This window comes from Oryzias latipes, chromosome 4 (assembly GCF_053564925.1).
Source record: "Oryzias latipes strain Hd-rR chromosome 4, Olatipes_Hd-rR_3.1".
NCBI classification, from domain to species: domain Eukaryota; kingdom Metazoa; phylum Chordata; class Actinopteri; order Beloniformes; family Adrianichthyidae; genus Oryzias; species Oryzias latipes.
Window position 1 is genome coordinate 9,425,297 of NC_136240.1, and position 143,162 is coordinate 9,568,458.

At 42.5% G+C, this 143,162-nt stretch overlaps 6 protein-coding genes across 6 annotated transcripts; 5 read left to right on the plus strand and 1 right to left on the minus strand.

The window, feature by feature from the left end:
• Window positions 1-13,356: 13,356 nt before the first annotated feature.
• Window positions 13,357-20,164, plus strand: LOC101169433 (E3 ubiquitin-protein ligase RNF126). Its single transcript, XM_004067687.5, has 9 exons — window positions 13,357-13,640; window positions 15,616-15,674; window positions 15,959-16,019; window positions 16,415-16,650; window positions 16,760-16,828; window positions 17,631-17,700; window positions 17,788-17,881; window positions 18,792-18,907; window positions 19,015-20,164. Exons 1-9 carry the CDS (start codon window positions 13,560-13,562, stop codon window positions 19,189-19,191), a joined length of 963 nt encoding a protein of 320 aa, XP_004067735.1. The 5' UTR covers window positions 13,357-13,559; the 3' UTR covers window positions 19,192-20,164.
• A 3,391-nt stretch (window positions 20,165-23,555) lies between these two features.
• On the plus strand, window positions 23,556-35,090 carry bsg (basigin). The gene is made up of 9 exons (XM_004067688.5): window positions 23,556-23,771; window positions 25,443-25,793; window positions 28,287-28,452; window positions 30,802-30,890; window positions 31,322-31,458; window positions 31,524-31,800; window positions 33,602-33,626; window positions 33,699-33,763; window positions 34,174-35,090. Exons 1-8 carry the CDS (start codon window positions 23,708-23,710, stop codon window positions 33,757-33,759), a joined length of 1,170 nt encoding a protein of 389 aa, XP_004067736.1. The 5' UTR covers window positions 23,556-23,707; the 3' UTR covers window positions 33,760-33,763; window positions 34,174-35,090.
• Window positions 35,091-37,736: 2,646 nt separating this feature from the next.
• hcn2b (hyperpolarization activated cyclic nucleotide-gated potassium channel 2b) lies at window positions 37,737-60,366 on the plus strand. The gene is made up of 8 exons (XM_004067824.5): window positions 37,737-38,621; window positions 39,334-39,757; window positions 42,236-42,397; window positions 47,717-47,935; window positions 53,741-53,887; window positions 54,290-54,530; window positions 56,259-56,423; window positions 57,435-60,366. Exons 1-8 carry the CDS (start codon window positions 37,822-37,824, stop codon window positions 58,361-58,363), a joined length of 3,087 nt encoding a protein of 1,028 aa, XP_004067872.3. The 5' UTR covers window positions 37,737-37,821; the 3' UTR covers window positions 58,364-60,366.
• A 2,937-nt stretch (window positions 60,367-63,303) lies between these two features.
• Window positions 63,304-97,057, minus strand: polrmt (polymerase (RNA) mitochondrial (DNA directed)). Its single transcript, XM_023954091.2, has 21 exons — window positions 96,711-97,057; window positions 94,700-94,798; window positions 93,774-94,570; window positions 92,284-92,417; window positions 87,164-87,350; window positions 84,799-84,948; window positions 83,261-83,428; window positions 81,913-82,083; window positions 81,390-81,629; window positions 79,017-79,802; window positions 78,745-78,867; window positions 77,075-77,197; window positions 76,490-76,669; window positions 74,737-74,823; window positions 73,970-74,083; window positions 69,765-69,817; window positions 68,198-68,296; window positions 67,954-68,026; window positions 67,515-67,612; window positions 66,441-66,514; window positions 63,304-63,788 (listed from the first exon to the last, which is right to left on the minus strand). Exons 1-21 carry the CDS (start codon window positions 96,949-96,951, stop codon window positions 63,739-63,741), a joined length of 4,047 nt encoding a protein of 1,348 aa, XP_023809859.2. The 5' UTR covers window positions 96,952-97,057; the 3' UTR covers window positions 63,304-63,738.
• A 6,291-nt stretch (window positions 97,058-103,348) lies between these two features.
• Window positions 103,349-118,802, plus strand: fgf22 (fibroblast growth factor 22). Its single transcript, XM_011473835.4, has 3 exons — window positions 103,349-103,721; window positions 117,565-117,668; window positions 118,299-118,802. The coding sequence occupies exons 1-3, from the start codon at window positions 103,349-103,351 to the stop codon at window positions 118,491-118,493; spliced, it is 672 nt and encodes a 223-aa protein (XP_011472137.1). The 3' UTR covers window positions 118,494-118,802.
• A 17,376-nt stretch (window positions 118,803-136,178) lies between these two features.
• LOC101163477 (granzyme B(G,H)-like) lies at window positions 136,179-137,513 on the plus strand. Its single transcript, XM_004067827.5, has 5 exons — window positions 136,179-136,320; window positions 136,396-136,549; window positions 136,618-136,750; window positions 136,828-137,094; window positions 137,172-137,513. Exons 1-5 carry the CDS (start codon window positions 136,272-136,274, stop codon window positions 137,334-137,336), a joined length of 768 nt encoding a protein of 255 aa, XP_004067875.1. The 5' UTR covers window positions 136,179-136,271; the 3' UTR covers window positions 137,337-137,513.
• Window positions 137,514-143,162: the final 5,649 nt, after the last annotated feature.

The following is a 143,162-nucleotide window of genomic DNA, read 5'->3' on the forward strand; positions in this document are numbered from 1 at the left end:
TTATTATGGGATGGCAACACCACCTACAGTTTGGCGGCCATTTTGTGCCAAAATGTGAGGCAATTTTAAACTTCTTCAAACTTTCACGTATTTTAATCCTTCTACTATTACAATGTTCAACCCCTTTCAGCTTATTCCTTTCAGCTACGACTTTTAGTCTTTCAAATCTTTGAACTTTTCAAGATATTCCAAGATTTTCCAGGATTTTCCAATGTTTTTGCTCCATTGGCCACACCTTTGCTTTTTTAAACAATTGTAACTTTAACATTCTTTTGGCTAGAGACACCGTTCAAATATTGAAATGTTCACAAGGTTTTGGACTTCAACATAAGGTTCAAAATTATTATGGGATGGCAACACCACCTACAGTTTGGCGGCCATTTTGTGCCAAAATGTGAGGCAATTTTCAACTTCTTCAAACTTTCACCTATTTTAATCCTTCTACTATTACAATGTTCAACCCTTTCAGCTTATTCCTTTCAGCTACGACTTTTAGTCTTTCAAATCTTTGAACTTTTCGAGATATTCCAAGATTTTCCAGGATTTTCCAAGATTTTTGCTTCATTTAAATACATGGAGAATCCTTGAAAACCTTTGTTGCTTTCAAGCATTATAACTTTAACAAGCTTTCAGCTAGAGGCACCGTTCAAACATTGAAATGCTCACATGGCTTTGGACTTCAACATACGTTTTGAAATTATTATGGGATGGCAACACAACCTACTGTTTGGTGGGCATTTTTTGACAAAATCTGAAGCAAATGTTGCAATTAACTTCATCCATGGCTGGAACTGAACATATTGAAATTCACTGGATTTGGACATATAAGGAATGTGGGCGTGGTTAGCAAACAAAGCTCGTTGCTAAGGACGTCCAAAAATTTACTTTTTCCGATTCATCTGAAACCGACGTTGATTTGTTCCTCATCTCAAGGCGACCCAAACATAAAATGGTTGCTATGGAGATAAAATCAATAGAAAAGCCGCCATTTTGAAAAGAGTGGATTTTCTATCAACTTAGAACATGTAGCTTTTACCAATATAATACTCTCAAACAACGTGTTTTTTGGAGTCAGTTGATGATGCTGATTCCAATGCTAGTACTTTTAGCCATTTTAGCAACATCTTCAAATTTTCAACACTTCAGCCATTTTTTCAACAATTTCAGCTTTAATGCTTAACTCCTACAAACTTTGACCTATTTCAGCCATTCTACTATTACAATGTTCAACTTTTTCATCTTATTCCTGCTAGGGCTTTTGCACATTTAACTTTTCAAGGTTTTCCCAGTACAGTTAAGCCATTTCTTCAGCTAATTCAGCTTTCATTCAGCAGTACAGCATTCAACCCTGCATTTTCTTCTGGAAATGCAGCTCCTTCTAGTTGGTTGAATGCTGTAAAGCATTCAACCCTTTGTTTTCCTGTTTCTCTTTATTTATTATTATCGTATCTTATAGTATCTTCCGCCGTTTTTTGGCGTTTAACTACTTCTACAATTTTTAACCTATTTTAACCATTCTACTATTAAAACGTTCATCTCTTTCATCTTATTTCTGCTATGACTTTTGGTTTTTCAAATCATTTTACTTTTTAAGATATTCCAGGTTTTCCGGGAATTTTTGCTCCATTGAAATACATGGAGAATTTTTCGTTCAGAAGTTCACAGTTAAACTCCTTCTACAATTTTTCACCTTTTTTAACCGTTCGACTATGAAAATGTTCAGCTCTTTCATCTTATTCTAGCTATGACATTTTGGTCCTTCAAATCTTTGAACTTTTCCAGATATTCCCGGATATTCCCAGATTTTCCAATGTTTTTTCTCCATTGGCCACACCTTTGCTTCTTTAAGCAATTGTAACTTTAACATTCTTTTGGCTAGAGACACCGTTCAAATATTGAAATGTTCACAAGGTTTTGGACTTCAACATAAGGTTCAAAATTATTATGGGATGGCAACACCACCTACAGTTTGGCGGCCATTTTGTGCCAAAATGTGAGGCAATTTTAAACTACTTCAAACTTTTACCTATTTTTACCATTCTACTATTACAATGTTCAACCTTTTCAGCTTATTCCTTTCAGCTATGACTTTTGGTCCTTCAAATCCTTGAACTTTTCCAGATATTCCCGGATATTCCCAGATTTTCCAATCTTTTTGCTCCATTGGCCACACCTTTGCTTCTTTAAACAATTGTAACTTTAACATTCTTTTGGCTAGAGACACCGTTCAAATATTGAAATGTTCACAAGGTTTTGGACTTCAACATAAGGATTAAAAATTATTATGGGATGGCAACACCACCTACAGTTTGGCGGCCATTTTGTGCCAAAATGTGAGGCAATTTTAAACTACTTCAAACTTTCACCTATTTTTACCATTCTACTATTACAATGTTCAACCCTTTCATCTTATTCCTTTCAGCTATGACTTTTGGTCCTTCAAATCTTTGAACTTTTCCAGATATTCCCGGATATTCACAGATTTTCCAATGTTTTTGCTCCATTGGCCACACCTTTGCTTCTTTAAACAATTGTAACTTTAACATTCTTTTGGCTAGAGACACCGTTCAAATATTGAAATGTTCACAAGGTTTTGGACTTCAACATAAAGTTCAAAATTATTATGGGATGGCAACACCACCTACAGTTTGGCGGCCATTTTGTGCCAAAATGTGAGGCAATTTTAAACTTCTTCAAACTTTCACGTATTTTAATCCTTCTACTATTACAATGTTCAACCCTTTCAGCTTATTCCTTTCAGCTACGACTTTTAGTCTTTCAAATCTTTGAACTTTTCAAGATATTCCAAGATTTTCCAGGATTTTCCAAGATTTTTGCTTCATTTAAATACATGGAGAATCCTTGAAAACCTTTGTTGCTTTCAAGCATTATAACTTTAACAAGCTTTCAGCTAGAGGCACCGTTCAAACATTGAAATGCTCACAAGGCTTTGGACTTCAACATACGTTTTGAAAATATTATGGGATGGCAACACAACCTACTGTTTGGTGGGCATTTTTTGACAAAATCTGAAGCAAATGTTGCAATAAACTTCATCCATGGCGGGAACTGAACATATTGAAATTCACTGGATCTGGACATATAAGGAATGTGGGCGTGGTTAGCAAACAATGTTCGTTGCTAAGGACGTCCAAAAGTTTACTTTTTCCGATTCATCTGAAACCGAGGTTGATTTGTTCCTCATCTCCAGGCGACCCAAACATAAAATGGTTGCTATGGAGATAAAATCAATAGAAAAGCCACCATTTTGAAAAGAGTGGATTTTCTATCAACTTAGAACATGTAGCTTTTACCAATATAATACTCTCAAACAACGTGTTTTTTGGAGTCAGTTGATGATGCTGATTCCAATGCTAGTACTATTAGCCATTTTAGCAACATCTTCAAATTTTCAACAATTCAGCCATTTTTTCAACAATTTCAGCTTTCATGCTTAAGTCCTTCAAATTTTGACCTATTTCAGCCATTCTACTATTACAATGTTCAACTTTTTCAGCTTATTCCTGCTAGGACTTTTGCACCTTTAACTTTTCATGGTTCTTCCAGTACAGTTCAGCCATTTCTTCAGCTAATTCAGCTTTCATTCAGCAGTACAGCATTCAACCCTGCATTTTCTTCTGGAAATGCAGCTCCTTCTAGTTATTATAGTATCTTCCGCCGTTTTTTGGCGTTTAACTACTTCTACAATTTTTAACCTATTTTAACCATTCTACTTTTAAAATGTTCATCTCTTTCATCTTATTTCTGCTATGACTTTTGGTTTTTCAAATCCTTTTACTTTTTAAGATATTCCAGGTTTTCCGGGAATTTTTGCTCCATTGAAATACATGGAGAATTTTTCGTTCAGAAGTTCACAGTTAAACTCCTTCTACAATTTTTCACCTATTTTAACCGTTCGACTATGAAAATGTTCAGCTCTTTCATCTTATTCAAGCTATGACATTTTGGTCCTTCAAATCCCTGAACTTTTCCATTTATTCCCGGATATTCCTGAATTTTCCAATCTTTTTGCTCCATTGGCCACACCTTTGCTTCTTTAAACAATTGTAACTTTAACATTCTTTTGGCTAGAGACACCGTTCTAATATTGAAATGTTCACAAGGTTTTGGACTTCAACATAAGGCTCAAAATTATTATGGGATGGCAACACCACCTACAGTTTGGCGGCCATTTTGTGCCAAAATGTGAGGCAATTTTAAACTTCTTCAAACTTTCACCTATTTTAACCATTCTACTATTACAATGTTCAACCCTTTCATCTTATTCCTTTCAGCTATGACTTTTGGTCCTTCAAATCCTTGAACTTTTCCAGATATTCCCGGATATTCCCAGATTTTCCAATGTTTTTGCTCCATTGGCCACACCTTTGCTTCTTTAAACAATTGTAACTTTAACATTATTTTGGCTAGAGACACCGTTCAAATATTGAAATGTTCACAAGGTTTTGGACTTCAACATAAGGTTTAAAAATTATTATGGGATGGCAACACCACCTACAGTTTGGCGGCCATTTTGTGCCAAAATGTGAGGCAATTTTAAACTTCTTCAAACTTTCACCTATTTTAGCCATTCTACTATTACAATGTTCAACTTTTTCAGCTTATTCCTGCTAGGACTTTTGCACCTTTAACTTTTCATGGTTCTTCCAGTACAGTTCAGCCATTTATTCAGCTAATTCTGCTTTCATTCAGCAGTACAGCATTCAACCCTGCATTTTCTTCTGGAAATGCAGCTCCTTCTAGTGTTACATTTGTTTTCTTCTCATGCTATCTTCCGCCGTTTTTCGGCACTTAACTCCTCCTACAGTTTTTAACCTATTTGAACCGTTCAACTTTTAAAATGTTCAGCTCTTTCATCTTATTACTGCTATGACTTTTGGTTTTTCAAATCCTTGTACTTTTTAAGATATTTTAGGATATTTCAGGATTTTTTGCTTCATTGAAACACATTGAAAAAAAATCCTTGCAAACCTTTGTTTCTTTCAACCATTATAACTTCAACATACTTGTAGCTAGAGACACCGTTCAAACATTAAAATGATCACAAGGCTTTGGACTATAAAATACGTTCAGAAATCATTATGGGATGTCGACATAAACTACTGTTTGGTGGCCATTTTTTGACAAAATCTGAAGCAAATGTTGCAATAAACTTCATCCATGGCTGGTACTGAACATATTGAAATTCACTGGATCTGGACATATAAGGAAAGTGGGCGTGGTTAGCAAACAAACTTCGTTGCTAAGGACGTCCAAAGGTTTACTTTTTCCGATTTGTCTGAAACTGACGTCAATCTGTTCGTCATGCCCCGGTGACCCAAACATAAAATGGTTGCTATGGAGATAAAATCAATAGAAAAGCCGCCATTTTGAAAAAAAAGTGGATTTTCTGTCAACGTAGAACATGTAGTTTTACCAATATGATACTCTTAAACAATGTGTTTTATTGAGTCAGTTGATGATGCTGATTTTAGTGCTAGCACTTTTAGCCATATTAGCAACATCTTCACATTTTCGAAAGTTTAGCCATTTTTTCAACAATTTCAGCTTTAATGCTTAACTCCTTCTACAAACTTTGACCTATTTCAGCCATTCTACTATTACAATGTTCAACTTTTTCATCTTATTCCTTGTTCAGCCATTTCTTCAGCTAATTCAGCTTTCATTCAGCACTACAGCATTCAACCCTGCATTTTCTTCTGGAAATGCAGCTCCTTCTAGTTATTTATTACGCTCATCTTCCGCCGTTTTTCGGCCTTTAACTCCTTCTACAATTTTCAACCGATTGTAACCATTCAACTTTTAAAATGTTCAGCTCTTTAACCTTTTTTTTGCTATGACTTTTGGTTTTTCAAATCCTTTTACTTTTTAAGATATTCCAGTTTTTCCGGGAATTTTTGCTCCATTGAAATACATGGAGAATTTTTCGTTCAGAAGTTCACAGTTAAACTCCTTCTACAATTTTTCACCTGTTTTAACCGTTCGACTATGAAAATGTTCAGCTCTTTCATCTTATTCTAGCTATGACATTTTGGTCCTTCAAATCTCTGAACTTTTCCATTTATTCCCGGATATTCCCAGATTTTCCAATGTTTTTGCTCCATTGGCCACACCTTTGCTTCTTTAAACAATTGTAACTTTAACATTCTTTTGGCTAGAGACACCGTTCAAATATTGAAATGTTCACAAGGTTTTGGACTTCAACATAAAGTTCAAAATTATTATGGGATGGCAACACCACCTACAGTTTGGCGGCCATTTTGTGCCAAAATGTGAGGCAATTTTAAACTTCTTCAAACTTTCACGTATTTTAATCCTTCTACTATTACAATGTTCAACCCTTTCAGCTTATTCCTTTCAGCTACGACTTTTAGTCTTTCAAATCTTTGAACTTTTCAAGATATTCCAAGATTTTCCAGGATTTTCCAAGATTTTTGCTTCATTTAAATACATGGAGAATCCTTGAAAACCTTTGTTGCTTTCAAGCATTATAACTTTAACAAGCTTTCAGCTAGAGACACCGTTCAAACATTGAAATGCTCACAAGGCTTTGGACTTCAACATACGTTTTGAAATTATTATGGGATGGCAACACCACCTACAGTTTGGCGGCCATTTTGTGCCAAAATGTGAGGCAATTTTAAACTTCTTCAAACTTTAACCTATTTTTACCATTCTACTATTACAATGTTCAACCTTTTCAGCTTATTCCTTTCAGCTATGACTTTTGGTCCTTCAAATCCTTGAACTTTTCCAGATATTCCCGGATATTCCCAGATTTTCACATCTTTTTGCTCCATTGGCCACACCTTTGCTTCTTTAAACAATTGTAACTTTAACATTCTTTTGGCTAGAGACACTGTTCAAATATTGAAATGTTCACAAGGTTTTGGACTTCAACATAAGGTTTAAAAATTATTATGGGATGGCAACACCACCTACAGTTTGGCGGCCATTTTGTGCCAAAATGTGAGGCAATTTTAAACTTCTTCAAACTTTCACCTATTTTTACAATTCTACTATTACAATGTTCAACCCTTTCATCTTATTCCTTTCAGCTATGACTTTTGGTCCTTCAAATCTCTGAACTTTTCCAGATATTCCCGGATATTCCCAGATTTTCCAATGTTTTTGCTCCATTGGCCACACCTTTGCTTCTTTAAACAATTGTAACTTTAACATTCTTTTGGCTAGAGACACCGTTCAAATATTGAAATGTTCACAAGGTTTTGGACTTCAACATAAAGTTCAAAATTATTATGGGATGCCAACACCACCTACAGTTTGGCGGCCATTTTGTGCCAAAATGTGAGGCAGTTTTAAACCTCTTCAAACTTTCACGTATTTTAATCCTTCTACTATTACAATGTTCAACCCTTTCAGCTTATTCCTTTCAGCTACGACTTTTAGTCTTTCAAATCTTTGAACTTTTCAAGATATTCCAAGATTTTGCAGGATTTTCCAAGATTTTTGCTTCATTTAAATACATGGAGAATCCTTGAAAACCTTTGTTGCTTTCAAGCATTATAACTTTAACAAGCTTTCAGCTAGAGGCACCGTTCAAACATTGAAATGCTCACAAGGCTTTGGACTTCAACATACGTTTTGAAATCATTATGGGATGGCAACACAACCTACTGTTTGGTGGGCATTTTTTGACAAAATCTGAAGCAAATATTGCAATAAACTTCATCCATGGCTGGAACTGAACATATTGAAATTCACTGGATCTGGACATATAAGGAATGTGGGCGTGGTTAGCAAACAAAGCTCGTTGCTAAGGACGTCCAAAAGTTTACTTTTTCCGATTCATCTGAAACCGACGTTGATTTGTTCCTCATCTCCAGGCGACCCAAACATAAAATGGTTGCTATGAAGATAAAATCAATAGAAAAGCCGCCATTTTGAAAAGAGTGGATTTTCTATCAACTTAGAACATGTAGCTTTTACCAATATAATACTCTCAAACAACGTGTTTTTTGGAGTCAGTTGATGATGCTGATTCCAATGCTAGTACTTTTAGCCATTTTAGCAACATCTTCAAATTTTCAACAATTCAGCCATTTTTTCAACAATTTCAGCTTTCATGCTTAAGTCCTACAAATTTTGACCTATTTCAGCCATTCTACTATTACAATGTTCAACTTTTTCAGCTTATTCCTGCTAGGACTTTTGCACCTTTAACTTTTCATGGTTCTTCCAGTACAGTTCAGCCATTTCTTCAGCTAATTCAGCTTTCATTCAGCAGTACAGCATTCAACCCTGCATTTTCTTCTGGAAATGCAGCTCCTTCTAGTTATTATTTACACTATCTTCCGCCGTTTTTTGACACTTAACTACTTCTACAATTTTTAACCTATTTTAACCATTCAACTTTTAAAATGTTCAGCTCCTTCAGCTTATTCCAGCTATGACTTTTGGTTTTTCAAATCCTTGTACTTTTTAAGATATTCCAGTTTTTCCGGGAATTTTTGCCCTATTAAAATGCATTGGGAACTTATGGTACATGAGGTTCGCGGTTCGACACCCGGTTCGGACGCTTCAAAATTTTCTACCTTTCAACTTTGAAAATATTCAAATATTTCAACTTATTACAGTTATTACTTTTGGTCATTCAAATCATTGAACTTTTTAAGATGTTCCAGGATTTTTTGCTCCATTAAAATACATAGGGAATCACTGTGCTTAACCTCTTTTACAGGTTTTCACCTATTTTAACCATTTTACTTTTAAAATGTTAAGCTCTTTCAGCTCAGTTCAGCCATTTCTTTTACAAATTAAGCTTTCTTTCAGCAATACAGCATTCAACCCTGCATTTTCTTCTGGAAATGCAGCTCCTTCTAGTTTTGAATTGTGTTGCTTAAGATCTCTTGGGCAAGACCATTAAGACAATTACAAATTAATGTCAACAAAGAATACTTTATAAAATATTCAAAACGTAATCAGTTGTGCTTTCAATTCGGCATTTTAACTCACACATTCTTCTTAAGTTAATTTCTGTTTAAACCTGCAGGAATGGAACTTCATTTTTGTGTTTCATATTCATTTGTTGAGGCCTGATGGGAAAACATCTGCTAATAATTTATGTCTGGTAAAGTGAAAGCAACAGATAAACAATAACAGCGCCCAGCTTTAGCCAGTTTAACTCAAGCAGAATACAAAAAAATGGAATCTGCTTTGAAAAATGTTAAAACCAGATCAAGAAGAGAACCAGCAGCCTGTGAGGCTCCACCCACAGACACAACTGTTAGAACACAAAAGAAAAGGTGTTTGGGAGTGTGACGCCCAACAGGAACTTTGACTCAATAAATAAAACTAAATGAATTTTAAAAAAAGCTCAAAGTGACTAACAACAAGAAGAAAAGATTCTCTTTCTGGCTGTTTTTTATTTGTTAATGTGTCGTGTTCTCACTGCATTGAACATGTAAGGTGTCCATATTACTACTATTTTAATACTAGTTTCTAACAGGAGATGGTGTGTTTTACTGTAATACATTACTTTTGTAGTTACTCCCAACACCACATAAAGGACATTGTTCTTCATCAAGGATGATAGTTTCCCATCCTTCCTTCCTCCACCTCCCACACCGACTAGAGAAGCATCCTCTTGTTTTCCTCTCTGTCGTTGAAAAGTTTCTGCAGCAGATTGCTCCAAAAAATGTTGGAGGCCTCCTTAAAGTCTTTAGAAGCAGAAGGGGGACCCCAAATGACCTACATGTCCTACAGAGAAAGTCTCCTCTGGAGGAACTCGCTACTTCTCTGGGACAAGTCACAAAAGGGAAACCCAACGAGATGTCTTAAGTAAGTACTCTGTCTCCCCCTCTGGTCCCCAGCGGGAGCCATCTCCAGAGTTCTATCCACACTACAAATCCCAGCAACCCCCAGCTCACGCTTCATGGATGCCTCACAGCTGACTCTCATTCATTCATCAATCAAAGCATACTTAAGCACTGCACTGAGCCACACTTGGTGCGAAGTATTGTTTGTGCCACACTGCCTTTCATTATTGAGTGGTGTATTTGGACATGATCCTCTGACCTCTGACCTCTGACCTCTGACTTCTGACCTTGTTTCTGACTGTGTTTGCCTTCCGCCTGCCCTGACTCTCGTCTGGATTTTTACCACCCTGCCTCTTCTCAGATGAGCTTATACTTGTTGTTGACCCTTGCCTGCCTGCCTGGTTTAGCTTTTTAGACTTTTAGCTGAGCTAATAAACCTGTTGCATTAGGATCCAGCTGTCTGCCTGTTCTTGTGACATGAGAGGCCTCATTAGATCTACAAACCCTTGATCAGACCTCTGTCCCTCTTCTGAAGGGACATATCCAATGTCAACGCCTAACGTTTTAAAACCAATGTTTAAATTAGAAAACAATTTGTTCTGGATCCAGGCTTATGGACAGAAGAAGAATAATCTTGACTGGGAAGGATAAGCAGCTGCTGAAAGTCTTTCTCCCCCCTATCTTTGCCATTTGGTACAACCCTCTCTGTTTCCCTAAAGCACACGCTTGGCACAGCTTATAATGCTGGGTCTCTCAATTATCCTCTTGTCTTTATCCTAATGTTCCTGAAATAAAATCAAAATATGGAGAATCTCTTATCAACATGCAGCACAGCAGACTGGAATGACGTTCAAAAAGAACTCAAACCAAGCACCTTTGTATCGATCTCAGCTTTTAAAAACTTTTTAATTAACGGACTGACTGAATCCTGCACATGTTTTTACTAAAAATGTATTTACCTTATGTTTATTTTCTTGATGTAAATTCTGGTATGTATTGTGGTCTGCTGTTATCTATCTTTGCATTTCTCCACTTCCCAGGTTATTATTTTAAATAAGAACATGGTCTTCATAGCTTACTTGGTTAAATAAAGGTTAAAAAAAAAGATGTTGGGCTCCACTTTTCAAAGGTAAAAGACTAAACTTTCTGTTTCTGGAAAGGATCCAAATGCTGTTCATCAGCCTCCAGGCTCAGACTGACCTCTGTTGCTACTAAGAGGCAGTTATTTGATCAGCCTTTGTTTAGTTTTGTAATTTCATAAACCCAAATGAGCAAATGCGTCTGAGTCCACATTTGTCTTCTGCTGCAAAAATAAGTCAGATGTCAAAGAGAAAGACCTCCAAATGTCTGAGCAGCTCAGATCCTGCGTTGGTCAATCACTGATGCAGACCCTCTTGCAAAACAATTAGGGGTTCCAAATGTTCAGAGTGTAGTAAAACATGTAGGAGTTCTAATGTTTCCAAAAGCTGTATTTATATATTTCTATATGTGTTTGTGACCAAAGGTTTCACACTAAAATCCTGCTACAACGCTTGGAAATGGGATTAGAAGATGGACGGTTTGATGAAAGGCTTGGCTCATCTTTGTGATGTTCTGCCAAGATCAGACTGTTGACATGTTTACATCCAGCAGCCTTCAGTCGTGTTATTCTCATCATCCATAACTGAGGAAAAAGGATTATCTTAAATGGAAATCCAGAGCCGGAAACGAAGCAAACATCAGTCATTTCGTTTTTTAGTATTTCTGCTGTTTGATCACTGAAGCTGTAACCAAATTGAGCTTTTTTCCAGAGACCAACAAAAGTTCAGTCAGTTTGTGAGAAACCAAACTATTTCTTTTGGAAACACTTGTTTTTATTTTTTTAACTGAGATGTTTGTGTTAAAAAATAATTATAGTACATTAGTAAACCGGAAATGTGCGTTTTCCTGAAAAATTTAACTTTTTAAAAACACCTGAGTGATTCCTGCTGAGCTTTCATGTCCAACCAAACGGTAACGAGACAAAATGGATCCTTTTTTTAAAAGGCATCCCTTTGTTCACGAGGAATAAAAACACAGTCATGTAACTTCAGCGGAGAGACATAAAACACTGTTCTGGTTTTGTTATCACTGTTATGTAAGATTAACATATTTATATACATTATTTGTTTACAGTGCTCAGATAGTTTACTTCCACTGACAGGAAAACAAAAGCTTTGCACCTTTGGCTAATATTACAGCCTGTATTTGAACGCACCACTTGATGCACAAACGTAGTAGGTTCCGTATGAGGTTCCATTTGTGCCAAAAATATGAAAATACTTTTTCGCGTCCACTGTCTCTGTCTTTGGTCCATTGTCTATGTCAACTGAACGTGTTTTTGCGTCCACTGTCTATGTTTTGGGTCCATTCTCTAAGTCTATTAAACAAGTTCATTGAACATTGGTTCATGTCTATGTACTACTAACTAATATCTTCTGCATGCCCATGCTTCTTTGATTACTACTTTGTATTTGCTTTGTGATGTATATGCTTGCTTCATGCCTAAAACTTTGCATTTCTCTTTATAATTGTTGTTTCCCCATGTCGTCTCATTACGGAGTCAGAAAAGTCCTTAGCAGCCGTTACTAGTGTCGTTTGCTACGTCGTTTGCTACGTCATTTCCCCGTGTCGTCAGGAAAATCCTGACCGTGCTAGTGTTGTTAGCTACGGCTTTTCCCCATGTCGTGTCTTAAGATCTTGTCGTATTTCAAATTTTACCAAAGTTGTCTGAAAAGTCCTTTGTACGGCCGGTAGATTGTTTCCTGTACTACCACGGAACGAAACACGTTTAAAAAAAAAAACCTTTATTGATATTCCTGCGGTAGGACAGGAAACAATTTACCGGCCGTTCAAAGGGCTTGTCTGACGACTTTGGCAAAATTTGAAAAACTACAAGATCTAACGACGACGTCGTAGCTAACGAAACTAGCAACAGTTGCTAAGGACTTTCCTGACGATATAGTGAGACGACAGGGGGTAAAGACAATAACAAAGACAAATGCAAAGTTTTAAACGTAACGCATGAACCAATGTTCAATGAATTCATTCAGTAGACATAGACAATGGGCCAAAGACATTGACAGTGGACGCAAAAAACAAATTTTTTGGCACAAACGGAACCTCATACTATATACAAAACTGGGTGTCAGGAGGACACAATATAAAAAAAAAGAAACTCCTAAACAAAGGAGTTGTTAAACTCTCTCAGAACTAAACAGTTTATTTTATTGTGTTAACTATTGAACACCTAATCAGTGTAAATTAGACAGGTAAACTTGTTTATGTAAGATGCAGGAACTCCTCAAATTCTCAGTGTTCTAGCACCACCTGCTGTTAAAGTCTCGTACAGCACAAATACACGAAAACACGTTTCATTTCCCATGTTTATATTATTATTATTATTATTATTTCCCCAGTCACTTAGATTTGCTCAAATTTTTTTCAACATAAACAATGACTTTTGGGACCACTTTTTAGTCTGGTAAAAGTATTTACTAATATTCATTGAGATTCTGAAGTTCTTCCCGTTTCTGTCACGGGGGTGTATAATGTCGTCTAAATGCATCTGTAGCTGGATCTTAATCATTGCAGAATATAAATGTACGGAAATCCTACTTTGGTCAGGCATTATTATTAAAACTCTTGACAATCACATGACTCTCCGTTGTTCGCGAGAATGAAGATTGTGCTTTACACCGCTCCGTAGTCCTTCCGTTTCAGCCCATATAGTGACTAAAGATGGCGGAAGCTCCTCCATGGCCTAGCCCTAGCCGGTTCTTCTGTCACAGATGCTCAGCAGAGATCAGTCCTCGACTCCCTGTAAGTACCGTGGATAGAAAGAACACAAACCACGACTGAAGAAAATACGAAACTCGTCAGAAAAGTTTATCCTTCACTTTGTAGAAATATCGTTTCATCGAGACAGTCGTTAGCATGCTAGCAGTAGACTAGCAGATCTTCCCTTCTCGGGTTCATCATATTTCTGACATTTATTCTGTTGATCTCGTGCACATACAATAAGCAGACCAATATCTCTGTATTTTGATAAAAATAACACGTCGACCATGTTTTTGTTTTGTTTTTTGTTTGTTGCCGTGCTGTCTTTAACATTGTAGTTAGTTACGGCTAGGAAAAAAAAGCGGATCATCAGATCATGACATTTATTTGTTTGGAACGAAAGCTAACGGACAGTAGTATGTTTTAATTCCGGGGTCTTTGTTTCCCTGCACCTGGTGGGACTAACAATAAACCCGTAACAAAGCCGTTGTAAGCGGCGGACCTGCCAGTTGTCTGCAGCTGGAAACATCTGTTCTTTGGGTCTAAATTTAAGGAGCTCCGTAAGCAGCTGGTACAGGTTTCTGCTGAAGAAGAAGAGTTTGTGTATTTGTCAAAGGAAAAGAAGAACATGTTAAATACAAGTTCAGCTTTTATTGTCATCCCAATCAAGAAAGGAAACATGGCACAAAAAGAGTGACGTCATGACGACGTTAGTGTTTTGTTGGATGGAGACTGACAGGTGGAACCAGCAACACCTCCATCACTATCTGACATCCCAGGAGGAACCTGGACCCCACAGATTCTGTCTAATCTCATCACTTTTTGAAGAAAATCCTAATCTTGTTAAAGATGAAGACATTCAGATGCTTTTACTGAATTTAGGTTTCAGTGCTGATGCGATCAGAGGGTTCATCTGCAGGGTCAAACTAAAGAAACGAAATGTAAAGCAGCTACAAAAGCTGGCAGAGATATTCACCATCAGAATGAAAAGTCAGGGATTACTAATCTCCTCAGGATGCCGTGGTCCTGCTTTAAATGATGAAGTGTTTTATTATCAGAATGGCTGGAGCTGACTTCATCCCAGGTTTTAAACGGTTGTGATTTAAAGTTCGGATAAAGATGACGGAGAATCCAAGTGAAATTTTGAACACAACATATACAACCTGAGAGCATCTCAGTTTAGTGATTCACTGTTAGTAAAGTTAGCTGCAGATGAGTGCAAAAGTCCAAAACAGGTCCAGTTTTGTTCTGAAGGTGGGTAAAGTACACTTTGTCTTGACTTAGAGCAGACTTTGCCATGGTTTTGCACTACGTGGTCTCTTTTCCCCCCCTGTAAACGTTTTGTTTCTTGATTCCACCGTTTCTATAAAACCCTGGAGAGCCACACAGCTGTCCTGTGTGGAGGGAAATGTGTCGAGAGTTCCATGTTTTTCTTGTGTTCTCTGAAGAACCCACAGTGTCAAACTTCACCACTGTTTTGTTTTTCTTTTTCAAACTTTATTTATTTCGTCAATTTTTTTAAATTTTTTGGCTGCTGTTTATTGCTGCTGGTTTAAAAAACATTTAAGCGGATAAGAACATTTTTCTCAGGTTTTTCAGGGTTAAGCTCGAATATTCATATCCACCGTGAGGACGAGTTTTTGTCGTCATTATGGAAACACATAACATTTTTGGGAAAAGGCTTCACTTATGTTAGAAATTAGAATCTTGATGAAGCTGTGTGTGGCCTTTTCTTAGTTGTTTAAATTCACGTCTTAATTATTTTATTATCGTCTTTTGACAAATGTTTAGTTTTTTTCCCATTTTAGCCACATTTCTTTCTCATTCAATCATCTTCTGTTCACACTGCAGCTATAAGAACACATGAAACAGAAAAAACCACCAGTATAATATTTTCTAAATGAGTTGGGTTTTTCTATTTTAATGCAGGTATAGTACACAGTAATTCCATGTTTATTGAGGAGGAGCGGTAGCATCAATTCCTAGTGATTCTGGTTGAATTTTGTTGGGTTTGCAGGAGTATACGTGTCCCAGATGTGAGTCTGGCTTCATTGAGGAGCTGCTGGATGAAAGGAGGTGAGTTGATGGAGTTCAGTCCAGCAGAGTCTCCTTTTCATTGAGGCTCCGCACATAATGGGCTCATGTATGTGCTTTGAGTTTAAAGTTACCAGTGATTAACCAAGATGAAACCATAATAATTCCGTCTCACTGAAACCAAATGTTTGTATGCGTTTGAATAATTACAAAAATGGGCACAAAAATGCTCTTAAATCGTTGTAACTGTAAGTTGGTTGAAGTTTTCTTGTAACATTAGAAAGTAGAAAGTCTGAACATAACTGTCAACTATTTGTCCCCTTTAGTGCCGACAATGGCTCCATGTCCACAATCTCCAGCGGGCCCCAGAATCAACAACCTTTTGAGGTTTCTAATCTGATCTTTACTCAGACTCTGTGTTTTTCGCCTCAGTCTGACTCTGTTATGCACTCTGTTGTGTAATCGAGTCAGCGTTTTTGAAAGCCGCTTCTATTGACGCCTGTGCTTATCCAGTTTGTGAAATGGTGGGGAACGTCACAGTTTCGGCTATCTTAGACTGCGGGGATGTTTAAAATGCAGTGTGGGGAGTTGCTGTTAGCTTCATGTGACTGCAGTGGAAAAGGTTTTTATGGAAACATAAAGCCAACCTCAAATGCTAGCTGGTGTAGATGTGGAGTTTGCAGTGATGATCAGAAAAAACATTTTTTCAAATATTTGTGGTGATGTGGAAACCTTCAGAGCGAGTTTCTTAGTCTGTCTGCATCGTTATGTTTGCTTCCCAGAATGTGGACCAGCACTTATTCACATTCCCATCAGGCTACGGTCAGTTTTCCCTCAGCGTTTTTGACGACAGCTTTGACTTCGGTGGGGGACTTAGACCAGAAGACAACAGGGATGCTGAGAACCGCCGTGAACAGGAAACGGCATCACGGCAACGATACGGTGCTAGACAACCCAGAACTCGTCACAGTGCACGACGACAAACCGGGAGGCATGAGGGAGTTCCTACTTTAGAAGGGTTAGAGCTGCTCTGTGACCAACATTTTGACCTTTATTTAAACTGAAATGGTTCTTTGCAACAGTGTAAATCCTGCTTCGTTAACCTGAAATTGTTTTATTCTCTGTAGGATCATTCAGCAGTTAGTAAATGGAATAATTGCACCCACTGCAATGCCAAATATAGGTGTGGGACCCTGGTGAGTTCTGGAATCTCATGGATAAAAACGTTGAGGTCAAATCAGGATCAGCTTGAAGGGAATGAAAACACAGATTGTAAATTTAACATAAAATTAAAAAATTGATGTTAACCCTTGTGCTATCTTAGATGACCCCACCCTTACATTGACATGTTCTCCCTACCATGACAAAGGTGGAAAGATTTCATGGAATCCATGGACACCAGTGAAGATCACAAATCATTGAAGAAAAAAGGTTCAGAGCACTGTCTAGTGGGTCTAGATGACCCCAATCCCAATGTTAAAGTGCATAGGATACCACAAGGGTTACACTGGAAAGTGCACATTGTAAATTTGAAAGAAGAACAAATATGAACTTACAACTGTTTCCAAATAAAAAAAGTTTCTGATGTCAGCATAACCTCTGGGTCTCCATGTCGTGTCCCGGTGGCCAATGGGCTCAAATCCCCGCCCCCACGTAAAATTCACATTCTGAATTGAAACGGTAAAAAGTGAAGGACAGAAAAAAAAATACAAAACGTAGCTGTAATAAATACACATTTTTCATTGGGTAACAGTTTTAGGTTTATAGTTTATTATTCCGATATTTTTTTGAATTTACGATTTTTCATTTTAAATTTTCCATATTTATGTCAATGTGTACGTTCAAGTTTAAAACTTTTTTCAACTTTTTTATTTTAATTTTAAATTTACAATCTTGTTTTGTGTTTCCTTTAAGTCGATCCTGATTTGACCCCATAAAAACTAACAAATGAACTCTGACCTGCAAACATGTTTGGTTTCTTCTGATGTCTTGTTTTAGGGGAATTCTTCATTCAAATCCTATGGACTATGCCTGGGGGGCCAACGGCCTTGATGCTATTATAACACAGGTATTCTTTCGTGAGAATTCTCCATAAAGTATATTGGATGCGCTGCATGAAGGCGATGGAATCAGCTTCTCATGTTCTCTTCTTTAGTTATTAAACCAGTTTGAGAACACGGGTCCCCCGCCTGCTGATCGGGATAAAATCAAAAGTCTTCCTACAGTTCAGGTCACCGATGAGCATGTTGGTAAGTAGAAACAGAACAAGCTGCAGGTTACAGCCCATAACTTTTTTCCACACTCATTTATATAAATGTCCCACCGTTGTTTTAGAGGTGAAAGCCACAGAGTTTTGTTTTGCTATTCAATCCTTACATCTCGGGATGTCCCGACCCGAACACGTATTTTCAGCCTCAAGCAAAATCAGAGGTTGGGATCAAACGGGGATCGGATATTTATCTTATTCTCATTTTTAAAAGCATTTCCAAAGAAAAAAGTATTGCTTTTTCCATTTTAATTTTGGATGAGAATGAAACAGAGAGACGGCAATGGGACTGCTGCTAAGGGACCGTGTACAAAGTGAAAGCTCCAGGAAAAACCTGATCCACAAAAAACAGTTCTTAAAGTCTCAAAAACAACCAAAAAGAATAAATGGTTCCATTGGTATGAGTGAGTCAGGAAGACATTACATTCATGCAACAACAATGATGTTAAAAGAAAGTTATTTTCAGTTTTAATGGAGATATGAATCAAAACTGTTCTATAGTTGTGAAGATCCTAAAGCTACAGTCACCAAACTTTCTCACTTGAGTAATTATCACCTATTTCTACTAGTTAATAATTAACCATGTTTCTTTGATTGTTCAAGCTACTTCCTAAAAGTGCTCTGTTTGAGCGTTTTAAAAGAAGGTAAATAAAATAAAAACAGGAAAACCTGGATCTGTTTCTTGTACTCGTGTTACAAAAGTATTCGATCAGAACTCGGCATGGTCAGATTCTCTAAATCAATCAATCGCAGTTGTGGTCATTTCCACATCATTTATTTTATTTTGAAGGGTGTGAGTTCTTATGGGATAAAGGAAAGGAAGAAAGTTCTGAGCTGTTGGGTTTTTGTTGGGTGTAACCGTATGTAATGTGAGCGTGTATTGTGGCTTTCAGCCTCTGGACTCGAGTGCCCGGTGTGCAAAGAAGATTACTGTGTTGGAGAAAATGTGAGGCAGCTCCCGTGTAATCACATGTTCCACAATGACTGCATAGTCCCCTGGCTGGAGCAGGTATGAGACATGACCCACTGCCTTCTCACCTGCAGTAAGCGTCTGCCTCCGTGTGTGCTGAGGGGGAAAAATGAGCCGCGACACTAAAACCTGTTTATTTTCTCCAGCATGACACGTGTCCGGTGTGCAGGAAGAGCTTAAGCGGGCAGAACACGGCAACAAACCCTCCAGATCTATCAGGGATGAACTTTACCACCTCCCCTTCATCCTCCTCCTCCTCCTCCTCCTCCACCCCTCAGTCATCGACGTCCACCAGCAATGAGAATTCCACGGATAACTCATAGACAGGGTTTTGGTTGTGCGTCCCTGTGAGTTTCCAGCTCCGACCGAGTCTCCCCCATGCGAGGCTGCGGCCCTCCCCCCAGCATCTCGCTACAACAACCCGGCCCGATGCAGGGGGAAGCGATACATCTCGCTATGTATCTCTGGTGGTTGCTGTGCCCCCACCTTCATCAGGAATGTGAACAGTGGAAGGGCGGAGGCCGGGAATGCGACCTCCGACAGTGAAGATGTGGAGAAGCACGGACCCTCGGTGAGGATCGGTTTGCTTGAAGCCCCTCACAAGGAGAGAAAATGAAAAAAAAAATCCAAAGGTAGAAGACTAGAAACAACACAGCAAGCGATTAATCATTTTCTTTATTGGAAGGGGGCTCACTTTTGGCAGTGGTGCAGAAAAACGTGGTTCTTCTTTTTTTGTTTTAAGGCAGTTAGATCTGGCAGAGTGGTTACGTGCATCATCATCCTCTGAACTTTGTTTCCAGTCCCTGATTTCATTACTTTGTTTTAAAGACCCATTTGATGTTTTTAGATGACCTAACCGATACCATTGTTTCCACTAGATCGCATTTATTTTTGTTTAAGTTACATTTGCAAATTGCAAAATGAATCTAAAATGTAATAAAAGCATTCAACTTTCTCAGATTGCACCTGGAAAAACGTCACAGCATTTTAGTTGGACGACAGCTTCTGAAATTTCTAAGACAAAATTAATTATTTTCCTTACTAAACCGTTTTGAAATGAAATCATTGGGTGCTCATTGCACGTCTGTTATGGCCATGATGCTTTTTAGATCAGCTTTTTGGAGCGTGATCACAGTCAAATCTGTGGAAAGATAGCCCGCTCAAACAAATCAATAGAAAACATGCTTTTATGTATTTATTTTCTGAGGGCAGGATTGTTTTCCACTCTAATGGTGTTTCTTTTGATGCATTGCAGAGCTGCACAGCAGCTGGGAACAATAAACACTTTAGCGAACACTTGTGGACTTTCAATGGATAAGAAGGTTTTCAGGTCATGGTCCTTCAAAGGGAGAACTGCACGAGTAAACAAGCTCCGTCTGAAATCCGTCACTGCCGTTCGGGTTTGTTCTACATCAAGAGGAGAATTACATTTTACTTCCATTCATTGTTCAGCCGTGAGGGTGTTTCTGCTCTGCATTGTGCCTCTCTGGTACCCCGGGGTTTTAGCATCAAAGGCCTGAGTCTCAGGATTGTTCTTAGGAGTGGGGGGGCAGGTTTGATTTAGAGACTTGGGGAGGTAACTTGACAATGTAAATCTCCAACCAAACTTTATTTATAAAGCACTTTAACAATTAGTGATGAATTGCACCTTATTGTGAGACTTTGTCACCATTTTTAAGCTACGAATAAGACCGCAGTTAGTGACCAAAACATGGACTTTTGTTTATTCAGAAGAGAATAAGGATTGTAAGGGCTGCTGTGATGAAAGATGTTCAAAGGTTAGGATTCCCATCATTCCTTGCATGTTCATCCATTTGCTCTCATGACAGCCATTTTATTAGGGAATGAATGTGCCATCAGTCAGTCATCTACAGTATGCGGTCAGCAGGACCTATAGATTCAGGTCATCTCTCTCTCTCTAGTTACCTGCAGGTGATTTCCCTCAATTAAATGTTTTTCTTTTTGACAGATGAATAGAGGTCAAACATTTTTATCATCAAAATAACTGCAGATTAAAATGTGGAAAGCTGAAATAAGGAGATTTCTTTAAGGAGATTTATTTTCTTAAGCTCACAGGGCAATGTATAAAAACACATGGTATTCTTATTGGGTTTTTTCTTCTTAAATAAATGACATCAAAAATGCAAATGGGTACGTGTGAAAACTCCAGGCAGTTTATATTGTTTTATTCAATTCCAAAGAGTTTAAAGTCCCACTTTGATCATCTTTTGATGAATTTTGAAATTGTTCCTAGTAGATTTTTAATTATGTTGATGCTGTTTATACCCAAAATCTAAAAACCTGTGTTGTTTTCAAGAACATAGTTTCTGCAAAGTGACAGAAGTTCATCAAATATTCATCAGAGTTGTGGGAGGGACGGTTTGCCCAGAGCAAGTCCACTTACCATTCACCTGTTGCTGAGAGCTCTCTGTTTACATGCTCTCCTGCTAGCTCACAGCCCCAAGCTAACATTAGTGCAATACATACAGCGAGCAATATCAGGGGGTATTTCAGAAAGCAGGTTAATGCTAGCTCCCGCAGTAAGTTTGAGGCTAAAGAAGTACAACCACTGCTTTCGGTTCCAAAAACAGAGGTATGTTTCAGGATATGTCAAGTTGCCATAGCAACTCAAGCTCTTAACATAACCTGGTCTGGAGCAGGTTTAGTTGAAGGTTAGTTTGTTGTCAGAGAGGTGAAGCAGCATGGCGTGTCCATTTGAAGATGATTTAGTGGATGAAGAAGCTCAGATAATACTTTTTCCACCGTGAGAGGGTGATTACACCACATATGGATGTTGGAAAAATAAACTTTTTTACTTTGCTCTGACTTAATTATTTGCTTTAGTTAAGATAAATCAATTCTAGTTAAGTCATCTTAAAAATAACACATAGTTATCAGACATTTATTTTGCTTTCATTCAAATCAATTCAATTAAGTAGATCTAACTTTGGTGCTGCTGTTAGATCGACACCGCAAGGGATTGTGGGATACCATTCCCTTTGCCTGTCTGGACGGATTTGGGTTTGAGTGTTGATTTTTGACCAAATGTGTTTAGTTGTTTAGCTGTTTTGCACAGTTATTTGTACTGTTATATTGAATCCTTTCTGCACCATGAGTGAGAGGGAGGGAGAGGATGATGAGTTTATATAGCACCCCTACTTTGTCGCGGTGTAACGAATAATTCAGAGGCATGAATATTCCTTGTGATTTATATGTATTTTTTTCATTCATTTTATTGTTATAAAAATGAGTATATCTGCAGGCTCAAATTTAGACATTTGAGAGTTCAAGAATTACAATAAATGAAGATTATTATTTGAATTGGAGTAATATTACATTTAGTTAGATAAAAATGTAAATTTGAGTTGTAAAAAAATATTGAGTTGGATAGACGTAAGAAATTAGGTTGAATAAATTTAACTCAATTACTTGTAACCAATTGAATTAATTTAAGTTGGATAAGTTATATATGCGTCACAATGAAAATTAGATCAGAAACTCTTGTGTTTACTTTGTCCATTCTTTTTCTCCAAGCAGAAACTCTTTCTTTTGCTGATGCAGCCGTATTAATTTATTGATGGACGTATAATAATCTTCATACGCCGTCAGTAAAATCTCAGACTCCGTCTCACTGAAGTACAGCGCTCTCTTTTTTTTCTCCACGCCTTTCCATGGTGACTCCGGAAATCGGCGATCCATTGAGAATGACTTTATGTACTTGACGTGCACGTGCGTTAACCCAGGGTTACCAAGTCAAGCGTAATTACGCCAACTCATATCCGGTCTTTTGGAACCGACATACCCAGAGTAAGCAAGTTCAGGCGGATTTCAGCCAGAGTTCAGGATTAAAGTCAGGATAGTTTAAACATGCTTTCTGGAATTCCCCCCAGGGGTATCAAACCCCTGGTATGGAGGGCTGGTCTGCTGCTAGTATTCCAGAAATCCTGCCTTATCTGCTACTGATTAACCTGTATCAGGTGTGTTTAGCCAATTTGAAGCTTCACTGACAAGTTGGATGGAAACCATGTTGGACACCGTCCCTCGAGGGCTGAATTCTGACACCCCTGCCTTAGAGGAAACAATTAACCAGTGTGGACTGTGAGAGAAAATTGGAGAAAACCCACGCATGCGCGGGGAGAGCATGCTAACTCCACACAGAAAGGTCACAACCGGGATTCAAACGGGGCCTTCTAGATATGAGGCGAGAGCCACTACACTACCATGTAGTCCAGCTTGTGGCGTGCCCAGCGTATTTTCTACGTCAACACAATTTTTTTTCAACTGCTTTTTTCTCGCCTGCTGTTGATTCACAACGATTTGAAACAAGAACAAAACAAAATACTCAGCACTGCAATTCTAATCTTAATTTTCTTTCTATGCGTCCTTCGTCATCAGAAAAATACTATAAGAGCATGTTAAAACACAATTTTCATCGGAGTGGGTCTTTCAAAGGTTTTAAACTTGATTTGTTCTGAAGCCTTCAATCTGAACGCCGCGGTTTAACCTCGCCTGACAGTTTCCAGGGTCTACGGTTCGCTTGTTTTATTTTTTTTAATAAACTTTATTATTCAACACAAATAGAACAAATATGTATGGTTCGCTTACACAAACAAAAAAAAGGCAAAAACACGAAACTTATAGGATTTCAAAGCCACACCCACTATGATGACGTCACGCATACGTGCTGGTAAGGGCGTGTCCGTTAAGTCATAGGAGAGGACGAAGTCTGCGGAGTGGTCTGCCGGCTCTGCCCGTTGGACGTTAGACTCACTGTGGAAGGAGGCTGAGCTGACCGACCGTCTCGATTCTTTGGTCGGACTAGAGTTTCCGCAGTAGACCATGAAGTTCTTGTGGGCCGTCACCGCCCTCCTTCTGGGCTGTTGTCGCGCTAACGCCGCCACAGGTAAAAAAGTCATGTCGGCCATGTTGACTTTGCCCTACCGCTAACATTTCATGTTTTTTTCTGACTTTAGCAGTTTAAATTTCCGATGTTATACCAGCTAGACATCTGTATTAAACCTGTAGAATCCCCACCGTGGGGCTGTACGGTTTGGACACATTGTTCCCTAGAGACCGGTTCTATAAAATCGACGTTTCGGCTAGCAAGACATTAGCTAGTTGTTGTTGGCGACCCAGAAAAATTTTCTGTCTGTTTGTTGATTAAAATGAATTTTAGATGTATTTTGTTGTCAGAATGCCTTACGTAATGGCCTATGTGGTACATGGAATATTTAACACCAACATGTTTGGTATCACGTGAGCGTCCGGTGTATTCGTAATTGCGTAATGTTTGAAGTGATTATCGTTATTAAATGGCGACCATTCGCTGTGGATTCGATGAAAGCGGCATATTAAGGACGACGGTCACGCGGTATTTGTCTCGCGCGCTCCTCCACCGGCGTCCGGGGAGGTGTTCTCGGACTCCCGACTCATGTCCGAACGAAAACCGATCCAAACAAACAAAACGTTCGTGTTTTTCCCAGAGGATCAATCTGTGTCCGTTTGGTACTCTGGTTAACATTTTCATTATTTAAACTAGGAAAAGAACCGTAATTCTTCATCGGGCACCCTATCTTTTAATAGTTTGCAGTGTTAGGCACAAAACTAGCATCTGAAGCATTCTCCTTTAAAGTTAAACCTGGATAAACGAAGTCTGCTGCTCTCTGGTAGGAGATTTTTTTTTTTTTTACACGGCATATCTAAATAAAGCTTTGTTATAAATGGCATTGTCAAGATTGAGGAGTGAATGTTGTGTGGGCTATATTTAATTTGAACTTTTAAAAAAAGCCTTTGCTGTGAAGGTGACCTTTCAACAGCAGGAAGCCATTACAAGTGTAGTTTGTTGAATGGGGGGTGTTAAGACAATAACCAGCATTACCACACCCTCTCAACAGCTCCAGTTTGTCTGTTTTGCCCCAAAGATGAGATTCGTCAGCAGATGACTTGGTTTTCTTATTAATCCCCACACAGGAATGTGGTCACGCTCTGCAGACTGAGCTCCTCCCCTCATTTTCTGTTGTTCTCAAACCTTTCACTCAGATCTCAGATGATGTTTTCTGCAGCCTCATCTTCAAAATATTTAATTATAAACCAGAATGTGTCGTCTGCAGTCTCCACGCTCAGATATGCTCCAAACAGAGCCCCCATTCAGTTGATGAACAATCCTGTTAACCTACTTTAAGTTCCTCGGTCCAGCTCAGTAAATGTGCTTCCTACATTTTTCTCTGTTTACCTTTTTGTTTAGTCATTGAGTGAATGCTCTGTTGCTACCATTCTTGTCATATATATTTTAGGGATGATCATCAAGCTCTTTGTGCTCATTACCATAATTATCTGTTTTTTATTTATTTATCCTATATTGATGTCTGCTTTGATCATTCCAAATTTAGTCAGATGAATCAGTCAATGTGATAAAATTTCCTTATTCATCTGTCTGCTGTCATATTTTCATTTTAACATTTTTTCTTTCTCTTTCTGTATTCTTTTTCTTCCCTAACATTTCATTTTTATCATCCGCCCATTTGAACTCATCACTTTCTAAATTCATCTGCTTGCTGGGTCTGCTGCTAATCAGCGGGTTTTATCCGATCCCCCCTGTCTCAAATGAAACTGATCGATGCCAGTGCAGAGCTGCATTGTGAGGTGATAGGGTACCCCATACCAGAAGTTCAGTGGTGGTTTGTTGAAGGGGAAGAGTCCAACGAGACTTTCACCCAGCTGTTTGATGGGGCTCATAACAACCGTGTAAAAATCAACGCCACATATATCGAACACGCCGCAAGCACCATTCACCTCACCAGACTTTCCCTTGAGGACACGGGCACGTACGAGTGTCGTGCCTCCAACGACCCCGACCGCAATGATCTGAAGAAGACTCCAAAAATCAAGTGGATCCGCTCGCAGGCAAACATTATTGTGATTGAAAGTGAGTGACAGAAGAACCCCGAGGAGAGTCGGGTCAGAGTGGTCATATCTGCATTAGTGAAGTTGTGGACCTCTTAGATCCTGTCCACACAACTGTCCTGTTGTCTGGTCCAGTTCCCTCCCTTCCCTTCATCTAGTGTGTTCTCCCCTCTCCAAAAGCACAACAGCTCTCCTGTAGAAGGTGAAAGTGGCCAAAAAACCTGTTCTGGCTGATCCTTTATCACCCGACGCGAACGTTTTCTTCCTTCAACCTGATGCCTTAAGTAACCCTTCCTACAAATTTTTATATCTTTTTCCATAAATAAAATCTATGAAACACTGGACTGAGGTGGAAATTTGGCAGTTTCAGTGATGAAAGTCTTCCGGGAATTCCCGGAAATCCGGGTTTTTGAGCAAACCGAACGTACTTTCCGGGAAATAAAGACCTGATCTCTACGGACAAATCGCTTTCCGGATTAAAAAATGGTCTGAAATCAGCTAATTTTAGCTTTATTTTCTATATTTCTCCGCAGATCGCTTCCTCTATGGTCGTGGCCATCTCTCGTCTTCCCGGCCTAATTGACCAATGACGGGACGTTTTAGTTGCTTTCGGATGCGTCGACGGGTCTGATTGGCTCTGTCTGCACCACGTGGTCAGCGTGACTTGCTTCCCTAGAGACCAAAACTGGCGGACCCACGCTAAACTTTCACAAACACATCTGAAGAGTTTGCGATCAAATTTGTGTTAAAATAATGGCAGGCATCGTCATTATTGAGCGTGCTCACGACCTCAGTTGTGAGAAGACGATAAAAAACAAATTGAAGTGGTCTTGGCTGGAAAAAAAAAAAAGATTTTTAAGGTAGTGTAGGTCAAATACTTTTTTGTGTAAAATAATCTCAAAACCACATTTTGAAATAATTTCAATTTTAGTTTTGAGTTTCAGTTTTTATTTTGAATACATTTCTTTATCTAATTTATTTGTATTTCCTAATTACCACGATTTAGTTCAGTATAGTTGACATTCTTCTTCTTCTTCCACTTTCGGCTTCTCCCATCAGGGGTCGCCACAGCGAACAAGTCGCATGGTAAATTTGGCAATGTTTTACGCCGGATGCCCTTCCTGACGCAACCTTCTCAAACTGGGCTTGGAACCGGCAAAGGTAGAGAAGGGAACAGGGAGCAGCCCGGAGTCGAACCCGGGTTTCACGGACGGAAGGCGCCACAAACCATAGTTGACATTAATTATAAGTATTTGATGGTTTGGACCCGCACTCCCTTAAAAAATAATGTTTACAATGTTTAGCTTAGTTTGTATGTTTGTTTTGATATTTCCCAGATTACTTAGTATTGGTGTTAAAGAATTGATGTATTATGTTATAGAATTATAGTTTAAAGCAGATCCCATATTTTGATGTAATTATAGTTTGAGAAAACAGTGCAAGTGGATGTTGTACATCAGTCATTTCTAAAGCAGAAATAATGTATAAATAACTGAGGTATTTTCATAGAATATCATAGTTACTGGTGTTCTTTTTGCCATTTGGGGCTTTGATGTTACTATATTTTAGCAATTGTATGTTTTGCAGCTTTAAGGAAAAGCGTAGATTGTAGGATTGTGTTACTTTGAGCAATTTTCCAAATTCTTTTTTAGGACCAGCAAGTCTTTAATGGAGAGTCAAACTAGGGGTTTGAATGACAAATCATGATGCTCCAATTAGTCTTAGTTTCTTGATAAAGAAGTGAATAACTAGCTGCCAGAATGCACCAGAATGCATCTAAGACCACGTATTTTTCCAAAATTTCGCTCTGTGCCCGCCATATCGCTCAAAGAAAAGTTCAGGGATTTTTTCCTTGCCTGACTTTCATCACTGCAGTTTGTTAAAGTAAAACGCATACTTTTGATGTTTTAAAAACAAAAGTTGTTAAATGTCTAGATTTACGCTGCTGTTAGGTGGAAAAGGTTCTTTTCCTCTTACTAACACTGGAAACGTTCCTTTTTCCTCTGCTTATAGACATTTTTCTAGTTTAGATTCCCATTAGCTCAGAAGAAGACAACAGACTGTAAAATATGTGCATCCACACAGCATTTTTCTTTCTGTCTTCCCGCTTGTATTTGAAATAAAACATTTGATTTAAGGTTAAATTGCTGTGCTGTAACCTCTACTGTTTAGCAAACTTTGTTGCTTCTTCTGCATGTATTGAAGACACCTCACACACACACCCTCGTGACCCTTCTGTAGCATTGTTTCCACTTCCCTTTTTGTTTTGTCATCAACTGGAGAAAGCTCGTCACTTGGAGGAGCTTTCTCCATCTCCTCCTTTGAGTAGAATAGGATGAATAGCAACAACCGTCTGTTGTGGCCCATATTTACACATTAGTTACTGTAAATATGGAACGATTTGGAACGGCCAATGCTTGTGTTTAACAACATTCACGTGGGTGACATAAATGGTGATTATACAGCTGTGTATGGAGCTGTTTTATATGGTCTTTTTTTGTTTTGTTTTGTGAAGAGCCACGTATCTTGAAATCTCCTGATGTGGTCAACCAGACTTCTGCCAGTCTCAGCTGCAACTTGACCAGCACTAGCCTCCAAAGTTCTGGATCCTTCTGGACGCACAACGGCAAACTCATTGATGGTTCAAAGTCTGCTTCTGCTACTAATTATGCAGTTCATCGGTAAGAAAATGCAGCAGCTAAAAGCTGAATGGGAAGATGTGCAGTTTCTCTTGTCATTGAATTTCCTGTCCAACTGAAATGGTTTACAAAAACGCATTCCTTCAACGAGAATGTATACTTTCTAGACTTTCTCTCTCATCAAAGTGCTGTTGCATCATCTAGTTTTCTATCTCTGGTTTGCTGCTCCCAACTATTCTGCCTCTGGTTGCATCCATGATGTATAGATGGACCGTGAAGACATTCGGCTTCACTCCAGGGCAAAGGGCGCCAATTTTTTTCCTGACCTTAATTTCCTATTTACATAACAAAAAGGCTTACTATAAGTACACTATATTTGTGTTTTAAGCCGAAGGGAAAAAAATACTGTTTGAAAAAGATCGTATTTCTGATGTAGAAATCGTGCTAGGTGAGCCACTGCGGCAATTTTTAATGACTTCCTGTCGCTCTGCAGAAACTCTTACATTTGGACCAAAAACACCACACTCATGGTAAAAAGACAACTGAGATCACTTTGAAAATTAGGGGTGTAACAGTACAAGTTAAGCTGAACTGTTTCGGTATGGCACGTTTTTGTCCGTGCCCTATACTCTGCACGACCCCATGCAGTCTCAAAGAGCATACAAGCTGTTTTTTTTAACTTTTTTGAAATTTTGAACACATACAAACTTCGTAACAACATTAACGTCACTTCTCTTCACAGCTCCCTGTCTAAAGGCCCGTACACACCGGGATGAATATTCGCCAGGCGTTATTCGCCAGCGTTTTTCGCCACGTCTTTTGTGTTCACACCCAGGCGATTTTCGCTGACGATGAGCCGAGCGTGCATGAACATGCAATTTCCTTCCCTGACATTAGATGGCGCTTAATGTAAACAGAAATACTCCTGTACACAAGGTGGCGCTGCGCAACTTTAGGCTTCTTAAAGTCGCTTTTCACTCAGAAGAAGAGAGCAAGTATTTACGCGCTAGTCAGAATAATAAAAAGAAAACATGAATATTTCAAGCACCAGTAGCTCCAACTGGTACTTGGTAAGGGATATTTAAGAATGTCCGTCATTATTTCTTCGCGGCAGTGTAGACGCTACTTGACGTCTATCTTCTTCGCTGGTATGTGTGCTCAGCAAGGCAGTTTTGTGTTTGAGCGCCCCCAAGTTGTGTTTTACTGTAACTTCAGAAGCCCCAGACACGTGTGCAAAAGCGCCATTCTCATTGGTCGAATAGATGTCGCGTCGAAAAAACAAACAAACCCGAGGCGTTTTTTTTTTTGACGCTTTGACGCGTGGCGTTTTTTCGCGTCGGTGTGCACACTCACATTGGTGCCCTTTGTTTATTCACGAGGCGTTAAACGTCCCGGTGTGAACGGGCCTTTATGGTGAGGGATTCAACACACAAGATACCACACTTCCTATGAGTCTTAGTGGCTATAGGCGGGGCTAACCCCCAGGTCGCCACAGTATTATCCTTGCACAGAGGCGCAACTAATGTTAGCCGTGAGTTTCTGCAAAGATGCTATTAGGTGACGGACAGTAAGCATGTCAACATATGGCTAATGCAGATGTGAGGCCAGAGATGAGCACCCCCCCCCCCCCCCCCATCTCCTTACGCTCCCCGGTGTGGGAGCACTTTGGCTTTGTTTTCAGCATCCATGAAAGGAAAAGACAATTGGATAAGTCGAATGCTGTGTGTTGACATTGTTATACAAAGATGGCGTATGCCACAGTAACACATCTAATCTGCATCACCTGACTGTAACAATTGGGTGTACAGGAAAGAAAATGTGAAAGTTAAATTGATTTTTTTCTCAGGCCACTGTTGGGTATCCAAAGCTGTTGGTTCCTGACAGCTAATAGTTGTATTATTTTGTATAGTAGATCACCTACATGGGACAACTTTGTTATGTAAAACCAATAAATGCATTTTTTTGTACCAAAAAATACAAAAATGTCCTGAACCGAGACCTATGAAATTCTGAACCAATCCAAATTGAGATTTTAGTGTACTGTTACATCACTATTGAAAATAGATGGTAGTGGGTTCTTAAAACCCTGCCGAACTTAATTGAGCAATATGAACCGCCTAGAGTTTTCACACGTACCCATTTGCATCTTAATTTAATAAAAAAGAAACAAAACAAATGTTTTTTTCTACATCGCCCTGTGCTTTCAAGAAAATGAATGAAATCTAGTAAACAACCAATTTATTTATTTCATTAGTTTAACCAAGACTCTAGTGTTCTTGTTTTGTGGTTATTCCTCCCCAACCCACACTATTTGTCCGTTACAAACAAGTTGCCAGATTCATGAAGAGACCCCACTTTAAGGTTTTAATGATGTTTTTCTTCTCTCCCTAGTTTGGACAAGATCTCTCATGCTCAGACTGGAATGTATGAATGTGTGTTCGAGACTGAACCTCAGGTGAAAGATGTGATTGAGGTCAAAAGTAAGTCCACATAAAATACACCGTTACTTCTGACCTCTTTGGGGTTACATTTATTTCCATTTTAGTTTATTGGTTTTCAGACTTTAGTTGGGGCTTGAGCATGCACCTCCAGAATCTTTGTTGTTCAAGGACAACATACATGTACTCCACTGTTTTCAACGTTATTGTTGGAGGTTTGAAGTAAAGAGCTGCTTTGCTGCTCGGATGTTTTCTTCGGGTTTTCAACCGCTTGGACAACATATGTTGCCAGAAAAGAATTTTACCGGTAGTCCTGTCATTAACAGTCATGTATTCCTCAAAGCTTTGCAGCTTCACATTCTTCACTGGGCGGCACATGACTGCCTCCCCAACAAAACCATGTTAGGCTTTGTTATGTTGGCTGTGGATAAACAGATATAACATTGTGTTTGGTTGATCTTAACTCTTCGCAGATGCCCCACATGTGTCTGCCTACAAACACTCGGAACACGGCAGTGAGAATGACAAGGGGGTGATGACCTGTGTGGGTCATGGTTACCCGCTGCCCACTGATTGGGTCTGGTTCAAACAAGAGGATGGCGAGCAGACGGTGTGTAGCTGCAACCTATGAGCCTAGTGTTGTGACTGCAGTACTAACTCCAACTTAACCCGCAGTTGATTAGCAACGGCACCAGTGACAGATACGAGATAAAGAGCACCCCCAACAAGACGGTGCTGACCATCAATGATCTGAACATCGAGACGGACATTGGAAACTACATCTGTGCTGGAACCAATGAAGTCGGCACGAACACGGACAAAATCTACCTGCGTGTGCGCAGTCGCCTGGCTGCTCTGTGGCCCTTCCTCGGGATTGTTGCTGAGGTCATCATCCTCGTGACCATCATCTTCATTTATGAGAAAAGGAGAAAGCCCGATGAGGTTAATGATGGTATGTAGAAGCATGCTATTTCACATGACCATAAAACAGTTTGCTTCATGTCATTTTAATGGGTGTCCAGCACCAAATGAGCTAGATTAAACCCCTCTCATCTACATGTGTTGTTGAAGCAAAACTTTATTTTATTTTCCAACTGACACTATTAAACAGTCATTCCAAACACTTTAGCTGTTTGCCAGCAGCAGATTTCTCTTTCTAGTCTCATGTTGAACAGTTTTGTCTGATTCCGTTATCATCTGTCCACTGTATGCTGAAGATTCTGTACTGTTGGAACATGATGGTCCTGGACATGACATCAGTCCACAGCTGGTGATCACACAGTGATGCTCAGTTTCCTAAAAGGTTCCCTATGGCTCCACCTATCTGAGATCTGATCGTATGTAAGAACTAGACTGAGTGTGGATCCCCCTCCCCCCAATAGAAAACTTACTTCTGGCTCCAACCAAATGAGGTCAGTTTAGTTGCTATGATTTTTGTGAGACCCGTCAGTGAGGAGAAATTGATCTGAGTCGGTCTGAGTTACCGTTTCTTTGACAACCACCCTCTCCAATCAGAAGTAATTTGGAAGGCGACACCCCCACAACTTGAAAGCAGGCTTCACCAAATCTGTGAAACGTGGGGGCCAGCAGGCTCCACCTACCTTTATTGAGGCATTTGATTGGTCAGTTTTTTTACTTGAATAACTTGAACTACAGAAAAAAAAGGTTATCGAGAAGATGTTTATTAAATAAGGTATCGGAGCCAGAATGGTTCTTCTGAAAATGACTAACAGCTGTTTACTTGTCTATAGAAGTCTATGGGACGCCAGGGGGAAGGAGTCACTCAGTCCAGCTCTCATATACTGATCTTGTTCAGCAGGAAGCATTTGTTGAAAGTATTTTTTTGAAGTGGTGGGTTTTTACTCTGAAACTCAGCATTTCCCCCCGTTATTCTCAGAAACACATTTTACATTTGAGGTCATGTGACCTGTTACTTCTGGGTTTCATTTTTCCTCCAAAGTACATCTCAGAAATTGGCTTTGAAACGATCTATTCTAGATTTTCTTTGATTTATATTTTGGCTTCTCTGTTCGCTGCTGATTTTGCATTTTGGTAAGTGAACAAACTGCATGTCAGACTGAAGTGGTTGAGCTGAGGTGAGGATGTGAGGCTATGGGAGTCTTACCTGCTTTCATAGTAACCACTTCTAAGACGCTTGAAGGTCCAGTCACTCTTTCACTGGCCCCGAATCCTGCTGGAAAGCAAGCTTCAGTCTGCACCTTCGGCCACAAATAAAGTTCATGTTTGAGCCAATGAAAGAGTCGGATAAGCCACCTCGACTAAGTTTGGGTTAACCGGTTAGGTTGGCGTGGAGGGGTGTGGTCAGAGGATTGCATGCCCTCTGCATCTTCAGCCTAATGCATGTCAAACGACGGCAGACCTGAGGTTGATCTCTGCTGTCTCATTCATCCTTTTGGTTTCACAGAAGATTGTTTTCCTGAAGCTCTCACTGTGAATGCTCACATCAGGACCTGTTTGTTTCTACCTGCTTACCTGGTTTAGGTTAACCTTCTCGTACTCTGCAGCATTGTCATGTGCTTGCATTGCATGAGTCATTGTGATCAAGGACCAACTGGAGGTTTCATTCAAAGACTTCAACTTCCTCATATTATAGACTCTTCTGGTCATGTTTACCTTTAGCGCACCTGGTGGGCATGCTTCTACCATGTAGCTGAAAGATTTCATCTCTGCATTATGCTTTCACAATGGTTTTCCACAGTCATGTAAGCTTTTCTTTTTGTTTTTTTGTACAGACGATGACTCAGGAGCTGCTCCCCTGTAAGTACATTTGAACGGTTCATTTGTCGTCTTTTTTTTATTAATTGAAATAATGTGAGTTTTGCTTTTCAGGAAAAGCAATTCCAATGCCAACCACAAAGACAAGAACGTGCGGCAAAGAAACTCCAACTAAGAAGGTGTGGAGTGAGTCTGAAGGCTAAAACCCTTAAATATTGCTTTGTGTCTCTTTTTAAAGTCTCTCTCCAGTTGAATTTTGATCTATTTTCTAAGCTTGCAGATGTGTTTTTAGGCTTTATAAAAAAATCTGCAATGTTCTAGGACATAGTTTCAGCAGAATGGCAGGAAAATAGTAATTGACCTCTGAGTTGTGGGCGGAGCTTTTGGCGCACCTCATGGCCGGCCCAGCATATTCTCTACGTCACACATACGACCTTTCCAATGGCATTTTTTTCGTCTGCTCCTCGTTCACGATTTGACCAAAGAAATGCCCAGAAATGTAGTTTTCAGCTTCATTTTCATTAGTGACTCTTTAACCTCGTTGTATAAATGGTGATGTGGATCATCTGAATCGTCTTCTCTCTTTCAGACGGAGCTGCAGTCACAGCAAGGAGTCGCCTTCTGTGGCATTAACATGTGCTCGCTGCTCATGTTAATGCGAGTACCCGGAGGTTGGATGTTCATGTTGGAGAATCCTTTTTTTAGTTTTTATTATTTTAACCACATTGTGAAAATAATGTGACTTTCTGCTTCAGGCTGTTTGGCAAATATTGCATGAATCGAAACGCCATGTCACGTGTAAAAATCATTAAGATTCGGGTTTGAGGAGTGCTTAGTTTGTGATGCTTTTATTGTGGTGGATCCTGAACTATCTCCGCCGTTGCTTTTTAGCGTCGCTCATTTCCTGCCTGGAAAAGTCCTCGGAGAGATTACGAAACTTTTGTAAGAATATTAATTGCTCTGTCGTAGTTCAACACTGCCAGTCCAGCAGGAAGTGGTGGAGAGTATTTTATTTAGCATGAGATGTAACCCGGAGCCACTGCGGACTTCCTGTAGTAAAACGTTATTTTGCCTTAACAAGCGCTGTGTGGTTTAGTTTGGTAACCTGTTACCTGGTAAAGGTTTCACTTTATTCAGATGCTGCAATCACTGACATTTGGGTTTTGAGTTTTTTTTTCAGGAAAAGGAATTTTCTAATCGTTTTTCTTTTTACAATAAACTCCTTTTTTTTGTTTTGTTTTTTTCTTTTCTCTGATTTGCGTCAATAAACGACTACGGACCAAGAGGTGGATCTGTTGCTTCTGTAGACGTGTGTGAAGCCGCAGAGAACTGAAACGTTTGATGTTTTAAACCCGTCTGTTCTATTCACTGTAGATATTTGGAAGCCATATATTCCATTTGAACTAATGAGTGTTGTAATTGATGTTAGAAGAGCAGCCGTGAAAATTGTTGTACCTTCATCTACTGTACAACCTTCACAAACTGAAATAAAGGTATTAACGGAAACTCCTTTAAGTTCATTTCCTTTTTCCCATCATGCTTTGCTTCAACTGCATCTGCAGGATTTACAGAACAAGTTCTGAAATTGCGTCATATCCACCTGCAGGCTGACTGAACTGAGATGTTAAATCGGTTTAACTACGACCACATTTCAATTGAAAAGCCTTGATTTAAAGGTAGCGAGACATTCGACTGAACTTCCTCTATGGAGGAAATTCTTCTAAACTTGAAACAGCCTTTAGAGCCAGAAGAACCATCTGGATGATGGAAACTGATTCCATTCATTTTCATTCGGGTTCCAACATTACACCTATAGTTGTCTCAATGGGCTACAAACTGTATACTGATGGAGAGTTTTTATTTGTCCATTGTAGTGAACTTATTTTCAAGACCACCTTTCTCATTTTTGTTTCACATTTAGAGCCAGGAGCGTGCAACCATAAATAAACTCTGAGGCTACTAAGCCCCGCCCACCTCACTGGAGCTATAAGGGTCATCTCTTTAACTAAGGAGAGGAAGACCTACTGGGTATGTCCTGAATGGCTTTAATCTTGTCTGTACTGGAACTTCAACCAGCAACTCTCCAGCTGGAGGACATACTACCCCCCCCACCCCCACACGCATCAACAGAATGTATAAGAGCCGCCTGTTCATGTTCCTTTGACCATCATGCTGTGCATTTTGGAGCTGACGGAAGGAGATCAGCCAAAGGAGGAACTTTGTTTTTCATTGATTCTTTTTCTCTGTGGGCTAATTTTGTCGTGGTTCTCAGGCAGTAGACAGTCTGTTCTTGTTCTGTTGGACCTGCTTTTGAGTGGACAGATTGGAACATTCCACTACAGACCGGAACAGGTCTCTGGTGTTCTCACTAGTAATCTGATCAATTCCAGTTCGTTTTCTGATCCATGACAGGAACGTGACGGTTCATTTTCTGTATGATTCGATTCAAACCTCGATTTTTAGGCAACAGTTTTGTTTCAGTTGGTTTATTGATTCATTGCAAAACAAAAAAATTTCAGAAAAATCCTATTTTAACGAATTAAGTAAAAATTAAGAAAAACCTTTCAGGCGGCTCATAAAAGGCTTGCTGTAACGTAAAACAAACAAATCCTGATATTTAGCACAACAGTTGCTTGACACTTTCAACGTAAACATACTGGTGTATGGTACAATGAACTTTCCCCACGATTCGGGTTAAAAACGGTTCGAATTGTGGCTTCCCCAGTAGATGAGTCTTCCTCACAGCAGTCAGGCGTTGAAGTCCTTGAAGACGAGGAGTCTTTGGGTTTCAGCAATGCAAAATCTAAAAATAGACTAAAGTAGAATTTACTGAGACCTTACAAAACAAGGACAACGATAGAAAAATTATTCACGCAAATGTCTGACATTTTTATTTTTAAAAATAAGTAATAAGTAATTAAGGTTTATCAGAAAAAGTTCTGGAAACCAGAACGTGGGCTAAAGTGAAGTCAGTTTTTTGTGTTTCATGTCACAGTCTGACCTCATCTTCTCTAATAGCTGATGTCTGATGCTGTGGAGCGTCGTCTTTACCAGCTACATGACTCGTGAAGTAGGTCATTCCCATTTTAATATTATACAGATTGCTAGGAGTAAAAATCCTGGATGAGTAAAAAAAAAAAACCAACTGGATGTCCTTGGAACAGATCAGATGGCAGAGCCGGAATAGGAGGCCCATTTTCCCAACTGCGGTTTGGGGACCTCATTCAAATATTTCAAAGTCTCAGCATAAATTAGATTGATTCTTCAGCCAAAATAGTTTATGAAACTTTAAATAAACATCTGAATGGTGGCCAAGTGAGGTTCAAACACTGCAGCAGAAATCAGTTCCCAGATAATCAAACATTTATCCCAGTGGGAAATAGCATTTACAGCAGAGCTCCTAAAAATATTATTAAAAATATTACAAGTTAAAAATATCTTATATAAATATATTTTCATTGACACACAGATCAAAATCAGATTAGTGTGTTGCTGGTCTATTGTTCATGTTTATCTACAGTCTGGGATGTACAGACTGTTCACAGAGGAACTCCCAGATCTACAAGATGCAGTCTGTTCTGCCTGATACTCTGTGCAAGAAACAGATTTACTCAAATGAGCCGAAGTTCTTCTCAACCAGGAGATGATTTAAAAACATCAGCTGACTTCAGGAGAACCACAGAGAGGAATCTCCCTGCTCTGGAACCTTTTAAATGTGTGTTCTTGTCTGTTTCTCTTTGCGTGTTTTACTGTTTGCTTCTTTTATTTGTTAGGTTTCAAATAAAATAAAGATTTTTCAAAGCAAAATCAGGCCATAAGCTGCAGCTTTACCACCATCATCCACAAGGTGGCACCGCCAGACCACAGGAGCAGCAGCCTCTGGTGATGCTCAGCCTCGTCCAGCAGTTGCAGCCTCATCTCTGAAGTTACAGGTCACCTGACTGCGGCTGCGCGCGTCATTGGCTGATGACTCTTTGCAATCAAGAGTTTGTTTGACTCCACAGCTGAGCGAAAAGAGGCCGAACTTGCGCTGTGACCGACAGTAACCTTTACCTGCCATCAGGTGAGTTCATTGGTGGAGGATGGGCGTGTCTTCTGGTTTTTCCACTTTCTGCACCTTTTCGATCATACTAAGAATCTTCACATTCTTTGCCAACATCATGAAACACCACCCGGCCTCCCCCCGCCGCCCTGACCCCCCAGGTTTAAGCAGTCAGTTTGCATTTGTTTGTCAGAGATGGATAATTCCGAGGATGAATTCCATCAGCCGTGCTCTCCAGAACGCGCGGCGCGCGAGCGCAGCAGCGAAACCAGAATGAAGCACTTTCATCTTGGAGGCGGGGCCGCGTCCAAAAACTCCTCCAACAATGGGCTACGGCTCTGTAGTGGGGGGCAGTCTGAGAGTCCAGGTGCCAGCAGCAGCTCTGTCCGCGCGTCCCTGCGCCCACGCGGCCAAGCACGCGGCTCCCACGCCCTCCAGAGCACAGAGTCAGAGGCAGCCGGGACGGGGCCGGGGGCAGTCGGTATGCTATGCAACAAGAACGGAGACTGTCGAAGGGATCCGGCCAATTCCGGGAGCCTGTCGTCCCTCATCTCCCGACAGGAGAGGCAGGCAGATGGGGCCGTAACAAGTGAGGACAGCGGGAGCCCGGCCGCGGGCATGGATGGCTCCGTCACTTCAGCGGGGCCCCCAACACGGGGCCCCGTAGCTGAGGTCAAGGGCGCAGCGGCAACAGGGAAAAGGGAGTCCAGAGTTTCCTTCTCCAACGCCCCAACCGGTAAAGGACAGCCCCCGGAGCAGCAGACGAGGCATTCGGTGACTTTCATCAAGGCGGAGGACGGCTCTCAGATCGTCCCGGAGGATGGGGACTCTAGAGGGACCCAGACTTACATGCAGCGGCAGTTCAGCTCCTTGCTGCAGCCCGGAGTCAACAAATTCTCCCTGCGCATGTTTGGCAGCCAGAAGGCGGTGGAGAAGGAACAGGAGCGCGTAAAGTCCGCGGGTAACTGGATCATTCATCCATACAGCGACTTCAGGTATAAATGAGGCTCATGAAAAGACAGACAGTCTGTCTCCCACCCCAAGAACTCAAAGAAAAACTTGATTTTATACAAACAGAATCCGTTTCAGGACTAAGGACAGCTCCCAAGTCCCTAAAACGAAATGTTTCCTATTTCTTTTGCAGACGTTTTCTGTACATCATTGAACTTTTGAGACACTTGACTGATTCTGTCGCACAAATAGAAAATATCCAATGATATTCCAGTGATGAGGGGCTGCCCCCCCCCCCCCTAGTAAATCAGCAGCTCTCTAACTTTTAGTGACTCTGAAGAGAATTTGAGCGTTTGGAGGATGAAATTTTGAGCAGAGCATGGAAACATGTCTATGTTCATCTGAGATTTCAGTCATTGTGTCTTCCTGGGTTGATTAAACAAAGCAAACCTCAGACTTTGACCTCATAAACCTTTGTGTCCTGCTGTTTGGTTGTCCTCCAGGGATCACTGGGGAGAAACAGGCAGCTAGAAAACTCTGTGGAGCAGAATCAGCATCTTTGCTGGTATTTGATATTGTGAGCAGCAGCTCTTCTGTCTGCAGCAAAACCTCATGTTTCAGTTTGAAACAGATCATTTAGTTCAGACTTGTTTACATCGACATCTTTACAGTTTTTTTGAGGACATATTAGTTTCATAAAAGGCTTTTGGACTTGATTCAGCTCAGCCTCTGTTTGTGTCTCCCTCTCCTTCTCAGGTTTTATTGGGACTTTACCATGCTAATGTTCATGGTGGGGAATCTGATCATCATTCCTGTGGGCATCACCTTCTTCAAGGATGAGACCACCACGCCCTGGATTATCTTCAATGTCATCTCTGACACCTTCTTCCTAATGGATCTGGTGCTCAACTTCAGGACAGGGATCGTGTTTGAAGACAACACAGAGATCATCCTCGACCCCAAGAAGATCAAGATGAAGTACCTGAAGAGCTGGTTTGTGGTGGACTTTGTGTCCTCAATCCCTGTGGATTATATCTTCCTCATCGTGGAGAAGGGGATCGACTCGGAAGTGTACAAGACGGCTCGGGCGCTCCGGATCGTCCGCTTCACTAAAATCCTCAGCCTGCTGCGTCTGCTCAGGCTGTCAAGACTCATCCGATACATCCACCAGTGGGAGGAGGTACGCTGATGCTGACCACAGATGAGCTGGCATAATCCGGAGCCTCAAAACCCTACAGATCAGGTTCCATGAGTCTGCAATCAGACAGATGATGGTTGAAACCTGCCGAAAACGAAAAATCAAAGCTGATCATGAGCATGGATGTTCTAATAATCAGAACGTCTCCATAGTATCATTAGTTGTGGTGGACGCTGTGAGGTGAAGAACAGTTTACTGTTTCATTACAGTGAAATAAGTTTCTGCCTCCGGGTTCATTCATGTTTGTCAGGACTCTGTTGTCTGTGGGCTTTACTTAATAAGCTCTTATTGGATTTCTGTGCAGTGGTTTATGTCAGAGTAAATAACACCCCCACCCAAAATATATTAGCTTTTATAAATGAGGTTTGATGGATTACAATAAATCTGAGGTCTGACTTTCAGATTCAGTTAATAAAAGCAGTTTGTGCTCATCAGCAAAACAAATAAATAAAAGAAAACATTTTAGAAAAACAGAAACATTTTCTAATCACTTCTGTTGCTGGAAAATAAAATGTCCTTTATTGAGAGAATCACAGAGGTTTGAAAGACTCCTGCTTATGGGAGGTGCTGCAGGGCGTCGTCTACTCCTGGTCTTTTCTTCTCATTATTTTTTGGTTGTCTACTCCTTTTTTTCTCCTCATCTTTTCCTTGTCTTCTGATCTTTTCATTCTCTTCTCCTCACCTTCACCTCCTCTTGTGTAATCTCTCCCTGGATGTCATTTTTTGAAGGTTAGACAAACCAAACCTCCACCAATGAAACGTGAACTCTCTCTGTAAATAACTGCTGGAGGGCAGTGGGGCAGTTGAAAGCTGATAAGAGCCCCACCAGCGAGCGCTGACTCTGGTTTGGCTCAGCCTTTATCTGCTGTGTCCAGCTGAGCTCTGCTATGGCTGCTTGGGTTTCTGGGCTCGGCTTAGGTTCCCTGCACCAGAACCCGGTTCCTGGAGCTCTGAGTTCCAGCATGTGGCTGAGCTGTATGTCAGAAGGATGAAGGGCTCCTGAAGGTGATTAGATGATGTGATTTTGTCAGGTGTAAAGTTGTCTGTCTGCATTGGGTTTAGTAAAGTATTAAACCGGAACATTCCTGCAGCAGGAAGTTGTGTTTCTGTCTGAACAGACGGGAAGTGATGTCTGCAAAGAGGAGAAAATCCGCATTTCCTCTTCCTGTCCAGGATCTTAATTAGGAAGCAGCAGTTCTTTCTGTTTGGGGGCAGTGAAGTGCTCTGACCTACAGTGTGTAGGTCAGAGCCTCCTGCTGGTTTGGTGTTTAACGCTGAGGCTCTTTAATAATGAATGCTTCCTAATCACTGGGCGGGGCTTGTGCCTCCTTTACAAAGAAGTTGGTTTTGATATTATCTGCGTTATGAACCCGGAGTCTCCATCGGCTGATATTGGGGGCGGGAAGCGCACTCAGGTGGCAGATTGAGTGACAGGCCCTCTTGACCCATCTTCCGCTGTGGGTGCTCAGCTTCTCCAACATGCTGGATGGTTCTCCCAAAGGCAGCTCTAGGATTCATATGTTTCAACAGACAGTCTGGCCTACTTCTCCTCCTCGTAGGAGGGTCGCCTTGCCCCTGGTGGGGGATTTCTCCTGTACTTATGATTTATTTAAACAACCAGTTGGCCCAGTTAAGTAAGGACTGCATGCCCCATAAAATTCCCTCATTCAAACAGCAGTGATACCCCCACCCCCACCCCACCCCCTAATTTAAGTGATGCTCAGAAACTGTAGCAAGTTGTCAACATCCAATGAAGCGTTCATCTTTCTGTCCATCTTTTCTACTCCTGTTTCTGAAGGAAGACTTGTCTGCAGGTCTATCCGTCCTTCTGGAAGCAGTCCACTTTTCCAGATTCCGTGTAATGAATTTAGTTTGACAGACTGATGGGAATCTTAGGGATTTTAGTCCAGTCTGTTTTCCTTCAAGAGTTTGCTGTTTCACTCTTAAACAGATGCAGTGAATTCAAGATTCAGCAATGATGAGTTTTTATTTAGGAAGAAAAGAGGTCCTTGATGGGATGAAAAATAATAAACTTCTGGGAATAAAAGCTAAAGCCTTCGTCACAGCGGCCAAGGTACGACAGCATCACCCGTACGCCATAACCCGTACGCCATAAGTGCGTCTAACTTCCGTTATCCTGTCATGATCCACTTAGCACACACACCACAATGGTACGTTCCACTCTCATGACTTCTCTTGAGGTGGCCGTAAGAGCCACAAGGGAACTTTAGACACACCTGTGCTCCTCTTAAGATACAGCTGCTCCTCTCTGTGACCATCCATGGACCCAAAAGCCAAAAGAACCCGTGTGGGTCACCCCCCCCCCCCCATACGGGTTAACGTGACTAAGGCTTTAGATTGTGAAGGAGGCTAAACTTTATTCTCCGCAACATAAGTTTCTTCACATGTCTGTCAGAGCTGTAGGTCACCTCTCCTCTGTGTCTCTCATCTTACTGGCAGATCTTCCACATGACCTATGACCTGGCCAGTGCTGTGGTGCGAATCTTCAACCTTATTGGGATGATGCTGCTCTTGTGCCACTGGGATGGCTGCCTCCAGTTCCTGGTTCCCATGCTGCAGGACTTTCCACCTGACTGCTGGGTTTCCCTCAACAACATGGTGGTAAGCGGCTTTTCGTTAGTGAAGGGATTCTAGTTCTGTGTCACGACAGAAGAGTCGTGTAAAAAACATTAGAACATCCAGACCTCCAAAATTGACTTAAAACCTTGTGCTGCCACACATGAAAATGGGAGATTTGAACTGGAAGCCTGAAGCACACATTTTACACGCGATTGCATAGACTGGAAGTGGTTGCCCAAAGTGAATGCAGCTTTAGAGATGGAGGAAAACGGTAAAAGAAATTAAAAAAGGGAGGGGAGGTTTATTAGAGAAACACGTAGGAGGGGGCACTACTACAAACAAAACTGAGGCAGTACGTTTCTAGAGGATTGTCATTGTAACTTTCATATGTAGATGTTTATCGAAAGGGCGGGGCATGTCCACAGACATACTCATCCACACACTCGAATACAACAAACATGCCTGTTGGTGGCAAAAACCTTCACACACACACACACACACACAAACACACGCACACACACACACCCACACACACACACACACACACACACATGTTGACACCTACTTAGTACCGATGCTTTTATTTTCAAGCTTGGGTCAATAGAGTTTCTGAAGGCGTGGCCACTTGCTGGTTGTCATGTCGACAGTGAAGGTCAGATGTTGTAAACAACAGACAGTCCCACTGAAGTCTGGCTGAACGTCTGCCTTCCTAAACTGGAACTGGACTCCTCCCTGCTTCTCTTCCCACTTCCAACATGGCTCCCACAGCAAAGACCACCACATTACATACAACTGTGTGGATCCACACACACATTAACTCCCAGAATTCTCCCTGCTTCCTGCTGTGTCTGTGTGATTGTCGGCCTAGAAACTCTCAACGTCTAAAAGTAAAAACGGGACTCTAAACTCTAGGATGAGATCTACGACCACTGACCATCACAACAGACCGGATTATGGCAGGCTCTTATGTAAGAGGCTGCGGGCTGACAGGTGGCGTTGTCCCCTCAGCCGGGTTGCCTAACGACCAATGAAATCACCACAAAGCTGCTCCCCTCAGTTTTAAACTGAATTTCAGTTTTATTCAGGGTTCATTTAAATTTTCCATTTTTTTGTGTCCTTCAGTTCAGACACAAAACTGACTTCAATAGAAAGGAGCAGTAATATTTTCTCCATTTATTCCGTTACTGCGCTGATCTGAGCACAGATATCAATCAGTGACTTGCTGGTTTTTATAACGGACAGATGGATTCAAGTGCTGCTAATTATTCTTTAGCACAAGCTTAAATATGTTTTTGTTGTTTTCAAGAAAATATACACATCAGTTGTTCTTTAATGGGCTTCATGGAACAAACTTGAAGAAAAATAATCATAACTCTCGCCATGGCCTTAAGCATTAAGCTACAAAAAACATTGGACATGTTTAAGGCGTGTTCAAGAATGCGCTTTCAGCATACGACGTTCACACTGGACTGTTGCTACCTGATACTAACGCATGTACCTATAATTGGAAGAGCTGTGTAAATTTTCATGGCTTTTTCTTTTTTAAATTTCTCCTTCATGACCAATTTTCAAACGGTTGGTGCTTCCAAAACAAAAGACGCCATCCACACGTCACTACTAAATCCCTGATTGGTCAAATGTTTTACCTTTCAGAATGTGTTTATTAACTGCGTGCTTTGTACGTAGAGCCCCAAAAACAGACCTAAAAACTTGAGTAGCAATGCATGAACAGGTTTTGAGCGTGGAAGCCTGAAATGCACAGATATGTGCGTTTACATTAACATTTTATTGGAAGCATTTGCTCGAATGCGTGTTTCCGAGCCCGGTGTGAATGTACCATTTTGGTTACATGCTTTAGGTCACAGAACCAGCTTTCACCATCATCTGAAACATCCAGAGACGTCTTGGTTCAGCTTTCTGATCCCTCAAATAGTCACTGTCTAGATTCAGAGAAGTTTATTTTTCTGACTGAAGGTGCTTGTTTGCTGGTATATTGACAGATGTGATGTTTTTTCTGCTGGAAAAACGAAGGCAGTTTGGTCAAAATCCAGCCAGAAGAGAAACTGGAAAAGCTGCAGATGTTATTTCTGATGACAAGTTCCTTTAAAAGTAATCAAATATTTGGGACAGTAGGTTGTTTCATCTTCATTATTGATCTCGATACTTTCTCTGTTGCTTAATTTTGGCTTTTACTTTTGCAGTTTAACAGAATTATGAATCGATAAATTTCTGCAGCTTCAGTCCAGACAATCTTTGTTGGGGTACCAGGATGGTGGAGATGCAGGACAAGCGCCACTTGGACATGCCTTGTGTGCATGTGCACGCGTGTGATTCTCTTGCTGTTTTGAATCGTAAATCAAACATGAAGCCGCTGGCTTTAAATAATGAATCCTGACACGGCTAACATGTTCTTTATGAAAAGTTTACATATTAAAATTGTAAATCTGCGAGGCAAATCAAACTGCCACCATCACAGAGACATGCTCGGCGCCGCACACACAGGCATTCTCATGTATGCAAATCCATCCCGAGAGTGAAACAGTATTTGAACCCTGAGAGTGTTAGCATGTTCACTCTTCTGCCTCTTTGTGTTCCTTCTCTAAATGCATTACATGCAGTCAGCTAACATACACGCAGCCCAGCGAGGAGTGATGGCAAATAAAAGAAAAAGGAGCTAATTTCATTTGCTTCCATTTGCCTCCACCCACCTTCACAGAGGGCGATATCTCTGCAGAATTTCTTTATTCAGTTACCCTGAAAGTTGTCATACTCAATAGGAAGTGACGACGGTGCGCTGTCAGGTTCAATTAGGCATTAACTCCAACATGAAGACATGCTCACGTCTTTTTCTCTGAGGTTTTCTTCTATGAACTGCAAAGGATGGCTGGAGTTATCAGGATAGATAAATCTGTTTACAGAAAAACAGAAAGGCTATAGCATCTGCGGAAAAAGAAGCTTATTTTAAAACCAACAGCCATTGTCTGCAGCAATAAGATGAATAAATGTTTTTTTTACTTCATGCATAAAAACATTTTATCATCCTAAAAAGACAGGTCTGAGTGAAGGTTACAGTCATTCACTCAGCATGCTATGTAGTAGCAGCTCTGCACATTTGTGTTCATGTTATACGTTTCCATGGCGATCAGGGCAGACAGCAGCACAGGCTTTGGCTCCGAAATCAGCTCAGGAAGTTCTTGTCTTGTTTTCTATCTGTGGGCTTCACCAACAGTCTGTAAGGAGGATGGATGATGGCAGATCTGCAGCCTGGAAGCAGATCGGTTCTGTTCTCCAGAAAAATCCAGAGAGGTCTGAGGATCAAGCAGAGATTTACAGCCACTAACCTGCCGCCTGTCACGGCAGAGTTCCAGACCATCGTCATTTGTGTTGTTCTTTGTACGTTGTTGTGGAGCCGTGCGGCATTGGCGCGTGCTGATGTTCATGGCTGAGGCTCCTACTTCTGTGGAGTCACATTTACAACAGTAAGAGCCAGAAAGCAAACCTGCAGCAGGTTTGGTTCAGCAGAATGCAGCCACCAGTGTTTCCTGTTTGAACATGAAAAACTCAATAAAAAAAACAACTTTTTACATCAGAACATGTTCAAAGCATTTGAGTGCGTGCTCTTAAGACGTACGGGTGATGCTGTCGTACGCCGTTCTCATGCCACACTGTAGTGGTTAGTGAGGTGGGAGTTCTGGCTCCTTACTGACCAAATGATGCATGCATAGGGTGTGCACGTGATCCATAAGTGCCCATAGGACGCCGTAGGATGTTCACACAAATTCCACTCTGATTGGCTGATTTCCTCATTTCTAACAGTCAGCCTGCAGCAAGGAGCGCGCACGTATCACGTGAACAGCACGGGCTCCTTAAACTGTCTGCAGGATTCTGGGGGGTTAAAAAACTGGAAAATCTGTACGACACGCCTGTGTCTCACCTACTTCCCCCTGACGTGTTGTATAAGTGCTCACTACGCCCGCAGCATGATCGTAGAAAAAAATGCGCGTGAACAATTTTTCTACAGATCTGCTGAGCGGTCTACAACCTTGATATTTCATGTGGGTCACCTGTGGGTCACCTGCGGCCTGTACAGGTTCGACCATTTTTCACCTGCATTCCAACCTGCTAATTAGAAGATCCATGTGATTGGCTAGTTTTTCTCTGTGCATTCCTTCAATGCTTTAGTTGAACCACAGCGCCCTAAAGCCCAGGTTTGGAATCAAAAGTGAAAGCAAACCAGATGAAGGTGTGAAGATCTGAGCCCACAGAACATCCACTCCAAAAAGCAATCTAAGAATGTAATAGTTTTAATCAATTTATCTTAAAATAGTTTTCAAGAAATAAAAAATAGCAAAGGTCAAAATGATCAAAATACTTAATTGTTTTACTTTGAGCAATCTTATTCTTTTTTCAACTGAATTGACGTCTTTCTCGTATGTTGTTGTTAAAGTCTGTCAGTCTGAAGTTCTTTATGTTTTTTCTGTTTTGAAAGAAGTCGACTAAAGAAAAAATTCATTTGCGCCAAACAGCTTTTGTTTTAAATGATGGCAGAAATGAGGAGCAGTTGGCTCACTAGCGCCCCCCACATCCTGACAGTTTTCTACACGACTGTCTCCTTCCTCCTCTGAGTTAGCCTGCTGAACCCTCAAAGTAATTTCACACACTGATAACCTCATCAAAAAGGTTTTAGAGAGTCCTCATGATGGGAGCAAATTCATCTGCTTTCTGCAAATATTATTTCAGCCCTGAAACTCTGTGACTCAATGGTGAACCTATTTTATGAGGGTTGGGGTCTTCGGGGGGAAGTATTCAAGCTGGGCTTCTCTCATAGTTGGGACACGAGCACAGTCAGCAGAAAAAGTTTGAATGTATGTGAACCAAACAGAACATCCCAGGTGTTTTTGTTGGGTTGCCTTCAGCCGTGTAGCAGAAGCTCCACAGCATCTCAGGGAAACAGAAAGGTTTATTGATGCCATCACTTTGGTTAAATTCACAGAACCTTAGTCTGGTTCTGCAGGAGTTTGTAGACTGGTGCAACAGAAATGCATCAGCAAAACCAAGGAGACGGTGGTGACCTTTAAAAGGCAGAGGGATCTGGCCACAGCAGTGACCACCATCATCTACGGGAAGCTGGTGGAGGAGATCTCAGCACCATCTTTGATCATTCAACCTTTTCTAAGGCAGAGATGATTCATCCATTTAACTATTGGCTGCAGTTTTGGCTGTAAATCTGCTGGCTTCTTTCTGTAGGGTTCATTGCTGAAGCCGTTATAAATCCTTGTTTTCGTAAATTTTGTCTTTTATTTTGAAGGAGCTTTAAAAGTGTTTCCCGTCTCCTGTGATGTGTCCTCTCTTCTCCTGCAGAACGACACGTGGAGCGAGCTCTACTCCTTCGCCCTCTTTAAAGCCATGAGTCACATGCTGTGCATCGGCTACGGCAGGCAGGCTCCAGAGAGCATGTCCGACATCTGGCTGACCATGCTGAGTATGATCATCGGAGCCACCTGCTACGCCATGTTCATCGGCCACGCCACGGCGCTCATCCAGTCGCTGGACTCCTCCAGACGTCAATACCAAGAAAAGGTAAAGATCTGTACTTTTGTATTTAAGGGAACTCTGTCAAAGGACATATTGAAGCTCATATTCACGCTTTCTTTGGATTTTATTTTCCTTCTTTTACTTTGAGGAAAAGAAACTTCTGAAGTCGTTTTGGTCAAAAAGGCTTCTCAGTGCAACTCTGCCTCCATTTTATGGGTAAACGGCACCGCCTTATGAGGAGCTTTCTGTCTTTTTAAAGACCCACAGTCCTTTTCAGTAACTCTCTTTCACACCAGAACTGCCATGCAACCAGCTCTCCAAGAGCAATGTGTCTTGCCCAAAGGCACATGGGCAGGCAGTGCTGAAACGAAACCCTCTATCCTCTGACTGGAGGTTAAACTATGGAGTCAAATTAGGATCATCTTAAACTGAATGAAAAACAAATTATAAATTTAAATAAAATTGAAATTTTGAAAACAGTTTTGAAGCAAAAGCACCCGTCATAAACGTGAATAAAAACTGAGAATAAAAAATAGCAAGTAAATTTGAAGAAATACTGAAAACTTGAATAAAAAAATGTTATCCAATGAAAACAAGATTCTGCTCCAGAACACCATCTGGAAATGACATCACCACAACCTGTCACTTGATGTCAATCAGGTCTCTGGTAGCCAATGGGCTGAAAGCCCCGCCCCCACATAAACCCCGGATCAACTCCAAAAACGAAAAGTCTGAACTGAAACTGTAAATTGAGGCTGAAAGCAACTAAAGAGAGAAACAAAAAAACAGAAGTTGAAAATAAAAAATTGATTAATCAATGTGATTTGTCCAACCAGATAAATCAGAGACATGTTCAATTCAGTTCAGTTTTATTTCTGTAGCCCAATATTACAACAATAGTCGTCTCAATGGGCTTCATGCCGGTAATTGCATAATAAACATGAAACCATAAAAAATATGAAGTCATAGACGAGCCAGAGGCGAGGTCCACAGCCAACGACAGGACTGACGAGTTGTAAATGGAATGGACCTAAACCATTAAAAAATAATTTCAATATTAAATAAATGGACTATAATCAACGTTGGAAAATACCATCTGGATTGAATTATGGTAGGTTTATTTGACTGTAAAAACAACCAATCATAGTGAACAACACACATGTGATGTCAGCAAAAACTGATCAACCATCGTTCCAGTCCAATGTGTGGAAAAACTCTGAGTTTAGCAAAGTCATGTGACCATCCAGTGTCTAGAATGTTCTAAGAATGTTCCCTTTGGATTCTTTGGATGTGGAAAAACAACAGTGGACGGAACTTTAGGAAACTAAAATATGAATGGATTTGACAGTCATTCTTGTTTATTGGTTTGTTTGGACTCATATTTAATTTACACTTGATTCTCTTGAGGAAATCCAATGAATCTGGAAAACTGCACTGTTCAGTAGCAGGTATTTCTCTCTGAGTCTCACTGGTTGAAGTTTTGGACAAAGATGTCCTGGATCCATTTTAGGTCAGTGGATCGGATCCAATCGATCGTTCAAAGTGAATCAATATCGACAATGAATTAGGATGGAATTGTTGTTAAAATGAATCGTTTCAGCCGTTCTGAACTCATCCTGACTCGCCTCCAAACTAGTGCCACAGCGCAAAGCTTTAACCTTATGTAGGAGATTCTATCTTTTTTTATATAAAAAAACAAGCCAGAAACAAAAAAGTGGCTTAATTTTCTGATTTTGAATTGATCTTGATGATTTCCACAATTAAAATACCACTTTTCTTTACTCCGATATATTTTTTTGACCCTTTTAGTTCATTTGTAAACTCAAACATTCAAACTAGAAGGCTATTGCTCTAAATATCTCCACCGTGTGGATGACGAACCCAAACAAGAACCCCGTCTGCCCTGTCGGGAACACATGCTGCTTGCTGGGCTCGCCTGGATTCCCCGATCAGCAGCAGATCACAGCTCTCAGCTGGTCCAGAGGGGGTTTTGGGGGGTCTGCCGGTCTGCCCTGCCGCTGCCTCCTCTTTTCCGGACCGGACGCACAGCAGAGAGATTAGTCAGGCCAGAACATTTGAGCCTCATTTCACCATTCAGATAAAAGAAACAAAGATTGAGTTTTATTTTGTGTTTACATCGTCTTCTGTTTGGTTTCTCGCTCTGAGGGCGGAGCTTCGTGTCTCAGACTTTGATCGACGCTGTTTCTGATGTCATGAGCTATGATTGGACCTGCCTTCAAGAGTCCAAATAACAACTGCAGTAATCCAACCAACACGTTCTGTTCTGCATAATCCCAGAAGAATCAGAGACCAGCATCCAAACCATCCAGTTGGTTCTTGCTCAGAACCTAATGGATCTTAGGAACAGATTTGTGAGATCTTCATGGCCTCACATGAATCCAGCATCTGCTCCATCTTTGAGGTTGACTTCTAAAAACTTTGATCACCTTTTGACCTTCTGACCTTTGAACTTCACCTTTGATCTTTTTAATTCATCACGTCGTCTCTTCTTCATTCAGATGTTTTTCTATTGTTGACCTGTTTAGATGAGATTATCTTTTATTTTTGTCTTTTTGTTTCTGTGGAAACGTCTAGACATTGTTCTTCGTTTCTTCCTAGTGCTTGTCTGGTCTCTGAGACTTTGTCCTTCGGCAGACTCACCCTGAAGGTTTCACCTCAGCTTTCCTTAATGCACTTGGAGAAAAAAGTGACCACACAATTGTTCTGTAATTGGTTTCTGCTCCATCTCTTTGACATTAATGCTGCCGCTCTCCTTCAGCGGGCACGCTCCAGCTTTTTATAGAAACGCTCTCCAGAAAAGGTGAAAACAGACTCCATACTGGAGTCTGCTCTGTGTCAGCGCTGCACCTCCTGCTGTCTGTCTTGTTTCCTGTTCCTCCGTGATGCAGTCAAGTAACGATCAAAGGTCCATCGCCCCACATCTGCAGACCCACTTCTGGAGACCCGCATCTGGAGACCTGCTTCTGCAGACCTGCATCTACAGACTTGCAGATTCGGCATCTGCTCGTGAATCTCATCCTGAACCGCGTGGACTCCATCTTAGTGATGGGACTCTGGCACATACTTCAGATGTCAGCATGGGCGTTTGTTGACTTGGCACAAATTAAACAGTCAGCCTGATGCTCTGCGTTGGCTCAGCACTGTCATAACAGTTGTGCAGTTCAGCACCGTGTCTTCATACACAGACCGCCGAGCGTTACCAGATTCAGATTTTCTCTGACGCTTCATGCAGAAACTCTTTAATGCCACCTTATGAACAGTAGAGATGAGTTCCACTGAAAATGTTCAGGAATCCTCTAATGACGGGAACTGTGGTTCTAAGTGGAAGGATGATTTTGTTCCTATAGATCATAAAATGAGAAGCTGCTGCTCTGTTTATTGATGCTGGGAACATTTTTAATGTAATAGAGGATATATGTGAATGTAATTCAATTGACAATATGTGTTTAAAGGAAAGAATAGAAGCATTAGCTGCATCTATAGAACACAAACTTATATTTAGGTATTTAGTAAAACGGAGCAAAACTGTTAAATGGAAATTTTGACCAAATCCATTTTAACTTGTGAAGAAAGTTCAAAAGTTCAAAACCAGATTTATTATTTAAATTTAATACATAGTTGGAGTCTCATGCTGAAGAGAAGCTCAGCATCTTCATCTCTGCTGCCTCCAGCTGTGCCTCCTGCTTTCAGTCTAACCCGCATTTATAGGTTTTTGTCTCATAGTTGTATAAACGTAGGATTGTTTAGGTTATTCATCTGATTCTGAGTTCATAAATTAGTGTTTGATTTTAGTTTTAGTGAGGATTAATGTTGAGTTAATGAGTACGGCCATCAGATTGGATTTTATTAATGGTATTATTTTTGAAATCAAACTCCCATGATGCAGCTGAAGGCTGACCATAGAAAGTCCAGCTGTTCTTTATTGTCGGCCTCATCCGAACAGCAGACACACTTTGACACACGCTGAAACTCTGTTTCAGGTCCATGAAGCAGCTTCCCAGCAGAACATGACACTGAATCCCTCAGAGAACCTTTTAGTGCAGAACGTTCTGTTTTTTATGCAGGCGTCGCCTTGTGGCTTTTTCTCTCATGTTTTGGACTTCGCTGCGTCTTGTGCCCCAGCCTGGTGAGCTCCGCCCCTCTTTCAGCTGGTGTAGGTGCATCTGGTTTTATCTGGGCGTTGGAGCTGGAGGTCGATCAGTTAGAGTTTGTCAGTTCCTTGTCGTGAGGATTTTGTGCAGGTTCCTCTACCCCTGACAGAGCTGCGCTCCTTGATAGAATAAAAGACTCTAAACCAGTTACTATTTTTCAAAATGAAAACATGGAAAACTCATTATTAAACTGCAAAACCGCTTCAGGATCACTGCTGGACGTCATGTGCTCCACATGTGTTTACCCAAAAGGCAGACCCTGCAGCCTTGCTGGATCTCCTTCTGAACGAGGAGGCTGATCTTCTCGTTTCATCGCTTCATTTGGCCTCATGCTGCTGGCAGCTCACCATCTGGCTGCAGTTCCCCCAGATGGGCAGAGGACAGAAGTCATTACATAACTGCACGCCCGCTTCACCTCCCGCTTCACCTCCTGTTTCACCTCTCCATCAGGACCCATAGTGGGGGCCTCCAGCGATGAACACTGATGCTTTCAGCCTTCCTGGTTTCTTCTTAACCTGGAAAAACCCCAAAAGTTAAAGTTGGAGAACATTTCCCTGAATGAGATTTGGACTCAATTTCAGGGTCATTTTGCTGCATATTTTATATTCATAAATATTTCTAAAGAATGTTTCCTAAGCCCAAAATATTCCAAATTCTTTTTGAATTTGTGGTTTTCTTTATTTTAACTTTCACTGTAAAACTTATCAATAAATTTAGGTTAATGGAAAGGAGGTCTCTTCGTTCTGAGTAAATGTTTTTGAACATCAGGACTTTGTTGACATTTTTCATTCTATTTAGGAATTCATGAGTTTTTAGAGCAAGGGTCACCAACGCAGTACCCCCGGGCGCATGGTCACATCGTCATGCTCTAAAATAATTGCAGATCACAATGGAATTCAAGATGATTTAAAAAAGTGTCATTCATGCTTGAAACAAATTAGGGGTGCAGCGGATTAGTAGCCACAGTTCTGCACATACATTTACCACAAATTCCACTCCCACCCTCCTCGCTCCGGGTGCGCACCTCACACGTGCATCATTTAAATGAAATGACAGTTGACACTGAACGCAGTTCGCATGTCAAATTCACGTTTGTTTTAACATGCATCAAAGTTACAGCTTGATGTTTGTCCCACAAAAACTGATGGTCCAGAATTTTGGTCAGTCCAAGACCTTCATGTGGATCGGAGGCCTTTTCTCTGCTTTGTGGGCCACACAGAGTGATTATTCCCATTCATCCATCCATCCAATCAAACATCCACCTGTCCATCCATCCATCCATCCATCCATCCATCCATCCATCCATCCATCCATCCATCCATCCATCCATCCATCCATCCATCCATCCATCCATCCATCCATCCATCCATCTGGCCTTGCATCCATCAAATCAATCAACCATCCATCTACACATCCAATTATCCTTCCTGTTGTCCATCTATTTAACCAACCTACTATCCATCGATCTATCCATCTAATCATTCATCTATCTGTCCGTCGATTAAAAGTCAGCCAACAAACCATACATCTTTCCATCCATGTTTTAATTTTTCATATAAAAAAATACCACAAAAGAAACAATATTTAGCAAATAAATAAGAGTTATAAACATTACGATTACCTTTGCTTATATTTCATTTTAAATTCAAGTCTTTTTTTGGTCTTCCTCCATGTCTAGTATAAGCAGGTGGAGCAGTACATGTCCTTCCACAAACTACCTGCTGACTTCAGGCAGAAAATCCATGACTACTACGAACACCGGTACCAGGGCAAGATGTTTGATGAGGAGAGCATCCTGGAGGAGCTAAATGAGCCTCTGCGCGAGGTAGGACGACACCCCACCAGTTACCCATCATACCACACATGCTGTCTCCCCACATGAACAGATTTTTTTTGGAAAAACATAAACACAGAAAACTTTGTCAATTTTTTTCCAACTGATAAAACAACAAAAAAAAGTCTTCAATCAATCTGGACTAAAGGAGCAGACCAACGGAACTTCCTGGTGTGAACACGGCCAAAGTCAAAAGAAGAATTTGCCTGATTTTTAGTCTGAAGTTGCGTTTGTTACTCAAAAACAGATCTCAGTAGGAGCAGAGTTACTGTAGAACCTGCCATGACTGTGGAGTTTACAGATTCTCATGAAAACAACAGGATTACATCACTTTTTATTTAAAAAAACACAAACTGTTTGGAGTTTCATCAGATCTCAAACACTCTCATGTAGGAAATCATCAACTTTAACTGCCGTAAGTTGGTCGCCTCCATGCCGCTGTTCGCCAATGCCGATCCCAACTTTGTGACGGCCATGCTGACCAAACTGAGGTTTGAGGTATTCCAACCCGGAGATTACATCATCAGGGAGGGGACGATCGGCAAAAAGATGTACTTCATCCAGCACGGGGTGGTGAGCATCCTGACCAAAGGGAATATCAGCATGAAGCTGATGGATGGATCCTACTTTGGAGGTAAGTCCTTCTGGCCTGCCTGCGTTTTAACACTCTTTCTTCTCAAACAAACCTGACCTTTTTGATAAACATCTGCATCCCAAACCAAACCAAAGTGCTGAGTGTCAGAGGTTTTTACAATAAGTTCATTCAATCATTTTAGCTTGATGAGTTGATGAGTTTTTCCAGGTATCTATTGTAGCCACTCCTCCAGCTTGGGGGTTACTGCCCCGAGTGCTCCAATTACCACAGGCACCACTGTCACCTTCACTTTCCAGGCTTTCTCCAGTTTGTCTTTGAGTCCCTGGTATTTCTCCAGTTTCTCATGTTCCTTCTTCTTGATTCTTGTTTCTTTCACTTGGTACTGCCACATCCACCACAGCGTCAACAAGTCATTACATTTGACTGAAAGGTTTCTGGTTAGTTAGTTTTGGTTTCAATCAAGTGTAACAAGATGTTTAAACTAGATACCAGAAAAAAGTACTTTGTGAGAGTTTGTGTTTTTGCAGTGACTTCTGCAGGATTTTCTCAGGTTCAGTTTTGTTGTCAGTTCAGTTTATGATGTTTCATTTCCGGCTGAGCAAAAATAAAAGCCCTTGGCTGGTTCATGCCCCCACAAAATGCCCAGTCTCTCTGGGGAGAATGAATTCAAACAATGTTTTGCTGATTTTCTGGCAGCATTTTGTTTTAGCCTCGTAAATTTTAACCTGATATTTAATCGGACTAATTTCAATCAAAATTGTTGCTGTGGGTCCGAGCAGTGGCTCTGAATATTATTTATCTTTTCATCCTATTTAAAGAGGACACTTGAAGCTGCAAATGGTCACCTGGTGGTTTGAGCCGCCTCTGTCATCAGCCCTGGTGGTTTCAGTCGTGCCCCCCCACCCCATTTCCTACTGCCTGCTAATGATGCTGCCTGTATGCAAATGCTGGTGTTCTGTGTCAGCAGCAAAATCCCAGCAGAACATTTACAAAAGCAGGTCTGGCTCTGCGTTTCCACGGCGCCAACAGAAATTTGGCAGCAAAAGCAGCAAAAGAAAAATCCTAAAAGTACAAAAAAAAAATCATAAAATTGATTGTTTAAAAATTAGCCTGGAAGCTATTTTAAGGGAGAGTTGATTTGTTTCTGCTGTAAACTGAGGTCTGGGTTGGATGCAGGTCCATCCCCAGCAGAGGAGCTTGGTTTGTCTGTGCAGCATCCATTCGTCATGTGGGGGTGAACGCTCACAGTTACACTTTTTTAAGCTAAGATAACCAACAGCTACTTCTAGCTTTGTGGTTATTAGTAATTTATTGATGGAAAACTACATTTCCCTGCAAGCAATCCTGCTGCCATAATGCCATCATGGCATCATTTGAAATGGGCTGGCATCCTGTGAGGTACTTAATAGTGTTCAGGACTTTTCCCGCTTCTACAGTGAGCAGAGCAGGTCGATGGAGGGCATGCGGTTGCCACGACAACAGCCAGCCCAAGTCTTGAAACGTGGGGAGAAGATGTTTCTAGAAAATGGAAGCAAGTGGATGTAATGCAGCTTAGCTGCACCTCTCTATATATAGCAAGTCTGTCCTCACACAGCTGTCAGAAAATAATACTCGAGTACAGGTGAACTGTATTCAAGTAAACCCCCTCTTTCTAGTCACAGCTTCACTGACAACTGTCCAACCAAGTTCCTGGTTTTGAAATTGGAACTTTGAAGCAGAGAATGAGCGGTGATGTGAGGTTCTGTGTCTGACCTGTTTCCCCGGCAGAGATCTGCCTGCTGACCCGGGGAAGACGGACCGCCAGTGTGCGAGCGGACACCTACTGCCGCCTCTACTCTCTGTCTGTGGACAACTTCAACGAAGTGCTGGAGGAGTACCCCATGATGAGGAGGGCCTTTGAGACGGTGGCCATCGACAGACTGGACCGGATCGGTGAGTTCTTGAAGGGAAATCCAGATCTTTTGGGTTGTGATCAACTCTGCAGGTCTGTCTGATCCGGTTGGGACCTGGTTCTGGACAAGGGAAAAAAGGAAACTGTTGCTCAAAAGTGTTAGCTGATCTGGCTGGCAGTGGAACGTTCAGATAACTCTTACTAACTTGACTCAGTCACGTCTTCCTCTGGAGAAGCTCTCACCCCGTTTCCATGACTGCGAGCATCGTTGTGAAACCAGCGACTCACGCCATTTATTCTGGGGGAGGTTCTGCTTCTGTCTTCGAATCCGGTCCCAGCAACCAGTTTCCCCCCTTTAGACAAAATTCCGAAACACCAAAGATGGCTAAGCGTGTTTGAAACTGTTGGAGCACATTCTGCATCCCTGCCAAGCTTCAGCTCACCAAACGGAGGCGTTTTGTCTCCAGTTTTTGTGGATTCACTTTGTTCTGGAGTTTTAAACCGTTATAAAAGCCAATCCAAGCCGTTCCCTGCTCTGAAGCTGACTTCCCGGCCCTTGCAAACATAAGTTTAGTCGACCACCTTCAGTGAGAAGTCTATGTAAACTCGCATATGTAATGGTTTTAAGCTTCTGTGTTCTAAACTCCCATGTTTACGCGTCATTAAACCAGTTGAACTTTGACCAATCAGGGACTCAGATTTCTGTTTTAAGTAAGAAAAGACAAGACGTGTTCTCCCTACCATGACAAAGGTGGATAAAGGTGAAGAGGATGTCATTTAATCCATTGAAACCAGTGAAGACCACAAATCATTGAAGAAAAAAGGTTCAGAGCCCTGTCTTGTGGGGTCTAGATGACCCAACTCCCAATGTTAAAGTGCCTAGGATAGCACAAGGGTTTATGCAGGTGATCTGCATGTCCCATAAAGGTTTGTCCATTTTTCACCAGCAGAAGGCCCGGTTGGGACTAAGGCCTAGTTTTTCTGTCACTGTCTTTTGCGAAACACCATGAATGTCTTGTTGTTTGTAACTCTGCCGTGTTTTTATGTTCCAGGTAAAAAGAATTCCATTCTGATGCACAAAGTTCAACACGATCTCAACTCAGGAGTTTTCAACAACCATGAAAACGAGATGATCCAGGAAATTGTCAAGTATGACCGAGAGATGGTTCAGCAGGTGGACCTGTCCCGTCCGCGGGCCGGGACGCCGCCTCCGCCCGCTGGAGTCTTTACTCCTCCCTTTGCTCAGCACAGAGATTCAGCCGTCGCCACGCTGCAGCAGTCCGTCGCCATGAACTTCTGCCCCCCCATGCAGGGGAACCCTGTGGGGAACCTGCAGTCTCCCAGGAGGGTGAGAAGATTTCAGGTAGTGCAGAGCGTGTCCAGCCCCGTCTCAGCTTCCCCCCTGCAGTCCCAAATCCTGGCTTCCGGTGCCTTTGCCCCTGTGTTGGCCAGTCCCCCTGTCCAAAGCCCGCTGGCAGCTGGGGGGTGGTTGTTCCAGTACGGATCCAGCAGCCTTGGTTGTCACATTTCGGGCTCCCAGCTGTCCCTGGGCCAGCAGCACTTTTCCAGCCCGGCCCACCGGCCCGGCACCCACAAGAGCGCCCACTGTTTGCAAACGGGTCACCTGAACCAGGATGGGAGGGCCCTCTCCGCCTCCCAGCCCTCCCTGCCCCATGTGGGGCCACAGCCAGGGGCCCCCAGCCCCCCTCAGTCTACATATGTGTCATCCACCTCTATCGGACCCCCCCAGAATTCAGTTCCTCAGTCAAGTGTTCAGAGCACATTACCACACAGAGCGGTCCCCCACCAAACGTCCGTGGGGGCTTTTCCTAGAGTGTCTTTGCCTGGTTCTTTCCATGGCTTCACAGCAGTGGGGGGCACTGACACAGGTCAGGGGGGGGCAGGACTCCCCAGGAAAGACTCTGAGCCTCCAGAGAAGGACCACGTCAAAGTGAGAACCAGACTCTCCTCAAACTTGTGAACTTTTGAAGGAGAGCTGCTCCCTGAGGAGGAACCCCCTCCTTTTGTCTTACCTGGTTGACTATCTGAATGTTTGAGGGAGGGGGGGGGGGGCATCTGACCCAGGCTCTTCTACCCCCCCAATGCAGCCACAATACTTTTCTGCTTACCAAAGTAGTAGCACTGAAGCTAAAGTAGCATCTTTCGACAGCATCTTGGGGGGGGGGGGGCTAAATTGCTACATCTCTGCAATATGAACCTGAAGATGTACCTGAGGGGTAAAAACATATTTTTGGAGTAAATTATTAAACACAATAGAACAATTATTAACTTGACTCCAAATGTTCCTAATTTTCTTCTGTTCCAACAGTAAATTATTTAAATATTTCCACTTTTGCCCTCAGTGCAGACAGAAAATCTAAACATAAATGTGAACTGTGAGGTTTTCTGCCCACAGACTGTTTCTTCTCTGTTCTGCAAACACAGATGTTGGTAAAATTGTTGGAACCAAAGCTAAACATTTCAGAGTTTTCTGCATTTGCCACACGTCGTTCCATCTTCAGACGGCCTCTGCAGCCTCTGGTCAGTGGAGCATTTGAGCCCAGAAGTTTTGCAAAGAAAAAACTTTTTCATGTCTTTATTTATGTTTGGAGTCGTCATGAGGGGCATCAGTCCACGCTTTGTTCAAATATTCTGTTGCTTCTGGGATCTGTCAGCAAATGGGAATGATTTTTTTAAACCAGCAGCAGGAATTTTCCTATGACGGTTCCAGCAGACACGGATCTGTAGCCGAACTGAAGCTGCTCCTGCTGCTGGTGAGACTTTGTGGATAGCCAAGGTCGGCTGTGGTTATCAGTGATCTGCATGGATGAACGCACACACACACATGCATACACATGTATACACATAAATATGTATTCCTCTAGATGCAGACATACACACAGACATGCATAGACTCATAAAGTGCATCTGCAGAGTCACACACGTCTCCACACAAAACACTGTAATCTTTGTTATTTGAAAGAAGACAGTTTTAGTTCTGCTTCTATTCTTTCTTATTGGTCTGCAGTTTTGAATGACCGTCAGGCATGTGTGACGATGCAGGAAGCGTGTGTGAGCGGTTCATCTCGTCAGCAGGTCAACACCATGAATTCACTCACTAATTGGTGAGCTCACTTTAGTGGGTAGTCGCCATTTTCTTCAGGGTGTTCAAAACTACAATTCCAAAATCCAGTGGCCTGGAAAATTCCCAGAAGTCTCTACGAAAAACCAGAGTGGATTGTTTTAGATTAGATTGGATTGGCGCATATAGACCACAATGCATTGCATTTAAATGGTTTGTCACAAAATGCAAAGTATTTTCTTTTATAAATAATCCATCATCAGAACATCATCATAGATTCATGAATAGTCTTCCTAAAATGCTCATATTTATTAGGTTTTCACTTCAGCAATTAGGTATTTCAGTTGAAAGTAAACGTCGCGGCCGTTCCTTCAGCATCACGGTTTGGTTTTACCAAACATGGTCAGACGGCTCCATCTTCGTTCCAGGCATCTTGAGGCATTCTCAGATGGAACCTGCGTTAAAAACAGCACGTCTGGTCAACCGTGAGGAACCTGGACCAGTTCTGAAGGGTTCTCCTTAAGTTCTGGGTTTACTGGTTTTCATCAGAGATTTTCTCTGCTTAACGTCACGAATCTCCTCTGGAATCTCTCCCTCTCTGGTTCAGAATGCGCTGCCAGTAAGACAACACTTGGATTGATCAATATCTCACAGACTCATTACTGAACTCAGCCCCCTCCCCCCCTGGGGTCTGTTTCTGTCAGAAACGTCTTGGTCTTGGTTTCTTCAGCACCTCTGCTGCCGACATGCTCCTGTTCTGCAGAACTCGGTGCCTCGCTAAAACTGTCATCTTCACATTCAAGCAACATATTCAGAGTGTGGCTTAATCGTGAGCTCCTCACACACATTTATGTCACTAAAGCTGCAATCCAGATGACAAAATAAAAGATGTTTGGATAAAATATGTTTGAACTTTTCACTTCTTTTCACTTCATTCATTTAGTTCATACGGCGTGGTGTGGGAAAATTGTTTGTGATTTTTGTTAAACTTCTTTCCCACAAAACAGTTCCTAAAACAACACAACACGCACACTGGACTTTCTTGTGACAATGAAAGGGAAACCGAAGAAAACATATTTCTACTACTTTAAGAAAGCCGTTGGATCACTTTGAAACATTTCTTGTGGGGCGGCTGTGATGCAGGGGTAGGGCAGTCGAACTCTGATTGGAAAACTCTAGGTTTGATTCCCGCCTTAAGGCGGGTAAGGCGTGCCCTGATCCCCACATATAGGTTGGAGCCAGTGTATGGCAGCAGAGCTGGAAGTGTGATTGTAAAACTCCCTTACAAGTGTACGCCATTTACCATCCTTATTGTATAATGTATTTTTGTAATATTACATTTCAAACTTTTTTTTAAAAATATGTTTATTAGATACTCTGCATTACTACTCATTTTTCTTTAATTTTGTTCTAAAATTAATCTTTTAAATTGTAATTACTCTCGTCGTTTTTTTCCTCTATTCTTATTAGTCTAAAAACTAATGGAGTAATTGGATCCCAATGGCAACTTGCTGTGATTATTCTTTTTGCTTTTTTTGTCAAATGAAAATGGAAATTCGTGTTTTTTTTTTGTTTCCCCAAATTTCAATACAACAGATCAGGTGTGAAATAATCTAGAATTTAAACATAATAAACACAATGCATTGTTTGACTTTATGCGGCATCGTGAATATTTGCATCATTTTTGTTATAATATAGTTCATATGAGATTCTAAGAACAGATCGCCATCAATAATTAAGTTACTCTTTTGATATTAAGACTATTGATTTCAAATAAAATATTCGGATTCGTATCTCTATTGCTAAATATAGTAATATTTGAATTTTCATACTAACCATGCAGGAAAAACACAAAAACTGCTGTAACCCTTGTGCTATCTTAGATGACCCCACCCTTCCATTGACGTGTTCTTCCTACCATGACAAAGGTGGATAAAGGTGGAAAGATTTCATGTAATCCATTGACACCAGTGAAGATCACAAATCATTGAAGAAAAAAGGTTCAGCGCACTGTCTAGTGGGTCTAGATGACCCAACTCCCAAGTTGGGTCATCTAGACCCACTAAACAGTGCAACAGTGAGGAGAATTTATGACCACGCTTGTGTGAGATTCATCCAGAACTTCTTCAGGACCACAGAGGTTCAGCTTCCAGAACAGATGTCACCAGTTGTGAACCTTTCTCGGATCTGAACAACTTCCACGTGTGACTGTGACCGGGAATGGCAGGTCTTCATCAGGATGAAGGTCAGAGAATCAACCTGCCACACCTTGTCTTTCTCTGCTGTCAGAGAGCTCTGCTTCCACTTGGTCCCTCCAGGGTTGTCTGCCTCCCCCGCTGAGTGGCGGGCTCTCCTAACACCAAGGCAGAGGTCAGAAGAGCTCAGGAGCTTGGCAAGGACATCAAAATCTGCTCGCCGACAGTAAGTGGAGCAGCTATCACAAAGTGGTTTCCAGTTCTGGCATGTCTGACTGATAGAAAGACTTTGGCAGAAAGTGCTGTGCATCACCGTCTGACATCACACCTCGTCCAGCCACTCACCAAGTCCTATGACCTTCAGATCATAGATGGTTACTGTAAACGATCTGATGGGGGCATAAACTCTTATGAGCTCCACCATTTAACTCTACATGAGAACTGGACTGAGTGACCCCTCCCCCTGGCGTTCCAAACAGGAAATGACCGCAAAATCCCATAGATTTCTACAGGGAAATAAACAGCCGTTACTAAATCACTCTAATGGTCAGAAGAACCATTCTGGCTCTAATACCTTTTTTAAAATCTTCTTGATTATTCTCTTTTTTATTTCATGGTATTTTTATACCTCATCAAGTTATATACTGACCAATCAGATGCCTTAATAAAGGTAGGTGGAGCCTGCTGGCCCCCACGTCCAACATTCAAAATGTTTGACAGATTCTACTGAACCTGCTTTTATGTGATAGGAGTGTGGCCTTCCAACAAGCTCACTCCTGATTGGTGAGGGGTTGCTATAGAAACCACCACTCACAACCACTCTGATCAATCACATGTAGACTATCTAAAGCTTCAGCAGCAAGAAAAGAAGAAAAAAACAATGGAAGATAATTCTTCTCTCAGATGACTCCAGTTTTTGTCTCGACTGTGACTCAGAGAATTCTGTTCAGACCTGCCTAATGGAGGTATAGACGGGTAGAGATGATGTCCAAGTCAGGAAACATGACTCACTTCCTTTGAACGATCATTAGTCAGCATGAGGTTGACATTCTGTGAACCATGACATAGCAAAATAAATGAGACCCATTACTGCTAATCTGTCAGATATTGTTATTCATCATTTATTTCTAATATTGAACATAAAGTTATTGTTTTTGCTGGAGTTGCTTTAAACTTCTGCTGGACTCTGTGATCCTAAAAGGAAAGACGCACACAGTAACTGTAGATGAACATTAAACAAAATCAATATGGAGAACAACAGTCCGTCTCTGGTTCACATTCCTAATGGAAGTCACATGACCACTTCCTGCTGGAAGCTGCTGTGCACTTCAGCTGCTGGAAAGTAGGGTGATACAGCTGCATGTCAGAACTGCATGATAGAGATTTTTAGAGATATATAGAGATAACGATTTTTCAATTTCCATTTCATCACATTGTCACTGAGCTGTCTCTGCCTGGCCACGCCCACTTTTGCCTTTCATCAACAGCTTTTAGTCTGAAGCCACAGGAACGGTTCTAGCAATAGTTTGCTATTTTTACAACTGTGTGACCCAGAAAGATACAACTAAAGCAGACAAGCTGAGACTTCTAAGCAAAGTAATAAGGCTTTGTTGTTGCAGCAATTTTGACACAAATAAATTTGGATAAGTTTTTAAAAAAACATTTATTTAAGGCCAACATTCAAATCCTCAGTTCTTCCAAAAATAGTTTAAACTCAGGAGCGGCCCGTCCTCACAGATCCTTTCTGAGATCCCCATTTCAAACTTCCACTTCCTGCTTGGGGGTTGGAGATCTATACCCCATCAAAGAATCCACAAACGTGCCCCAATAGTCAGATACAATCCCGGGTTCTGGGAGGGGCTTCTTGGTTGAGCAGAAAGACAAGAGCGAGTTTCATCCCAGAAACTGGAAGAACATTCTCTGAGTAGTCTGTGACCATCTTCAGCAGGTGGAGCGCTCCCCCCTCCTCCAGTCACACAGATGCCTCCAACAGCTCCAGACAGAGGATGGATTCAGCCTCGCCCCCCCTCTGCCGCCCTGTCACTTCCATTCTTGGTTCTCTTCCGGCTCCTGAGCAGCTCAGCTGAAGAAGTACGTTGATTCTTTCACCTGCTGGAGATCAAAATCACCTGGGGAGGGAGGAGACGGCGTCAGAGCATGTTTAAGTCAGCGGGCCAACACGACAGACCAGAAACCATGGCAACAGCTCAGACCACCACCAAGGGGAAAGTGGTCTGAAGGTGCTGCAAACTGGTAGTTGTAAGAGAGAACATGTACCTGTGCTGGTCCATTAGAAATGAGGTATTCTGTTTCAGATAGTTAAGACATTTTTCTACACTGGATGTTTTTGTTTCATGTTCTGTGTCTAGAATCAGAAAGATCCTTTTCAGATTTAGTTTTTTTTATTATAATAGAAATAAGTTATTGAACTAAACTGAAAAGCGTTGACACTTAACAGAAATACTACATTTAATAAACTGAACAAAGAAATAAACAATTTTAACTTAAGTCAATAAACAATCAAACATTTTGGAATCAGCACAAATCCTCCACTAGAAAGGCATGCTGTTTAAAAAACATATATCTTTGGTGGAGCACCCTTGCCTCACAGTAAGAGAGTCGCGGTTCAAATCCCGGCTGAGTGGAGTTGGCACGTTCCCTCTGGGGTTCACAGGTTAACTGGGGATTCTAAATTGTCTCCAGGTGTGGGGGTGTGATTGTGTTACTGCAACACACCGCCAACCTGTCTAGGCTGTCGCCCACCTTGGCCCAAAAATGGCTTTGGAAAATGACGCTCAAACAAAGACAATCAAACATTATCAACTCAGAGAAATCTGAATCTGCTTTACTTTTCAATAACCAAGCAGGACTTTTCCTTGTAAAATTATGACTTTTTGAACCATGAATGATTATTCTCATAAATCTTTGATTTAATTTTTTTTTCTTTAACGGTGGCCCTAACACTCCGTCATGTTATGAACTAAAGTTCAGTTTGTCAGCTTTAGTGGAAAATGCCTCTTAGCCAGGTCTCTCTTCAAAAGAGATTTTATGGCAACAGACTTCCTGGTAAAATAGAGATTAAATAAAAAAATGAAAAAAAAAATACTGAAGGTCTGTGTTTACCAAAACCCACCGAGTGAAGCCCGGACTGAGGCTCTGTCCGCCTCTGACAGCGGTCCATGAATGGAGCTGCTGTCTGAATTATTCAGGAAACATTTAAAAAAAAAAAGACCAGAGAAACTCCAACAAACCGACATCTGACCTTTGACCTGCTTCTCTCCAGACTTCAGTATGAAATATGGATGATCCAAATCATCTAAAAGCTGCGTTGCAATTTTCTCTTTCAACAGTTCATCTGCCCTTCAGAGGTCTTTAAACCTTTTCTGTTGGATTTCCTTCATGTGTGTGCAGCATTTCCCATCGCAACACAAAACAAGAACAAACAAATACAAACCAACAAAAACACAATATATTATAAAAAGTCATTTAGAAGCGAATGTAGACCTTCACAAAGTCAGAGATGAGGCACTACAGCCTTCAATTCCATCAGGACAATTCCAGAGCAGAACAACAGACGTACTGATTTAGAATTAAAAACATGAGAGAGTATGAATAACTTTATCATAATTTATCCTTTTTTCTTAGACGTCCTTGAGTTTATAGGATATTACAGTCGACGTTGAGTCATGGAATCTGGATTTAAAGTCTTCTTTCTTGTTTTAACACAGAATGCGTTCACTCCGATTGTCTTATGATCTATTTTAAAATCGTTCCCAGATGTTTTTTCAAATTAAGATGATGCCGTTTTTAGCCAAAATCTAAAAACCTGTGTCGTTTTCTAAGACAGGAGAAGGAGTTAATCAGAAATGTATCTTTGCAATGTGGCTGTTGGTGAAAAGCAACCCCGCCCCCCATTCCTGTCACCCCATAGTAGAGAGCTTTCTGTTTACATGCTCTTCTGCTAGCGATCAGATCTTTGTTTCCATATAATGGGACTTTTTTTCTTATGAAAGTTTGAACTTTGAGATTTTAAACGAGAGAAAAGTGCAGAAAGTGTGTTGTGAGGAGTTTTACAACCTTAAAACATCTGAAATTATTGTTTAAAATAAAGAGACTTCTTTACAGATTTCACTCATCGTGGATAATGTTTAGAACGTAACTCCTGTGATAAACGATGGACGCCTGCGTTGGGGTCTGCAGCCCTTAATAACTTTGATTTAAAGGTGGTTATCATGGATGGTAGGATACGGCGCAGGCCTAATCGAACCATTTCTGGACTTTTTGCTCCACGACCTCATTTAGAATACGTCATTTTTAATTCTGACATGTGACAATGACATCGAAGGTGCATGTCCAGGTCTGAACAGTCTAGAGCTGAAGGTCAGAGACCTCTTCAGTCACAGGCTCTGGTACTAAAACAAGTATAACAGCTGATGGGCCTCAGCAAAAGCCGATTGTGTAATTATGACTGATCAATTTGTAGCAGAAGGCCATCGGGCCAAAATAACAAAAGGCGTACAGATGGAGACCGACAGAGCAGGTTGCATAACTGCAAAGCCTGACAGACGGACGAAAGCATCGTCCCACGGTGGAGGAGGAGGAGCAGTTCTACCAAATTTAGGATCTGGAGGTGAAAACACAAAGAAACTCCGAGGAGCAAAGCCTGAAGATGATGACATGAGCAAACCAAGGCAGGGACAAGGGCGTGACCCAGAAACTTTTCTGCCGTCACATCCTCAGGTCAAAGCTGGCGACCTCTTCGTTCTGATTCCCACACTGACCTGTCTGAGGCACTTTGGTCAGAAGCAGCATCAGCCTCCGGTACTCCTGATACTTTTTGCTTTTGGCTTCAGCCCTGAAACAGACGAGGGAAAAAAAGGAGATGTTAGGGAAGTGGGAGGAGCCTGAATGAGGTGCTTCAGGGCGTTTCATCTGAACTTCTAGTGTTCTTCAGGAATGTGATGGAGCGAGTACTTAACTGCTTTAATCTTAACTTCAATAATTTAAAGGATCAACTCAAGTTTGACCTTCAAATTATCCACAAATGGGGGCGTGGTCTTTTGATGACAGTTAAATCCGGTGTCCTTCCTGCTCATCCATTCAACATTTTTAATTCTGCTTTTAGTCAAAGTGCTTATGTGGGAGCACATAGCTTTCAGTGATGTCACTTCCTGCCAAGATGCTGGAGCTCACATGTAGGTCTCAAAGTTTGTCATGTGACTGCGGCGTTGTTGACAATTCCAATCTTTATTTTGCTGTTACATCAATGCAAACTGAAATGTTGTCAAAGCAGGCGGCGGGGGTAAATCCATGGAGCTTCTTTGGAACAGAAGGAGCAGTGAGGAGCAGAAACATGATTTCAGGCTTCTGAACAGGAGGCGTGGTCTTTCAAAGTGTCTCTGATGGAACAGGTGAGCTGCAGTCCAGCAGATGGTTTCTCCAAATGTTTGCAGCTTTCCTGAGGAGAGCTCAGCTGTTGCATCACTGCAGCAGGTGGTGGTTGGAAGTGACTGCAGCTCCGCCATGTTATAATCCTCCTTACCTGTGGCCTCAGAATCCAAGTTCATCCAGCACCTGTTCGCTCCTGTTCACCTTTAACCCTGCCATCAGCTTAGAACAGCACCAGAGGATCTGGTTCATGTGGAGGGAAGGAGGAGGTCCAAAGGTCTCCAATTATCTCTCAGAGATGGAGCACTGAACTATTTTTATCCAAAGCTGGAGATGTCAGCTTCACATGTGGATTTGTCTGATAGCATGGATGTGTGACCCTGCAGTTCCAACAGTATGCAACACTAACAAAGAAAACCAGACTGCTCAGAGGTCTGCAGGAACTCTGCTTCATGCATGGAACTTACGGGAGCCCGGACCCGGAGCAGTATTTGTGCAGCAGGAAGTCAGACAGCTCCTGCAGGATTGGCTGGCTGTGCAGGGCCACAAACTGCTCCCGGCAAACCTGTCAGGGGGAAGCAGATGGAAAGTACACTTGTAAAACAGAACTCCTGTCCTCTTTATCTTCTTTATTCCAAAAATATGGATTAGAAAAACTGCTTCCATCTGTGTGTGTGTGGGGGGGGGGGGGGGGGGAGGAGTCAGAGTGATTGAACAAATATGTGGGAAAAATATTAGAGGGGGGGTATCAAGTGGACATGAAGCTGAGCGTTACTCCTGCAGCATCTGCCGGAAACTGAGAAAACAGAGGAGTAAAGGAGAAGAGGAGGAAGGAGGAAGGTCTGGGCCTTTAAAATGTACATAAAGTCTCAGCTTCCAGTGTGGCTGATGGTGGGGGGAGCATACCTTGTTCATGGTGTCCACAGTGAGGGCGTGGGTCCAGAAGCAGTCGTGAACAGAGACGAACGTCAGACCAGCGCTAACAAAAGAGAGAAAGGGCAGAATTACGGTGGGGGGGGCTCTGTGATGCCTGTTGCTTTGAACTTTACGGGTGGTTTGTGCTGAAAATATCTAGGTTTGGGTCGGCAGCTTCGGCGTGAATGAGAGCGCGACTTCCACCACAGCCGAGCTGAACGGGGAGGACGGTCACCTGTAGCAGTGGAGAGCCGTCAGCATCATGTGTGTGGAATCCAAGGAGTGGATGAAGTTTGGTGGAAACGCGTTCTTCTGTTTGACGGTGTCTGGTCTCCTGCAGAAAACCCGCAAACATACAGAAAATTAAAATTAGAGCAGGGAGGAGCAGGAGCACAGAGAGTGCAAGCTCCAGCCTAACCAGAAGAATAGCCCCCCCACCGCGCCCAGGGGGCCAGCGCGGGGCCTCGCCCCCAGAGAGCACCCCCAGCCCCAGACGACCAGCCCACCGCCACCCAAAGCTCTGAACACCCCACCCACCCCCAACCCCAGGGCCAGATGTGATGTGATCTCCGGCTCATGTAGGGAGATCTCCCTGCATGGAGGGAGGGCCGCTGGGTCCAGGAAGCCAGCACCCAAGGGACACGGCCGCCGTTGCCGTGGGCCTGGTTCCACCCGCCAGGGATGGGATGGAGGACAGAAGATCAGAAGTAATGTGTGTTTGTGTGTGTTGGAGTGTATTTTGTTGTGGGGTAAAGGGTGTGTGTACTAAAGGTTGCAGTTAAAATTGACGGGTAGGGCACTCAGAGGGCATCTCTGGCAGTGATGTCCAAGCATCCCCCCCACCAAGAGTCCTACATTTCTAAGGAGCATTTAAAAGAGAGAGGAGGGGCCCGAATTCATGCGGCAACCGCAGGCTGGGGACCACTGCCAAATATCTCCTCCCCCCAAGGTCCATTGCAGGCCAATTACTCTAATAAGTGTTTGTATGAGGAAGGGGGTAGGTCGTGGACAACTGCTAGACTGACCATCCCTCAGACACCCCCAGAATTGGGGCCAGGTCTCTCAAGCCCAGGGGCCCCATCGCTCAAAGAGCCGACCCCGCAGGCCCCACAACGCCCACCCCACACAAAGAGAGAGGAGCCAAGAAAGAGCCGGTCCGGGGGCAAACCCAAGCTCCCGCCCCCTGGGAGAGCTCTAGTCAGGCACCGACGAAACCGAGGCAGCCCGACCAGTTGGGGCAACCACAGATTGCTTTAGTGGAGGCCCAACCCATCAAACCACCAAGGCCCCATGCTTGCTGTGAGGACTTTCATTCATCCAGGAACAGCAGGAAAAGTCTAAAACAGGGTCATCTGGACTTTGCTTTTTAAGTTGTCATTTCTCCATATTAATGGAAACATTCCAGATCTGCTGTCCCTCTACCGAGGTGATGGACCACCTGCTCTCACTGATAAATCTCCTCCATCTGATCATAATAATTTTTTCCACAAGGTGGGATGACTTTAAATGATGGACATAGAGGTACTTCAAACATGCATCTTATTGTTTTAGTTATTTATTCAGTTTTCATTTTTTTATTATTATATTGTATTTATGTTTAGTATATGTTCATACATTTTTAGGGCTGTGGTTTGTATCTTTAGTCTGTTAAAATGTTTAATTTCAGATCTTTGCAGCTGTTTTGAAAAGGAGTTTTTATAATGCAAATGACACTAAACTAAACTAAACTAAAGGGAAATCTTTTCTGCCTCCGCAGGCGTTGCAGCTGGTGGGCGGGGCTTACTGTCTCTCTGAGGACTTACTCTTTGGAGTCGTGGCTGATCTGCAGGTTTATGTGCTGGATGGAGCTCTTCAGCTGCAGAAGAAAAACAGAGGCATTTAAACTAAAATCAGCTATAACTGACTTAATGACACAAGTATTATCAAATGCAAAAGAAATGCTAAAAATGAACAGTATACAAGTACAAGTATAAGTATACTGTATACATTACAGATGAGCAGGACTCGTATAGTAATCGTATAGTAATTTCTTCAGTTCAATTTCTTCGGCACAGAGACGTGGGACACGTCTCTGTGCCGTCCAGCCTGGATCAGAACAGCTGTAATGGGTAGGACTTTGACACGCCCCCACAGCTCTTCTATCATTGGCTGCTGTGCGGTTGTCATAGTTACAGCTCCCAAAAGCAAACATAAATAAGCCCACAGGGAATCCCCATTAATGAGGTGAGAAGAAGCAGAGTCTGAGAGGAAGCGTTTCGTTGGCTCACAAGCTCCACCTGATTTATTCGGCTCTTCGGTTAACTTCTCCTTCTGAAGTCAACAGCTGCTCCTCAGATTGTTGGGAAACTGCCAGGTGGGTCATTGTGGACCACAATGATCTTCACGGACACCTGTCCATCAAGTGACCACGCCCCCTTTTGAGTGCAACTTCTTGTTCTCATTCAATGGCCAGTCTTCGTCCGATTATTCATTCCTCTACAAAACCTTTACACTTTACACTGAGGTCAAAGGGGACTAACGTGCTGTGTAACACGCCACCCAGGGGTTGCTCGCTGAACAGCACCTGGCTCCAGCTACAGGGCCATGGTTCCTGCTCACAGACTTTGTTCTGATGGTAGGTGTGCGTTGATCTTCTTTCATGTCTGCCTTTGGGAAGTCACATTATCTATCTGAACATAAACAGAGCAAACTAAAGCTCAATGCACAGCAGATGGATACAGACAAATAAAGATGCAGTGATGCAGAGCGACTACCAGCAGGTATACAGAAGAGCACAGTCATTAATGCTTGCAGATAGAAACATGGACACCGAAAATATTTCTGTTTCTGTTACCAACCTCTTCCAAAACTTTAAAAGGCCTGTATCATGCAAAATCTCCTTTTTTTAGCTTTCAAGTGTATTCTAATATTTATTTCTCACTAAAACATTCCCAAAGTGTTGTTTCACGCATCTCTGATTATTCCACTAAAAAACTCCAATCCACTAAAACACATTGTGACATCATTATGTGAGACAAGCCCCTTCCAGGAAGAGTCTGCACTGCCAGCTCCCCCCCCCGGCTAACACACACACTTTCTCCGTGGAGCTAGTGGTGATCGGCTAAACGCTTTTAAACCAATTGTTTTTTTCACTGATGTTTCTTTTTTTTTATTAATTGTTCTGTTCTCTCTTGTCACCCATTGTGTGTTTGTATCTTGAGCTTAACGCTGACACTGCAACAACCCAATTTCCCAAGCTGGGATCAATACAGTATCTTTATCTTATTTTATCTTTCATTTTTTAGGCACAATATGCACATCCATCTTTGCAAAAGTTCGAACGTTGATTTGAAAACTAATCGGAACTCCGTCTGTGTTTTCCACCATTTCTACAGTCCCTGACTGTCACACAGAGATCCAACACTCACCAAAACCTGTGCTTCCACTTCCACTCACAAAACGTTTCAGTCCAGCTAATAATCCCACTTGTTACCTTTGACAATGGCTGTAAACCCATCCGGGAGGGGGGGGGGATGAGCTGGAGTGACCTCTAGATGGATTAGCATCACCCAGTTCAGCAGCATCCCTGACGTCTGCTGATGTTCTGCTACTTTCACCAGCCCCCCCTAAAAGGTCGTTGATTAAGGTCATTGTCAGCATGGATGAGGGACGTCATCAGGGTACCTGCACTTTCAGGATCTTCATGGAGGTAAGTTTACACGTGACCCCAGGACCCCAATGGCCTTGGATTTAGGAGGCAGAGAGAGGGAATTTAATCCAGCCACGCTTGGAAGAGGTGACCTTTCTGAACATCAGTTTAATTTTGCTGCTCAGCGGCGGGACCGGATTAGAGAATGATTAAAGAGGATCAAGAAAGTTATCTGTGAAACATGAGCGGGAAGCTTCACACCAGTCATCTATTTGTTTATTTATTATCAGACCTTGAAAAAAAGCTTAGCTAATCGTCTTCCTCGTCTCTGCTGGACACTGAAAGGAGGTCAAACTGGGGGAATGCGGCACGCACTTCCCCCCAACAGAGAGGGCCGCGGCCGCAGGGGATCTCCCATCTATCAGCGGATCTGCTCATGAAGCGTCACTTCCCAGATAAGTCATCCGTATGTCTGAAGTCCCCCTGACAGAACAGAACAGCCCCCCCAGCCTGAGAGACTGTCTGCCCAGCGGTCAGTCCAGAGCTTCTGCTCACCCACACCTTTGGTTTTTTTTTTAGCTCCATCGTTATCTCTGACGCACTCTCAGCACTTATCTGACGGTTGTGTTACCGTCAACAAAGAGACGGACAACACCCGCCAGAGCGAGGAGCGCTGGTCCACTTCCTGTCACCGATGAGCAACGGTCCCAGAAACGCCACTCTGAGGCTACAACTGGTCAAACTTTTATGTCTGAGCTACAAAACGGTTAGAAAATGTGTTTTTATGGTTAACATCAGGATCAGCTTACAGTGGAATAAAAAACAAATTGTAAATTTGAAAAACTGAAAACAGTTTTAAACTCAAAAGGACACACGGAAAAATGAAAGAAATATTAAATAAAAAAAATGAAAATTTGAATTGAACATTTTGATAATCCTCAGACTATTACCAAATGAAAGAGAATGTTTAGTTGTGAACGTTCATTCAAAGCGGGCTCAGAAACGCGCGATTGAGCGACCATTTCCAATAAAAAAGGTCAACATCATCACACGTGTGTGCGTTCAGTACTCTCATGAGTCACTACACAACTTATTAAGTCCGTTTTCGGGCTCTGTGTACAAAACGCGCATCATTGAACGCACAACAAAAGTAAAACCAGTTGAACTTTGACAAATAGTGCCGTGATCATGAAGGAGAAATGAATAATTGTGGTTTGTGACACCAAGTTTTACATATATGGGAATAAAGCGGTGAAGGAAAAAGCCTGGAGCAGAGTGACCAGATTTACACCACCTCAACATTTCACACCAAACCTATTCCAACTGTAGGAGGCGGACAAGCGCTAGTAAACAATAAAATAAAAAAAAGAATAAGCCCCTCCCTGATCGTCCCGCGTAAACACCAAACGTGACTACAGCTGTTTTTTCGTTTTGTTTACTCTCTGGTTTTTCATTCTCTAGACTGATCCTAATAGTTTAGTCCCATTTCTCATTGAATAATCAAACCCCAAAACATGAACACCTGCTTAAATATTTGAAGGTTGGTGGAATCGATGAAAAGTTTTTGCGCAGGAAGTTTTGATGTTTGAAATGAGAGGTTGTAAAATTAGTGCTGGTGTTTAGGTCTTAGTTCATATTACTCTGTGTTTGCAACAACCTGTGAAACTCTAAATATGAAAAGTGGACGGTAAAAACCCTAATTACAAAAAGGTTATAACCTAACTGACAAGTATGCAAAGAATTCTTTAATAGGTTAAAGATAAAAACTACATCTGTTTTCTATTGACTTCATATTATTACAGCTGACTACAAAGGTCATCTTTAGCTGCATATCAGATCAAAATTACCTAGTGGGATGACAGAAACCACAGCGTCTCCATCTGCGTTACAGTTCTCCTGTGATAATTTATCTTACTAAAAAACAGTTTTTTAGTTTAATGACAGTTATGCAGAACAGTATAACTCATGTGTGTCATCACAGATGACTAGGAACCAAAACATTTTATTAGCAAGCAGAGACTGATTTTAAAATTTTATATTTGAATTTTTTTATTCTGTATTTCTATTTGTATTTTGTATATTGTCTTTTACCTGTGTTTTATATTCTGATTTGCCCTTTTTACTTGTTAAAATCTCTTTTCAACAACTTTGTCAAATGACTGCAGATGAAAACTAGCCTCCAGCTAAAATCTGACATATTTACATTTGTTTTAAATGATCATTTATATGCATTAATGCCCCTTTCTTAATAAATAAATGCTCAAATTAAGGGAAAAGTTTTCCAAAATGTCTGACATTATTCTACATTTGTGCAGATGTTCTCACTCTAACCCACAAACTGCTGCAGCCCATCATTTTCTGTGAAGAGCTGGGGCTTACCACTTGGTTGCGTGTGCGATGGTAGGGCTGAATGATGGGTAAACCCAGGGGGGTCACCCACTCCACGGTGTGGCCGCACTTCGAGATGAGCCTGGCGCTCTCCGTCAGCCAATCCTGCGACATTAGGACGCCAGCAGAGACACGAAACATCACAAAACACAGCATGACGATGGGCATGTGTGTCTACGATGTGTGAAATGACCAAACTTCTCAGTTCATCCATGTTTTAGGTGAAATTTGGGGGGGGGGCTTAAAGTTCTGTTTACATATGGGTCTCCCATATCAGTATTAACTACAGTATAGGCTCAATCATACAGGAAGGCTTTAGGTCTCGGTTACAGAGAGAGATGGTGTCTGCCTCCTGAACCGAACAGCAAATCGATTCGACAAAATCCAGTTTAAACCAAATTCTAGTTTGTTTGACATGAAAAAGCCTCACAAACTGCTGGTTCTGGTGTTTTCTAAGCTAAATTTCTTTTATTCTGAAGACTAATGTATTGTTATCAGCAGAATTGGTCTTTTGCAGTTTGCTGCAGTAAAGGCCACAGAAGGCCGACCCGGTGCCGCCATCGTCAGCCCGGCTTCAGATCTATGATCTGCAGAGTAAAATAACATCTGCTTTTGTTTTTGCACATCTATGGAGACTTTCAAGCATTAGTTCTTCAAGCCCAGTTCCCCTAAAGACCAGAATCTGGAGACTTTTATTTTTGCCGCTCAAACAGAACCCACCATATTGTCAAAGTCAGTTCGTTCCCCCCTGAACTCACCTGGATCTCTCTGGTTCCTGTAAACATCTCCTTCAAGCCATTGAACACCAGGCGCACCAGGTAATGGGAAGCATCCCATATATGCTCCTACAAACACAGACATAGGGGGTTCATGACTTTTAGAACTATGATCCGGTTTGTGGCATTTTATTAGAAATGTAGTTTCCCAAAAAGGAGCTTCAAGCAGATTCATGTTGAGGGCATCTTTAACAACAAACTTGCATCCATCGCTAGTTCTTCATGGAAAAGGAGCAAAATGTACAAAAAGCAGATGCAGATGACGGCGATCTAAACTCTCCTCTGCTGGAATCGCACGCTTCACCTCTGGTCTCATTTTACTGCATTATTGACTGAAACACGGTCGTCTCATCGGAGTCCGTGTGGCTCGCAGTGACGCGACGCCTCGTGTCACTAACAAAGTCAAATGTAACTAAATAAAATGCACGTACTGCAAAAACCAGCTCCATTGCCATAAGCTGTTTTTGCAGAAATGCTTAACTGGTAAAGCTGCAGATGCAGAACATCTTGAAAGAAGAAGAAAATGTCTCCAGTTTGTCTAAAAATCTACCATAAAAGCTTGCATAGTGTTTATTTTTAGCTAAATGTGCCAAATTCACTAATGAATGGCTAAAAATAAGGCTAAGTACCAAAATTATCTATAAAAACAGTGAGAAAACTGGAATTAGCCAAAACACATCAAATGCATTATTCCTACTACAAGAGCTTGTCATATTTAAATTCAGTGGGCGGGGCTAAAATGCTTGTTCTCTTTAGCAAGATGTTTGGGAGTGTGAGAGCGGCACAGGAATCCAGACCAAAGCTGCATGGTTGAATACTTTATGCAGAGTCTAATGAGGTCTGATCAGAATCCATCACTAACATCCAAAACTATTTAGAAATTCTGGACTCCAATGTCTCTACTCTGGTTTAAAGGAGGAATGTTTGTTCTTAAACGTGTGGAAGGACATAAGAGAGTTAAAGCAACAACTCCACTGTAAGACTCCTAAATGTGAATCATCTATAAAAGACAAAAGCGTTTCAAGACAACAAAAACGTTCACCAAAGTCAGAACAATATAAAAATAGAATCATTGCTGAAGTTATTGTAGTTTAAAGTTTCTATTATAATATATTATAGTGGGAAAAATTACGAGAATTTTACTGAATTGCTGAAAAACTAAGAGTTGATTAAAACAAAGCTAAAAATTTTACTATCTTAAAAACCAGCATGTCTGCCAAATATATGAAATGCTAAACAAGTGCAGAACAATAAGAATGTAAAAAGATAATAAAAATATTTTTGGCAATAGTAAAATAATAATCTGTGAACAGAAAAAAAGCCGTTTTATAGCAGCAGATTTTCTGAGCTTTTTCTTTTTCTTTCTTCTGTCAGAGTTAAATTCAACGACATTGACGGCAGATGAACGCTTCTGTCCTTCAGCAGAAGAGGCAGCTAACTTCAGAAGGTGGGAGGGGCCAAGTTACAGCTGTTGTTGAGAAAAACAACATTACAGTCTGCAGAATTTTCCCGGAGCAAAAGAGTCTTTATGTCCAAAGAGCGGCTCGGCCTGAGAGCTTCCTGTGCCGAGTTGGAAACAAAGGATGTGCCGCTCAGAGGACGGAGACTCGGCTTCAGAATGATGGCGCCCTGCAGCTCAGGACAGCGTTTGCTCTGTGCGTCCACAGAAAGTCTTCAGAGGAGGCTGGGGGAGGAGCACGAGGAGATCAGAAAACCCAACCCACTCCTGCCGTACCTTGGGAAAGTTTTCAATCTCTTTCAGCCTTTTTTCGATCTGGAGGCGTCCCCCGTAGCGCGTGACCCCGTACACCACGGTCATCACTGTCTGTTTGACCACCTTCCTGCTGATAAAGCCCTCCAGCACCTGGGCGATCTTCAGACCATCTCTGGCATCCCGAGCTCGCAGCTCCTCCACCTGAGAGGACAGGAGGTGGAGGTTAAGTGGGCAAAATGCTCAAAAAAGGACTGTGGCGGTTTTTCATCTGATGTTCTGGTGGCTTCTGTCTCAAACAGCAGATATCGATGGAGTCATGAACCCTCTATTTAGTCTGACCGTTTAGATTTCACAGCCAGACATCGTCTAATAATAACCACAGTCAGGTAACTTCATCAAATCCTCTCCTGTTACAGTCAGTGGCCCCCCCCTTCCAGAAGCATCAGATGATCACAGTTTAGACTGATGTGTTTCTGCAGGTCTGACAGAGGATCTAAGTTCTTGAACTCAAAGCAGAGGATGATCTTTAGCCGTAAACACAAAGACCTTCATTTTTCTGCCTCTGCCTTCTGGAACTGAACGCCCTGAGAGAAAAAGGAGCAGAACCTGCTGTGCCACCCCGCTGTAGACATCCTGGGGCACGTCGCAGGGCACCAGGTTGACTGACGTGGCCCCGATCACATCTCTGCCCAGAGCTGCATAGTGTTGGAGGCCATTACAGGAACCATCCTGAGGAAGAGGAAGGGAAGATGAAGAGGACTTTACTATACATGAACGTGGGATTATCAGGCTCCTATAGTTCATCTTATCTGCAAAAACCCCCCTGAAAAGTTTGAGGTTCCTCAACTCTGAGCAGCAGCCAAGAGTCTGCATTTTAGCAGCTTTAACACTTTTTAAAAAATGAAACCATTTCTAGGTCCATTATGAAGAACCTTCAAATGAAACCTTTAACCTGTAGCTGTTTTTAACTTTTTAATGTTTTTTTTAAATTGATACCAAACGTCTTGGGTGTGTGTAACTTTTTTGCCTCTTGGCCAGTACTTTTGCGGATAAAAAATGGTAAATAAAGAAATAAATAAAAAAGGAGGAGGAGGGGGGTGGTGGTCCTGAATCCTTTATGGCAGTAAAGCTGACATAGGCATCCTAACTGGGTGAAAGGTCAATATGGGGTCAAATCAGGATAAACTTAAATATGAAAAGGAAAAGAAAAAAAAGACATTTTGAAAACAATTTTTAACCAGAGAGAATATTGAAAATTTAAAAAACAAATTCTCTCCCAAAGTTTGGTATATTGGAGGAGCGATGACACAGACAACAGATGCTGTTGTGGAGCAGAATGACGTCACCATAACCTCTGTCACCCCATGTCAATCATGTCCCAAAATTAAGCTCAACTCCAAAAATGAAGAGTCTGAACTAAAAACTGTAAAGTAAGAGCAAAGAGAGAAAAAAAAACAAAAGAAAACAAAGTTGAAAATACAAAACAGCAATTGTTACTAGTAAACCTTTGACATTTGGTAACAGGTTGGCCAAATCTGAATTCTTCCCAACCCTACATTTAGCCCTCCAAACAGAGAGTTATGGTGCAGAAATGCGTTTCTCCTTCCTCCACATATACTGGCGAAGTAGCCCTAAGCTAGTTCCTGCTACTCCTCCATAAAAAGCCTTTTGGGCACCACTACGGCTTTAAATGCCCCAACAATTGGAGGGTGAAGCCGTAGGTGTAGGGGAAGAATTCCGATTTGAGCTCTTCAAATTTAAACATTTTATTTTCAAATTTACAATAATTTCAAAATTTTACTTAAGTTTACAATGCTTATTCTTTTAACTTTCATTCACTTTAAGCTGATCCTGATTTTACCTCACAGGTCAGCAGCACAGCTCAGTTTAAATCCAGATTTACAGATTTCAAGGTTTGGTTGTTTGGGTTTCATTGAAGAATTTTAAATGCAGATGTGAATGCAGACGCCATGAATTTGATTTCACTTCATGGATGCCAAATGTTTAGATGCCTAAAGAAAATATAATCAATAAATAATCTTAGATTATTACTTTTTGCCGGTTTCTGCACAACTAATTTCCACAAAACGAGCATATCAGGGACAAATAGTTACTGATAGGATTGTAATGAATCACTTTAAAAACGATTCAATTCCTAGTAGATATGAGTTCATTTTGAACGATCCGAGTCTTTGTGGCTGCTTCCTGTTTGGAACGCCAGCAGGGAGGAGTCAGTCATTCTAGTTGTCACATACAGGCCGGCTGGCTTTTCGTACCTGGTGAACAGGAAAATGAGAGACGAACTTGGCGGGATCAGGCGACCTCGCAGCTCTGGCTATCTCCATGCAGCAGGCCAGCGCCTGCCAGGGCTCGTCTGCATTCATCCACCACTTCCTACCCTGAGGACGACACATGCAAGACCATCATCCTCCTGCCTACAAACCTTCCTGGAAACTTCCTTTGAGGAGGAGATTATGTAGGAGATAAAAGGCAAGCATCCAACATTCTTAATAAAAGCATCAAAGAGAAGATTTGAAGGTGCACCGACGTGTAACGGGTTGTCTGCAGAATCCAGGATGTCCTCCATGATGCTGTTGGCATACTGCAGCCGCCCCTGCAGCGAGCTCCTCTTCTTCAATCCTGTCAGGTTGACTAAATGGATCTTGAGCCAGTCCAGGCCTTTAGGACCCAGAGGCTTTCCCTCTGCGAACACCAGCATGGCCCGCGTGACATCACTCCCCAGGTGGTTGAAGTAGGGGGGACACGGGTAGGTCCGTCCCCTAAAGTCCATGTTGTGGGGGAACCAGAAGGTTTCCTCCCGCATGTGGTGAGCTATGGAGAGCTTGTAGAGAGCATCCATGCGCAGGCTGTGCATCTCACTGCCTTTCTTCTTGGCATTGATCACCTCGCGTTTCATGAGGGCTTTCTGACTCGCCGTGTAGGCGGGGTCTTGAGGGTTGAAGTGAGGTATTTTGGGAGCTTCTGACATGGGGGGAGGGATGTCCAACTTATCACTTCCGCGATCGTTGAATATGGAGATGATGATGTCCAACAACGGCTTGTTGATCTTCCAGGCACAGTTACCCAGCTGGTTCAGGGAGTCAAACACCGGCTCAAGGTGCTGGGATTTCTCCAACAGCTGCTCGTGCTGCGTGGCGCCCTCCACTGTGCGCATCAGCTTCGTCGGCGTCAGCACATAGGCGCCAAACTTCACTGAGGTCCAGGGCACCGGGGGACACAACATGGGCATCACATACGAGTCAAAGGTCAGTCTGGTCTCCATGGCCTCCTGCTGCATCTGAACCAGGATGGGGTGGGGTTTGATGAAACCAACCTGTGGAGAACAACGCCATGAGAACCTCAAAGAAACGTTCATCCTTCCTCTTCTGACCATGCAGCTACCAGAGATGCAGATGTTTCTTCAGAAAAAGGCAAAGCCGCCCATGAAAAGTTCAGAGCACGGCTGCCCAATCCTGGTCCTCAAGATCTACCATCCTGCCCGTTCTCCAGCTCTCCCTGTTCTCCAGCTCTCCCTGCACTTCCTGCTGCTGATTATCTGGACCAGGCATGCTCAATACATCAGAGTAAAGTCAGGTAATCCACAGTGAAGAAAGAAGTGGAACACAGGCAGGGTAGAACTCGAGGACAAAGTCTGAGCAGCCCTGGTTTAGAGAAACAGAGACCCACAGACTCTGCTTCCATCGCTCTGAGGACCAATTATCGACGCTGCAGATTCAAATCAAAGCATTTCAGACACGCAGGAGTCTGCAATCAGAGCTGCTCCACAGGACTTTCTCTAACATTATCCTGATACAAAACATATGTTATAAAGTTAGGAAACCTTCTCTGTAGAATTTGGATATGGATGGCTAAAAACTGCATCGTCATCATTAAAAAAAACATTGGGAACGCTTTGAAAATAGATCAAAAGATGATCGGAGTGGGAACTTCAGGTAAAAAACTAAAAATCTAAATTGAACTATCCATTTATTTTAGGCTAAACTTTAAGGTACCCAAACTAAAAACAGTTCTGTAGGTCCAGATGTGACCCAGAAGAATCTGTAACCACAGAAAACAGTTTAACTGGGAAATTCCAGCTTTAAGTGGAGGAAGGTCTGCATCCGCTGGCAGTGACCTGACAGAATCACCTTGGCGTTGCTTCGATGAGCCAGACTCTCAAGCTGGGCTGAAAAATCATTAGGACCCCCTCAGTAGACACAGAGGCTCTACGCCATGAAGGAAAAATAAATAAACAAGGTCCTAATGATTGACTGTCAGTTTACACTGAACTCTTAGGTAAGTCCACCTCTTTTCTCCCAGCATGCCCCACCAGTCCTCCTGTAAATCAGTCAGCCAATCGGGGTCCAGTACAAAGGATTCAGCCTACACATTGCTATGCCTCTTTGGAGCGTCACGCTGAGATGCTGAAGAGCTCAAAGCCTCATCATAGTTAAGCAAGAAAACGTTTGAGCGGATTTGTGTAAATTTATCACAGAGAAACTAAAATCAAGTATTTTTAACCCTTGTACTATCTTGTGGGGTCACAATGACCCCACCCTTACATTGACGTGTTCTCCCTACCATGACAAAGGTGGATAAAGGTGGAAAGATTTCATGTAATCCATGGACACCAGTGAAGATCACAAATCATTGAGGAATAAAGGTTCAGCGCACTGTTTAGTGGGTCTAGATGACCCCACTCCCAACGTTAAAGTGCTTAGGATAGCACAAGGGTTAAAATGTGCTTTCCTCAGTTTTTTTTGCTCTGAATCTTTATAATTATTGAAAAAAACATCCTGAAGTTCCTTAATGTCATCCCAGATGAAAATCCAGACCCCTATAAATCCTGTTACCAGGACAGAAAACCCGTTCAGTGTGTGTGGAAATGAACTCCACGGAACATCCTGAGCAGCAACAGTACCTGCCGGGTGCTGCGAAAGGTGTACATGTGGTAAAGGATGGGGATGAGCTTCCGGTCCTGGGACGGGTTCAGGATGTCACTGTTGATCTTCAGGTTCTTCACCATGATGTCCACCAGGTGGGTGCCGAGCTCCAGAGTGACGATGTGGGGCCAGCTGGTGTCGTCTCCCTGCAGGGAGGGGCCCGAGCTCTGCTCCATCTGCAGCCTGGTCCACTGCTCCCTGGGGAGGACGCGGGAGACCTGCAACACAGGAGCGGCACGGCGTTCACCTCCTCAGGCATGGCTGAGTTCAGGAGAGACTTTCACGTCAGACTGATTGGAAGGAGAATAAGTCTTGGGAGACCATGAGGAAAAGGGTCTAGAAGAGAAACCCTACCCCACCAGAAGGACTAGGACAAAGGTAAAGGACCTTCAGCCTCTCAGGGACCTACGACCTCTGAGTCTTAGTCCTGCTTTAAATTTAAAGGCATATCTTTGGTTTGGTTGTAGAGATTTGGCAAAGATCTGGTTTGCTTCTTCTCACCTTGGTGTCTTTAGCCAGCAGCTCAGTATAAGCACTGTAGATGCTTCCTAGTTTCTCCACCGCCTGGTTCTCGAACTTTTGCCGGACACAGTACTTGGTGTAGACCCGGTGCCCCAGGTCACGCGCCAAAACCTTCAGCGACTCTCCACTGGGGGGCATATTGGCCACACTCTGGACAAACATGACAGAAGGGTCACACACACGTGTGCCATAAGGCAGATCATGGTTTCTAAAGGGTTGTGATAACAATGGTAACTGTATTTCATTCTGTCCCGCAGGAGCAGCAGCAGCCGTTCTAGACTGAAGGACCAGATTTTATTTTTTAAATTCAGTTCTTTCTCTGCCTTTGAGCAAAAAAATAAATAAAAAAATTATCCCCACCACAAAATCCCCAAAATTTACACACCTAATACCCGATGAAAAAGATTATGGGATGGCCACAGAACCTAGAGCTTGCTGGCCATTTATTTTTTTGGCAAATTGTGAAATTAGGCGATTTTCCCATTTTCGCACAATCTTGGGAATAAAAACCTTTTGTTAAAGGGTAAGTAAGAAGGGGGTAATGGGGGGCAGTGAGGGCGGTTAGCGCCTGCAGGACATAACAACGCGGCTCATAGCTTTACTTCATTTTGATTTAATTTTGTTCAGAAGGTTCTATTCATGTGGGGTTTTTTTAAATGCAGAAAATCTGACCTAAAATCAACCTAAAGGAGGAAAGAAAACCCAGCACAAATCAGGAAGTGTAATCTGAAGGCACGGACTCCTTGACACGTGACAGGTTGAGCCTGTAGTCCTAGTTTTTACTTAACCCTAGAACACTTTCACTATAAAAGTTACACCATAACCTTCTCCGGGGAATTTTTACCCAATATAATATACCCAACAAAATGTATTGGTCATGAAAAATAGGTCAAAACATGACAACACATAATACATTAGAGTGGTTTTCTTTTATCTTGCGCTATGTGTGACAAAATGAAAAAGAAAAAAATAGTAAGTTCCTAAAAACATGCTCAATAATTACTGAAAATTTAGGAATTTGAGAACCAAGAATTCTTAAAAAATAATAAAATGATCCTACAAACTTAGTCTTTGGTCCATCCATTCCTGGGACGTGTGACACTTCCCTGGTGAGGGACAGACTCCTAGACACGCCACATTTTGAAAGTCATGTAAATAGTTTTGCCCAGGTGAAAATCACCTGGCAATGGTGATCTAGGGTTAAGATCAATACGATCAGGAGCCAGAGATCTTTGAAGCAAAGACATTTGTCTGCTTCTCCATCAGTGAGGGCTGTGTAGGAACCGTCTGGACATACTAATGGACTAAACAGGCCCCCCGACGTTACCTGTATCATGATGTCCACATACTCCCCGTCCTCCAGCAGACACAGATAGGGGTAGAGGTTGAGCCTGTAGTCCCTGGTGTTGGTGTTTGCCAGGATCATTTTGCTCTCCCTCAGGGCCTGATGGAGGATCTTCTCCCAGTGTGTCCGCTGCTCTGCCAGCAGCTCCCTCTGAAACAAACACCGTCTCTTAGTGGGGAGGGCACAAAGTCAGAGCTCCTGCAGCACAGAAAGCATCTCACTTCCACGCTGAGGGGTAACAGATGCCGTCCGTCTGGTGTTTTTGAAAGTATGGCTTTGTCCCGCAGAGTCCATTGACCGTATAATAGAACTGGACGAATCGCGTGGGACATCATCCAGAATTATTTTTTATTGACAAAATTGAGGTTTGCAATATCTGGAACATCTATATAAACTGTTCAACAAATTATAGTCAGAAGGTACAAAGAAACGGAAATTTAAAAAATAAAAAAGTAAATTCAAGACAAGGAATAAAAGTGATTGCTTAAATAACAGAAAATTAAAAATACAAAAAACATAAAAAAGGGGATACATAGATATGATATTAATGATTAAATTGGGGTTAATCCAAAATCTATAAATCACAGCCTCGCTTCCGGTTCCATCCAAATGAAGTCAATTCAGTCGCCATTTTTCAGCAAAACGTCCTTCACCATGTTGGAACCAGACGACCTCAGTAAGCCGTGATTGGTCCGTCTACGTTTCTAAAGCCACCACTCTCTCCAATCAGGAGGGAGTACGTTAGAAATCCACACCCCTTCCACTAAAAGGGAACTCGGGAGAATCTGTCAATCAAACACTTCAAACGTTCGACTTGAGGCCGCCTATTTTTACTGAGGCGTCTGATTAGTCAGTTTATGACTTGAATAACTTACTTTACAGCAAAAATATCATGAAAAAAACACGAGTACTAGCAAAATTATGTTAATAAGATTTATCAGATCAAGAACAGTTATTTTGATGAACATAATGACTGAGTAACAGCTGTTATTTCTCAATAGAAGTCTATGGGATTTCGGCTTTTTGGGACCAGCGGGTACTTCCTGTTTGGAACGCCGGGGGGAGTGGGAGGGGTCACTTATACTGTCAGTGGCAGATTCATTGAAAACAGTAAAATTCCTTTAAAAGCAGCAGGAGAAGCAGAAGTAAAACATCTCTGGTGTTACTTTTGCATGAAAATGTGGGAACTGACCCTCTGCAAAGTATGAATCCACCCCTCTAACAGGGGGCATATGTGGAGCAGAACCCACCCCTCCAATAATGGTATCAATTCCAAATGCTGCTGAAACAATGTTTAATTAATGGAGATGTTATCAAAAACATAACGTTAGTAAAAAACGTATCAAATCAATCGGAATGTAAATAATCGGCTTCTGTGCGTCTTAGATTTTCACTTTTATTGTTTTACGTCTGTAAAGCCCTTTTTGTTACTGCATGAGAAGTGCTTTATAAATAAAGTTTGATTCAGATGTTTGGTAAGAATTTGGCTACTTTAATATGAGCACAGAGGTCATCTTTACCATTTTTCTCATGTTTTCTGTGACGGGCTTAGTGGTCTCCACAGAGTCGATGGTGACGGTGCACGCCCGCTCCACGCTCAGCTGCTGCTGGAAACGCTCCAGGAGCTCCTCCTGACTCAGAGCCAGCTTAGGGTAGCTGTGATGTTCCCTCTAGACGGTGACAGAGCAGAAACAAACAGCTGTGTGAGAACCCGTGACCTGTGTGACCTCAGAGGAAAAACTGAAGCTGTGATGCTCAGAAGAAGAACCACAAATCCAGATGAATGCAGAGTCTAGTCTGTCAGTTACATGGCAGCATCACCCTCAGGAGGGGGGAGGGGGTGGTGGGGTTCAGGCCAATAAAGTAAATGGCGTGTACTTGTATAGTGCTTTTCTACCTACAACTACAAAGCGCTTTTACAGTCACAGACCCATTCACCCAGTCACACACATTCACACACTGGTGGCCGCTCCGCTGCCAAACACAGGCGCCCGCCTACCACCAGAGGCAAGGTGGGGTTCAGTGTCTTGCCCAAGGACACTTCGACTCATGGGCGTGCAAGGCGGGAATTGAACCTGCAACCTTACGATCATGGGTCGACCGTGCTACTGCTGCACCATGGCCGCCCCTTACTTATTAAAGAGTCTTTAAATAGTCTACGTCTCTCAAGGCAAGCTTATTTGTTGCTTAAAATCAACAATTATTGCTAATATTCCTACTTTCTTCTATAATCAAACCCCTATCTTTACTTTTTGATTTTCATTGATTTTATGAAGGTACAGATCTGCAAAAAATGGAAAGAAAACAGAAACAGTTTTTTTTTAAAGTTAACATTCAGGTTTTTCTAAATCTGTCCCGAAATACAAAACATTTTATTAAAACATGTACTGTTTTTATTGTTTCTTTCCCTCTTTGCTTTCAGTTTTTCAATTTACAGTTTCAACTCAGACTGTTTTCAGAGTCGACCCTATTTTTACGTCGGGGTGGGGCTTTGAGTCTGTTGGCTACGGGAACGTGATTGACATCAGGTGACAGAGGTTATGGTGATGTTATTTCCAGCCCAGAGAGGTGTCTTTTGTTGACGCCAGCTGTATCATCCCTCCCCAGATGTGGTCTAAAGTAAGGAGGACTATGTTGTACAGTATGTGACCAACATAAACTTTACAGCAGAAAAAAAGCTTAACTTCAACGTCATTGAAAGGAATTTGGGCCAATTTCCCAGAAAAACAGAATACAAGAGAAATAGATGATCTCCAATGACCAGATGAAAGAAGATCAAAGGCATTTTGTAGGAAACAAAACTTCATCAAAATTCACCCCAACAAGCAATGCGCTAATTAGACGGAGCTTCTGCAGCAAACAGCGAGTCCTCCTGGGAACAGGCTGTCTGCCTGCATGTTATCATCTGGACCACTTACAGGCAGCTTTTAGGGGGTTGGGGGGTGGGGGGGCACACAATTCATCTCAGATCATCAACCGGCTACCTTTACAGGCGCCACAGAGACACATCTGCTCTGCTGAATGCGGTCACTCGTGTCGACGATATGACACAGAACTGAGAACACCAGAACCCCTTTAGAGAAGAATGGAACACTCCAACCCTTCAGAAAGCTGTGTGAGAAGAAAGGACTAGAAGGACGCAGAAGAATAAACACAAGCAGGACCCTCAGAGGGCAGAAGGTGTTTGTGTAACAATGTGTTTTTAGTTTATGCATTTGTGGGGTTTTTTGGAGATGATTTTCATTGATTTTTCCATCTTGATCCAACGTTGGGGGCTTGTCTGGGATTAATTTAGATTGGTATTGATCAATAGAAGTCGGGTTTAGTTTGTACACCATAATGTATGTGTGATATCTAAAATGTAATGTCTTCTGCTGCCATGAGCCATCTGTGTACAGGTGAACAGATTCCTCAGGTAGACTCAAAGGATCCAACTGGTCTTGGTTCTGCTATTGGGGACTCAATGCTTTAGTTTCTTTGTTTTTTAGGGGAAATCTGGACGGACAGTTACTGCATTGGAGTAAAACTTTTATCACATTTACCCGTCTGAGTTCTGTGGATTTCAGTGGCTGTATCTTGAGAGGAGCGCAGGTGTGTCGGTTCCCTTGTGGCTCATACGGACACCTCCAGGGATGTCATGAAAATGGAATGTACCATTGTTGTGGGTATGGTATGTGTATCGCAAATTTTGTAGGGATAATGAAAGTTACACGCACTTAAAAAAAAAGTGCACTAATATTTTCTCTCTGTGGGATCACTGAGCGGTCTACGACCTTGTTTAACCATCTTCCACCCGCAGACTGCCCATATCCAGCCATAAGGACAGCTGTAAGGGTTACAGCAGGCCTGTGGACACACAAATATACAAAAACAAACACACACTACCTGAGTGTAGAAGTGATGAACCAGCGGTGACGGGCACTCATCTGTTAGCAGATGTGGGCGGGGCTCGTAACCTGGTTCCACAGCGCGAATGGCCTGCAGCATCATGTCCTTCTCATCTCGCCGGAACACACAGTCGCTGAAGAGGTCATCTAGGGTCAGACCATCCTCCTCCATCTGGTTCAGACACCTGTCAGTGGAAAAGCGGTTCTTCAGGTCCAGAGGCTGCGGTTCCACCAGCGTTTCGTCACGGATGAAGACGCTACTTTTTAAAGCAAACCCATTTGCTTTAAAAAGGTAGCTTTTTTTTTAAGGAACTGAAAAGGAAATTTGAAACATTTGGGATTGTGGGTATTGTAGGGTCAAACTTTGAAGAGTTTCATGTGTCACAAGTCTAATCAAGTAAACTGGGACGGCTCTGTTGTCTGCATTTGTTTGATTTGCGCTCAGATCCACTGATCCAGATCATCCGTTGATGAATTTGCATCCACAGACCTTCTGTCACCACTTGGCTTTGATGGACACCTTCACTGCCAACATGGAGACATGTTTATTTAATCAGTCCAAAGAGGCTGCAGGATCCAGAACACAAACCCTTTATGAAATCAGTAAACCTCTTAGATAATTCATCACTTTTCTGTCATGAAGCTCCTGATTCTCATTAATGGGACATTTTCTCTGGCGGCTCATTATGAGGCAAAAGCTAAAATAAATGCCGAAAACATGTTTTCGACGTTGTTTGCGGCTACTAGGTTGTACTGCGCCCTACAGGCCAACAGGGGAACAGCACGATCGAGTCGAGGTCTGAAGGGAAGGAAAGCCTTTTGTCCCAGACCACACAGAGGACAGCAGACTTCTTTAAGATGCTTAGAAACCAGGAGGCAGGGATGCGCATCGGGAGGAACAGGCTGGGATCTGCTCTCCAATCAGGAAATTAGAGAAGCGTCAAATAAACCAGCATGCAAGTGATGGCTTAAAAACGTCTTTCAGATAAGCTGAAAATGTCCAATTTCAAGGCAATTTTGCGCCTGTAGTCATAGTTGGAGCGAATGAGGGAGGCAGGAACAAAAACAGGATTAGTCTTAGAGCTGGCAGCTGGACCCAGAGGAACAAAGAGGGCAGGGAGGTCGGCACACAGAGCATAATCAGCCCGCTGATTGCTCTGCTGCACCCCAGGGAGCATGGAGCTCTGGAGGACGCAGCACTGCAGAGGATGAACGCACGCAGAACTGAGAGGAGAGGAGTGAAGGCGAGTGAAGGCAAGCATGCAGCGGAGGTGACTTCCATGCTGAGAGCAACCTCAGCAGCAATAATTAGCTGCAGAACTCAAACGGGGATAGAAACATCAGACGAGCAGGAACACGCCTCAGCAGAACAGGCAGGTCACTCCAGCACCCACCCTGATCCATACCAGCTCTTGCTCCGCCCCCCTGTCCTTCCACTGGACCGCGCTGCAGATGATGATCTGCCCGTCACTACTAAAGACAGCCTTCTCAAGCTCCTACAGATGTTTTGGTTCAGGAAGGCCTCTGAGCAGACCTGATCCTGCCTTTTTCCAGCTCCATATCCTCTTCTATGACCCCCCCAAACTAAATAAATACATTTAGAAATTCTCTTCACTTCAAATTCAAAAAAAGTCTGGTTCTGGAGCAGTTGTTATTTATTCTGTATAATATCTAAGAAGTTTCTGTTGAAAACTATTTTATTTGCAGATGATACAAATTTGGAAGAGCTTTTAAATGCAGCTAAAAAGTTAACCTGAAATTGAAATCAGACTAAGTATATAGTATTTAGATATAGAATTACCAACACTTAGAAGACAATTATGATTAATGATGAAGAAACTGAAAGTGTGTCGGAAATAAAATGTCTTGTTGTAATAATAGATGAAAAACTGAGCTGGAAGAAACAAACATTTGAAACTACGGTATCTAAATCCACACCTGTTCTTTTTCATCATTGTCCACTTTGTATTGTTCCTTCATCCTCCCATTTATGATCACACAAAACAACAATAAACCCAGATTTATTTTCTTCAAAAAAGAAGAAGAATCACCAGATTATTTTATATAGAGTCAACTAACTCACTGTTTAATAAATTAATATTCTTAAAGTTTAAAGACCTGGTTGATTTTAAAATACTTCAAATCATGTATAAAATACAAAATAAAAAATTTCTAAAGAGCATCCAAAACTTTTGTCTTAAAGAGATCATAAATCCAGACAGAGAATCAACTATGTTCATAAAAGCATCAGAACAAAAACGTCCCTGCATCTCTGGTTCAGATATGAAAAACTGCAGGGAAGACATTAAACATTCAAAGCTGTTATAAAGAGTGATATAACAATAGATAAGGGAGTCAACACCATTCATTCACTTGCATATGGTCATTCATCGCTGTACTTCTATTTATGAAGTTTATTTTATATTTAAGCAGTTTGAAATAAGTAAATTAAAAAAGTTCTTAAAAAAACATTACGCCAAAACTAATGTCTGTCTGGAAAAAAAAGCCATTTTCTCTGTGTTTTCCTTTCATGATTCCCGTCACTGGGATGTAAACGTGTTAACCTCCTGAATCCCAGAGAAAAAAAAAGAAGTTTCAAGTCAATTTGATTTATTCCACAAAAACTACACTTCCCAGAGCCCCGCCCCTTCACAATCTGTATTAGTGAAAAGCCACAAATTTTGTCTGCAGATACAAAAAGCAGTTCATCCAGTAGAATGCAGTGGTTGGGACATATTCCGGCTTACTCATGTCCTCTATAGAGGACACATCTGCATTGCTGGGAGTCAGGAGGTGAAGACTGACCCATAGCACAAACGGAACCAGGTCCAAGCAGAACCCTTCCTCTGAAACCGCTACAGGCCGTTTTTTAAGCCCTTTCTGAAGACAGAAGAACCATCAAGTGAACGACCCTGGGAGTATTTCAGGCAGGCAGCTCGAGCAGTGCGTTTACCTGGTTACTCCTTCCCACGGGCGTTCAGTCTAATTAACTCACCTGTTCAGCGTCCTACTTAAGTTCCAGGTGTGCGGTCCAATCCCTATTCTTCCACTTCCGCGAGCTCTGCGTTCGTCACCCCACCCTCCCCCCCGGCTTCCACCTGTGAGCTCCGTTAGTGGTAGTTTAATACCCAAAGTTTTCCATGGAGATCTTTGTTTTATGTATCTGAACGGAGCCTTATGCCAAGCTAAAAGAAATAGGGAAATACATCTTCTTTACTGCATGAGTTGTCTGACTGAAATGATGTTAGGTTTCCAGAAAAAGCATCAGAGATGAAAGCAAAAAGGAAAAAAAGCTGCTGATGAGTCTTTAGGAACAAAAAAACACGGCCTCCTTCTAAATATAGAGGAGGAAGCTTTCAAAACGTTCCTTCCTGGGTGAGCCACACAAAGAGTGGTTCAGAAGCCCCTCATGAGAAGCACAACCAATGACCCAGTTATTTTCGCCCAGTTGTTTCGTCCTCCCCACAGGCGCCGGTCGAGCTCAGCCCAAAAGAAACAACGTGGGCCCACCACCCGTAGGAGACCTAAAAAAGGGGCCGGTGCAATGTGGTTTGGGTTGGCAGTCAAAGGCGGCCCAAACCCTGGTCAAACTTGGCTTTTGGGACTTGGAACGTCACCTCTCTGGGAGGGAAGGAGCCTGAGCTTGTGCGAGAGGTTGAGAGGTACCGGCTAGATATAGTTGGGCTCACCTCCACTCATAGCCTGGGCTCTGAAACTCAGTCCTTGAGGGGCCAGTTGAGGTGGTTTGGGCATCTGGTCCAGACGCCTCCCTGGTGAGGTGTTCCGGGCATGTCCCACTGGGAGGAAACCCTGGTGAAGACCCAGGACACGCTGGAGAGACTACGTCTCTCGGCTGGCCTGGGAACGCCTCGGGGTCCCCCCAAGAGGAGCTGGAGGAAGTGGCCGGGGAGAGGGAAGTCTGGGAATCTTAGCTTAGACTGCTGCCCCAGCGACCCAGGGATAAGTGGAAGAACATAGATGGATGGAGTTTTCCTGAGCAGGAGGTGTGGTCAGAGTTAACACTCAAAACCCACCAAAAGGCTAAGAAAACGATGAAAACTGAGGAAGGTCACGTTGTAATCTGCAGATACTCTCAGATTATGATCTTAAACTAAAACATTCACAGTTAGGCGATGAAGCCAGAGTGACCTCGTCCCAGAAACTCAGTGTAGGTTCATGAGAGCTACCCTGAAGCCCGGTCATCTGTGGCGTGACGGGACACCTGCACAACTGACACCTGGATGTTCAGGCTTTACTGAAACATGCATGGAGTCACGTCAAACTGTAGTTTAAAACAACAAACCTGATATCTGATGTTCATACTAAGGCGCGCAGTCGGCTGGTGTCAAACTAGAAAAACAGTCTCAATTTCACCGGATTTTGTTTTGGCTGCAGTCAATTAATTACTACAAAATAAAAGCACCACGATGTGTGAAATGAAACAATAACCCTGATTACAGAAACTTGAGAGCCCTCCCTTCAGAACAAGACCACACAAAGCAGAGCATGAGACACTTCAAAACACAATGAAAGCAGGACCCCTGCTGGTCAAAGTGGAAACTGCTGCTGCCAAGAATTTTTACATTTAATTTTTCTTGTATTAAAAAAAGTTTTTAAACGAATAAAAACTGAACAGAGGGGACTATGCAGTAAAAATTTAACCCTTACCTTAAAAACTATTTTTGCTTAAAACTAATTACAGATTTGTAAAATCATCAGATGCTTGTTATTTGGGCAGGGTCAAACAAACAAACAAACATACATTTGATTATCACGTTGAAATTCAACATGGGTTATTCATATGAATCAGTTTTGTTTCTTCATCATTTCTTCTATTTTTCAAACTATGAACAGCTTTTCTTAGTCTTGGAATTTCCATATTTTACTAAGAAAAGTTAAAATTTAGTTTAGTCTGAGTAACGAATTACTGTATGTGAGAATTGTTTTTATTCACAAAGTGAAATGATAACATACTCCTGTAACCAGTCGATCAGTCAAAAATGTGGCAGATCAATGTTTCACATTGAACAGCTCAACTGGTGGATGGAGTGGAGAACTTCAGCTGTGATTGCCGCTGTTGTCACGTTTCATGACGTTTGTGAGCGTTCAAAGTCAAACCTTGAAATGGCTTTTGGGGAGCAGTTTGGATTCCGGCCCATGCACTCCAGAGCGGCAGAGTAGGAGCCCAGGTTGGGCTTCAGACCGGCTTCTTCCAGCAGGATGAAGATACGACCGATTTGATTCAGCATGCCCTGCAGAGAGACACGTGGGGGCAGAAGAACATCTCAGAGAGACCTTCATGTTCCGTCGTTGTTATCAGCAAAGCACATTTCCTGTTTACACTTTAGAGGTTCGCTGCAATGACATCATCAGTAATCGCCAACCTGCCACGCCGGAGGGAAACAGTGCAATTAAATTCAAATGAAGAGGAATTTTGAGAAAATCAACAGCAATTATCACAAAATCTACGATACATTGAATGGATAGATCCTTACTGTCTAAAGAAAAACCAAAATTAACACGACTAAAAAGAAGGTAAATGAAAGGAAGAGTTAGAAACTCTTTGACATGGTGCTGTAAAAGAAAACAGCCCGACTGTTCATCCTTCAGTTTGGGGAGGAGGAGTGTTCAGGTGATGATACAGCTATTGAGGCCTACGTCAAAGGGGAAGAGGAGAGGGGTTCAGGCCACTGGTGGAGGACTTTGTGGTGCTCGGTCGGGAGAACCGGCTGCAGCTAAACGTCTAGAAGACCAAGGAGATGGTTCTGGATTTCAGAAGGAAAGCCCAGACACCTCAGCCCGTGGACAGAGGGAGAAAGCGTGGAGCGTGTAAGTACCTTTGGGGTTGTGTTGGACCACAAGCACAGGTAATCAATAATATCCACAAACTGATTCACCATTTTTTCGGCTGTGGAAACACCGATGACCAATAATGTGCCTCTGATTTAGAATAATTGAACAGAGTATTGATGTGTTGCTAGTGGATGTGAACATTTGTTTGCCCTCCGGCATGGCGAACAGGAAGTTCTGGGACGTCATTAGAAATCAGTCTTTTGGACATCAACTCTGGTAAAAATAAAGTTTGTGTTACAAAAGCGAAATGTTGTGAATGTCCCAAGTATGAAAGATCTGCACAATAAATTGCAAATTTATCTTTATCGCGATATCAAGTTGTTTAATATACATATAAAAAAAACTAGATAAATGGTTACTTTAAATGTTCTAAAACAATCTTATGGCAGCTTGAAGTATTTAACGAATCAAATAAATCCATTTATGCATTTGACCAATCGGATGGACTCCTTTACATCATTGACCAATCAGACGGAGCCCTTTTATGTTAGATATTAGTATAATTTAAAATATGTTGACTCTTATTTAGTTCAAACTGTTGCACTGAAATGGAAATTATGTATTTAGTTGTTTTGCTATTTGTTCATGCATCGCAAGATATATCGTCATTGCAATATTGATCACTGATATTGTAATACACGAGTTTTCCTCATATCGTGCCGCCCTACTGTTAACCAACAGAACCTCAGCAGGACCTATCCAGAGAAAAGGTGCTGATATCAGACGGGTCTCCAGTGTGAGGAGGTGTCACTCACCTTCTTGGCCCAAACCCTCATCATGATGTTATAAACTCCGGTGTTCAGAAGCTTCCGCCGACTCCTGACTCTGTGCTGACTCAGCAGGAAGCGCTGCGCCCGCTCCACGTCCCCTATGAAGATGCACGCCTCCAGGTAGGAGCGGATGCTGAGCTGGATGTCTCCACACGCAGCTCCTTCTGCGTCCGGCTTCAGGCGCTCGGCGGCGGACCGCTGGCTCGCTTGGCCGCTGAGTTTCCCGTCGAGCGCCTCGGCTTCTGCCAGCTGTTCGTCCCGGACCCGGACATACTCCCCACTGCCTCCTTTCCCGTCCCTGTCAGGAACCGTGTTTTTCGGGTCTTTCTGTTTCTTCTTAGAAGCTTTTATTGACGCAGTCGTTGAGGAAACTGCAGCTTGAATCTCTTCAGATAGTTTCAAACGCTCTCTGCTCTGTTTGGCCTTAGAGGAGATGGTTTTATGCGTCGTTCCGGTTGCCATGGTGCTGGCTTTAGATTTTGCAGATTGTTTGTCTTTAACACTCGTCTGCATCTTCTGCTGGAGGTGTTGTTGTTTCTTTAGTTTGTTTTTCTTCTCCTGACTTAATTTTTCCTTCCAGCGACTGAACTCAGACTTCTTGGTTCCTTTGGAAGATGTCTGTCCCGGTTTAGGAATGTCCGGCTTCTCCTGAGGAGAGCCTTTGTGAGTCCCTCCAGATGAAAAGGCTCTTCCAAAAGGAGGAACTTTAACGAAATGCACCTTTGCATGCTGGACGTCTGAAGCCACGTCGGTCTGAAGCTGCTGAATCCGGGCTTCTAGGACTGAGAGGAAAAAACGCCTTTCATTTAAAAAAAAACTGCATTTCTACAGGAGGACAGGAAACATGGAGGCGCAGATTCTGAAAGGCGAGGAAGCCGCGAGGCTGGAAGCAGCTTTCCAGACCAACTCACCATCCAGCAGCTGCCACTGTTCGAGAACTCGCTTCTTCACATCCTCCGACTTTGGAATCACCGTTGAAAGAGTTCTTCTTTGAAGGTGCAAAGAACTTCCTGAAACAGACACGAAAACATGTGAGGGATGAGGCCCTTCCAGATTTCCATTATCAGGGCAGGAGGAGACAAAAAAACATGTTGAAAAAGATCATATTTGTAATGTAGAAAACACGCTGGGCGGGGCCACAACCTCCCTGCCCCTCCCCATTCTGATCATCCACTGTCAGACAAATAGATCCGTGAACGTCTTTGTTTTCCTGGTCTGATCTGGAATCTGGATCTAAACCGTGCGGCCGGATAGCTCCGATACTGTTGCCGTTTATGTTACACCGCTAATGTTAGGATGGGGGTGTGAGGGGCTGTAAGCTAGCAGGAGAGCATGGGAAATGGGTGCAGGCTTACTCGCCACCAACGGCCCCGCCCACAACTTAGAGGTGAATTTTTAATGCTCTTCTGCCGCTCTGCAGAAACTATGTCCCAGAAAACAACACAGGTTTTTGGATTTTGGCTAAAAAACATCATCATCGTCATTAAAAGACCACTGGGAACTTTGAACAGAGATCAAAAGACGATCAGAGTAGAACTTTAACTCCATCAAGCTTCTAAATTCTGCAACATTAAACTAAACGAGGAACATCTTTTTTTTTTTTCAAATTAAGCTTTTCTGTTTCCAAATGTCTGCAGCTTAAACCCTTTTCTTCCGTAAAGTTTTAGAATAATTTTCAAATAACTGTCAAAGAAACTCTTTTAGATTTTCTTTTCTGAGCCAAAAGTATCATCATAGTAAAATTAAAAGCACCCTGAAAGGAAAATGCTGTGTCTTCAGGATGAAATAAAAAAAAACGTGTGTCATCATTCCACGTAAACTAGCAGGATTAAACCAGGAAATCTGCAACTCACAGTAAAAAATGTTCATCTAGATGCCCTAAAATGCCATCAGCCTGTGTGACACCTGCATCGCAAAAGCCGGCGTAAACTGCAGTAAATGGTTACCCCAAAAAAAACAATCTCACGGCAGGTTGGAGTATTAAAAAAACCATAAAAAGCCCTTCACATCTTTGCCCAATCGGATGGAGCCTTTTTATGTTATGGTCGCCTCCAATATAGACGTGGGTCATTAGAGAATTCTTTTAGCTGACTTTTATTTCATTAAAACTGTTAGTGACATACAAATGGTGTATTCGATGTTTTCCTATCGCCAGTCATGTTGTCATTACAATATTGATCGCTAATATTGCAAGTTTTCCTCAGCAGCAGCCTTATCTTCTACACTTTCACAACAATTCTGAATAAGAAATACACAGAAATGCAATTATGAGCTTAGTGTTCTTTATAATTGTCCTTCATCTTTGGGAAAAAATGCCACAAGAACATGTTAAAATGTCCAAAAACACATTTTCATCATCATTTTCCTTAAAGACAGAAATTCTCCACAGCTTAGCTCTGGGGCAAGGAGAGGGAAGCATCATGGTGTGGGAGTCTAAGCTCTGTCTCACATCACTGGACATCCAAATTTAGAGGTCAGATTCAGTCACATCGCCATGGCAACTTATGCTGACAGCCACTAGTTTAAATTACTGATCCAAGAAAGTACGTTCACATTCATTTTCAGGACATGAAAACCAGCAGGTGGACAACAGCATGCAGGTGACGACAGGAAGTCATGATGATCGTGACAGGAAGTAGCTAAATTTCACATTAATGGGTTCCCTTTTCTCTGGTCTCAGAAGTTCTGCAGAGTCTTTGAAAGGCTCCTCTAGAGGCGTGGGTACGTTCTGTTATCTTGCGTACGCAAGGGGGGGGGGGGGGGGGGGGGGGGTGTCTGTGTTATGGTGCAGCGTTTCCCCGCATTTGTGGGGCAGATTTCATAAAACCAGACCGGAAACGCGTGTTTGACTCAACAGGCATCCTGGCTGGGGGAGCCCAGCAGGACAGGAGGTGAGCTGCTCCCCCTCTTCTTTCCACTCACCTGGGAAGCGACTCTTCGCTCGCACGCACAGCTCACAGCGGCCCGCCGTTCCCGCGCGGACCGCACAGTCCCCCACCGTGCCGCGAAGGCGGGAGGCAAAGGCGCAGACCCTGAGAAGGGACATGTTCGCCTGATATAACCGCGCTTCTCGATCAGCGGGCGGCCATCTTTCCTCAGACCTTCCTAATCGATCCCGGAAATCCTCGTCAGACCTGAAGTGAAGAGAGGAGCCCAGATTCATCGATGAAGCTCCTCTGTCCAGTGTTCTGTTTCTGCTTAGCTGTTAAACAAACAAACAAACAAAAAAAAACTCAGGGATTTATTCACTGATGAACGAAACTTTAAACCATTAATGTGCACAGTTGAACTTATTATCGAAGAATTAAAAAAAAAAATCAAACTGATTCATTTAAAATAAAAACAGATGGCCAGCAGGTGGCGGTGTCCCCTCAGGCTCCTAAACACCAGTGGATTATCAGCTCAACGGGTTTAATGAGCGACAGTAGAAATTTATGGTGGTGACAACTGGTTTAAAGTGGTGTTACTGCTAAGAACGGCATTTATTTATTTTTCCCGCTTTTTTAAACTATATAATTTTTCTTTTTTTTTATTTTAGTTGCACTTTTGTATTTTTTTCACTTTATTACTTTTCTGTTTTTGATTTTACCTTTTTTATGCTTTGTGTTTTTTTGCTTTTTAGTTTTTTAAATGACATCTTTTACTTTTCTGGGATTTCTTTTTCTTTTTACTGTTTTTACTTTTCAAGTTTTTCTTGTTTTCAAATTTTTTACTTTTATGATTTTCTTTTATTTCCTTATTTTTTATTTTTGCTTTCTGGACTTGTTTCACTTGCCATTTTGCAGATTTGTCCTTAATTGTCCAGAGCACCTGATTGGGCGAGGATTCAAATTCCTAGCATCTTCTGTTGGATGCCCCAAGCCTGCAACAGAACTGACATTTCCTCTCTGTTTATTTAGACCTTGGTCATTGGAACATTTGGTTATTTCTGTAAATATCTTTTTTTCCGTAAATACATCCCATATTACTTTTCTTTCTGGGATCTTTGCGAGAGCTTCTGAGTCATGATAGAGTTTGATTTGTTCTTCTTACATTTATGTTACATCCTATTACAATCCCTTATACCTGGTGGATTCTGGGTCAACATCTGGACAGGTGGAAACATGTAGAATCATGGGTGGATGGTTACTTCTAAAAGTTAACATCACCACTTAATAGATCCTGTAAAGAAGAAAGATGAAAAGTCCATCCAGATGTTTGGTTTTCACAGATGCTGTCCTACAGGTGTGTTGATGATCCTCTTTTTCTGCACCTGAGCCTTCATGCATCACCTGTGAAGGAGTTCTTGTCGCCGCCTGTTCGAACCCTTCGCCTCCTTTTCCTCTGCCTTTGAAGTTCAAACGCTCTGCGGCAAGCGTGACTCAGGGTCAGACGCTGAATTTATCTCATTCACATCCGTTACACTTTCTGACCCCCAGCATTGCCAGGACCCCCTCACACACACCACATCTTGTAACCCTTTTTGTGTGGAGGTTAACACAAGCACTTCTTGACAGAGAAGGAGAAAAAAGAAAGGGGATGGGGGCACAGAAGGAAATGAGGTCCAGGCGGGACATCTTTTCTCAGAGGAGACTGAGAGCAAAGCGGTGGGTGAGCTGGAGGTGAGGATCAGGAGGTGTTTGTTGCCACGGTTCACGAGCGGGGCCCCCTGACAGCCTCGTTTGATGTGGCCGGCCCCCGGCGGCGGCAGGCTCTTTGCGCTGCTGTGACAGTCATTGCCGGGTGAGTGACCGTCAATGCCCCAGCCCACAAAGGAGGAGAAGACAGGCATTCACTGGGCCCGATAATGGGCAGGCTGGGACGAGGCTGCCACTCTCACAGACTTTGATCATGGCAGTCCTTTCGCACACATTTGTGGGGGCTCTGTATTTGTTTAATAGATGGAGGGGGCTTTTTCTGAGGCTGCTTCACCTGACCAGAACTACTTGGAACAGACATTTCTCTGAGAGGTGTGACCCCACCGTGTGTGTAGATGTACTGGGCTTCGTCTTCAATGCCTTAGTCCCAAATGACCTTAGATATGCGGGGGCGTTATGTCAAACCTGTAAGGGCATGCAAGTGACCCCCAGCAAATATCTCTAGGTCTTAGAGCTCTTAGTGAACCCGCAGAGAGAAAATGTTCATGCACATTTTTTTCTATGTGCATGCTATGAGCGGCAGGTCGTAGACAACACTTATACAACACATAGGGGTAAGTAAGGGGGATATAGCACAACAATGGCATGTTGCATTTTCATGACGTCTCCCTGTACGAGCCTCAAGAAAACAACAGATCAACCCCCATACAGGTCATGTGACTAAGACTTAAGATGACAGCACACATCAGATTTGTGTTTCTCTGGAAGATGTGGAGCCCGATTCTTCATGTCATGGAGCTGAAGCTTGAGGATGTCCAGCTGCAAACATCACTTTGTTGTTCACACTGATAAATCTTCATCTGAAATTGTTTTCTCAAAGGTTTTTTCCAATGAGTTTAATTAGCCAGCAGGGTAATCTGCGAGTTCCTGACAGACCAGCCCCTTTAGCCCTTCAGTGGAGACGGTATTTAAAAATAGCCTCCTGCTCTGTATGCATCTGCTTCCGTGCACCTTCTGTCATTATCTGTCCACAGAGGAGCAATCTTTATTGACAACCTAATTTTGTACATCACTTGTAATCAGTGGGATCTCACTTACTGCCTTGTGACAAACTCCCAGCATCAGATAAACGCGGCGCTTATCTCAACGCCGCCGACCGCGAACAAAAGTCCGGCAGCAGGACATGCAAATGTTCCCAGCAGGACCGGCTGAGTGGTGCTGGTCTGGTGGCTGTTTTAACCACACATCAAGATATCCACGGCACCTGCGCCGACTCCGAAATCAGGAACTGAAAGGATCTGCAGATTCAAAAGAGCTTATGTCTGTATCGGTGAGTTTGAGCATGAGAAGCTGCGCCTGGTCTCCTCCGAGACAGAAGATTGTTGGGTTCAAGTGGAACCAAAAACTAGGAAAAATGGGTTTAATATGAGGTCAAAGGTCAGTGGAAGGACTAAAGAGAAGAAGCAGGAGCGGGGCCCATCAGCGACGACACGAAGCTCAAGTTTTTAGAGTCCTTTTAAGACTAATTATAGAGATATTATCTCCAGATTCAACCTCTTAAAGAGCTGCTCCATCCCTGCTGGGACAGATTATGTTCCTCTGCTTGAGGACACCCCCTTTGTGCCTGTTTCTCAGGGTCCTGCTCACACTCCCCCAGCACAGTTCAGCCTCACAACCGTTCGTGTCCCATGTTAATGCATCAGCACAAGCTGCTTTTTACCAGTCAGATCTCTACTTCTTTTATTTGCTTTCCATCAGTAAATGTGACAAATATTTTCAGAAAAACAACTCGGATGACTTTTACAGAACTAAATATCAGCATCAATCCAATGTTCACAGCTTTTTAACATCCTTACTTTATTCTGTTACACATACAGAGTTTATTGCCACGACTAAACTGTAAGGAATAAAGAAAAAAAAAAAGACATTTCAAACTGACGGGACATATTTGACCATGAATGCATATGCAGTGAGACAGAGATGGGGCGGGGCTTATCATCTATAGGGCTGAGCTCACAGCCCAAACTGTTGCTCCTCAAAGATCTGCGGAATTTCTGCGGAACAGAATAATTTTGGGGTATTAATAACATTTATTTATGTCTTATTTATTCATGTCTTACTCTATATTTCCTTATTTTCTATGGGAGACATCAAATACACACACTAACATCAGTAACATGTTTTTCCACCATCTCTAATGGTCTGCTCTCTCGTTCCTGAACCCTAAAGACTACGTTTATTTTTTAATTTTTAAATGACTGTCAACAAACTTTTATCATTCGAATATTGTAAATATGGTCATAACTGTGGTGTTCTTTCCATTTGTAAGCTACCATAACACATCAGAGAACCTCCAACCCTGCGCTGTGTCTGACCTGATAGGCCGGGGGGGGGGGGGGGGGGGGGGGGGGGCAGGTGTCCTGGTGATCCGGTTAGTTTTGATGTGTCAGATGCCTGGCGTGTTGAAGGTATGACCCCGCCCCCAGCTTCCTTAGAAGTTAGAAAGATCTTTTATGTAGGTTTTATGGTTGACATCAGTTTATTGGTCTTACTCTGAAACATCTGTGTTTAGTAAGATATTAACTAATTTGTGTTATCAGGGTCACTTCAATCAGTAAACTGCATCAAAATCCATCAGTTTTACAGCATTCTTGATGTCAGGTAACAAACGGACCTGAACGGTACCTGCCTTTGTTTTTTCCTCATCAGTCAGTGAGTCCGTTTCCTTAAAGTAAACTGTAGTTTTTGGCAGCTGGACTTGGCTTCAGCTTTCATTCGTGAACATAGCTACTTTAAATCACAATGCACCGCCACAGAAAGCAGCACCACGGAGACCAGACTCCAGAGCTGAAGAGGTCTGGGCAGGAAGCAGACGGCCAGTCTTCACTGTTTCACTGCGGCTGAAACACAACGCCTTGGAGGAGAGAGGACTCAGGCTCCAGACACCTTTGGCATTTGTTGGGTGGAAACACGAGGGCTGAAGAAAAAAAACAGAAACAGAAAAAAAATTGAAAAACCATTGAGGGTGGCTGAAAAGGGGTGGAGAGGGCAGGAAATGCCGGTCGCAGCCTTAACTTTTATAAATCATACTTGCAAAGATTTATTTTTTTGGTAGAAATATTGCATTTTTGTTAAAGAATTACAACAACTGTATGAAGTGTCGGACATATCTTTGCTCTTTTTACATAGATACTAGCTACTTTAGCTTTTATGCTGCAGGTGAGAGGTGGAGCATTTAATTTGTCATTTTAATGCGTAATACAGGATGCTATGTGTTTGTTGTTTATTAATTTTAATACAATACAAGTGTGTTTTTTTTCTTTGATTCTCTTGTAAATGCATTTTAACTTACTATTGTGAATCATTTTCATTAGTTAAAAGTTAGTAAACTCTAATGTGTTGACACAAATTACCATGAAATAAGTTGTTTTTTAATTTTAACATTTTGTAATTCTTTAAAGCGGTGTCCTCTCTGCATGTCTAAAAGCATTTCTTTATTTTACATAAGCAGCGTTTCAGCAATTTGGGGGGGTTGGTCGCCTCGTCCTTTCATTACCCAGCTTGTAAAAAACAGATACGAGTGTGGGAAGTCACAAAAAAGGTGTTCTTCATTTCCGCTCTGCTCCGCCAAATGAAATGCCAAAGACCAAAGAAGCATTTCATCAAAATATTAACACAGGTGATGAAAATGTCCCTCCTGAAGGCTTCATCTGGACCAGCTCTGCCAACACTCCAGACCTGCTCTGCGTTAGTCTGCTGCATGATTCAAAGCAGCAGCTGTAAAAGAAGAAAGGGTTCCCCCTAATGTGCCCCATGTGGCCGCAGAGCCCAAACCAGCGCGAAGGTGTCACAAACGGCCTCCTGGCTGACCTGCGGGACAGTAACGGGGCTGAAAGCACCAACCGCTTCACCTCAAGGCGGCTCCAGCAGAGGTCACATGTGAGCTTGTGTGTCTGTAACACAACAGAAAAACTCAGTCAGGAATCCACAGAGAACAGAAACGTTTGGGGCTGGATGCAAACTTTCTGACTTATGAATGAGAGAGGTGGCCCCGCCCACTGCTCTGCTTTTTGTTCAATCCCAGTGAAGCTGCGGCGGCGGCCCCAGATGGAAACGCACACTGCCCCCTCCCTCCCACATTTTCACTCTTTCTCTCACTATCACACACTCCCTCACCTCACACACACTCAGACGCCAAACCTCAGTCACCTCCATCTGAGCCACGGGTCAGCAGCTCACACCTGAAGCTGAAGCAGCAGGAGCAGGCAAGGTGCACACACACACACACACATGCACATACTCCCAACACACTCATACACACATACTTATGTACACACGGACACTTATGCAAACAGATAGACACAAACAAGAGCGCACACGCACAAAAACTGATATATACGCAAAAAATACATGCATGGAACACGCATGTGCATGAACACACTCACATGTGCATGCAACAAACATGTACAGATGCACATGCATGCCTACATGTTCCTAGATTCACACACACACATACACACATATTCATGCATACACGAACGTGTGCACAAATACACTCACACTTACACACATGCTCATGCACACACAAATGTGTGCATAAACATACATTTACACACACAGACATGCATACATTCACAAAAAGACTAGAACAAACCCTGAAACAGCCTCCTGAGCATCCTAATGTTTCAGGAATCAGCTCTGAAGCAGTGAAGACCTCCAGCCCCAGAGGAGAGCAGGAGGAGCAAACAGAGGAGGAGCAGCTCTCTGCCCTGAAACCTGAAGATGACAACTGGAGGGACTTTGGCAGAGTGACGTCACAGAAGGGAAGGCCTGCTGTCAGCCTGAAGGGGAGACATCCAGAAAACCTGCAGTGAGTGCGGACCTCCACCTTTTTCTCTGGTCACCCACCTTCTGCAGGGAAGCCTCCTGGTCATCAGCATGCCATCAGCTCGCAGAAGGTGCATTTTGGGAGACTGACAAACCATGTGCAGATGGACGGCGTCCGTAACTCATCTCTTTCCTGACCCCGCCTTTCACGCCTCAGCCACTGCTGCCTCCCGGGGGTCTCTTGCCCCCCTGCCCCGTGCAGCCTCTCTTACCCTGGTATGCTTCACGATGCTCCTGGTCACCACGGGCCAGGCCACAGGGGCATGCCCCCCTCGTTTGGAGCATGAGCCCCTTCAGCTGCTGGCAGGTCACATAAACTGCTCCTGGACATTAGAAAGACACGCCCGCAGCTACAACCACTTGGAGGGCGACGTCAGACTGCGGCGCCTTTACTCTGCCAACAGGTTTTTCCTTTGCATCGACAAGACAGGAAAAGTGGACGGCACTCGTCGCAAAAACTACGCTGACAGTAAGTAGCCGCTTGAAGGAAGACCGCAGGTCAGAATGCTCTGGCTTTTATTTTTATGGCTGAACTTTGTTTCTGCTGAGCTTTACAGCAGTGCGTGGGGATCTCCTGTGATTGTCACAGGTGTTGTGTTTAGAGCAGCCGTTGCTAGGCGAGGGAACACCTTGGCGTGGTTATGGACTCCAGAGACAGCCAGGGCCAACGATGAGCATCAGGTGGAGGTGCAGCTACAGGGCCTGGAGGGAAAAAGTCTAGAGGGTTGCTGGGAATTAACCTGCCAGAGATTTGGCAAGTCTTCTTCTGTGTTGGTTAGGTGTAAAGCTACGTTCACACCGCAGATGCTCTCCTAAATTTAGCATACGGCGTTCACACTGGACTGTCGCTATCCGATTCCAGTGTATGTGCTCACAGCTGGAAGAGGGCTTGGTGTGAAATGACGAAGCTGTGTAAATCTGGTGAATCTCGCTCCAGGCTCTTTGTTTCTTCAGCTGTATTCCAATAAATGATAGACACGGAGTCATAGAATTCCTCCTGGACACAAACCACGATTATTAATTTCTCCTTTATGATCACTTGGTTTGTACTACTCAGAATGAAAGTAGATGCCATCCATACATCACTACCAAATCCAGCCCCTAATTAGTCAAAGTTCAATGTGGCTTAACTTTCAGCACGTGTTCAATGGCCGTTTTGTACGTAGAGCGCAAAAATAGTCCTCAAAATGTGTAACGATGCATAAAGACATCAGTTTTCAAGGGGAAGCTCGACACTCACATTTAACCATAGTCTTCATTGAAAGTGGTCACTTAATTGTGCGTTTCGGAGCCTGGTGTCACGCAGCATCAGACTCAGCTGAGTTGTGTTTGTGTTTTGCTGTTCCCTCCATGAGACCTCCTGCCCTCACCCCAGACCTGACGCTGCAGCTCTGACAACTTTGCACCTGCAGACTGTGAGGCTGAAACACTGATACCAGAGCTCGACTACAGAGGAGGCTTCTGTGTCTGTAACCCTTGTGCTATCCTAGGCACTTTACCATTGGGAGTGGGGTCATCTAGACCCACTAGACAGTGCTCTGAACCTTTTTTCTTCAATGATTTGTGATCTTCACTGGTGTCCATGGATTACATGAAATCTTTCCACCTTTATCCACCTTTGTCATGGTAGGGAGAACACGTCAATGTAAGGGTGGAGTCATCTAAGATAGCACAAGGGTTAAAAGAGGAATTTGTGTTCAGACATCAAACCTTCACTTATGGCTGAACGTGTCAGAACCGAACTGACGCGTGAGATGTTGATCCAGTTTGAAATAGAACCAGGTTGAGAAAATAAGAAAACTTAAGAAAAAACCCACAAAAGCACACACTAGCTGTTTCCGTTACACATATGCGCAAAAATACAGCAAATCCAGAAATGTTGAAAAAACACAATTAAACTGTCTCCATTAAATCCTATTTATGCGAATAGACACAAACCAACTCGATAAGTCATTCAAAAACACGGCGACGGATGTAATCAATATTATAATTGACAGCACATGCATTCAGATTTCTGCCACGGCACTAGCGCTCATCATCATCCATCAAAGGAGACGTCTGCGTTTTCTTCAGACCGTGGAGCAGTGAGCTCCTCACACGTGGGGGTGGCTACGGATGAAGCCATTTTGGGAAATCGTGGTTGTTAATTTTATAGCGGATCTGTGGATCCAACAATTTTGCATGACACGCTCAACTTTTGATGATCTGTGTGATGCTGTGGGACCTCTGGTGGCGCCCACTGTGCAGCGCCCAAGGAAGGCAGTTCTTACCAAGAAGCGCATCGCCATCTGGTTGTTGGTCACGTGACTCATTTTATTCAAATATGTGTGTCCATTTTAGTTTTGAGAAACATGTCATTTTGATGTGCCTCAAAAACTAACTCTTTTTGATAAATGCGGGTTTCCTTTGAAATTTTTGTGTTTCCATTTAGTAAATTTATTATTACAAATCCAGTTTGCACAATTTCATTTTCAATGTGAACGCAACTACTCTCACACAAACATGACCAGACACACACTATACATGTACACATGCATTCGTGAACACACACCCAAACGTGCACACATACCCGCACACACTTAAACCCATGCGAACGCACTTACATGCACATGCGCACAATGGCACACATGCATGCTCATACACAGGCCACACCCAACTACAGACTCACACAAAAAACATGTTTCTTTTGCACACAAAGCACAAACATATACGTATGCACACAAACACACATGGACTCACACAAATACATGCACATGCAAACATCAGTCATGCAATTTGTTCACGCGCACACTTGCACACAAACATGCAAAAACCCGTGGACAACACACACAAGAAAAGTACACATACCTATGCATTCAAATAACAAAAATAAGCATTAACACATGCACAGTCAAACACAAGCATATCACGCACACATACGCACACACACAAACAAATAGGCAAATAGACGCACATACCCGTTCACACACACTCTTATATGGAGGTCCAGTTCTCTTTACTGGCCCCGTGCGTCTCTGCACAGATGTTTGTGTCTGTTCTCAGCCTCTGTTGCCCTCACAGCTACATCCACAGCGCTGCATCACGGCCCCCTCCGTCACCTCCACCAGCTCAGATTTTCCAGCTTTTTTTCAGGTGAAAAAAAAACAGTTTGAATTCGTCAACGGGCCCTCTGCTAATCGAGGTTGGAAAATATTATATGAATCCCAACAGGAGCCTGGAACAGCTGAGGGAAGAAGCCGAATGAGCAAGACGGGTTCGGAAGGAAGGATTGAGACAGGGTTCCTGGGGAGAACGAGTACAAGACGCATGATGGGGAATCATGGGACTTTGCTTCTAGGTTTTGATTTTTACCTAAACATAGCCAAGAATTAGCATATTAGTGTGGAATTTCAAAACAGAGCATCAGAAATATCTAAAACAAGAAGGCACGGGACACAAAAAGTATTCAGCAGTCAGAGCATCTGTGAAAATGAACAGTCACTCAGTTAAACACAAAAATGGACACCAGCTTTCCTGGATTTTGCTATCAGAATGAAACACACTGAAATCTCACCATCAGGAAGCATTTGTTAATCAAACAAGAGCGATAGGAATCAAGACTAAGCTGCCTAAAGTTAGCCTTCAACTTAGACTAAATATAGATCATTCGCTGAATATTTATAAACCACTTTAACATAGATGCTGCTATAAATAAGCTCTCAGAAATACAAAGTATGGCCCTTCAGGGAAACAAAAAGCGGTTCCTCCATGTTTTCTTTTTGACTTATAGCAAAGCAGAAAACGATCCAGGGGAAAAACTTACCGTGTGTTTAGAAAAGCTCCAGATGCAGGAACGCATCATATCCTGTCCTGGGTCATCGGTCGTACCAGACTAATTAGGTGGGTCTCTAACACAACAGCTGTGGGTGTACACCCAACAACGGCTCCATGGTATCATAGTCCTCTCACTGCGTGTGCAAATAAAACAACTTTTCAACACAGTTGTGTTTGATTTTTAGAGATGGACTGTCAAAGAAACTTGGGAGGCTTGGCTAACGAGGATCTCCCGTGGGAATTTAGTAAACGCCTCCTGAGGAAACGAGGTCATTTCAGCAGCTTCAAGCAGAAGCTTAGTCTGTTTGGTTATTGCTCTTTTCTGCTGAGTGTGAGAATTTGATTTCAGAATGTCACGAAAGTTATATAGATACACTGGAATCTGTCCTTCAGAAAAGGGGAGACTGATGTGAATATCTTCTCAGGACATCAAACAGACATGAATCCAGGTTTAACTCTAGCACAAACTTCACTGTGGTGATAAAAAGGACAGCGATTGTTTTTTTTTAAACTCGTACAGCAGCTGAGCGAACAGATCAGATCTACGGCCCTCTAATGGTGAATAGATGTTACTGTTACAGGAGGAGGTTATGTGGCTTCGGACACACGAGGAGTTTATTTATATAAACTTCTTTTGTATTTGAGGCTAAACTTTATTTATATTATATTTGTGTGCTTTTCTTTTTGGACCAAAGTGAAGACAGGAGGAAAGTGGGGTTTTAGATATGGAAGACAAGGGGGCAAAGAAATTGGAGGATGATTAAAAAAAACACATAGGAGGGGGCAGGATTACAAACAAGAAAAGGCAACAAATTGTTGGAGGTTTATCATTATTAATTTCAAATGTAGGCGTTTATTAAAAGGGCGAGGCCTGTACACAGACACATTCACACTTAATACATTTATTGAGGATAGGGATAGGAGAGGCTCTTGGAAATGGTAGGATTTACAAAATAATGTTCATACTCATCACAAATTCAGAACTGGACTCCAAGAAAAAAACACGAAAGCACACACTTGGAGTTGGAGATATTGGTGCCTTTTTATTAGCATTTTAAAAGCATGCAATTGTCAGTGCTGCATGTCACTGTCAACCGGTTCAGGAGACACACAAGCCAACCATCAGTGATAGGACTCCTTTAGAAGGGATGTTATGATTCATTTTAAAGATTTAATCCATGTCATAATCAGCAGTTCCTGATCTGAATCATAGTCGATATTGGTTCATTTTGAACGATCCGATTATCTGACCTAAAATGCATCCTGGACATCTTTAGCCCAAACTTCAACCACTATGTATCAGAGAGAAATATCTGTTACAGAACAGTGCAGGTGAAGTTTTTCAGGTTTCTTTCAAGATAATCAAGTAGACATGAAACATGCGTCCAAGTAAACAAGTAAACAAGAGTGAAGGTCAAATCCATTCACATTTTAGTATCCTAAAGTTCAGCCCACTGAATCCAAATGATACAATCAATTCGTTTCATTTTGATTCAATTTATAATGATGTAGATCAATTCGCTTAACTTGGTTCTGACCGATCATGTGTTTGGATCGTAGGAATATCAGTTGATTCATCGATTAAGTCAGTAAGTTGTTACACCCCTGTCCAACAGTTTGACGACACGCTGACGTCTCCACCTCTGTCACCTTGACTGGCATCAGAGACCTTACTGCCACAGCTGCAAAAAGCTCCTGTGATGGTGGATGTGGAAAACACCTTCCACTCTGACTGTAATGTCTGACTCCAGCCTCCCTTATAGTTATAGGTTCTAGTTCTCCAGGTTGTGGGAGCAGATAATATTTCAAAAGAATTCTAACTGGACGTTTTGGCTTCCTCCTCTGCCCATTCACCACTTCACTGGGCTTTGATTTGTTTCAACCAATTGTTAGAGCCAAACACCTGAATTTTAAAGGACACAACTACAGTCCATCATTGACCTCCTGTCTAGGGTTTCCTGGAGCCACGTGCAAGGTTCTGGTTGTCAGACCAGTCATCCACACCTGGGCAGGCCCTCTGGGCTCTGCTGTCTCCATTTCCCCTCTCCTCCCCTGCAGTGGATAGGATTGGGGTCAGGGCTCTTTGGCCAGTGGAGCAAATGACAGCTTTGACGGGTGTGCCTGCGTCCCCTGCTGTTCGCTCGCTCATTTTAATAATGCAAAAGTGAGGCAAGCTCAGGTCATGGAGAACGTTCTCTGTCCGGGAGCTCAGTCACTGGAAACTCAGCTGAGCCTCTGAGACTGCATCAATCTGCAAACTGTCAGATCTGCTGTGAGTTCAGCAGGTGTGGACGCTCATAAAATAAAGGATGAGCCACTCAACCATTTATCATATAAAAGTTAATGTTTCATCACATGAAATAACTCTTTAGATTGATCTCTTTGGAAGTGATGATATAATTCATAATAATTTTAAAGCATCTAACCGGTCAAAAACACATCAAATATCCGTATTTCTGTGTGACTGTGATCACAGCAAAAACTCTTCCTTTCTCTAAACAGAAAAACAAACAAAAAACTTAGAAAAGGTTCCCACTGACTGAGAAATCATCCAATTCATTAAGGTTTTTAAACCAAATGAAAAAGGAAAACCTATGAAACAGTAGAATAAAAACAAGGAAAACTATAAAACCAAATAGAAAATTGTAAATGAAAGAGAACTGTGAGAGTATATTAGTTAAGAATCAGAAGAGTTATAAATTAGAAGAAGACGTTTAAAAGACTCTTTGTTTTTTAATAGAAAAACTGCCCAGAGGAGCAAACTTAGACAGCTTTGTCTCAGTCTGTTCCAAGGGGAAGATGGTGCAGAGCTAAAAATGTGTTGGTTCTGACCCAAGAAACAAACTCATGATGAAAGTTATGTGAAGGTAACACACAAGAAGGAGACCTTAATGACTCAACTGTGAGTTTGAACTCACAACTCACAACTTTCAAGTTGCTGGGTGGACACTCTCCCACTAGGCCACTGAATTGATCCATACTTGTTAAATACTATCTTTGCATGTTGTATACATCACTAAGCAGATTAATGTGGTGGTGGGGGGTGTTGAAGAAAGAAGGGAGGGTTCGTCCTTCCAGTGAAAGCAGAAACTGAGCTTGAGCTCTGCGCTTCTAATTTCTCCTGATTCTGGCTCTATTCTGCATCACTGGACTCAGTCTGGACAGAAAATTGGTGATTTCATGGGGGGGGGGGGGGCAGTCTGATGTGAGTCCTCCCACCCCACCTCCCAAATCCTGACTACCATCCATAAAACAGTTCTTTCACTTGTCATCCGTTTGTTCTGGATGTGATGCATGATTAGACCCCCCCCCTTGATTAAAGCAAAGGCTGTTTGGTCGGTGAAATTACGGCCCCTCCCTACCACACAGAGGAGCTGGCAGGGAGAATGCCGATGACCTTTTTCACCTCTGTTAACCTCTGCAGCAGCCCTCCACTCCGCCGCTCGCCCATTTCCTCCGTTTATCCCGCAGTCTTGCATTTTTCTGGCTGGCTTGGCCCAGTGGGCTTGTAAATGTGGAGTTTGATGAGCCGCGGGTCTGATTCGACATCCTGGAGGTCCCTAATGAAGGGATTGATGTTGGCCTGCATGCAATCACTGCCCAGCATGGCCAAGGAGGCTCGTGTTCGAGGATCACAGGGGACGGGACACACGAGCGCCAAACAACACGGCACTCTGCCTGAGTGAGCGGATGCTGGTTCTCTACAATCTTCACCGTAAACTGCGTATGCTGTTTGGCTAGTATGTGTGTGTGTGTGGGGGGGGGGGGGGGGGGGGGGGTGTGTGCTCTCAGGCACACAGCTGCCTCCCCACACAGACGAGTCCAGATGTGGAAAGTGATTCTGGAGCACTGGGTCAGCCTGTCTGGGGATAAATCAGACGCCCTAATCTTTCCTGGTAGAAGATGGGGGTAATTGGTCACATTTGACCCCCCAGTCTTGTGGACTGTGGGAACATAGGGTTTATCTACCAGCAGTAATTGGCTAATGAAACACTTCCGCAGCCCCCTCCATCAGACCGGCCCAACCCGCAGTTTGCGATGGAGAGAAGCATGTTTTTCTTTGCAAGTGTGTGTGTGAGTGTGTGTGTGCGTGCACGTGCATGCATTTAGTTTAAAGAAAATGGCAGGAAGTGAAACTTCCTTTAGTTTTATCAGCAGCTTCAGCCTCCAGATGCTGCTGCAATCGGAACCATCAGCGTTTGTGTTGTCAGATTTCAATAATCCTTTCTAATCTGAAAGCTGCAGTGTTGCTCACACTCAGGTTGTTGTTTCACTTGTTGTTTCACAATTGGCACAGACCAGAGAGGTTGTGGCCCTCCTAGTGTATTTTCTATGACACAATGCATCTTATTCAAGCTGCATTTTTTGTCCAATTCATAACAATTAGAATAAAGAAACATTTAGAAATGTAAATTTAATCTTAATTATCTTTTTAGATTGCCTCCATCATCAGAAAAATGCCACAAAAACATGTTAAAAACAGCAAAAACAGAATTTTCATCAGAGAGGGTCTTTAAAAGGTTTGAGCGTCATCGCCCATCTTGGTAAAGTCATGCCCACATCAGTTAAAAGACTAAAAAATCAGTGTGGACAGGGTGGAGTGTGGGGTTGGGAGAGCACTCCCAAAAAAACCCCCGGCTCAGTTACGACCATGAGACAATGTCTCTGAGTTCGCATCAAGTGAGCCTTTCATGGAAGCTAGACTGCTGGTTTGTGAAGCCGAGCCGACACTCCGGCAGAGAGGGGCCCGGGTGGCCCTGTCTTTTTGTCCCGAGCTGACCCCTGCTCTCCTGCCTGGCCTCTGCGCCCCTCACCTGGCCTGTCCCAGCACACCAGTAATGGGATACCTGCAATTTTCTCTAATGGCCTTTCAAAGCAGGCTGGGCTGATCCCCGGGGTGCTTCTCCCACCAGTGCCACATAAAAAGCCGGGGTTACCGGGCCAAGTGATCCTCAAGAAAGAGGAGCGATTTCAGGATCATTTGTGGGAGAATGTCACCCCCTGTGGTTGGACTGAAAGCAGAGGAAGGGCAAAAGAAAGGAAAAAAACACTTCTTTCTGCTTTACACCATGCTTTACTGGCTGGGGTGGGTGCACAGTACTATTAAAAGAAGTTATTAATAGCAGTGTGAAATCCCTTCACTCGACCATCAGTGTCATTTGAAACAACAGCTCCGCAAGCAGATTAGTTCAGAGAATACTTTGCTACGGAGTCTGTGTTTGGTGGGGGTCTTGCTCGGACGGAGAACCGCATCGGGATGTGTCCAGCAGTTACCATCAATCTCCTTCTACCTCTAACCCTGGCATTACTTAAGATCAAAGCACTCGCGACAGGTGGAAGCAGTCTCACATCACTATTGCTGCCTTTCTGCTGCACAAAATGCTGTTTGTTGAGAATGGGCCAAAGCTGAGATTAGACGAATCTTATCAGTCTGGTCTCCGCTGTCATCCTTTCAGAGATCCCCAAAGGAATTTGGAAACCGCGAGCGAAGCTGGACCAGGATCAGAATCAGCTTCTGCTGCTCTACTGCCTTCCTGGTCTTTTCACAAGATAAATACAAAAAACACGTGGATACACAGTTTTCTCTCTGCTCCGTCTAAAGTGAAGGAATGAAACTTGTTCACAAAACAAGAAAGAATGCCAAATCCAAAAGGTTCTGATCAAATGTTTGTTCTGAATCTGCTCTAAGCCAGAACCCCGTGAACTGCTTCAGTCCAACTTGTCCGATAATGGAAAAGAAGAGGAGAAAACATGAATCCTTCAGACCTGCAGGTGGACGGACTCATGACTCATGAAGTTATATATTTGTTTCATTTTAAAAACTTTCTAAGTTGCCAATGAAACTTAGGTTCATGTTGGTTGTTCTACAGTAGATTCTCAATCAAGTGTCTTTTTCTCACATTCACTATCCTTAGAGGTAGACCATTGACAAGAGAAACAGAGTGGCGTCCATAGAAATTGCCTCACTTCCACCTCTAGCAAAATGACGCCGATTCAGTCCCCATTTTTCTGCGATACGAACATCACCAGACGATGGAAGTAAGCAGTGATTGGTCTAAGTCAGTCCTTGTCAGTGTTTCTATGGCAACTACTGTTGCCAATCAGGAGTGAGCTTGTTGGAAGGCCACACCCCTAACATTTGAATGCGGGCTACACAAAATCTATCAATTAAACGTTTTAAATGTTGGACGTGGAGCAGGCTCCACCTACTTTTACTGAGACATCTGATTGGTCAGTTTATAACTTTGATAACTTGAACCACAGAAAAAAATATCATGAAAAAATCAGTAAGTAATCAAGAAGATGTTCAAAAAGATATCAGAGCCAGAAGTGTTCTTCTGAGCCATAGAATGACTGAGTGCAGAAGTCTATGGGATTTTGGAGCCAGCAGGTACAATGGATAGACTTATCTGCTCAAAGCACTTACAATGTGTCAGTTATTCATTCATACATCCTTCATACTTGGTGGGAGCGTGGGACCTACGCACCTGACCGCACCTGACCGTAGCATTAAGGGTCTTGCCCAAGGGCCCTCACTGGGTGGTGTTAACTGCTCACCAATTCAATTGCTTATTCCTCATACTCCGACATACTTAAAGAACCAGGTGTGTACTCTACGCCCTCTGTCATCCCTTTCCGCGAGCGCTGCGTTTGCCACCCCACCCTCCTCCCTGGCTTCCCCCTGTGAACTCTGTTAGGGGTAGTTTTACACCAGAAGTTTTTATGGAAGATCTTGTTTTACTGTTTATGAATGGAGCAAACTAAAAGAAATCTGGAAAATAAATCATTCTCTACTTAATGAGTTGTCTGACTGAAATATATTTCCTCTGAAAATTATTTCCTCTGAAATGTATTTCAGAAGAAATACATTTAAATTGTAAATTACGGTCAAAGGTTAATAGGTGATTTTATGATCACAGCTTTATCAAATTTTGATGAGTTTTTCTATAACTATCCCAGTTTACACCTACAAGCTGTACTTCCACAATAGCCATTGACAGATTAAAAAAATGGATTTAAGGGACATGAAACATAAATGCGGAGCCCTGACTTCAGGTGGAGAAGAAAATAGTACATTTATGGAGTGAATGAGGGTTTTGTCTTGTTACTGAATCCTTGTCTTATGTTCACGTTAATCTTTACAAGTTTCCATTTCAAACAGTCCTCCTCTGTGTTTCTGGACATTAAAGGTTTAATCCACGTCTCATCAGCTTTAACGGCGTCTTACAGTAGTGGTCCTCGCGCCAGCGTCTCGGGGAGCCCATGTAGCCTTTGTCCTGAAACACAGGCGACAGTCGGGTCCAGGAACAGTCTCTTCAAAGGGTCAAGGCAGATAAAAGATGGTGGTCACAGCCATTAGGCCTGGCAGCCTAAACTTCCCATGAAAAGCTTTAATTTTGAAAGGACAACACAGGAAAATTGGGCCTTCTTTATTTAAACAGCAAAAAAAAACTGTTAAATAACTGAAAAGGTGTGTCAATCATGAGAAAGAACCCAGCAGGAGCTTGAAGATTCCCAGGCTCGGCTCTGTTCAAGCTTTCAGACACGTAGGATTACTCAACGAAGCAGCCCAAGACTTTGAAGACACCTCGACAGGAAGAAAAAGGGCTGAAAGCAAAAATGTCATCCTTTCTTACTGAATTTTTAAAGGTATTTTCCTAGTTTGTCATTGAGAACCACATAATTTCTGGCTACTTTTTGAGGTGAACATTAATGAGCAGGTCTCTTTTGGACGCTGCTTCCCCCTCCACCAAATGACCACCTTTCCCTGGTTCCCCCTCACTCCTTCCTTCATGACTATGACAAAAGAGAACCCACCGAGAGCCTCCTTCACGTTTCTGTCTTTGCCAGAACGGCTTGAATGATCTGAGGATGGGCAGGAGTCCAAAAATGGTGGTGGCGGTGGGTGGGGGTGTGAGGAGAAAGAAGACTTTTACAAAGCTTTAGAAATCCCACAGAAGAGAAATAAAAAGCAAAGTCTTCAGTTGACTAAGCGTGTATGGTGCAGGGTTTGCTTGTCATGGAAGCTGGAGCTTATTGGCTGTCTCAGCCAAAACACGCCAAAGATGAAAAGAATTTACCAAATGCAAGTGAGAAGCCAGACGTTCCCTTTTCTTCTGCTCTATAGGAGCATCAGTGGATCTTTGCTCTGCCGCACCAGATGAGATGGAGTTTTTAGCTCTTTAGTCGTGTCCGCGTGGGGAACATGCACACCGTTCATTCTAGCTTTATTACTGTCATCATGGAGTGTTTATTACAGAGCTTTAAACGTCCTCTTTTGCACCACAATACGCAAACACATCAAAAATTCAAAAGTTCTACCAAATTTAGGCTACATTTATATCATTTACATCACCATACCATTCGGGTTTGGTGTGAATCCTGCAGAATAATTGACTTCTGGGTCTGCATACATGCTGTCTCTATGCTCTGCAAGCATTTTGGAGAGAAATTCAATAAATTATACATTGTGTGAAAATGCAAAAAGTATTGTTATTATAAATGTTTTCTGAATATGAACTTTTAACGATGGCAGATTAATGCATCCATCCTTTGTGTTTAAAGGATCAGTGAAAATATTCTCCTCTGGGAAACTCAATTGGCTGGTTAGATCAATTTGACAAAAATTTCTGCAGAAACAAACTGGAATCAAAAGTTTTACATAACGTGAATAAAAATCTCTCATGGCAACAGTGAAAGATTGAACTTTAGGAAATCTTTGGACGTTCCATTGCTGTGGTTGATTCTCGTTTTAATTCCATCACTTTTTTTAACTGACTGTCAGATTTTCACAATAAAAGCCTCTGCAGTGCTGTCTGACATTCAAATGTTGGATTTTTCAGTTGAGAGAAAAAGGGGACTTTAGGATTCCTTGTATTTCTCATATTTGTCCTTTATGTTTAGAAAAAACAGAAAAATAAAATATTAGATAAAATTCAGGTCAAATTTGCTGTTTTACACATAAACAACAGAACTGGCTTCAGTGGAAATGAAGTTAGTTCCAGCTAACACTTAACAGCTGCAGTTATTTATCTTTATTGGATGTCTTCAGTAAAAGACCTGTGTTTGTATACTGTGGGTGAGCGAGTGGGGTGGGGGGGTTAGTCTGTGCTGATGTTAACTTATCAGCACTTTCTTCCTTCCTTGCAGCCGGCTTGGGTGGCGATGATCTTTAGTGCAGTGGTCCCCAACCTCTTTAGTGCCACGGACCGCTTTGACGTGACACGAAGTTTTAACGGAGCGGTCTTTAAGAAGTATGCAGAGAACTATTTTAGCATCGCTACGCTGAAGGAGGAACAGCTACGTGACAAGACAAACCCCAAGCTTTTATTTTGACACACAGGACATTGAACATCGCTCAGGTGTCCTCATCCTCTCTCCTTCCCACACTCATGGTGCAAAAAAGAAGTGCTGTCTATTAAATGTAGCTTTCTTTTTTGGAAGTGGAAGGCTCCTCTTCTGTCTCCTGGCTGGGCGTTTTCTCTTTGGCAAAGAAACTTTCCAAAGATATTTGGTTTATACTCATTTTCATTTTGCTAGCTCTTGGGTTCTATTTTAGCGGTATCCTATCACGTGACCGAGAAGAGCGCCTTGGCTTGCTACAACAGTGACATAGACGGATGTAACAGAGAATCGGGCAATTTTTCAAAATAAAACATCTTTCAGATTCCGAAATAAATAAAACGGACGTAATGTGGGTTGTTTTTTCTTTCTGTGCACCCTGGTAACAAATGACCCACGGACCTGTACCGATCTGCGGCCCAGGGTTGGGGACCGCTGCTTTACAGGGTTGGACCTCTCCATCCTGCAGCAGTAACAGTTTCTGGTCCGACCAGCTTCTATTGAGGGGCTGCTGGAAAAGGCTGATTGACTTATCCAGAGGACCTCCCCCATTGCAGTTAACTCGTAGAATCTGTAGGTCATCACTGAATCAGGACAAAAGCTAAATCTTTTTTTGTAAAGACTAAAATCTGCTTGAGGTTGTGGTGCATCAGAGTCAGAGTCCAGAGGAAATACTGTGATCTTGCCTTTTTTTTATGGAATTAACCCTTGTGCTATCTTAGATGACCCCACCCTCACACTGACGTGTTCTCCGTACCATGACAAAGGTGGATAAAGGTAGAAAGATTTCATGTTATCCATGGACACCAGTGAGGTTCACAAATCATTGAAGAAAAAAGGTTCAGCGCACTGTCTAGTGGGTCTAGATGACCCAACTCAACACCCAAGTACCTAGGATAGCACAAGGGTTAAGAGGGTTGGAGAGGATGAACAAGCTGTCAGAAACGGTCTGCATCATCAATGCTAAAGCATCTTTACTGGATCAAGACTTTTCTGCACATTTCAAACACCCAGAGTTTAAACTGTCAAGCTTCTGATACTTGATTTCTTCGTCCTTTATGTCCATCTGTCTGCCTTACACTTGTTAAACTATACAGCAGCTGTCATGGTGGAACAGCGTGATGACTCTAACCTGACTCCTCTCTTTTATTTTGTAGGCCTGATGGAGATCCGATCTGTCAGTGTGGGAGTCGTTGCCATCAAATCTGTCAGCACTGGGCTGTACTTAGCCATGTCCAAGAAAGGCACGCTCTTCGGATCGGTGTGTATGCAGTCTTGTACAGACTGTTGCTTATTACCATGAATGTGCACCTTCAAATGAAAAGACCTGCAGCTTCATTGACTAAATTAATCTTAGCCCAAACAGAGATTGAGCTGGATTTGTAGATGTCTCCATTTGGTACAGCTAGCCTCCAACAGTCCTCACATCTCTCGGTTGAAGTAGATGTAGATGGATTCCATCAGGGGTGCCCATATTCAGGCCTAGAGGGCCGGCCTTCTGTTGGTTTTCCAGAAATCATGCCGTTTTTGGTGCTGATTACCTGGGTTCGGTGTGCTTAGCCAATAAAGAGCTTCAATGGCAGATTGGTTGGAAAACATGTGGGACACCGGCCCTCTGGGTCTGGAATTGGGCACCCCTGGATTAGAGTGGGGCTCTGCTCAATGCTGAAATCTTTAGAATTAGAGATGCTGCTTTAAACATATGTCTCATCAAATCTGCCCTTCAGGCTTATCAACCAAATTTTTGAACTTTAAAGTTGTTCTTTGGATTCTGACAAATCTTTACCAACACACATCATTATGACAACTCCAAACTGGTTTTCATTGTTTTCCTGTACAGCAGGATGAGTTCTGAAGTCATCAGTTCCACCTTTCTGTCCTCCGCTCACAGGTGAAGTACAGCCCCAGCTGCAAGTTCAAGGAGCGCATCGAGGAAAACGGCTACAACACCTACGCTTCCCTTCGCTGGAAGCACAGCGGGAGGCAGATGTTTGTCTCCCTGAACGGGCGTGGAAAACCCCGGCGAGGTCACAAAGCCCGCCGGAGACACCCGTCCACTCACTTCCTGCCCATGCTGGCATCATAGAGCAGCAAGCGCCGACCGGATCCCACAGAGACGTTTTCTACTTTTCATTTCCTTCACTCTCCTGCCCCAATAATGTGTATTTGTCTGGAACATGTGTAGTGTTAGTGTTATATTTACATGTAAGTTATTTTCTGCAGTTCGTTACATTCTCGTTATCGTCACCCTGTGAGCGAAAAGGGTCATAAAAAGAGGTTTAAATTGACTGTAAAGAAAGAGAATGGCTCAGAAACAACAAAATGCACTTGGTGGTTTATTTCTTAAAAAATCATTAAGTATTTAAGCAAATAAAATAAACTCTGTTAAACTGCAGTGAATTTCTGAGGTCAGATCTTGTTGTGTCTTTTTGCATCACATCCTACACCTGTAGATTACCAACCTGAAAAAAAACAAATCTTTGAAATGTTGGACAAAAGATTTGTTTTAACATTTATGTGGAAACAAATTTGAGACCCTTCTGAATTCACAGCTATTAAAGTTGATCACATTTGACAAAAATCAGCAGAATGAATAAAAGATAAAGAAGAGAGCTTGACCTGAGAATTTTAATTTTAATCCTGCCAAAACTTCACCTTGTTGGGACAGAAACTGACAGAACTGGACAAGAGGTTTACAAACTAGCTGCTGTGGAGCTGCACTCAAGATGAGGAACTTCATGAGGAAACGATCCACCTGAGAATGTCTACAAGGATTCAGCAACGACGTGTTATATAGAAAACAAAACAGATTTCCTCCAATGTTTAAACCTCGATCTGCTTTTTTTCACAGGACAAACATTTAAACATCTAAAAAAGACAAGCAACAAATCCAGCTGCAGAGGTCTTCTGCAGAGGTCCTCTGCAGACATCACCTGCAGAGGTAACTTGGAAAAGACATTTGCAGAGGTAACCTGCAAAAGTTAGCTGCAGAGGTCAATTGTAGATGTCACCTAAAGGGGTCACCTGCTAGGTCACCTGCAGACGTCACTTGCACAGGTCACCCGCAGAGGTTACCTGTAGAGGTCACCTTCAGAAGTCACCTGCAGAGGTCACCTGCAGGGAGCTTGTAGCTTTTGGAAGTCAGCGTTGGTCTTTGGGTTCAGTGGTTTTTGACTTTGAACTTCTCTCACCACTGATTCCGTGACCCAGGTGACGCAGCAATGATACAGGGGAGAGGCAGGATGGGTTCTGGTTCAAAGTAAGTCAGAGTCCAAGGAATATTGTTGAGAGACAGTTTCAGATTTCTGGTTCTTGTTTCCAGTTCTGAAGGAAACAGTGAACGTGAGGCGGTAGAGAAACAAAGACCCTCCTGTGTGCCGGGGGTTTAGGCATTTGCTGTCTTTCAGGTGATAGAAGTTCTTATGATCAGTTTAAATTTTGAATGGGTGTACTGCACCTAGAGCCAAATCCTCCTTTCTTCAAACACCAGTTTAATGGCTAGTAGCTCCTTGTCCCTTTTGTTGTAGTTTTTACAGATGAGGTCAGTTTGGTGGAGAAGAAAGCACGTGACTGTTGTTAAAGTCAGAAAATTATGAGAGCACAAAACCCACAGCAGAGTCTGATGCATCCACTTCTACATCAAATGGCTTTTCAGGGTCAGCTCGGGTCAGAATTGGTGCAGTAGAGAAGTTGTTTTTGAGGGAACTGAATGTTTCAGAGACCAAAATGTATCCAAGAAAGGTGATGTGGAGCTCACATTTTTCTGCTTTAACAGTTCTCCAGCAAAAGCTGCAAAACAAATCAGACATGATGACTGTAGTCCTGAATGTAGTAATTTCTGGAGAAAATCAAGATCAAGGTATCCCTTGTGCTATCCTATGACCCCATCCTTACATTGACGTGTTCTCCCTACCGTGACAAAGGTGGATAAAGGTGGAAAGATTTCATGTAATCCATGGACACCAGTGAAGATCACAAATCATTGAAGGAAAAAGGTTCAGAGCACTGTCTAGTGGGTCTAGATGACCCAACTCCCAATGTTAAAGTGCCTAGGATAGCACAAGGGGTATACAAAAACAAAGCGGTGCAAAAAGCCATGAAGAACGTTGTTCATCATGACTTAAAAGACCGTGGGGGCGTCAGCTAGACAGAATGGCAGAACCAAGCATTTCAAATGTTGAAAGCCATCTTCTTCCTTCCTTGAGGTTTGGTGGTGTTCTTTGTCTTTGACACATTTTTAGACGAACAACAACAGATGACACTTTAAAAACCCTGATTGACCAATGGCATGTTTTTTAGGATTGTGGGAGAAACCAAAGCACTCGGAGAAAACTGTGCATGCATCACTAAAGTTTAAATCTGTTTTCATCCAAACGCATGTGTCCTCAATTCAAAATGTATCAACCGTCAAGAGAAAAACTGAATTTGGGGTAGCTCATCATCCAAGATTCTTTGGTACTTGTTGTCAATCATTTCAGCCAATTAAAAAAATCCTGCACATTAAAAGGTCTGTCAAGAGAAAAAGTCATCCATTCATCTTGTTCTTGGAGGCATTTCAGGATGTCAGTGCAGATGTTGTTTAGAAAGATTTGATTTTAAGTTACTCCATCAAGTCTATACATTTTCTCATCATCAGGTGACAACTCTCGATGCTCAACCACTATGTTGAACAGGTCGGTATAACCCTTCATGATGTCATTGATAATGTCCATCTTTTATCCATCTGAAAAGGATTATCTAATTTTCAGCTTTTTCTTGGAAGGATGAGGTACAAAACTATTCTCATTTGAGGGTACGTTTGTCTCAGAAGCCTCAGGACTTGTAACATTTGATTTGCGTTCTGTATTGGAGGCATTCGCCCCAATTCTTTTCCTCCAGCGTGGATAAGGAAAACTTCAAGGGGATCTTCTTTGGAGTATGTGTGATGAAGGTTATCAACAACTTCCCTCCAGCCCCATGTCTCTAATTTCAATCCACTTAACATTAGAGTCAAGATCCAAGTGTTGTCAAAAAAGATGTTTAGCTGCAGGCTGTGCCTGTGAAATATAACTAGACCCAACGATCCAGACACCAGGCCGTACCGTGACTTTGTGTGTTTCCATTGGTGAGCTGTTCGTTGAAAAGCTGAGGTCAGGGGAGCTTGATGTGTCCTCTTCCCTCTTCTCAGGCTGGATTTGTGTCTCAAATGTCGGTAGACTAGCAAAAAGGCTTTTAAAATCTGGTGTGTGCTGCCTACCCTGGCTGTCATTTTCACAGATGACTTTCTGCTTTTTGGTTGGGGACAAATGTGTGCTGACTCTGCTCTGTGAGAGCTCCTCTGAACTGGAATCTGAACTGACTTTTCTTTTCAAATTAGGCTTTGGGTTGTCAGGCTGGATAGGGCCAGATGCGGAAGGGACACAAAGACATGACTGAGGCTAGTGATTTTGGCCTTTTGACAATGTCTGGTGGAGAGTTTTCTCATAGTCATCACGGATGGAGCTTACAAACACTTCAAATCCTTTTGAGGTGAAGTGTGTTCCACCTGGTTTGAACAGATGACTTTCAAATGGTGTCAGTTTTGGATGCTCCATCACACCACAGCACAATTGAATAATTCAGCGCTGTACTGAATACTTTTCTTCACTGTCATCCTGTCGTCATTTATTTTAATCAGATCAAATGTCCCCCATAACCTTGGAGTTATGCAGGAATAAATTATTTTCATTTTGGGAAAGCTTGATGGGGGTGTGTCAAGTCCTTGACCATTTTACAGACAAGATCTGACACATTTGTGTTTCCCAGGTCGTTGCTGCCAACGTGGAGAACCAAAAGGTCTGGGGAACTCCTTTGTTGGGACAACTCGCTCTAAAAATGCTTAAAAACATCCCTCCAGCGCATGTTTACTTTTCCGATCCAACTAATTTTTGCGTTGACACCAAAGTTATCTCCAAAGCATTGATTAGCTGTATATTCTGCCCCAGTGATGTAGTAACTCGACCCAATGATCCAGACCGTGGGCACATTTCTGTCTTTTGACAGCAGCTGTCTTTGGATGTTGTCTAATGAGGACTTTACGCCTGACTGGTGTGGGATGTCTTTGTCTTCAGTATTTGTTGATGAAGACAAATGTTTTGAGAGACTGAGGATTAATACACGACATGGGTTTCTTCTGTTGTTTTGGTTTTCTGGTGTTGCATATAAACAAACTAAATAATAAAGAGTCGAATATGTAGTGTAAATATATCAATTTAAAGAATCTAAGCACCCTAAAAAATGTAATGAGCACAAGAATAAATAGATGGTTGTTACATATGGTTCCCAACACTCTGCATCAGTATTCAGATGGAGTCAATGGAATACTTCAATAATGGAATATTTCATCAAAATAATTCAGGTTCATAAGCCACAAAAATGACATTAATATGCTCATCTCTAATTCAAACAAACAGATTATAATCTAGGCTACAAATTAAGGCTGTAGTTTAAATATTGGTAAAATATATTTAGAATTTTTACTTACCAATTGCTCCTTCAGCTTCAATGCAAATTATCTGTTGTTCTACATGTGACCACAAGAGGGTGACAAAAAACTGTGAGAACTATTAACATTAGGCAATCATAGATTTTTTGTGTAAGTTACACTCTAAAAAGAGTATTTGGGCTGTAGTTGGAAAGATAAACTTTTTTACATTGATCTAACTAAATTATTTAGTCTGGTGAAAATAAATCATTTTTGGGAGTTCATTCAATTTAAGAATAACACATAGTTGTCTGACATAGTTATTTTACTTTCAATCAACTAAATGCAATTAAATTGGTGTCTCTTGTAACTGGTGTGAAGCTGTCAATGCGTCATGACGTCATAGGGCAGCGCAAGGAATTGTGGGATACCATTTTCTTTGCCTATCTTGGCAGATTGGGGTTTATGCGGCGTCTTGTCACGTTACCATGACAAGGCGCCGCATCACGTAACAAATAGTCTGCTTTATGTGAAAAAAAATGATCCAAATTTGAAACAAACAAGAATTAAGGACTAAAAGTGGTTTCTTTTGTAAGTGACTATGGTATAAGCCAGTTAATGGCCTTTGAAGTGTGCATTATCACTTTTTAATGCAATTTGCAGATGCAAGGCTTCCATTGGAAGTGGGGGCCAGCTTATTTAGGCTGTGTGGCCCAGATCAGTTTTGAAAACAAATTTGTCAAAAGGCCGAGTGCAGTTGTGGTGCTCGTGATTTGCGGCAGCAGATTTGAGCAGTTGTAATCACAGATTTGAGGTTGTAATGCTAAATGAACACATGCAAATGGCAATTTGTCAGTTGTGATTTTGTTTGTCAAACTTTACAGCACAAGATTTTTACACATAGATGCAGATTTTTGGTGCACAAGTTCTCAGAGGAGAACAAAGACATACATGGATTCATTTGTCTGCATAGCTTATCAAGGACTCTTATTATAAAGCACCAAAAACATTAAGACAGACACATATGAAACAAATAAATGCACGAAAACACTAAGACATGCATACACAGACACGCATTTCCAACAGAGAAGTGGGATTCAATCATGGGTATTCATTTAGACGACTCTTTTTGGTCACAGATTTGCTTAAACACTTTTAGACAAACTGAAAGTCCCAATGTACAGTTGATTCAGTTTAAAACTCTTCATAGGACTCAGTCACACGCGAAAAGGATGTTGGAGATTGGCCTCAGAGAATCAGACATTTGGGCGTTTTGAAATAGTAATATCCCGGATGATTATATGCATGCACTGTGGCTCTCCACATATCTGCATACGTCTCAAAGTTTTGGCAGAAGGTGTGTGTAGATCTGTCAACCTCGTTTGACATTCCTATCACAGCTTCTCCATTTCTCCGTGCACTTGGTGATATGAGGGCCATCAATATAGAGGGAAGAAAGAAGTCTTTACTGCCCTTTGCATTACTAAAAATGATGGTATGGACCAGCACAAGAGGAAGGCAGAGACAAGACTTAAATACAAACAAAACTGACAAGACACAGATGAAAACGATCAGGAGAGATTGGAACCAGGGAGGTAAAACTCAAAACTAATACATACAGGAAACCTTCAAAATAAAACAGGAAACAGAACTCAAATCATGGGGTGGGTGTTGTGTCTCTAGGGTCTCTGGGTTGGTGATGGGGGGTATGCAGGCTGGGCAGGGGACACTGCTAGAGATGAGACACCCCCGTCTCATCTTCCAGGTTTGCCCTGTGCCCCGGCTGCTCAGGGTGTGCCTGGCCTGGGTGGGTTGGGGCAGTCCTGATTGGCCTGCTTGGGCTGAAGGGGGATGAGGGTGGATTACTTGGGGGTGGGGGTGCTTGGTGGGTATTGTCTGATGGGTCTTTCTTCAAATGGGACCAAAAGGTCCCATTGGGGGCCTGGTTGCTTGGAGTTGGGGCTCTGTTCTGCGAATTGGGATAATATCTATCCTAGCTCCTCCCTGGCTGTATGGACTCGAGGGGCTGGTGCATTCCACAGCACTTCTGCTGCACAGCACGGCATGACATCATGTGTTGTGCTCAGGTGGGGGTTGGGAGACGGGGTTCCAACGGTACCAGTCCATGTTGGAGCATAACCAGTCTCCCGCTTTACACCTAACACCTCATCAAGAAGCCTGGGAGTTGTTGGTGGCGGTGTGGTTAAATATAAATAAATATGAAAAGACACAAATATTAATATGGGGGGGAAAGAAAAATGATTCTCAATTGACGAAATAAATTAATATTTTACAGCTAAAAAGGACACCCCCATCAGGCTTTATTTGCTTGAGACGCATAGGAATCCTTTGTGAAAGCTATACAGAACAGTCACATTAAAAAGGGCAACACTTTGTATAACTGGAAGATTCTAAATCATACAATTTTAGCTGTGGAGTTCCATAAGGGTCTGTCCATATTAGGCCAAACACTGTTCATCCTATACATTAATGACATACAAATGGTGTCAAATACACGCAATTCCTTTCATATGCCGTTGATACAAGTATAGTATGTACAGGGGAGAATCTCAAGGAAGTAGTAAAACTAGTAAATACAGAATTAGGGAAACTAATACACAGAAATAAACTCTCACACAGTGTTAACAGCTGAATTCATGATTTTTGGAAATCGCCACGCTCCTGCAGATTTAGAAATAAAAGTTGCTATTGATAATCATGTTTTGGAAAGAGTGAATGAAATTGAGTTCCTTTGAGTAATTATGGACGATAAAATAGATAAAATAAGCTGGAAGCCACAAATAAAGCAAGTCAGAGCAGTGTTGGGAAAAAGGCATCATACACTCACTCACAAAGCATGTTTATGTCTGTTTTATAGGACTAGATGTTGTTATCCCTGAATAATTACTAAGGCACCGATGAGACACTGTGTCAAGCAGATGAATGGTGACGTCACTTGGGTTTTCAAGTGGGCGCCCTCCTTCCTCAGTGTTTCGCTGATAAGCCCACGACACCTCCAGAGGGTCCAGCAGTGAATCCCAGTGTCCCAGGTTCACCCCCATCAGTCACCAGACATTTGGAGGCCCAGGTCAGGTCCTTCCTCCTGATCCATAGCCACTGACTTCCCTTCTCAGCTGCCTGGGAGAGGTCTTTAATTGCCTGCCTTTGAGCCTTCCCTCGCACTTCCATCTCCCTGAGTAGCCTGGGTGTTGAGGTGGCCACAAAACCCCTGCAGCCTACTTCCACTGGGCGTACCTTCACGCTCCAGCCTTGCTCTTTGGCGTCTGCTGCAAGTTCGACGTACCTCAGCATCTTTCTTTCATAAGCCTCCTCTATTGCACTCTCCCAGGGTACTGTGAGCTCTATGATGTATACGAGCTTGAGTGTGGATGACCACAGTACAAGGTGTGGTCGAAGGTTGGTGGATGCAACCTCCCGTGGAAAGCAGAGTTTTCTGTCCAGGTCCGCCAGCATTTTCCAGTCCCGTGCTCTACCCAGCTGTCCTATGTCAGCTGCACTGGTGGTGTTGAAGGTGGCCTGACCCTCTCGGAGGAAGGGTATTAGCTGCCGATGAGATGTTGCCTGAGGAAGGGCGTTCACGCTTGTTCTCTGTTTTTCCAGCACTGTTGCCAGACACCTTAGAACCACATTGGGTCGCCAGGTGTAACGGCCTTGAATGAGGCTGGTCTTGCATCCCACCAAGATGTGCTTCAATGTTGCTGGGCTTTGACATAAGGGGCATGAGGGGTCTTCGCCATACCACTGTTTTAGGTTTGCAGGAGAAGGCAAGACATCATAGGTAGCCCTAATTATAAAACTTGCCCTGGATGCTTCCATCTCCCACAGGTCTTTCCAGGAGAACTTCCTCTTCTCCACTCCTTCCCATCCCATCCACTGACCTTGCTTTGCCTGGGCCACGGCTTGAGCACACCTTGCTGCCTCCTCTTCCCGGCGTATCTCTTGGACCACCAGTCGACGCCTCTCAGCTGGGTTGGCCTTCCTCCAGGAAGGTGCGCTAGATGAGAGACCAAGACCACTCCTCCCCTCCTGCACGCATCCCACAATGTCTTTGTGTCTAAGTGCTGCCTTGGCCAGATCAGTTGCTGCCTTGGGGGCCCACTTCCTCCCAGTGGCCAGGATGGGAGCTGCTCGGACAACCAGTGAGTCACAGGTATCTTGGAGTGTCATCTCCAACCTGACCTTGGCACACTTGTACTCCTCTACCAAACTGGATATAGGTAGTTCTAACATCCCCCTGCCATAGAGTAAAATGGTACTGAGGCACCTGGGAAGGCCAAGCCACTTTCTGGCATAGGCATTGATCAGCCTCTCCAACTTTTCCACTTTTGACAGTGGCACTTCATACAGGGTTAATGGCCAGAGAAGTCGTGGGAGTAAACCATACTTCATGCACCAAAGCTTCAGTTTGCCAGGGAGCAGGGTTCTGTTGATGTTCTCTAGGCCACCAGCTATGTCCTTTCTGAGCTGCTCTACTTGTTCTTTGTCTTTGAGGGAAGCATCATACCAGCGGCCTAAGCTTTTCGCGGTTATTAATATATTCCTCCATAATATTAGCATATTCACAGTACAGTGTAAAAGTTTGGGGAAATACTTATAAAACAAAACTACGTTGTTTGTATATCTTACCAAGAAAAGCTTTTTGAATAGTCCATGTTGTGGATCATGTGACGCATGCAAATGCACTATTTGTAAAGTTGGGTTTATTGAAATGATAGGAACTAGTGAAACTTAGAACAGCACACATGTATAGAGCCAGAAATAACTTGCCACCAATAAACTTACAACAAATGTTCAAGGACAGAGAAGGGAGTTACAATTTAAGAAATCAGCTGATCTTCAAAAAGCAGTGCATTCGTTAAAAAAAAAAGAAAAAGAAAATGTGCTTATCAGTTTGTGGTGTGGATCTATGGAACGGACTGGACGAAGTTTCAAACAAAACAAAAGTTTATGTGCATTCAAAAAAACCTATGATGTCACTGATGGAATTGTACAAAGCAAGAAATGATCAATAAATACAAAAAGGTCACGTCTGCGTAGGTGCTATCCAGAATATAATGTGAATGTATTACATACACAAAACCGTAAATAGAAACAAACAGATCATCAGGTGTTGTAAAAAAGGGGCGGGATCACACAAGATTTCTCTTCAAACCACTTCTTTCCAAGCACACTGTCTTGTTTCATCAGTCTATTTTAAACTCTTATGTTTATTTTTTTATTTGTGTTTGACAAAAAGAAATTTACCAAAAATTGAATTGAATTACTTGGATAATTCTGCTCTTTCAGATTTATTAATGCTTAACCCTGTTAACAAACATGCGATGACGGTCTTTGAATGTAGAACTTTGTGATTTTGAACAGATTCTTGTCTTTGCTAAAGCAATGCTGTCCTCGCTCACAATCATCCTTTCAAATTATATTTAAACATTTCTGTGGACTTTTTTAGAGATTTTGCCAATGAGCCAATGGCTCCCTCTAACGGTCAATGAAGGTTTAACAAGTGACAATTTATCCAATTACTCAAACACAAAAAAATGTTCTTTTTTCTTCATTTTTACTTTTTTCATTAATGTATGCTGTTATTGACTTTACATTTATCTTTACCCTTCCTCTTCATTGTATCTTTCCTTTAACCTTCCACTTTTCACGTCATCACATCTGAGTATTTGTTAAAAATGTGTTGTGGTCATCCTGGAGCAGAAATACGTAATTAGATTAAACTGTCATTCTATATATTTAATATTCACGAAATGTAAACACTTAGTGAACACATTATAGGAAGCATAAGGCACATTATTGCATTTAAAAAAATAGCAGATTACTGTGGTTGGTTTCATCCTCCCAGGCTCACAGGGAGGATCTGTGAAGGAGAAGATCCACAGGTCTTCTCCTTCACACAAACTGATCTGACTCCAACATCATACCATCATATATCCCATCCTCATCATTTCATCTATTTTTATTGCTCCAAAAGGCTCTTAGAAGCTTTCAAAGTGTTTTAACTTTGATCTTCTCTCTCTGTGGTTTTGCTGGCTGTCCTCGTTCACACAAAAGCTTTAGTGTGCACGAAGACACAAGTTGCAAACTGTGGTTTCTGACTCATGTTCGTCTATTCAGACTAAAACAATTTTTTATTTCAAATTAGAAAACAATTTTTTGCATTTCTGCTTTGTATTTCTCTTTGCATTTCTCTTTGAGTACATTATAGAGATCATGAAGTCAAACAAGGAAACATTTCAAAAATGTAAAGTCAGACTGAAACCGAGTGTCTTAGGTGTCAAACAGAGTTTCCTGAATGACTCTTTTTAAAACAGACAATTGACTGAAAACTGAAAAAGGCTTCAACATTTAGAAGAAGTATGAACTCTGTTCTGCTCTTTGCAGGAAAGTCGTTCATTACTAGCTTTACTTTTCTCTTCATACGCAAACTAATTTAGGTAATCATTCATAAAATCTTTTAAATTCAAGCCATGAGAGGTGTTGTATGACCTGCAGGGGCCATTCGCCCTCGCCGCCTCCCTTTGACCCACCTTCATTGGCCAAGCAGCTGCTTAGATCCCTTCATGCTACCTCTCCGATTACTAGGGAGAGCTGCAAAAAGACAAATTCATAAAAGAAATAAAAAATCAAAAATGGCAGCTTTTCTGTTGGTTTTCTCTCCATAGCATTTTGCGAGCGAAGTGTTCTATTTGGGTGGTAAGGGACTATGAGGTCTATGTTTTCTTGTGTCTTCCGCACTGCAAGAAATTTCTTTTCTTGTCCAATGTCAGTTTGGTTATCCAGTACAGCAATAAAGAGCCCAGTTTCTTTTACTAAAATGTATGGTTCCATTGTTAAGTCCTCCGTTTTGACGCCCCTTCAGATTTCCCCTCAATTCAACGATCCAATAAAAATCCTCATTCCAAAAGTAAAAGAGAAAAATCTTTAATTACTATTCTTCAGATTGAAAAATGAACAATAATCCACAATGAATTTAGGGAAAAAAACGAATTATAAAGAAAATATATAAATTAACAAAAAGAACTTAGCGAGGTCAAAAACTGTTTGACTCCATTCCAAAATTTAGCCTGACTCCTTCTGCTGTTTGGATGAACAACCAGTGCACGACAGAGCAAAACCTTGGCTCCTCCTACTGGCAGTAAACAAAATAACAAAATCAATGCAAAGAGGTCATCTCTGCCATTAAGGCTACTACACCCACATTCCTAATATGTTCATATCATAAATTATATAGTTTCATTCAGAATAAGCAAAAGATTAATGCATTAAATTTGACAATATTTCGGTAAAAGCTGTGTCTGCAGAAGGGAAACACTACTTTTGCGAGCTCGCCACGCTAACAGCATTAAAATTCTACAAACTTTGTAGATTAGAACAATCTTTCCTCAAGTAGCTTCCCTATGAGAAGTAAGGAGGTGTTAAGACCCCCTGACCTGGTGTGTTTGTGTATGTCAGGGTCTGTTTTTGCTCCACTGCAGAAGGTTCCTCTTCACCTCCCCCTGCTGTCTCCTGTAGGGATATCCCCTCTCCTCCCTCCATTCACATCACCCAATTACCAGGCTGGGAGGGGCAACATATATAAAGGCTTGGACTTCCTTGGACCAGTGGCAGCAGACATTCCAGGGTAGTATATGTCCGTCTCAGCCTGTCCCTGCTGACCAAAGCTCATCTCCCCGGTTCTGCCTGGCGTTGCCCCTCTTATTCCCTTTGTTTTTTTGCCTAGTGTTGACCTTCTCTTTTGTCTAGTTATGTTTTGAATTAGTTTTAGCTTGCTGTTTTTTGTGTAGAATTTCTGTTTTCACTCCTGTTGCTGACAAAGCCAGACTCTCTAAGTTGTCATTTATTAGTCCCATCACTCATGTCCATGTTTCACTATCCCTATTTTCTCTTTGTTGGCAAAATACTGGTGAAAAAAAAAACTGCTTAGCTGTCATTCTTTGCTGATTGATCTAGGTTTTTGATTTGTTCTTTGCGTTTCCCAATGATGCTCAAGCAGTTAGGAGAAGTCTGAATTGACAATTCCAAATCCAGTGTCCTAGAAATTTCCCAGAAGTCTCTGTGGAAAACTAATGTGCATCGATGCTCAGTAGATACAGTGAGGTCAATAAGTATTTGATCACCCTGTGATTTAGCAAGTTCTCCCTCTTAGAAAACATGGAGGAGTCTAAAATTTTCATCATAGGTGCGTTTCCACAGTGAGAGACAGAATCTGAAGAAACATTCAGAAATCACATTGTATGATATTTTTAAACAATTTATTTGTATATTACTGTGACAAATAAGTATTTGAACACTTGAGTTAAACAGCTTTAATATTTGGTACAGAAGCCTTTGTTAACAATTACAGATGTCAAACGGTTCCTGTAGTTCTTCACTAGGTTTCTACAAACAGCAGCAGGGATTTTGGCCAACTCCTCCATACAGATCGTTTCTAGATCTGTCAGGGTTCGGGGCTGTCGCTGAACAACACGGAGTTTCAGCTCCCTCCAAAGATTCTCTATTGGATTTAGGTCTGGAGACTGGCTAGGCCACTCCAGAACCTTGATGTGCTTCTTACGGAGCCACTCCTTGGTTTTCTTTGCTGTGTGCTTCGGGTCATTGTCATGCTGAAAGACCCAGCCACGACCCATCTTCAACGCTCTGACTGAGGTAAGGAGGTTTTTGCCCAATATTCAGATTCAAGATTCAAAGGGTTTATTGTCATATGCACAGTAAAGAAACATGTTTCCCTGCACAATGAAATTATTTCTTTGCTGTCTGCTCCAAATGCCAAAAAATATAGAGAAACAATTCACACACATCATACACACAAAATCACAAGATGTTGAGTGGCAGTTCTAAAAGTGCAAATGTGCAAAAGTGACAATAACATTAGCAACAATGAGGATGTGCAAAGGTGCAGTTTGCTGTTTCAAAACTCCTATCAGTCCTGTTCCCTATTCTGACAGACTAAGGCCTGCCAGTCAGAAAGTCCAGGAGCCAGTCACAGATGATGGGGTGTATTCCAAGGGAGAACAGTTTGTGGGTGAGCTTGTGGGAAACGACCGTGTTGAATGCAGAAATGTAGTCAATAAAGAGCATCCTGATGTAGGAGTTTTTATTCTCCAGGTGTGAGAGGGAGGTGTGCAGTGCTGCAGCAATGGCGTCCGAGGTGGACCTGTTGGGCCGGTATGCGTACTGCAGGGGGTCTAGTGAGTCTGGGATGCTGCTCTGAATGTGGGTCAGCATCACTCTCTCAAAGCACTTCATAATGATCGGAGTGAGTGCTACTGGTCTGTAGTCATTCAGGCAGGTGGGAGGGCTCTTCTTGGGGAGGGGAACAATGGTTGTGGTCTTGAAGCAGGAGGGGACGACTCTCAGAGAAACGGAGAGATTGAATATGGAAGTGAGAACATCTGTCAGTTCGTTAGCACATTCTCTGAGGGCTCGTCCAGGAATGTTGTCCGGACCTGTCGCCTTGCGGGTGTTGATCCTCCTCAGGGCTTTGTTTACCTGGGCTGATGAGACCACTGGTGGGGGTGAGGAGGGTGTAATGGTCCAAGAGTATAATGGTCCCTCCTTGTGGGGGGTGGACGTCTCAATGCGGGTGTAGAAAACATTGAGCTCGTCGGGCAGGCTGTCTGTATCTAACAATACAGAGGCCCGTTCATCCTCTCCTTAATACAGTGTAGTCGTCCTGTCCCCTGTGCAGAAAAACATCCCCAGAGCATGACGCTTCCACCCCCGTGCTTCACTGTAGGTATGGTGTTCTTGGGGTGATGCTCCTCCTTCTTCCTCCTCCAAACACGCCGAATGGAGTTAAGGTCAAAAAGTTCTATTTTGTCTTTATCTGTCCACAAGACTTTCTCCCATGACTCCTCTGGATCATCAAGATGGTCATTGGCAAACTTCAGACGGGCCTTGACATGGGCTGACTTCAGCAGGGGAACCTTCCGTGCGATACATTATTTTAAACCATGATGTTTTCATGTATTACTTATAGTAGCCTTGGAAACGGTGGTCCTAGCTCTCTTCAGGTCATTGACCAGCTTCTCCCGTGTAGTCCTGGGCTGATTCTTCACCTTCCTTAGCAGCATCGATGCCCCACAAGGTGAGATCTTGCGAGGGGCCCCAGTCCGAGGGACATTGACAGTCATCATTAGCCTCTTCCATTTTCTGACAATTGCTCCAACCGTTGTTCTTTTCTCACCAAGCTGCTTGGTAAACGCCCCGTAGCCACTTCCAGCTTTGTGAAGTTCTACAATTTTGTCTCTTGTGTCTTTTGACAGCTCTTTGCTTTTGCCCATGTTGGTAGTTAGACTTCTGACTGATTGTGGGCTGCACAGGTGCTTTTATGCAAGCTAACCACCTCAAACAGGTGCCACTAATTTAGAATCATGAGCAGAGTGGAGTTGGACTATTTAAAAGCAGAACAGCAGGTCTTGACCATGAAGCAGCATAGAGCAGACAGGTTTACTGGTTGTTTATCATTACGGTAAGGTTAAAATGTAGTACACAAAGGGCGGGGCCTGTCCACACACACACTGAAAAGTTATCAACATACCTGCTAGCTGCAAAAATGTCCACCTGTCAACATGTACACAAAACAGATAGTGTTCACAAACGCATACCTATGCCCTTAAACCAAGTGTGAAATCTTTCATTCATTCAATCATGCAAACTATTAGTGCAAAGGTGAGCTAACACCTGTGCTCAGGTGAGTGTTTATGTTCTTCTAAAATGGATGGTGGAATGTGAAAAGAAGGAGGAGGAGCGCCAAGCCACCCCCACAACCAGACCCCCGCCGCAGCAGCAGCGGCAGCCAGAATCCCCCCAACGCCACCCAGGCCAGGGCCAGCAGGACCGCCGCGAGGCCCCCAGAGCCAGAGAGCAGGGAGGCACGGAGGGAAAGAGAGCGCCGCCCCAGCCCAACCAGGAAAGCAGCCCCCCCGCCGCGCCGGGAGAGCCCAACGCAGTGCCCCACCGGAGAGGGATGCCCACAGCCCCAGACGAGCACCCCACCACCACCCAGGAGTTCCGGGCATCCCCCCGCCCCAACCCCAGGTACGAGCAACCCGCTCCGCGCCCCAGGCAGCTACCCACCTGGCCCACGGTTTGTCCAGGGAGGAGCAAGGCAGGGGCCCGCCGCCCCTGCCCATGAGGGGGGAACCCCGGTTAAAAAGGGGGCCCACAAGGGGTGTTGTAAATATGGCCCGACCAGGCTCGGCCACTGTTGGAAGTTTGGCGGGGCCCAGCGCTCAGGGGCAAGGACCAGGACCCACCCCCCAGGGACACGAACACCCCCGGCTCAGGTGTAATCTGAACCCCCCCACCGCGCGGAGAGAGCACCGCCGGGCCCAGGAAGCCAGCACCCAGGGGACACGGCCGCCGCCGCCAAGGGGCCCGCACCCCCCACCAGGGAAGGGGGAGGGGACAGATGGACCCAGGTCCCACCTTCCTTGCAAAATGTGTGTGCGTGTATGTGTGTTTGAGAGGGTGTGTGTTTGCATGTGTGTGTGTTTATGTTGGAATGTATATATTGAAGGGGGAGGGGTGTGTGTACTAAGGGGGGTGCAGTTAAAATTGGCGAGTAGGGCACTAAGGGGACATCTCCTGATTACTCACAGTGATGTCCCCTCACCCTCCCCACCAAGGGGCCCTAAATGTCTAAGGTGCGGTTAAAATTGGCGGGTAGGGTGCTAGGAGGACATCTGCTGCTTGCTGGCAGTGATGTGTTCCATGTTTTCTAAGTGGGAGAACTTGCTAAATCACAGGGTGATCAAATACTTATTGACCTCACTGTAGTTGAATATTGACCAAAATGTTTTTGTGTTTAAACGATTTATCATGTGAAAAAAATGCATCTAATTTTTTTTTCAAACCATCCAAATTTTCATCATCAGAACAGAGCGGATTCGCATAGACCTACTCTGAGGAAAATTGTGTTTTTGGTGTTTTTAACATGTTCATTTTTCTGATGATAGAGTACATTTATAAAGAAGTTATGATCAAATTTGCGTTTCTGGGCATTTATTTATTTTAATCCTTGTGAATAAGGAGCAGACCAACAAATGCCGTTTTAAAAAGATACTTGATATGTAGAAAACAAGCTGGGAAGGGCCACAAGCTCCATTCTCCGCTCCATTCTGATGCATCCACCTGCAGACAAACAGATCCATGAACGTCTTTGTTTTCCTCGTCTGAGCTGGAATCTGGATCTAAACTTTACGGCTGGACAGCTCTGATATTGTTGCCATTTTTGATCCCCTTCTAATGTTAAGGTTGGGGGTGTGAGGGGCTGTAAACTAGCAGGAGAGAATGTAAACAGATGGATGTTGGGAATTATAGTTGGGCTTACCGTGCGCCAACAGTCCCAGCCACAACTCAGAGGTGAATTTCCAATGAACTCCTGCCGCTCTACGGAGACTCCGTCCCAGAAAACGATACAGGTTTTTGTATGGAATACATCTCTGCCATAAAAGTGAAAGGGTGTAAAGGCAACAGAGCGGGCGTATTTTTGGATTTTGGCTAAAATCTGGCATCATCAGAATAAAAAAACAACAACTGGAAACTTTGGAGATAGATCAGAAGATGGTCAGAGTGGGACTTTTGGTTTTTGCTTCGGGAAATCTATGCTGCATTTAAACAGAAAGCAGTGAGCATGGTGTCCAAATTACTTTTGATATCCAGAGCACTGGATACTCCTCCACTATATAGTGTTTTAGAGATCAGGGGGGGAATTCGGATACAGGCCAGGTCTGCTGCAGGACAGACACCCAGACCGGAATTCAATAAATAGCCAGATGAGGTTCATGTTTTTCAGTTACGCATGGAAAATGATGCATAGAGATACAGATGCTCAACACTTTCAGACATGAATATTGGATCAGATCTGAGGAGGCCTAAAGATGAGAGGCCCCTCAGCTGATTTGTACTGAAAATAAAAAGTAGAACCTTTTAAAGTGACCATTTTTTTCAAGAAGGTTTGCTTCTGTGTCTCGGTTTCTTTGAAAAGTCAGACCCCCGTGAGGTTTCTGTTTCCCGTCCTGCTCTGTGAAGATGCATGATGATTAAGTCAAGATGCAAAACCACAACCTGACCAGAGACCACAGTGTCAGTGCTGAGTCATGACACAACATGTTTTTTTTTTATTATTACTGTAATGCATTTGCAACAAAAATGCAAAAAAAGAAGAAAAAAAAGCAAACAAATGAGCCTCAGCAGATGTTTATCTCCAGCACTGAGGGCACGTTCTGTTTTTCCCATGAAACGTTTTCTGTTCTTCATCTTGCAGAAGTTTTAATGTGTCACATCATGTCTTGTTGCCCCCCCCACGTGCACCGAATTGTCTGTGGTGCACAGGTTATATAAAGTAGAACAGCAGAGCTTCAAAGGAACAACGCTTAGACAGACCTCGCCACCATGCATGACCTGATGCTCCTTTCCTTCCTGCTCTGCCTCGGGACCAAAGGTACGACTAATCGAATCAAAGCCTTAAACTGGTGTGAAAATAAAAGTCATGAATTTTTTCTTTTTGCTGCTGCAGCTGACGGCAGTGAGATTGTGAACGGTATAGAGGTGCCAGACGGGAAAATGCCTTACATGGTCTCAGTGCAAAATGCCACAGACCACATCTGTGGGGGATTTCTGTACAATGAAGAATTTGTGATCACCGCGGCTCACTGCGACTCAGAGAAAGCGTGAGTTTTTGTCAGAAATGATTTGATCAATTCCTTCTTTCAAAAAACTGAAATTTGTTTAATTGCAGACGTGTGTCACACGTAGTGTTGGGTTCCAACAACCTGAACAATATAAACAAAACAATGAGAATCAAAATCAAAAAGTGCAAACATGAAGATTATACTAAAACCGCATCTGGACACGACATCATGCTTCTCCAAGTAAGCCGTTTTTATGATTTACCCATAAAGTTTCAGCTCACAGTTCAAGTTCTGTGAAACGTTCTGGCTTTTTCCAGCTGACCAAGAAAGTCAAGCTCAGCAACAAAGTAGAACAAATCAAACTGCCCAAGAGCGGAACGAATGTGAGTGCGAATACCAAGTGTACAGTAGCTGGATGGGGCAAAACCGAAACACGTGGAAAGGTGATGAAAAAGCTGCGGATGGTTGAGGTTTCCGTCATTGATCTGAATCAGTGTAAAAGGGTTTGGAAGAAATCTAATGGCAATTTTCCAAACAATATTGTCTGTGCCGGGGGATACAAGGTGAAGCAAGGATTCTGTCAGGTAAGTTGTGCTTTTATCTCTGACTTCTTCCTGATCCTGAAAGATCTGTAAACAGAATGTCTTCTTCTTGTTTACAGGGAGACTCTGGTGGCCCTCTGGTGTGTGACGAAACGGCTGTCGGCATTGTGTCGTTCAACTCCAACCACGACTGCGACTATCCCAAACTGCCCAATGTCTACACTGATGTGTCAAAATACATTGATTGGATCAAAAAAACTGTAAAGCAGAAAAAATGTAAATAATAATGATAATAATGAATTCACGAGTACCTTTTTATCTGCTTTATAGAATAGAATAGAATAGAATAGAATAGAATAGAATAGAATAGAATGGAATAGAATAAAATAGAATAGAAAGCTTACATTGTCATTGTACCTGGAATCATGACAAATCTGACGGGGCAAAATAAAGTATAAAAATAAGGAAATGTGTGGGAAGAGTTTTTTGCAGAGAAGCTTTTAAAAAGGCTGCATGATGATGCAGTGGTTAGTGCTCTTGCCTCACAGCAAGAAAAGGCCCCCAGTTCAAGTCCCGACTGGGGGACCTGAACCAGAACATCAATGGGGGACCTTCCTATGTGGAGTTTGCTGTGCATGCGTGGGTTTTCTCCAGGGACTATGGCTTCCTCCCACTGTCCAAAAACATGCTTCATAGGTCATTTGATTACTCTAAATTGTGATTGGGTGTGTTATTGTGGATACTCAACCCTGCGGCAGACTGCCGACCTGTCTAGGGTGCCCCCTGCCTTCGCCCACAAGTGGCAGGCTCTGGTGACCCCGAAAGGGAATAAACGGAAGAAGATGAATGATGATGAATGAATGAGCTTTTAAAAATAACTTAATTTGAAACATTGATGATAAAACAGTAACTAGTATACATCTGGACAGTTTACCAACTTAAAAAGAAAAAGCAGTAAAACGCAGTAACAGGATGATCCAGAAAATCCAGCAGATCTGAGGCAGATGTTTGTGTTTTTCAAACGTTCTTTGTCACAGCATCCTGAGAAAAATCCTTCACAGTCAATTGATTATTTATACTATTTAATCAATGTGAAAATGAGTTAATGGACATAAGCTAAGATGTAGCTGTTCCAATCAATGACCTTTTACTGGCCTGGACAACAAGAACTTGTAGCACCCATACCCACCGCCCCCCCAATGGCCAATGCTGGATCTGAGCTCATCTGAGACAACAGGAAGTGAGTAGCTCCTTCAGAAAAGGAAGGACAACTGATAATCTTTTGGAGGGGGGGCAAAGCCACAGGGGCTTATTTTGGTGCTGCTGAGCGGCTGGGACACCAGCAGAACTTTGTTGAAGAACATAAGCTCGGTTCTGATCTGATGGTTCCTGAACCTGGAAGAAGTCGAATTTCTGCTGTTTCCTTTAGAGTTCTCTGGGACAGACATCTTCCCTTCAAGTATTTCTAAATACAAAAAATAATTTAAGAATAATTGTAATTAAAAATTAGTGGTGAAAATACTTTAAGCACATTTTACATTTTATTTAGTGCAGATATGAACAGAAGAAAGCACCTTAATGTAGATCACACTTTGTCAGTGTTTTCATTAGATTAAACTTTTAATTATATATATTTATTATCCAAGAAATGTAAACACTTAGTGAACTCATCTATACGGAATATTTCTATGGTCTGGGAGCATTAATGCAATTGTAAAAAAAAGCAGATTAGTGGTTGGTTTCATCCTCCCAGGCTCATCATGATCCACAGGTTTTCTCCTTCACACAAACTGATCTGACTCCAACATCATACCATCATATATCCCATCCTCATCATTTCATCTATTTTTATTGCTCCAAAAGGCTCTTAGAAGCTTTCAAAGTGTTTTAACTTTGATCTTCTCTCTCTGTGGTTTTGCTGCCTGTCTTTGTTCACACAAAAGCTTTAGTGTGCACGAAGACACAAGTTGCAAACTGTGGTTTCTGACTCATGTTCGTCTATTCAGACTATTGCAAAACAATTTTTTATTTCAAAATAGAAAGCAACTTTTTTCATTTCTCCTCTGTGAATGTCTTTGAGTACATTATAGAGATCATGAAGCCAAACAAGGAAACATTTCAAAAATGTAAAGTCAGACTGAGACCGAGTGTCTCAGGTGTCAAACAGAGTTTCCTGAATGACTCTTTTTAAAACAGACAATTGACTGAAAACTGAAAAAGGCTTCAACTTTTAGGAGAAATATGAACTCTGTTCTGCTCTTTGCAGGAGAATCCTTCATTACTAGCTTTACTTTCTCTTCATATGCAAACTAATTTAAGTAATCATTGGTAAAAAATGTTTAATTCAAGCCATGAGAGGTGTTGTATGGCCTGGTCGCCTCCCTTTGACCCAACTTCATTGGCCAAGCACCTGCTTCAGTCCCCTCATGCTACCTCTCTGAGGAGAGCTGCAAAAATACAAATTCATAAAAGAAATAAAAAATGGCAGCTTTTCTGTTGGTTTTCTCTCCATAGCATTTTGCGAGCGAAGTGTCCTATTTGGGTGGTAAGGCACTATGAGGTCTATGTTTTCTTGTGTCTTCCGCACTGCAAGAAATTTATTTTCTTGTCCAATGTCAGTTTGGTTATCCAGTACAGTTTTTTTTTAACTAAAATGGAGGCCTAAAGATGAGAAGCCCCTCAGCTGATATGTACTGAAAATAAAAAGCAGAACCTTTTAAAGTGACCATTTAGTTTAAGAAGGTTTGCGTCTGTGTCTCGGTCTCTCTTAAAAGTCAGACCCCCGTCAGGTTTCCGTTTCTCATCCTGCACTGAAGGTGCAAGATGACAAAGTAAAAAATGCAAAACCACAACCTGACCAGAGACCACAGTGTCAGTGCTGAGTCATGACACGTTTTTTTATTACTTTGTTAACGCATTTGCAACAAAAATGCAAAAAAGAAAAAAAAAAAGCAAACAAATGAACCTCAGCAGATGTTTATGTCATGGTTTGGGTATCTTTGTATTGGTATTTGCTTTCTGTCTTGTTCTGTCTTGGTTGAGTTCTGTTTCCTGTTTTATTTTGAAAGGTTTCCTGTTTTGTCATGTTCTTGAGTTTTACTTCGTCTGTCCCAATCTACCCTGATCATGTTCACCTGTGTCTTGTCATTCCTGCTTGATGCTCAAGTTATATAGAGTAGAACAGCATAGTTTCAAAGGAACAACGCTCAGACGGACCTCGCCACCATGCACGTTCTGCATGACCCGATGCTCCTTTCCTTCCTGCTCTGCCTCGGGACCAAAGGTACGACTGACCGAATCAAAGCCTTAAACTGATGTAAAAATAAAAGTCATGAATTTTTTCTTTTGCTGCTGCAGCTGACGGCAGTGAGATTGTGAACGGTATAGAGGTGCCAGACGGGAAAATGCCTTACATGGTCTCAGTGCAAAATGCCACAGACCACATCTGTGGGGGATTTCTGTACAATGAAATTTGTTTAATTGTAGATGTGTATCACACGTAGTAAACAGAATGTCTCCTTCTTGTTTACAGGGAGACTGGTGGCCCTCTGGTGTGTGACGAAACTACGACCAGAACTGCGACTATCCCAATCAGCCCAATGTCTACACTGATGTGTCAAAATACATTAATTGGATCAAAAAAACTGAAGCAGAAAAAATGTAAATAATAATGATAAGGTGAATTTATGAGTACCTTTTATCTGCTTTATAGAATAGAATTTCAGTCAGACAACTCTTGCAGTAAGAAATATTTATTTGACATAGTTAATTTTCTAACTTAACATTCTTTAATTTGGCATTGACATTTTTTCGTTTGGCATAAGGCCCCGTTCAATTCCATGAGAAATGTCCATAAAACTTTCGGGTAACAAAACCCACCTTTACGGAGCCCACAGGTGGAAGCTGGGGAGGAGGGAGGGGCGAAGAATGAGCGCTGAAGGTAAGAAAGAGAATGAACAACTGAGCACCTGGGCTTAAATAGGACGCTGAGCAGGTGAGTTAATTGACTGAACCGCCCTAGGGTAGTAACCTGTAAAACACTGCCGAGTGCCTGCCTGAAAATACGAAAAGTCTTCATTTCAGTCAGACAACTCTTGCAGTAAGAAATATTTATTTGACATGCTTAATTTTCAAATTCTTTAAGTTGGCATTCACATCTTTTCGTTTGGCATAAGGCTCCGTTCAATTCCATGAGAAATGTCCATAAAACTTTCGGGTAACAAACCCCCAACACCAAGATCATGCAGAAGAAGAAAAATGTGAATGTATAATCAGTGTGTAATAAGATGAGGTGTGTTTTCGGCAGCATTCCGTTTTCATTTCATTTCCCAGTATGACTGCTATGTGTGACCCGGCACCATTGACCGTTGGGCCTCCCCCGTTCGAGTACAGCGCCACGAAGGGAACATGCTAACTAGTGGATCTGCTATGTGTGACCCGGCACCATTGACCGTTGGGCCGCCCCCGTTCGAGTACAGCGCCACGAAGGGAACATGCTATCTAGTGGATCTGCTATGTGTGACCCGGCACCATTGACTCTTTGGCCGCCCCCGTTCGAGTACAGCGCCACAAAGGGAACATGCTAACTAGTGGATCTGCTATGTGTGTTCCGGCACCATTGACCGTTTGGCCGCCCCCGTTCGAGTACAGCGCCACAAAGGGAACATGCTAACTAGTGGATCTGCTATGTGTGTTCCGGCACCATTGACCGTTTGGCCGCCCCCGTTCGAGTACAGCGCCACGAAGGGAACATGCTAACTAGTGGATCTGCTATGTGTGACCTGGCACCATTGACCGTTGGGCCGCCCCTGTTCGAGTACAGCGCCACGAAGGGAACATGCTATCTAGTGGATCTGCTATGTGTGTTCCGGCACCATTGACCGTAGGGCCGCTCCCGTTCGTGGAAACCACTAGAGCAGGGGTGGCGAACACGCGGCTCTCGAGCCGCATGCGGCTCTTGGCCAATGAGCGTGCGGCTCTTTGCGTCTCATCATATTTTCTATATACTGTGCCTCATTTCATAATTTTTCCCTCTTAAACCATGTTCAAACCATCAGAGGATATTAAAAATAAATAATTAATAATAAAAGGAATTTGGCAGTGTGTGTGTGTTTGATTCTGCTCCCGACACATACGTGACCGCCAATCAATTGCGCGGGTTACGCCCACTGCGGGAACACATAGATAAAGATTGATGTACGTGCAGACCGTTGCCCTCATGGTGAAATTTAGAGTATGAAGATAAACACAGGATGTTTCTGGAAGCACTGGAAGATTCTTACTTTTTACTGAACAGAATGGAAAGTCACGATGTTTATCATTATGAGCTTTTGGCAGCAGTAACATTGGTCATGGCAGAAAAGAACAAAACATATCCCGGAGAAAATGAAAAACTTCCTGATCTGACACAAATTGTCTCCTTTATTAACAAGTTGAAGCTTTTTAAGGTGCTCATTCAAAACGGCCATCATTCCACGTTCCTTCTTTGAGGAGCTCACGGCAGAAAGCTGCAGTCAGAATGAATGAAGCGCAGAATGTGACGCTGCTTGCGCAACTGGACGGAAACAAATGCAGATCACTTTTCTCATGGATCCTTTAATGCAGAGATTGACTGCCTGACATCCCTGCTTGTCACTGAGGCAGCGAGAGAACCGGAGATAAATGAGGAGAAATCTCTTTGAAAGAAGGCCCTGCTATAATTTGGAGAACAGACATCGATCCGTTCTGACCGACACTCGCATAAAGGAGCTGATCAGAGAGGCTACAACTGGCCTGGGGCTTAGCCCCGCCTTCAGCCCCTAAGACTCATGGGGGGGGGGGGGTTCAGTGTAAAACCATGAGCCAGGTAGCTGTTAGCAGAATTGAGGTGCATGCCGTTTGGCTGAATGAGTGTGTATCGAAGTTACCGGGTTCCTAACGTGAGCAGGAAGGAGAGGACGTGAATGACACTGTCAGTTGATTTATAATTCGGCACTTGTTGGATTATTACTCCTCAGTATAAACTGATTCATTGCAATGTATTAATATTTAAGAAATTATTTGCTTTTGACGCAAATGTCAGTCATACAATTTTAAATTAAAAAAATGCATACAAGCAAGATATTCTAATG

What these genes read in the sequence shown, in the direction of transcription:
- LOC101169433 (XM_004067687.5), top strand. Translation starts at nt 13,560, where the DNA reads ATGGCGGAAGCTCCTCCATGGCCTAGCCCTAGCCGGTTCTTCTGTCAC. An exon ending in AGATCAGTCCTCGACTCCCT is followed by an intron (nt 13,641 to 15,615) that starts GTAAGTACCGTG and finishes TTGGGTTTGCAG; the next exon opens with GAGTATACGTGTCCCAGATG. An exon ending in AGAATCAACAACCTTTTGAG is followed by an intron (nt 16,020 to 16,414) that starts GTTTCTAATCTG and finishes TTTGCTTCCCAG; the next exon opens with AATGTGGACCAGCACTTATT.
- bsg (XM_004067688.5), top strand. Translation starts at nt 23,708, where the DNA reads ATGAAGTTCTTGTGGGCCGTCACCGCCCTCCTTCTGGGCTGTTGTCGC. An exon ending in TCGCGCTAACGCCGCCACAG is followed by an intron (nt 23,772 to 25,442) that starts GTAAAAAAGTCA and finishes GCTGCTAATCAG; the next exon opens with CGGGTTTTATCCGATCCCCC. An exon ending in GCCCGATGAGGTTAATGATG is followed by an intron (nt 31,801 to 33,601) that starts GTATGTAGAAGC and finishes TTTTTTGTACAG; the next exon opens with ACGATGACTCAGGAGCTGCT.
- LOC101163477 (XM_004067827.5), top strand. Translation starts at nt 136,272, where the DNA reads ATGCATGACCTGATGCTCCTTTCCTTCCTGCTCTGCCTCGGGACCAAA. An exon ending in GCTCTGCCTCGGGACCAAAG is followed by an intron (nt 136,321 to 136,395) that starts GTACGACTAATC and finishes TTGCTGCTGCAG; the next exon opens with CTGACGGCAGTGAGATTGTG. An exon ending in TGAAGCAAGGATTCTGTCAG is followed by an intron (nt 137,095 to 137,171) that starts GTAAGTTGTGCT and finishes TCTTGTTTACAG; the next exon opens with GGAGACTCTGGTGGCCCTCT.
- polrmt (XM_023954091.2), bottom strand. Translation starts at nt 96,951, where the DNA reads ATGAATCTGGGCTCCTCTCTTCACTTCAGGTCTGACGAGGATTTCCGG. An exon ending in CAGAAAACATGAGAAAAATG is followed by an intron (nt 83,429 to 84,798) that starts GTAAAGATGACC and finishes TGTTTGTTTCAG; the next exon opens with AGGGAGCTGCTGGCAGAGCA. An exon ending in CCTTTCGCAGCACCCGGCAG is followed by an intron (nt 79,803 to 81,389) that starts GTACTGTTGCTG and finishes TGTTCTCCACAG; the next exon opens with GTTGGTTTCATCAAACCCCA.
- fgf22 (XM_011473835.4), top strand. Translation starts at nt 103,349, where the DNA reads ATGTGCAGATGGACGGCGTCCGTAACTCATCTCTTTCCTGACCCCGCC. An exon ending in TCGCAAAAACTACGCTGACA is followed by an intron (nt 103,722 to 117,564) that starts GTAAGTAGCCGC and finishes TTTATTTTGTAG; the next exon opens with GCCTGATGGAGATCCGATCT. An exon ending in AAGGCACGCTCTTCGGATCG is followed by an intron (nt 117,669 to 118,298) that starts GTGTGTATGCAG and finishes CTCCGCTCACAG; the next exon opens with GTGAAGTACAGCCCCAGCTG.
- hcn2b (XM_004067824.5), top strand. Translation starts at nt 37,822, where the DNA reads ATGGATAATTCCGAGGATGAATTCCATCAGCCGTGCTCTCCAGAACGC. An exon ending in TAAATGAGCCTCTGCGCGAG is followed by an intron (nt 53,888 to 54,289) that starts GTAGGACGACAC and finishes ACTCTCATGTAG; the next exon opens with GAAATCATCAACTTTAACTG. An exon ending in CGACAGACTGGACCGGATCG is followed by an intron (nt 56,424 to 57,434) that starts GTGAGTTCTTGA and finishes TTTATGTTCCAG; the next exon opens with GTAAAAAGAATTCCATTCTG.